We start from the raw sequence: 144,179 nt of genomic DNA on the forward strand, positions 1-144,179 counted from the left end.
TTCGTCTGTCAGCTCTGTTATTTTCCACTGGACATGGAAATATGGATGAGTGGAGATCTATAAGTCTTCCTGGATTTCGTGTTTCTGGTGCTTAAGCCTTTAAAGGTATAATCAAATTGTCTCAATAAGAAGCAAGGAAATGGCTGTGTGGTGCAGGAGAATGGATGGCAATGGTGAGAAGTCTGTAGATCTCAAAACAGGGAACTAAGAAGACATGGAGGAAGGTCCAGAGAAAATTAGAGGTACCCAGGGAGCAGGGCCCTCCACAGAGTTTCTTACCCTGAGTTCATGGCAGTCTTTAAGAGGCCATTCAAATGTGAATGGCCTCCTTTGTGAATCAGTGGTATATGAGACATTTTAGAAACCTTTAAATGGCTTTAAAGGGGATGGTTTTGCTTAGATCTCTTTCGAGCATTTGTTTGTTGGATTCAAAATTTCAATAACTGAATAAGTATCTGAATATTTTTGTACATAAAGAATTCATACTCTTAATTGTATAAAGCATTAAACACCAATATATCCAAATTTCAAGTTTAGTACTTAAAAAACAGCATATCAGGAAACTAGAATCCCAAAAACTGATATTACATCCTTTACATTTTAGGGTATATTTCGTTTCTTTCTTATGAATTGTTCTATTTCTCATTTCATTGTAACATTTGGAAACTTCATGACAATGTAGACAAAAAGCAATGCTAAAGGTGCCTTTCGTTGTTTCACAATTTGTAATGATCGATCACTGCAAAGAATGAGAGTTATTATGGTTACTTAGAATGCCCTTCTCTGGTTAACAACAACAACAAAGGTATGTGAGGGGTTGTACTTCTAGTTTTCTTAGAGGTTTTATCATGAATGGATGGGAAATATTATAGGATGCCTCTTCTGTATTTGTTAAGATGAAGTAATATAATGATAGTATTTACCCCTTTAATGTGTTAATATCTTGAATTATCTTAACCATATTTCTAATGTTCCACCTCCATATTATTTCCGGAATAATCTTAACCTGGTCATCAATTGTTATTACATTGTCAGATATATGTGTGAATATTTTATTTCAGAATATGCAATTATTTTAAAGATCTATTTTGTGATTTGGTTTTGTGTGGATATATTATCAAGGCTGTTCTAGGTTGAAAAAAAAAACTAGCAATGAGAGGCAACAATAATCCTTAGCTTTCTATCCTATGAACAACAACATGTGTGTAAAACAGTTTTTGTTCTTCAAGGAATTGTCAAATCATATTAGAAAGCCAACTGGGGCTGGTGTTTTTAGAAAATATAGTACAAAGCTGCAAGAATGCCATACAGAATTCAGATTTTCTTTTTTTCGAGAGTCAGTTTTTGATAACTTGCACACTTATGAAAAAATTAAACATTTTCACCTAAATTTTCAATTTGCTGTTACAAATGTATAGCACTGTCATATTTTGTTGATTTGTATCAGGTTCATATTAATGGCCTATTTTTATTTCAAAAATTCCTTATTTGTGGTCTCTCTCTCTCTCTCTCTCTCTCTCTCTCTCTCTCTCACACACACACACACACACACACACACACACAAATATTTCCAGCATTTTTTTTAATTTATTAAGTTTTACCAGGAAGCAGCTGTTGGTTTTGTTGATTCTTTTTATCTTTGTTAACTATTTTATAATTTTCTACTGCTTATAATTCCCTCTCATCTTTCTTTGAGTTTACTGTTCTTTACTCATTTCCAATTTTATAGTTAAAAGCGTCCTTAATGAAATTTTCATTTTTTCTTTAAAGCTACAATTATTTTTGCTGGCACATCTTCAGATGAATAGCAAAGCTGTACTCTGTAGCCTTATGTTCTGTCATTCAGTGGGTGATTATTCTCTATTATCTATCTATGATTTTTTAAATTTATGTCTTATTTAGGGTGGCACTTTAATTTCTTAATTTTCAGATGTTTTATGTTATTGATTCACAACTTCAATTTTAATTTATCATGACCTAGAAAATATAGTTTGCATGTTAATGATTATTAAGCATTTATTGAGAGGTCTTTCACTCTTTAGTTTTGAACTATAAATACATATGTATTTGAAATATAAAAATACAAGAAATACCTAAATGTTTATACATCTATATGATCTAACAATAAATCACAAGGATATAAATATATATATGTGTGTATATATATGTATATATATACATATATATATAGTGTGTGGATATGTGTGTGCATATGTATTTATGTATGCATATATATGGCTAGAGAGAATTTTTTTTGGTTATGGCATCTATCAATTTATACTTGATTTATTGAATCTATATCTTAATGCTTAATTCACTATTTCCTGATGATTCTACTTTATTTAAGTATATGCTAAAATCATCAGTGCCATTACACTTTGAAAATGTTTTCTTTAAAATATTATCAGTCTTTGTTTTACCTGTACTATATAAGTTGAAATTTGTTGTTAGGGTTCCTGTAAAATTATTTCATTCTACTCTAATGGTTCTCATCATGTTTTTATTTTTCTTAAAATTTCTATATTATTTAAGATCTTATTTCTCTATGTTGTATTTTGAGTAATTTTCTCAGATCCAAACCTGAGTTTACAAATTCTGTATGTGTTAAAACTGCATTTTTAACCTAACTATCTATTGTTTTTAATGTCACCTGTAAAAAACATCACACTGTATTTCTTATGTTTGGTTGGTTGTTCTATTGTAGATAACATTGTTCTATATGTAAACCTGTTTTCTCTATAACTTTAGAATGGTTGATGAATTTTATAACATGAATGAATGAATGTTTTGGTTTTCTGTTCCCTTTTCCTTTTTTTTTTTTTTCATTACCCCAAACTAAAACTTTGCAAGCCTGTCAAGGTTTAATTATCTCTTCAGCTCAGAAAACTTTTCTTGTATCACATCTATAATTAATCACACATTCCTCTACCCAAACTTATCGTTTCTCCTTCTAGAACTCCTGTGTTTTGAACTACATCTCAATTCTCTGTTCTTTCATTATAGCTTCCTATTTTTTTTCTTTGTGATCTGTTTTTTCTTGTACTCATCTAGATCATTAATTTGTGTTTTAGCAATTATTATCCTCTTATTTCACATATAGGTTTGCTTTGTTGGAAATCATATTTTAGGTCTACACACATATTTTTGTGCTGTAGTTGGAATATTTATGGACCTTATTTTTTAATTTGCACTTTATCTGACTCGTATGGCAGTTTAATTTGACTAGGTTTTATTCTAAATTTCTGCCTTAACTTCTATTTTCTATCTTGTATTGCTCTGTAAGTGAAGTAAGGATTTTGATTTTTATTTATTTACCTAGTACACCATAGTTCCTTCATTCTTGAGTCTGATCATGATGCAAGGCACATCGGTATTAAATGTTTTTGGTTTGCTCTGTAGCCAGAAAACTGCCCATCTCCTTTTGAGACACTGAGAGAGAGACTCTGTTGTCAGATCTCTGTTCTCTACTTCATAAGGCTAGGGAGACAGCCCTCTCACATTCAAGTGACCTAAGGGAACCCCTTCCACTAGAATCCATGTATCTCTGGGACTTATTTATTCTTAGAATCCACTTCTTTTAGGGTACTGCTCCAGGTGTTCTTCAAGTAGAAAATTCATCTCATCAGTTGGAACAAAGAAAAATGTAGTTGGAACCAGGGTGGACAGAAACAGCATAAAGAAATAAAGAAAAAGAATACAGAGGAAAATTTAGGGCAAAAAAGCATTATGAAAATCCTTACAGGAGAATAAAAATAAGATTATCAGGAAAGCTAACAATCAATTTCAAAATATTTAACTCAAATAAAGCAAGAATTTTAATTAAAAAAAATTGTTAAAAGTTAATCATTGAGAATTTTAATATATACCCCAGGAAAAGACAAATTGTACACATAATTGCTTCTTAAAGATATCATTTTCAGAAATCCTGTCTACCTTTACAATGTATACCTTCAGAGATTTCAATAATTCTGAGATCTAAAATTAGTTCCTAACAACCAAGCTTTAGAGATCCCTCCTACAAAAATGGAAACTTATATTTCACCAGTAGAGAAATAATGGTGGAATAGCTTTATTGAAACTCCTGGGGAAAGGAAGTAGTCTATTTTCTAGCATGCAAGCATTTGTGTGTATGGTATTCACATGTTTGCATATTTTCATGAATTATATTTAAAAGGAGGTCTAAGAGCAGGTATTCTAGATCGAGTCTCATCATTTAAAGTTTAGTGAGACAGTTCATTCAAGGTCAATAGCATAATTTGAAAAGATGCATTGTATTTCAATGGGAAAAGATAGAGTTAATTATGATGTCCAATCATTACAAGATTTCTTAGGATTTTGGAGGGGCTAAGAGAATATCTTAAAACACTTATTTTGTTCCTTAATCTTAGCTGGTGGCTGATGAAAATTTAGCTCATAATGAACTAAAAGTGCATGAATATATACTCAGAAAAAAAAAAACTTATGCACACATATAGATCTGCCTGTACTCACCTTCCCACTCAGATTACTACACATACGCCTAGCGATTTGGAGATTTCTAAGAAGTGGCAACACATTTGATCCAACACAGATAGAAGAATAGAACTGTTGAGTTGACCCAGCCTACAAAGGAAAGTAAGTGAACTTTGCCTAAAAGATTATAAAACTTCAAGAGAATAAACATTATATACCTACAAACAAAGATCAAGGAAAATTAAGCTAAGAGCTCATTATTTCTCAGCCCCGCGATTTAACAAGAAAATTCTAAAATTCTCAGTACAGAACCCCCATGGGTTTCCCTATTAGAATAAAACAAATGGTAATAGCTTGCATTATTTTTGTCCTTGAAAGATGGAAGTGAGGAAAATCTTAATGAGTCTTAATTGTGGGTGCTGATGGGGAGAGGTGAGCGGCAGAGACCTTGTGTGTGAAGTCGCTCCTCAGGCTAGAAAATGCATGTGTGAGAGCTAAAATCCAGGAGACTATTTTTGTTTATTCTTGACAGTTAATTATAAAAGAGAGTAAATCTCATTTTAAAGGTACACAACCAAAAATTTTTCTCTAGTTAAAGGAGGTAGGGTGGGGAGGATCATACCACCTCAGGTGAATTGAGACTCCTCAGTATCTTTCTTTTTTCCAATTCCAGAAGAAGAGGTCAAAATCTTCCAATGTTCCTTTGAAATGTCAAAACTCAACTTTAATAACACCGGCCTCTTACAGGCAGCTCTGCATACCAAAAAAAGCTGCCAGTCAGGTCTGCTTCTGTCTGACTGAATGAACTCACAAGGGCAGGAAAAACCTCTTTGGGGGGGGAGGGGAGGGAGGATGGAATTTAAAACATCCTTTACTGATTTAAGTTAACTGAAGAGGGACAGTTCTGTAAATTAGTGATTAATGTGAATTATTGAGGAATCTTTTGAAATTTTTATACCAGGATGTCTATTCACACTGAAGGTTAGGTGGACACAAAAAAGACAAGCTCTTTACCGAGCAGGTTCATGGACTTCCTGGGGATATAGTTTTAAAGAATGTGTTTTATTACATTAAAGTAAATATTAGGACATGAGCTCACACAGCCAATGACTGTCCTTTGGCGCCCTCGTTTATAAATGAAGAGATAATGGTGATTTTCTGGCAATGTATCAATTGAGCATTTGCTGATCAAAGCAAGTCATTGGTTTGAATGGACATAAAAGTACTTTCCAAGTTGCAGGTGTTTTGTACCAGTTTATGGGCAGAATTGTGTCTCTTAAAACCTCATACATTGAAGGTCTACACCTCCTCCCCACCCATGACCTCACTGTATGTGAAGATCAGGTCTTTAAATAAACAATTAAGTTAAATTGAGCTTAAATTTGGCCCTAATCCAATATGACTGGTATCCTGATAAGAAAGGACAAATTAACACATGGACAAATACAGAGCAAAGTCCATGTAGAGAAACAGAGAGGAGATAGCCATGTGTAAGCCAAGGAGAGAGGTCACAGAAGAAACCAACCCTTGATTTCAGTTTCCTACCCGTCACAATAACTAGAAAATCATGTGCTATTTTTCAGGTCACCCAGTCTTATAGTACTTTGTCATATACTTTGCAACCTCTCTCCAAATTCACAAATTGGAACTTAACCCCCACTGTGGATGGGGGCATGGTGGAGAGATCCCATAAGGTCTTTAAAAACATCAGAAAGCTTGTTCTTCCTCTCTGTGCACACAAAGAAGAGCCCTTGGGAGAACATAGCAAGGTGGCAGTCACCTAGAAGCCAAAACACGAGTCCTCCAAATGACATTACATTGTTTGCACCTTGATCTTGTGCTTTCAAACCTTGTATTTTGTGAGATATGAATTCTGGATATTTAAGAGGATCAGTTTGTAATATTTTATTACAGCAACCAGAGACTAATGCACAGCCCTAAAAATATATGCCATATATGCAAAAGTTGCTTCTATCCTAGTCCTCTTCCAAAGATCAGAAACTGAAAATTATGTGAATGGATTAATGAGATTTTTAGTAAAAAGGAAATTTAAACAGATAATTAATCATTGAGTACCTATTTCTTGAGCAGTCATATATTTCCTTTGACACTGGGTTCCAAAACTTTAGTGTCATAATGCCCTTACCCTCAAGGCTTTTAAATTAGAGTGAAAATGTATTATTATTTAATGTATATTTAATTTTATTTCACATTTATAATTGTTATTATTAATATTCATCCATATTATAATACATTTACATTTTCATGGACTTTTCAAAGTACTTGTGTAAGTTAGTTATCTCATTTACATCTCTCATACAGCCTGGGACACAGATGAAAAACACAGCTTCTGCATTTTACCCACGTGCTGTGATTTAAATGTATCCCCTACAAAATTCAAGTATTGCAAATATGACAGAAACAAGAGACAAGGCCTTAAAAAAGTGATTAGGTCATGTGGGCTCCTTTCTTGTTAATGAGATTAAGTCCCTTTTGAAAGAAGCATCCTAAGGAGCTTAACTAGCTTCTCTCTCATGCTCTGCCTTTTGCCATGTGAGCAGGTAGTGAGAAGGCTCCAATCAGACACTGAATGCGGGTGATTTTACCTTGTGTTTTCCAGCCTCCAGAAACTGTGAGAAAATAAATGTCTGTTCTTTATAAATTACTCAGCCACAGGTATTCTGTTATAGCAATTCAAAACTGAACAAAACACCATGGAAACCTAAATTTGTCAGGGTTAAGGAATCTACCTATTATGGCTGAGATGTGGTGTTCCCCAAAACTCACATATGAGACAATGCAAGAAAGTTCAGAGAAGAAATGATTGGGTTTTGAGAGCCCGGATCAGTGAATTAATCCCCTCATGAGACTAACTGAATGGTAACTGAAGTGGTAGGGTGTGGCTGGAGGAGTGGGAATTGGCGGCTTTGCTTTGCAGTACATATTTGTATCTGGCAAATGGAGACCTCTCTCTTCTTTCTGATCACCACGTGAGCTTGCTTCCCTCTGCCACACTCTTCTGCTGTGATGTCCTGCTTCACCTGGAGGAATAGAGCTTGCTGTCTGTGGATTAAGACCTCTGAAACCGTGAGCCCCTGAATAAAACTTTCCTCCTCTACAATTGTGCTGTTTGGGTTTTTCAATTACAGTGGCATAAAAGCAGGCTAAAACAATACCCAAGTTTTTGTAAAAAAGTGGGATGCATGCACCCATTGACAATAGAGGTTCTATTGAAGGGAAACAAGAGCTTAGTCATGCCCATGAAGTTCAGAAACTTTTTTAGGATGATCTTCATTAGTTATCATTTAGTTAAATTTAATATTAGAAATAGTTGTTTAAAACAACAATACTAATCATAAAAGTGAGTATTAAAAGAAAGAGTAGAATCCAGCTTGCTAAAACCAAACCCAATATCATGCACTTATCAGTTAAATTCAAGCCCCCATAACACTCTTCATCACCCATTTACAATATAACTCTCAACACAGAGGAATCTTCCTTTCAACCCTCCCCAGGCACATGGCCATCAAGAAGAAAATGACTATTTCTGGCTCAACCATTGGTACAAATACTGCTATAGAGATTAGAATAAGAAGACTAGAATAACTGGATTTTTTTTTCATTAGCCACTTTATGGGAGAAGACAGGCAATGTAATAGGGGAGGGGTTTGCTCCATGTGCTTCCACATTAACTCTCTGAATTTTAAATAATGCAGTTTTTTTTGTTGTTGTTGTTTTTTTACTGTGTTGCTTATCTTTTATTCTTTTTTTTAAATTTATTTTTTTAATGTTGGTTGTTCAAAACATTACATAGTTTTCTTGAAAAAGAAGCCACATTCCAAGCTGCTCTGGGAGGGCACAGTCCATGTTCTCAGTATTTCACTATAGAGTTTCGGGGTCAAGATTAACACATTGTCAGAGATAATTTGCAGCACAAGTGACATTCAACACATGCCTAAAGAAAGGTATTGATGTTCGTTGGCCTTAAACCTTCAGTCTTAATGGACTACTGACAGCACCCTAAGAGAGAAGGAAAAAGGAGAGTAGATAATTATTCTTAGGTAGGCATGTTAGCACCTGAGATTTGTAACTGTGCTATGGGTCAGAGGTTTTGCAACCCATTGCCAAACCAAGCTGTAAATAAAAATCTACTGGGGAGGGGAGACAATTTGAAAAAAAAATCAGGTTCCAGGTTTCTGTGAAAAAAAATTTGAACTCAGGTTTGTACTCACATGATATCACCCAAGTGGTATCCTAGATAGATAGATAGATAGATAGATAGATAGATAGATAGATAGAGATATATAATTATTTCAAAATACAAGTTTGAAAGAAGAGCAAAAAATTTCAAGGTAACATGAGCACTTAGCAATGTATAATAAATCTAAGTGGACATTGAGAACAGAACAAGGAACTGAAACATAAGTTTTTAAGTGGGGTTTACTGAAGGAGCTCATGAATAGTGTGAAGCCCCAAATTCTAAAACATCACAGTAAAATTTTAAGACAGGAATGAAAAAGCAAAATGTACTTTCCATGTCTCCTTCACAGTGGCAATGAAAGAAGGTGGGAAAGGTGGGTGTAGAGATCTCAGCCTTCAACTACACATCGAAAGCAGCTAACTTCTTGCAAAGAGACCCAGGAATCTGTGCATGGTAATCTTGTCTGGTGATTCTAATGAGGCTAAAGGACAGGCAGGACTTCAAGAATCATTGATTTGGGGAACTATTCCTGAACTGTAAGAAAGCACTTGCTGCCCGTCAACACCTTCGATCCTATTGCCCACATTTTCTAGAAGAAACCTAGATATTTGGACATGAAGACACTTCTGATTTAATTCCAGCTCCATCAGGTGGAATTTCATGTAAGGCAATAAGAAAAAGTTCTGAGAGATTGACTGAGAAGATGCTGTGCACTGGAACATTGATATTCTTAGGAAAAATATGAATTATATTAGATGGACCATAATATCATTGATAATTTCAAATTTAAATGAATGCCTGAGGCATCTTAAGTAATATTTAGCAGTGATATTTAGAGAAAATGCAGATTTCTGTTCAGGAAAAAATCAGAAGCCTACCATCTGGACAATTTGACATAGGCATCTGAGTGGAGGCAGGAGACACAATTTTATTTCTCCAAGTCCCTCCTCTTCCTGAAATGCTTTGTTCACCCCAGGCACATAATAAATGCTTGTATTATTAAAAAAAATCAGTGAGTCTAGGAAAACAAAGTTCCTTGAGTGTATCTTGGGAAATATGAGATGAAATCAAATCAGAAATGAAGTAATTTAGTGCTACTATAGTCTGGTAACCATTGACGGAGAGGTCAAATCTTAAATTTGAATGTCTAGAATAAATGAATCCAAGCGGATTTCTCAGAAGACTTTGCTGAAAACAAAATAGAAAAGGGAAGAGCGACAAGGGGAACAGAGGGCAGGGGGAATAAAAAGCGGAGGTGAAGTTTTATGATAATTTTGTAGTCAGAAAGTCATCAAATTTTAACTTTGGCAGGAAGCCCAAAGGTCATTCCTGCCACTCATACATCTAATACTTGAAAATCCGAAATTTGCTCTCCTCCAGTGAGATGACTTCGAATGCATGAAGACCCCACTTTCCCTCCATGGAAAGCTCTAACTCTATAAAGTGTTTCCTTCCAGGGAGCTTTATTCTATGTCCCTGACAGTTTCTCTCCAAACTTCTCTTTGTCACATGGACCAGTGATGAGTTCATTCTTACTTCTTTGGTGTGCAACAGACTTTATATATTTAAAATTCACACACACACACACACACACACACACACACACACATTTTCACTTAATTTTCTATTTATAGAAGAGATCCCTAATTTTTCTCAAATAGTTCTTAAATGATATGGTTCTTAGACTCAATTTCCTTCTTACTGTGTGAAGACTGGATTTGAGTAATCAGGATGGTTTGATGATTTTAAAATAGGGATACAACAACTTTATCCTAATTCCTAAAGTCTTGTTTCCCACCCAATTCAGATCTTTTGATAACTTCCTTTGTGGCAGTTAAACTGTGAGGTCAAAGTAAATATACAACAACTTTTACTTTTTTGCAGAAGTATCTAAACTTCTCATACAACAAAATTTTGCATTTCAATTGAGCCATAAATGCAAATTCCCCATAGTCTTTTGTCAGACCACTGAAAACCTTCTTCAATATTTTCATTAATTCATTTATGAATTTACAACCCTTACTGATCTGAGTTATTAACTATGTAACTACTTCATTTTTTTCTTATCATTTGCAATAGGGACCTTGCCAATTGCTCTGCTAAAATACAGATGTATCAAACCTATCTGACTTGTCCCATATAACAATTCAGTAGCAAAGCAAAATCATGCCTCATTTTTCTTCTTAATAAATGAATATTGGGTCCTGTGGTCACGGATTTTCCAATGATTTGTACTCTTAAGCTCTCTCTTTAATATATAGTTTTTTAATATTTATTTTTTAGTTGTAGTTTGACACAATATCTTTATTCTATTTATTTATTTTTATGTAGTCCTGAGGATCCAACCCAGGGCCTAGAGTGCTAGGCGAGCACTCTACTGCTGAGCCACAACCCCAGCCCCTCTTTAATATATTTTTTTGTGTGTAAACTTTCTGTAATTCCATAGAAGGTTCACAAGTAGTCAAAAACACAATTCTTTTGTCCACTTGCAAAACAACCTGTCATTGGGGTATTTCAGTCTTCCATTACATGCTTTATTATTAAAAGTACTTTGAAGAACATGAAAAACCACAGTTGCGACTTTTACCCAAGACCCCTAAAATGTAATGAAACTCAATCCTCAATCTTCAACTTACTCGAGGCAGCAAGATGTTTTGCAAAATTCCTTCAGCAATTACATAGAACCTATTAATGTTACTTCTGTTCTTCCATGAAGGGAACGAGAAATTTGCAGAAAAAGCTAAGTTAAATAGAAGTTAAGAAGTTCTACTTTGCCTCTGATATCTATCCATGAAGTTCCCAGGATGAACAGCCACTTTCTTCCTACTTGTTCTGTACAACACCTGTTTGGTGACCAGAGTCTTTATTTGAGCTCACAAGATAGATACTGATGGCACTTACCCAATTTTCAGACAAGTCAGTTCACAGATCAGGAGCCCTTGAATTAAAAGGAGATTAAATTCCTTTGAGAGAAGGCCCTATAATATATTCAGAAGTGGTTACAATTTAGTCTTCTCCCTAACTTTCCCCAATATGACCTGTGGTAACATCTTGATGAAGTTCCCAAGACCAAAATAAATGTGTGTGTGTATATATATATATGTGTGTGTGTGTGTGTGTGTGTTTATATATATGTGTGTATGTTTGTGTATATGCATACATGTTTTTGTAAGTACATACATACGTGTATGTATAGATGTGTTGTATGTATCTCCTCAACACTTTCACACTTAAACACACATTCCTGAAAATCATTATACTTGAACTTGCTCCAAACAAATATTTTAAAGTTTAGTTTGTATTAGTCTTTTTGGAAAATATCAAATCAACATGAATTCAGGGAGCATCCAATCCATCACTCAATCTCCTCTGACAGAAGGACCTCACTGGCTTGTTGGGTTCTGGAGACTTTTAGTTTATTCAAAGAGTCTAGGGGTTTCCTCTTTCCCATTGTCTATCTGTTCTAGGTCATCTTGGGGAACATTAGGAATATTAAAATATACACACTTTATAACCTATTATAGAATCATTCCTCAAGTGAATGAAGCCTCATTTTAATTTCAGACGCTTTGAAACTGTGAGCTGACTCAGATCTGAGAATTTGAAGAGGGGCCATTATCCTCTATCATATGAACTCAATTAAAGGCCGGAATAATCAAACATGGATTCTGAGTTATGCAGCTCAAACAGCAACTAAGCAAAGTGTCCATTTATATGGTCCTGGGAACTTCATCACTGAGGAGGTTCCAAAAGGCCAAGTCACTTTGATAACCTCTGCTGACCAGTAGCCTTTTCTATAGTCATTTCCACCTATAGTGGCTACTTGGTCTTTGCCATTCAGGGTTCCATTAGATCCACAAGAGACTGAGCTCACATCAGTGGCTGTTACCTCTCAGTTCATATGCTGTCCAAGTCAATCATTTCACTGATACTGAGAATTTCTTGTAAAGTGTTCCCCATTGTCACAGTATAGGGAACATGCTCTGAGCCCTCTTAGAGAATTAACTAAAGAGATGGTCACACATTATTAATTCTATTTACCAAAGCCTTCAAATTCCTTCCTCTGAGTTAAATAAAGGAATACATGGGAGTATATTACATTAATTTAGCTGAGATCACCACATTTCAAATCACTCATGAGGAAAAAATATTGAGGTCTCTTCTAACTGTGGGAGCTCAACTACTCCACACTGTCTCTGGTAAGTGCACTTATGCCAGGAAATACATCATTCCTCAATCAAGCACCTTCTATATCTTTTTCTAAATCTTTTCATAATGATATAAACTAGAAAAATCTCACATTTATTTTTAGATTAAGCTGACTCCTCCCAAATGTGAGTTTGTAATAGGTATCCTGGGCCATACTGGGATCTGTCCATAATTGTGTATTGGAGACAGTAGAAATTGATTAGGACCTGAAGGAAATTTGTAATACCATACAAAGTAATTGAATGAGGACATGTGGTTATAGGCTGTACTGCATAAGAAAGGCACAAGGGGCTGATTCCAATTCTGCTGACAAAAGCATTTGGGGATTTGGTAAGAATAGTTACATAAATTCTTTTGAACACTCTTTTTCCAATATGAAAATTTACATAGTTTTGCAGTCAATTTCCAGTTTCCATACAGGAAATCTGACAAGAATATGAATTCAAATTCTACTATAAATTCAGCAAAACAAAATATTTTTATGTCTTATTTTCTGACATATCAGCTGAAATATCAGGCAACACTTAAGAACAAGATAGCATCTCTTGTTTACAAATTTGTCTCAGTTGTTCTAGTTCACTTTTAATAAAAATTTTAATATAAATTTGTATATTTCTTCAATAAAGCCTGCTGAGATTATAACTAGGATTGCATTGAACATACAAATCAATTTTGGAAGAATTGACATATTGGGAATTTGAATCTTTCAAACTATAAACACAGTTATCTCTGTATCTATTTGTCTTAGTTTTTTTCATCAATGTTTTATAGATTTTGTCAAATACTGCACAATTTTACTAAATTTATCTTTAAATAGGGTCATGTTTTGATGCCATATAAATAGTACTTTCTAAAATTTCTACTTCCAATTGTTCATATATAATATCTATATTATATATATGTATATATATATACACGTATATATATTGATATTTTTCATAGCTTCAGAGAAGAAAATCAGAAAAAGTTAGAAAACATCACTCTCCCTGACTGCAACTATAAAACATGTGCACAATGCATAGTAAGGCTATTTGAAGATACTGTAATAAACAGGAGAGGGATATTAGAAAGAATACAAGCATTCAGAGTATCACAGAAGTGGCAATGAGTTTGATATATTTGTCTAATATGCCTTCTGGAAAGAAATATTCCCCTATCTCAGAATTATAGTCACTGCAGTCTTCTGTTGAAGCTGCTAGGTGGTGAGAGAATGAGAAAACAAAACAAAACAAAAAGGATCTCATCATACTCTTATCATTGGGAGTTACAGTTGTTATTTCTTGTTTCCACCTAAACTAGCCGACTTGTTCTGAAACTCAGTTTGTATTGACATGCACTTCTGGGTTTCAGACAATATTGAGTTCAAAGCTTCCAGATACAATTAATTTAATTTCTTGTTAATTAATGTGTGTTGCCCATTTCCTCCACAAGAACCAGTAGTGGTATTTAAATCACAGCTGTTTTTTAAAGCTTTCTCAGAGAGTTCTAACATCTGTGCCATCTCTGGGTCTGGTTGCTTTAGTTGCTTTATCTCTTGAAAATGAATTAATGGGTTGTTGTTGTTGTTTTCTTTTTCCTTGATTTTCTATTTTTCTTGCCATGACAGTAGAGACTGAAGTAAAAAGTGTTTTCTCAGAGAAAAGAGATGCTTCTCTTTCTATCAAATATGTAAATATAGACAATTCAGTAAACTTAGTCCAGTATTGAATCGAATGTGGGAGCTGCTATTGGTAACACTACCTTTGATGTGATAACAGTTTCAGGTTTCTCTTCTACAGGACCTTAACCCTGGTACTGGATACTAGTGAGATTTTCTGAGTTAGTGCTCCACCCTTCCATCAACTTAGTATCACTCTTCCAGAGGGGAGAAAACATATCTTTCTTTTTAATACCATAATGCTGAACTTTTTTTTTTTCTTTGGTTTCAAGTTCATGACAGTGTTGTTGACCATTGTTCTGACCCCATCAGAATTATAAAGAAATCCTATGCACTGGATGTTAAGAGACAGGCTTTCAGGGTGTCAGAGCTTCAGTCTGGAGTGTCCCCTGAAAGCCCATGTATTAAAGCTTTCATCCCCAGCTTGATGCTATTCTGAGACAGTAGAAACTTTCAGGGGTGGGGCTTACTGGGAGATCTCCAGATAAACTGGGAGTATGCCCTTGAAGGAGATTCTTGAACCTCAGTGCTTCTCTCCACTTTTCACCTTCTGGCTATGAGGTGGGTGATAGCTCCACCATATGTTCCTTGTCATCATGTGGTGTCTCACCACAGGCCCCAAAGCAATGGTGCCAACCTCTCCTGGAATGAAGGCTTTAACATCCTGATGCAAAAGAATCATTTTCTCTTTATAAGTTGATTTTTTCGGGAACTTTTTACAGTCGTGAAAAGGTGACACGGGGCTTTCTTCCTTGTGAGGATCTGAATTTGCTCTGTTTCTACAATTAGTCTTCAGAGATAGTTTCTTCCAGAAGCTGGAGACCTGCGTTTAATATCAGAGGAAGATCTTAAGATCAAAATGAAGGGAGACCCTCATTGCTATACAAAATTACATATAAGAGGTTGTGAGGGGAATGGGAAAATAAACAAGGAGAGAAATGAATTACAGTAGATGGGGTAGAGAGAGAAGATGTGAGGGAAGGGGAAGGGGGATAGTAGGGGATAGGAAAGGTAGCAGAATACAACAATTACTAATTGGGCATTATGTAAAATTGTGGATGTGTAACCGACGTGATTCTGCAATCTGCATTTGGGGTAAAATTGGGAGCTCATAACCCACTTCAATCTAATATATGAAATATGATATGTCAAGAGCTTTGTAATGTTGTGAACAACCAATAAAAAAAAGAAATTAAAAAAATTTTTAAAAAAACAAAGTACAGATATGAAGACATGAATTGGTGTGGATACAATCAGAGAAATGAAAAATTATGCTCTATATGTGTAGTAAGAATTGTAATGCATTCTGCTGTCATATATACATAAAAAATCAATAAAAATAACAATAAAAAATAAAGTAAAAAACAAAACAAAACAAAACAAAAAAACAGTGTTTAGTCCCTACTCGAAATTGCATAGTCTTTGTTGACTCTCTAAGTAGCTTTTGGGCTCATAGGAAAGATTCTGGAAAAATAATGCATGATAGAGTTTGAGAGTTTGCCTGTTCCTATCCCACTGAATAGCTGATGAGCTCTGCATGCTTGCATCAGCAACAGAATCTCTTCCATCTCACATACTACTTATGAACATCTAGTGAAGGCACAGGAATGAGCTCGTTTGCCAGTGCAAATTCCCTTCTGTCTGATGGCCCTGGATATTTTAGGCTGACTTGCTAGCCACACATTGACCTTTGGTAGTTTGTTAATATTTCAGCACATTAATTTTCGTTTACTTGTATTGTGGTTGACTAGATGCCTCTTTTCCTTGTGTACTGCCACAAATGAAACAATACGCATGTCCCATCTTTCCTTGGAGGAAAGTTTAGTTACACTACACATTTCTGATTGCCTGGTGGCCTTGTAACCACAACATCCTGACGGGCTCTTGAAACATTGCCATTTGTAGTTTAATCAGCTTTTTCTAATTGTAAGGATGGGAGCATTATCCTTCACAACTTTCTCCATCTTAAGAGGAGAAAGAAGACCCTTGTCTTTGCTTTCCATATTATTTCTGCCCCCAAGCGTTTCTTTGATTCTCTCTTACCTTTCCTTTTATAGAGACTATATGCTTGAATATTTGACTTCTTATCTCTCTGGAATTGGAATTTGACACCTCTACTGATTATCCATTAGCACATAACACCCCACATTCTTGTGATTTGCATTTTTTTTGCTTGTTTGTTGGGTTTTTTATGTGTGAATTTAGAAGTAATTTGAAAAAGGCAACTATTTTTTTAGTGGTCCTTCCCCACTCACACACATGAAATAGGTATAGGTTCATAGTCAGTAATAGAAACTAGTTTTGAATGGATGTAGATTTTTCAACAAAACTCATCAGAAAAGGCATTATAGCTAATATTACTCTTTTTCTCTCTTTGTGACCATCAGTCTCTCTCACAGAATTGGATTTTTAAAATGATTGATTGTGATTGTGGGTTATATCAGAAATAAGAGGGACAGCCTCTTTCCACACTTGGACCTTATGGTCCACATTAGGGTTCCATAAGTAACTTGTCCTGCGCCTTTCTGCTTCCATGTTTCCAAGCTCATTTTACCTATAGATTAAGAACATTTGTGTTACCACTTTCATCTGTGGGTAGAATTGAGATCTGACTCTTTTTGTTGCTCACTGAAAAGAGCAAGTCTGGATGATGAGCTAAGGATTTGACCCCATGGTACATGCATTTCATAAACCCAGAGCTCTCACCAAATGAACAAAATTTCCCAGATACAGCATCAGAGTGATTCAAATTGCTAACCCAAAGAACCAAAAAGCATTCTGTCAGTAAGAGGCCAAATGGACTCCTCTAATAAAACTTCCAGTTGAAGAATCTTGCAATACTAAACTATAAAATACTGGTAATTAAAAATGAATAGATTTGTATATTTATAGTTTGATTTGTCCTAAGTTTTGTGGGTATGAGAAAGAAAGAGGCAGAGACAGAGACAGAAAAGCTGGGAATGGGGGAACACACAAAAAATAACCTTATTTGCATTTGTTTCTCAAATTCAGGCCTCAATTAATATATCTCAGATTGCCTTAGGACAGTGCCAGAAAATATTACTGCAAAAGTGATGCATCCTATCTTTTATCTCAATTGTCTGACAGAAGTCTTGCAAAGTTGAAAAGCTGCTAATTTAGTAGTCAACAGTGTCAAATAAAATTTCTAAACTGTATGTCTATAAAAGAACATCTTAGCAATAAGGCACAGCAAATATGCTTTAAAACAGTGCAGTCAGCAAATCTGCTTCAGGTTTTGAAATATCTAGAAATGACATTTATTAGAAAGAAACTATAATATATCAGTGATATAAAAAGCTGTGTCTTCATCAGCATTGCTTTATTATAGGCACTAATTTTGTGCAAAATCCTTTCGATTCTTTGCAAAACACCTGCTGAACTTAAAGAAATATGGTGAGTGCTTGCACAGAGACAGATGCAGCTTAATCACACAATACTGAATTTGACTCTGTGGTGCTTAACAATAAATGAACTGAACATACCAGTACAGAGGCTTAAATCTTCCTCAAATTTGTATAAAGTTTTCAGTGAATATACTATTTGTGCTGATTCTTTCTTCATCAAGTTTATGGATATAAACAAATAGTAATTATAAGAATCCCATTAAGATGGAATTTTTTTTAAAATAAAATTAAATCAAAGACTACAGTCTGAAATTATACTCTTTTCTGCCACTTCCCCTCCTCCCACTGATTTCAATTTTCCTAGCTGGCTGCTTTTGGCTACTTTTCTCTTTGTAGTTTTCATCCATGCATCCATCCATTCATCCATTCATCATACCCTGTTTATTCTATCAGATTACTTGAAAATTTCATGTTATAGATGAATCTGCTTCAAGGTCAGATATGATGGCATTATGGCTCAGTAAAAGATAGAAATAGAATAAGAAAGACAATTTTCTCATTCTCTCTTCTGCTGCACACGATTAGTTTTATATGTTGATTGATTTTTGGTGGTAGGTTAAGTCGATTTCAATGAATTTCACTCACCCAGTGTTGACCAGATTAAGATCCAGAATTGTTTACCCATATCACTTTTTCTCTTCTCTCTTGCCGGTCTTCTAATTCATATGTTTAGAAGACATTGTATTCAAACATATATGGAAAAGTCTCCACATGTGCCTACATGTACTCACATTCTCTAATGAATTAACTATTCTTTCTTCATTGATTCTTATTTGCATTGTAATGTTAAATAATGGTACTTTAATTTTACTTCTTCAGATAAGCTGTGTGCTTGAGAAAACCATAAAACAATGAAACCTCATGAATATTTATATCAATGACTACACAGCATTATAGTCATAATCTCTGGAACTAGTTCTCACCAGTTCAGAATTAATTATCAAGTTCAGTTTTAATTGCATTCTTCTAAATTACAACCCTCCCCCCTCCCTCCAAAAAAGACTATAATGAATTATCTGGTAAGTACTTTACTGGGACTAATGCATCTAGGAGAGCTTCCTGAAATCCCATTCTTAACGTCTAATAACCAAACGAAGGCATATGATCCCAAACCAGCGTTCTAATCCTTGTTATCCAATGTATTAGACATTTGCGGCTGCTTCTTGGGGTTTAATATATTTCATTTTCACTCAAGATTCACTAAGAATTTAATTGAGTTTGGGGAACTTTTTATTAAAAATTAAACCCTAAACACTCATTGTTTTGCTTTCCTGTACTTGGGAATCTGAAATTGCATATGGAAAGGAGTAATTGGCGGGGCAATCTCTGGAGAACAGTTGTCCCTTTATGAAATAAAAAAATAATAATAAAAACAATAATAGTAATGACATGCTTTGCACTAAGGGAGGAATATTGATATAGTTCATTTTACGTAAAATGACATACACCTCAAATTTTTCTAATTATGAAATAATGTAAAAATTTAATATACAGGCTTATTAAAACTTGATCAAGTACAAGTTTCAGGGAAGTGTTTATTTTATAAGATGGTGTCTGAAAACATGTTGTAGAGTATTCTTAAATGAAGACATGTGAAATCCAGCATTGCACATGAGTGTGATGAGGGTCACAGATGAAATTAGGCACCTAGTAATGGACAGCCTTAATTCCCAGATCTTTTTTTTTTCACTCAGAGATCACAATTCACTCATAGTTGAGAAGACAGAAAGCAAAAAAGGACAATGAGAAGTATATTTTCAATTAGATATCTAAATCTGTAGGTAAACATCATTGACGAAACCAATACATTCCCTTGATTCAAATGAAGATCACATTGAAGTGAAAAATTAGTCTTGACCATGACCTAGGCTTGGACCAAAGAATTTCAGAAAAAAAAAAAAATGAACAAATAAGTTTTTTTTTTTACAATCTTAGTATGAAAGGAATAAAGAGTTAATTATCAAAAAAATTGAAGGCAAAGAAAATAAGTAGTCAATTAGTAGCTAGTACGATGAATCACTGTAGAGTTTAGAATACAATTCATAAGAAGGGCTTGATATTAAAATAAACCAACAGGTTTTGCCTTCAACAGAAGCTCAGTAACTATAAGCTGAAAACAATGTTAGAATGAATTTGTGAATACATGAAAGCACAAATAGATTCATATATTCATATGAAAGAAATGCCTCAGACTTGAGGCCCAGATTCTAGGAATTAAAAGACTTTTTCAAGGAAAGAATAATTTTAGTTGGAAGTACAACTGGCTCACCAGTGTCTTTCCAGAGCCTCGTATAATGCCTAAAACATAGAAAGCACTGAATGCATATTTGGCGAAAGAATGAAAAAAATGAGATTTTGAGAGTTTTTCGAAATCATAAGATAGAAATGTATTTGTCTAGAAATCAGAAAGAAGATAAATGCTATCGTATGAGTGGATTTAATTGCATCTGTCTTTTATTCCAGATTTGTTCCTAAAATGTTCATTATGCTTCTACTTCTTAAGAAGAATTTAATGAAGCTGCTGACAATGACACATGTCATCCTTTGGTTTAGCAAGCCTCCCCACAGCTTCCTTGCAGGGTTATGCCCATCCTGGGTAGCCTGACAACTCATGCGAATAGCTATACCAACAGAGCAGGTTCTTCCTTTGACGTTATTTATGTGGCAGCAATTTGGAGTCACAGATTAGATCTTTTAAGAAAATCTTTTTCCTGCTCTCTGGCCAACAAATGATGGCACTGGCCTACTTTATCAATGTAACTCCATTTGAAGTGAGTCTAAGCTGAGCCTCAGCTACAAAACTGGCAGATTCAGCCTCTTTTTTCTAAAGCATAAAGATATCCCAATTGTATGATTTTCATCATCTGCTACTTGAATCCCATTGCTGCCCAAATCAGGCACAGATAATGGCATCTGGGTTGTATGATTTGCCTCTTTTAAAATAAAGTTTCAGAGCATGCCACTGTGTTTTGACACATTTATTCCATAATATATTAGACACAGTGGAGCTTCAGTCATTATTAAGCATCTTACAAATGTCCAATTAGGAATACATAACATATAACATATGACACAGCATGTGTTTTTATCACACTGCATTAGTATCATTACTAAAGGGACAGGAGAGATGTGGCATGCTGTTTTTACAGTACAGTGACAATGTAAAAACAAGGATCTCTGGGATAAAAATAGCCTAAGTGTACATATGAACTGCCTTCTATGGACATTACAGCAGATAATTTATATCAAGAATGTACTTATATATTTTGTGCCCTCTCTTCACTACCTATTACCCTCATTTAAATTCTGTGATGGCTCAGATGGGGAAAGTGATCCATGAAAATTCTACCACACCTATCTTTGAAATATTATGTGAGTATAGAAATGCCAATTTAAAAAATAAATAAATAGTGGGAGTTCAAATGCAGAATAAAAAGGGCATTTGATAATTTGAAATACTATCTTTAAATATACATAAATATAAAAGATAAAGAGTAAGAAAGTGAAACCAATAGCTTCTTAAGCAGTGATTTATTGATTATGCTTGGCTCCAATTTTAAGCCAAATTTCTAATATATCTGAAAATTTGTGTTTTTCAGATTTGCAAGACTGTTGGTAAACTCCAAAGTGGTGTGCCTTTGTACGTTTTTATTTAAGTTTTTAAACTTACATATGGAAGTAAAGTTCTATGAGTTTTAACACATGCATAGATTCATGTACCCACTACCAGTAGCAGGACAGAAGACAATTCAATTCCCTACAGACTTTCCTCTTCCTGACCCTTCCTAGTCACACCCTCAACTCAGCATATCCCTAACAAAATGATACATCCTCTCTGCAAACAGCCTGACAATTTCTCACTTTTTAATTTGACCCATAAATTATTACCATGTTTACAGAATGGTCTAGGATGAAAATGTGACTTAAACATATAGGATATTGATTTGCCATAGAGTACACCAGTGAAGGAGCCCCCAAAGTGAAAAAGTTAACATTTTTCATGCTGATGAAGAGTGGAGTCTATAAAGAAAACCATCCTGCATGTTATCCACTGTTGACACATACCTATGAGAAAGTGAAGGATGAAAAAAACTGGAGCTCAGAAGTCCGTGAAATCATCTTCTTTATATATTCTCTTATAGAGGCTATCTCTCATAACTCCGTGTCTTTAGCTTGAGTTCAATCCGCATGTCACCTTATGTGGATCTATGATTCCCCCAGCTCTGTGTAATGCTCTTTCCTGATGCATACTGGAGAAATTACTTAGGATGAGTAAACTGGGCATTGATTTGAGGATAATAAACTCCCCCTCCCCCATGCACACTCAATAGCTGGCCCCTTGGCTCCAGCCACCAATCCAAGCCCTTGTTTTACTCCTTCTTACTTTTTTTCTACATTGCTTTCCAATTGCTCATTTTCTTTTGAGATTGCTTTTATGTATGTCTCTTACAGACAGTTGGAAGCTAACTTTTTGGAAGTATTAGAACCATACATGATCTGTTTCCTTGAATTTGAATTTTTTTTTCCAAAAGCTGATGCATCTAACTTTGGTTACATCCATCAAGTTAGAAGTGAATTAAAGCAAAACACCACTAGGAAGATTATGATGGCAAAAGCGCTTCTTCCATTAGATGAGAGGTTGACCACGTGACCTCTAAGGCATCTTCCAATTCGTAGTGACCACTCCTGGAACACCATAAGCTTGCTAGGATATGTTAATTTACTGACTGAATTATGCTCTGCTACCTCCCCACCTCACTTGGCCTGTGTAGACTGAACACTAGTGAGTTTAACAACCATTTAGCTGCTTGTTAAAACCAAGCTTCTGGAACTTTAATTAACGATTGACTTGTCACTAGTTTTATTTTATTTGAGACTCTGACTTTTCATTTGAGGGCAAATTATGCTCATCATCTGACAAAACCTCTGCTGTGGTTATCTGAAGGCAGATCTTTATGTAACAAATTTTTGTGTCATGTCACACTGATACAATGTTCACTTCTCCATAGCTCTGTACACTTAGACCTTCATATTTCTACTTTCCAGTGATTCTTCCCACAGGATATAAAGTGTGTAGTAATTCAGGAAAACATGAGATGAGAGGAAAAGAAAAATCATGTCGAATGTAGGTTAAATATGTAAATGTGAAGTTAACAGTGAAATGAGCACATGATACGTAAGAAGAAATTAACTTTATATTGTCTAACTGCAGAGAAAGCTATGTCACTTACTCCAGTAAGCTATGTTACTTACTGGCTCCACCCAAAGGCATGGGCCAACACACACACACACAAAAAAAACACACACACACACAGAAACACACACAGAAACATTATACTAAATGAAGGCCTGATTAAAGAATTTTCTTTACCATCAAAAAAGGGAAACTATATCTGTTATAACCACTTCTATTTCATATTATACCATAAACACTAACTTGTGCATACACATGTATACACATACACGAAAAAAATGCAGTTCATAAAGTAGTAAACACAATTGTTTGAACAGTATATAATCAAATATATAATAATTAAAAATGTACATAAGAAATTGTTGAAGTTATAAGAAAATTTCTGAACATCACTAGAATCAAATTAATATACTATAGCTAGTTTTATTTCTATATGACAGCAAACATAGAAAAAGGCAATAATAAAATAATGTATCATACCTAAATAAATAAATTACAAAGTTTAACCAACCAACTATATCCAAAACCATGAAGGAGACTTTTGGTTTTAGCCCTATGAAAATACATGGGAAAACATTCTTTTCATGAATGGAATTTGTGTATACATTCCAAATCAGAGCAATTTGATCAAGAATGTAGTCACTCTAAAGTTGGGAATTGATTCTGAAGTCTATAGTTTAGCAATAATACATTAAGCCCAAGGAAAGGAATTACAACTCAGAGAAGAAAGAGAAAGCCCTGTGTCTTGAAATATTCATATAACTGATGATCTTTCAATGTTAAACAAACAAAAAATCAAAAACCTAAACAAAGGGGGAACTATATCCCTGGATAGGAAAATTTATATTTTAGATATTTCACCCACTGATTAATGTAGATTAATCAGTAGATTAATAAAGCCAGTACAATCTCAAAGTCACAATAGTGTCTTACATGGAGCTTGACAAAGGGATACTAAGTTATAATTACATAGGAGTAAGAAGCATTGCACATTATGATGCCTAGAGATAATGATAATGTACTGTATTTCAAAGTTGGAAGAAGAGATTTTAAATATTTTCACCATAAAGAATAATATAATATATATATATATATATCAAATAAATATATAAATAATATATTTATTTGAAATATATATATTTTATATATGTATTATTTGAAATATATATTTTATATATATTTTATATATTTGATATTATAAAATTTATATATACACACACATATAGTGAAATGTTTAAATGTTTGAATCAGGTATACACACACACACACACACACACACACATATATATATATATTTCACAATATATACATGTATTCAAATATCATATGGTACCTCATGAATTTGTACAATCTGTTTTTATGTATCAGTTTAGAAATAAATTTAACTAAGTTAAAAGTAGAGATCAAATATAGCTAAATTACACTGTAAGAATAGAAGGCAGAAAATTCACTGTTCTATGTAACAAGACTTAAAAATATAGTAATTCATATTATGTGATAATCACATAGACAAATATTTCAATAGTAAAGATCTAAGGAAAATTAAAATTTATAATAGAAAAGAGAAAACAGTAAGTAAGTAATCCTAGTGAAATGAATTATTACTCTAAAACGTATTATATTTCCTAACATCAAATCCAAAATTACAGTCCTAATAATGAAAGTCAAAACTATAAATGAATTAGAAGTCTTTTTATTTTATTTTTATTTTTTGGTTCTGGGGATTAAACCTAGGGGTGTTGAACCACTGATTTAAATCCCCAACCCCTTTTAATATTTTTTTATTTATAGACAGGGTGTTGCTAAGTTAGGGCCTCACTAGATTGCTGAGGCTGGCTTTGAATGCATGATCCTCTTGCTTCAGCCTCTGGAGCCTCTGGGATTACAGGCATGCACCACAGCTCCCCAAGAATGAGAAGTCTTTTAAATCACAATATCAAATGATTTCTCAAGCATGACATAAAAGTAGTCACCAAAAAGGAAAATATTAATATATTTATTCAGTTGCATTATGAGCAAGAACTTCCATTCAACAAAGGCATCTTAAAGACAATGGAATAAGTAATCTGAGCATTGAAAGAATTTAACACACATGTAAACTGAAAAAGGTTTAGAACCTATAATACAAACCACATTTGTACAAATTATAAATCCACAAAATAAACAGACAAAGCAGAGAAAAGGCTCTATATGTAAGAGAAGAAAGTAAATATACAAATACTATCAGTTATTAAATAAAAATTAATACATAATGAGATACATTTGATATGTTCTATTTGCAAAACTACAAATAGGATTATTTACTGTTTTCTCTTTTCTATTATAAATTTTAACTTTTCTCATATTTTTATTATTGAAATATTTGTCTATCTCTATGTGATTATCACATAATATGAATTACTATATTTTTAAGTCTTTGTATCTAGAAAAGCAAATTTTCTGACTTCTATTCTTACAGTGTAATATTTTGAAGATATCAAGCATCTGTAAGTCATAGAAAAAAATGAACTTAGATGTTCAGTTTAAAACTAGACTTTAGGGATCTTCTACATGCCGCTATTGGGTATGTAAATTTGTACCATCACTTTCAACTCAAATGTAAAAATGTTAAGATGACCTTATCTTATAAGTTTACAGTTCCAATACTTAGATATACTGTTTCAAAATTCACCTGATATATGTCTAAAAAGATATGACCAATAAAGTTCTTAGCAGCAATTTTGATAATTACAAAACCTGAAAAAATTTAGAAGTATATGGATAGGACATTTTAGTATTTTTAAATAATGCTATGTTGTAGAAAAAATGACTTAGAGCTATGACATCACTACAGACAAATCTCATAATCACAATATTAAATTTCTAAATCAAATTGGAGTTACATATAGAATTGTCTTCCACTAAGCATGACTTAGCAAACAACTGACTTGTGGAGTAACAGGAAAACACCAACACTATCCTTTCCAGGATATCTAATCATTACTCATTAATCCTCTACCAATTGGTAAATTAATAAACACACCCAAATTTTCCTTATCCAAAGCTGTTCCATGGTTCTCTTGCAACCTTTACAATGACCCTAGACACTAGTGTTTTCAGATTTCATAATTCACATTTCCTAGGAAACGGGGATCCATACTAATTAACTAATCCCTAAAGTAACTCCATCATTTTACAATTACATTTAAATGTTTATAGTGTGAGGTTAGCAGTCAGAATTCTTCCATTTTCAAATGATAAAAATATATTTTAACGAGAGATGGATTTGTGCTTTATGTAACAAAACCTAGGGAAAGGTAAACTCCCACAGCCCTTGCTGCTGTTTACCTCATTGGCATTATCATGCTCAGCCATCAATTCCTCCAGGAAGGCAGAACCATGGGCACCCATACCTCTACTTGTGCACTGTTACCCTTGTGCACTTAAACATCCCGGCAAGGAAAAGATACCATTTCTTAATAGCTCTGGAAACTGCAAAAATACTTCTTTCTTTCCCAACTTATATCCCCAGATATAACCAGAGTTATTCTATAAAGAAGGACAGCTAGAGAAGGCCTCCATATCTGGCCACACACTCCACAGCTTCCTTCCCATGTCCGATAAGGCAACTGAGGATCAATGCCACTGACTGATTTACTCAAGTTCACACAGTGAGTAGCAGAACCATAACTAAACTGTGGTTTTTCCAAGTCTCAATATGTCCTAATACTACTACCTCACAGAAAATTTTAGAAGGATTCTTATTACCGAGTTCAGCACATTCCACTCTTTTGCAAATAACAATGTACTATGGGCAGCTTGGATGATTGCTTCAAGTACCATCATCACTCATTGATAAGGAGACTCCTTTTGAGATGGGAGGATGGAATTCTACCCAAATAGCTTCCTGATCTCACTGAATCCTAGCACAGTAGCATTTGTTCCCATAAGTGCTCTTTACTTGCAAGTGTTGGACAAGGCAACACTCTCCAGCAGACAGATGGATTAACTCCCAGTGGTAGCTTTAATTTTCTTAATGATAAAACCCTTTGGGGGCTAATTTATACATCATCTGTTTTTGGCACTGGAATCCTTCCTAAACATTTCAAAGGGTGTGCTCATACCAACACAACACCTGAAGCAATGCTTTGTAAATAATGGGTCTTAAGGAAGGGATCATAACATGAATTCAAATGCAAGTCACATCTGTATGCATTGAGAAAATAAGCAACAAATATTTGTTCAGCACTGTCAGAATGTTCAGACTAATTTTATAAAAGCTGAAGGAAGATACATTAGAATACTCCTGGGTAGTTAGAAAAAAAATGACTAACTTGGGAAGAATTGTTCAATGTTGAGTTGTAGAGTGTTTGGCACAGATGATGTGCACCGTAGGGGCTTGGCAAAGCAAGAATATGAATGAGGGATGACTACTGTGAAGACTCCAAAGTGGACCTTGAGTGAATGATTCAATAGATGGAGGAGGGGGAACTGGCAATAAAGGATATTTCGGGCAGGGCATTACCTACAATTGTGCCAATGTAAGGCGGCCCTAAATTACTGGTTTTTTAAAATATTTTTAAAATTGTAGATGAACACAATAACTTTATTTTATTTACTTGTTTTTATGTGGTGCCAAGGATCAAACCCAGTGGCTGACTTGTGCGAGGCAAATGCTCTACCACTGAGCTACAACCCCAGTCTGGCCCTAAATTATCTTGATTTGCTGCTGCTAACTTTATTGAACACTCTCATATGTAAGATTCTCTGAAGAATAAAATGGCGAGAAAGATTTCTATCTTCTTAACTTCTCTTTAATAGGAGATAATAAGACATATACAAAGCTTCAAAATACAGAATAGGAAAAGTAGTAGTTTTATGAACTGAGATTCAGAATCACTGGGAAATTCTTAATAAAACTGGGCTCCTGCAGCTCACCAAGGAATTTCTGAGTGACTGAGGCTGATCCAGGGACTAGTTAGAAGACTAGCCAGATAGATGCATAACTTGAATAGGATAGGACAGTCATCTGTTCTGGGGTGGAGACAACAAAGAGAATGGTAAGGGAGGAACAGTTGTGAAAATCACCAAGAAATAATGGGCAGGCTCTATAGGTGATAGAAATCCCAAAGCATCAATGTCATTTATTCCCACCCCAAGAGACAGGGATAGTAATGATGTAGTTGTTAGGCCATCAAGAGGTAGAACTGAGTTTAGATGGGTGCGGTGATGATGGATGGACTCAGACATTTGGGATTTTGAGGAAACCAAATTTCCAGTGGAATCATTGCATGACTCAGCTGCTCAATATCTTTGTAGACATAGCATTAGAAAAGAAGAAGGGACGATTTAGTATTAAGCCCCAGAGGAACTGAATGAGCAAAAACAAGAAAAAAGAAAGAAAAAAAATCAACAGAATTCCTTCTAAAGTTGGATGGAGGCTCTGAAATAAGTTTAGTCCAAGCAGGAATCAATAAAGGCAATCATGTACAATCAACACTTATGTGGATTTAAGTCATGTGATTCAAGAGCTTAAAATAGAGTTGAATTAGACCAGATGGCAGCTTTCAGAGCAACAGCGTAGGTGCAAGAATGCTTTACTTAAAGGAGATTTCACTGAGGTGTTACTGGCAGACACAGCATTTTACAGCAAGTGAGGCAGGATTCAGAGTAAATCACGGCTGAAGACAGAAGTGGGTGTAACATAAGCAAGGCTTTATGGAGAGGCAAAAGTGCTTCTACTTATATGTATGCAGCATTGAGGACAGACACACACAAAAAAATCACTTGAAGGTTTTCTGTTAGGCTGCGCTCCTCTTTTTTCCATTCATAGGCAATTTACTTTGAGCTGAATCCTGAAAAGAACATCTTGACATCTAGCAAGGGGGTTAACCTTTTAGGAAGCTTCTCAATATTTATACCTCAGAACACTCAATATGTTCAGGATAAGTCCTGCATATGCACCTAGGGGCTTTTACAAAACTATTCTGACTCACATATGCATTTAGTGGTATAAATTTTCTTCTTCCTCCCTTCCTTCCTTCCTTCCTTCCTTCCTTCCTTCCTTCCTTCCTTCCTTCCTTCCTTCCTTCCTTCCTTCCTTCCTTCCTTCCTTCCTTCCTTTATTGCCTCAATTCTGAGCATGGGAGACCCAAGTTAACAGACTTTAATCGGAAGTTCATTTAATAGAACAGTGTGGGAAACATTCACATCAGTATTGCATCTTCCAATCCAAGTAAAACAGGATGACTTTCCATCCATTTAGGTCCTTTTGAATTACTGTTAGTAATGTTTTGTAGTTTTCAATCTACAAGATCTGTAAGCTTTCTGTCACATTCATTAGCATTTTATATTTGATGTTTTTGTAAGTTAGACTTCTTGTTTCAATTCCTGATTGTGCATTTCTAGCGTATTGAAATACAATTGATTTTTTGTAGATTATCTTCTGTACTACTCATTTCTTAAACTCTGTTTTTACTAATGCATATTCCATAGAATTTTCTGAAATGGAAGATGTCTTCTGCAAAATGAAGATTTTCTTTTCCTTTCTTCTTACCCACCCCCCAATTTGGGTGCCTATTTTTTTTCTTCTGGCCAATTACACTGGAGAGAATCTTAATTATTATATATTGAATAAAAGTGGTGTGAAAATTTTTGTCTTCTTCCTGAACTGAGGGCATTCAAAATTAAATAAAGTTAACTATTGATTCTCATAGCTACCCTCTATCAGTTTGCAAAGCTTCTTTATACTCAAAATTTCTGAAATTACTATTTTTCTTTTTAATCAGGAATAGATAGTGGAGTTGAATTCTTTTTATACATTTATTAGGGTCATCTTGTTTTTATTTTTTGCCTATTATTATAATGAAATATGTTTATTTTTTCAAATGTTAAATCAACTCTGGGTTTCTTGTATAATGCCCATTTTCTGTGATATATTATGCTTTTTATATGTTGTTATAAATAATTTACTAAAAACATGTAGGGAATTTTGTGTCTGTATTAGTGAGATTATTTGGTCTGTGGTTTTCTTTTCCATATCAGTATAGTATGATCAGAGAAGCAAAGGGCAAGTATTCCCTTTTCTTTCATTTTTGGAAAAGTTTATGTAGAATTTGTGTTATTGCTTACTTATGAGTTTGGTATTTACAGTGAAACCATATAGGCCTGGATTTTTCTGTATGTAAACTTTTTAAACCAAAAAAAAAAAAATTGACATATAAGCTAAGCATGTTATCTATCTCTTCTTTAGCAAAATTTAGTAGTTCATATTTTATATTTTTTTCTAAATTGAAGAATTTATTAGAATAAAATTATTAGCATTTTTTCCTCTCATTGCTAATAATAATTTGTTTCTCATTTTTTTCATGGCCATGTGGCAGAAAATATATCATGGTATTGATCTTTTCTAAAAACCAGTTTTCTGTGACATTTTCTCTTTTTCATTTCATTGACTTCAGCTCTCATCTTTATTATTTTGATTAAACCTTCTTATATGATTTTTGGTTTTAATTTACTATTCTAACTCGAGTTTTTAAAGAAGATGCTGAGGTCATTGAAAATATTTGTTTATCTTTTCTAACAAAGGCATATGCTGATCTACATTTTCCTTTGAACACTGATTAACTGCATTAAATTTTTGTTTATATTTGCTTGAAATGCTTTATAAATTTTAGAAGTATTTCATATTGTCCAAATATTTGTAAGAGACCCATAAATGTCTTTTATGAATTTCAAATTTAATTCTAGTTGGAGATTCAAGAGAGACCCTGAACACATATACAACTCTCCTCCGTACAGCTCTTGCAATGCTGGAACACAATTCTGATGCTTTCTGACCTTCCAACTCTATCAATTCAACCCAGGGGATTCAGAAATCCCCAATTTCTTCTTGTGACCTTGAGTTCTCCTCAAACAACAAGCTAAGTTGTCTTAAGTTCTATTGTATTTATTTTCCATGACACGAATACCCTGTTCTTTGTTGTCTGATTTCAAATTACCTGAAATATGTTTCTTACATATTATGTTTAGTTATATACTTAATTTGGGTGAGATAAATCTGGTCTTTATTTCTCCATTTTAGCCAGGAGCTGAAGTTATATCTATAATACTTTTTAAATTAATTATTAATGTTATTAAAGGCAAGGCTATCATTGCTTTGTACTTTGCTGTTTATTATGTCATAGGAAATATTTGTGTACATAAGCATGCCTGTTTAGTCTTTCTAGTTTTATACTATGAAATTTCATATTCAAATTTATATTCAACCTAGAATAGAAATTTGTGAAGAGATAAACCTTTTTTCCATTTTACAAATTTGCTTTTATTTTTGTTACCATAATAATCTTTTTATTTACTTCTTTATTTTCTGTATATTTCCTAGTTATATTCTGAGTGTTCACCTTGGGGAATAAAATAAACATATTAAATTTGTAACAATTTAGTTTAAAAAATACCAGTTAAATTTTTAACATCTTATGAATACTCCCATAAGATCCTGTTCTTCCCCCTTGGTATTATTTTGCCAGATTACATTTTCTGCATTGTATACCTATTATTTTTTTTCTACCAAAGGCATATTTATAGTCCACAGATTTATAGCTATAGTTTTGTTCACTTTGCTTTATTTTTCAGACATATAGGTCAAACATAGGGGTTACAAGCTAAAAATATACAAAAACTGAGGTTTCTTTTTAACTATCTAGTAAACTTTACTACTATTGTTTATTTCTTCTTTTGGTTTTATATTACTGTCTCGTGGTTTTTTCATTTCAGACCAAAGGACTCTGAAAGAGACTTTCTTGCTTGCTTTTTATTTACTCTTTTGGTTACTCATGACAGTAAAGTCAATTTGACATATTTATAGAAAAATGGAGTATATCTTATTCTAACTAAGATCTCTCAGCATTTCTTACTGGTAAGATCTACTGATAATGAACTCTCTCAGCTTTTTTTTTCAAGTCTGGAGGTATCTTAATATATCTTGCAGCATAGTTTTACCACATACAGAATTCATGGCTGATAGATTTTGCTTAGTTGTTTGTTTCATTCAGTAATACACATATATTCTCCTTTTGGCCTCCATTTTTTCTAATGAGAAATCTGCTATTAATCTTATTGGGAATCCCTTGTGTGTAATAAGTTTCCTGACTTTCACTCTATGTCTGTGATTTTTCTTTAGTTCATGACGCACATTTAAGACAATTGATTTAATGTCTTTGCCCACTTGTTTTAAAATCTAGGCTTGTTCTGAAACTCTTCTGTCAAATTATGCACCAGACTTCTGTGCTTCTTTATATGCTTTACATTTTGTTGTTGTTGTTGAGAACTAGACATTATGAGTATTATAATGTGGTACGTGAAAATCTGATTCTCCTGCTAGTTTGAGATTGTTGAGGTCTGGAACCATCCTTCTGGTACTTTTCCAAACTGCTTTTTCTTATCCTGTGCAAACAATGAGGTTTTTCTTCCATGAAATCTTCTATGTAGCCAGACTGACAATGAGTATATAAGATAATAAATAATAGGAATGAAAACAGGAACATTAATACTAAGCCTACTGACCTTTATAAAATATAGATATTTTGATATAAACACAGGAAAATAGTATAGAATCAATACACAAGTAAACACAAAATACTAGTAAAAGAAAATTTCTTACTCTCACATTTACTTGGTGCAATTGCAATTCATGAACTGGGATACTTCATATTGCTAAAATTTCAGTTCTCCTATTTGATCCATCAATTCAATATAATCCCAATCAAGATCTTTTCATGTTTTGTGGATGTTGAAAAGTCTGTGTGTTTGTATGTGGTATGTGTTTGTGTGTGTGTGTGTGTGTGTGTTTATGCAAAGGAAATAAGCAGTTCAAATAATCTTGAAAAAGAGTAACAAAATTAGGGGACTCACACAAACTGATTTCAAGGTTTACCATAAATCTGCATTAATAAATACAGTGTAATATTGACAAAAGGAAAGACTTATAAATTAATGAAGCAAAATGGAAAGCACAGGAGGAGACACACACACACACACACACAAAGAGAGAGAGAGAGAGAGAGAGAGAGAGAGAGAGAGAGAGAGAGAAGAGAGACAGAGAGAGAGAAAGAGAGAGAGAGAGAGAGGGAAAACAGATATTGAGAAAGATCCAAAAGCAATTAGATGGAGAAATGATGGTATTTTCAATATATGGTACTGAAAAAAATGGTTATCTGCATTCCAATTAAAAAAATAAAATCTAACCATATTAAATGGGATAAAAAGAAACCCACATCATTAAATATGATGGATGAAATTCAAAATCCCTTCAAAAGAGAGATATATAAAATAGCCGGTGATCAGGTTCCAAAACTGAAAACAGTAATAAATTGAGGTTTCACTCTTTGTAAGGAAGACTAGACTAGACATCAGTACACTTTGGTAAAAGTTACCCAGTTTACTGAGGGGACTATAGGTGTCAAGTTAGAATGTAAATGCAATGAAATTATGTTTAAGCATTGGAAAAAAATAAAGGCCTTTTCATATGAACTAAATTTTAGAAAAGTCTATTGAAGAAAAGTCTAGCATATATTCAAAAGTTTATGCTTTTGGTTGACAGGAATTAATTATACAGGGAAGGTAAGAAGTTTAGAAAGAAATAATCAGAAAAAAATAAAGAGCTAAATATATGCATAATACAAACAAATTTGGGATAGTTTTAAAGTAATAATTTCATTCATAAATAAAATTTGGTAAGTGTACTACTTATATATTTCATGATATAAGAGTACAGTGGTTGGAGATACTATGTTCTAAGATCTTTGCATTTATTTTAGGAAGAAATGACAAAAGCTATTAATTTTAGACTTTTATAGATGAAAGAAGTTTCTTAAAATTTCCACCATAAACATATGAAAGACATAATTATATTATTAAACTTCCAAAATTTGGGAACAAAACAATCAATCTTTTAAAAAATACTAACAATGAGAAAAATAAATTGAAAATTATAGGGCAAACTTTTTAAAGTGGTAAAAATACATTGATGCAAACATATTTGTTTTCAAAATAACTTCAAATAAATGTTTTCTAGTAAAAATAAGGGATATTTGAAATTAAAAGAAATAAAAATTTATTTATATGCAACTTAGACATTTACAAATCATATGAGAAAGAAAGTTACAAGATGAAAAATCATATGGCAATGAACGTATCTGACAATTTACATGCAAGGAATTCATACATAATAGAAATAACATTAGTTCATAAGAAAAGAAAATATTCTAAACATCTATAACTATAGTAGCATAGACTTAAAATATACTAATAAAAGAATTGGAATAAGTTTTAAAAGTCTATCTTTATGTTAGGATATTTTAATATAACAATAATTAATAGATCAATCAGAAAGAATATAAAGGACTTAAAGTACACATTAAAAAGATTGATCCTAGGAGCATACATAGGACAGCATATCCACTAACCACAGAGAACACATATTTCTCAAGCATGCAATAGAACATTTATAAACATTAACCACATACTTGGCTATGAAACAAATTTCAACAAATTTAGAATGACTGATATAATAAAAGCCATATTCATTGCTACAATGCACTTAACCTAGAAATCAATAGCAAAAAGCTAAACACAAAAACCACATATATTTCGAAATTAAGGAAAAAAAAAAACTGCCGCAGTCTGGCTGGGCACAAAGTACCTGGGAGGTCATGAGCCACTTTTAGGTTCAAAACAGGAACTACTTTATTGCCCGAACCCCACAGGAACACAACCGGAACTCAACGGGAACTCCAAGAGAACTCAATGGGAACTCAAAAGTAGTGGGCACCTCAGGTAGCAGGAGCCGCCTTATTGCCAGCCAGCAGAGGTTTATAAACACAACTGAATACACAGCTTGTTTCAATTTAGCATCATTCAGTTACAGCAATCAGTCATTATCTTAATAATTATACACAGCTTAACTTAATTATCGTCATCTTAATGGCTCACTGGCGTCACTTCTCAACGACTCCTGGCAAAATGCCAGGCGCCATCTTGACTTGGTTGTGGCTCTCAACAAAAAAACATTTAAAATAACTCAAGGGTCAAAAAAGAAATTAAAATAGAGATTGTAAAATGTTTATAACTTGTTCAGACCTTAAAGTTTTGGAATACAACTATAGGAATAAACATTGGACATGTATAGCCTTAGCTTTGTTCTGAAAGAAGAAAGACTAAGGACTGGGGATATAGCTCAGCTGGTAGAGTTGTGGCCTTGCATGCACAAGGGAGAATAAAACCATGGCATTTGCAGGTAAATGAATGACATTGGAGAAGATAATGCTAAGTGAAGTTAGCCAATCCCCCAAAAAAACAAATAACAAATGTTTTCTCTGATATAAGGAAGCTGACTCATAGTGGGGTAGGAAAGGAGAGCATGGTAATAATAGATGAATTCTAGATAGGGCAGAGGGGTGGGAGTGAAAGGAAGGGGGCAGGGGATTAGCAAAGATGGTGGTATGTTGATAGACATCATTATCCAAAGTACATGTATGAAGACACAAATTGGTGTCAACATACTTTATATACAACCAGATATATGAAAAAAATGTGCTGTATGTGTGTAATAACAATTATAATGCATTCCACTGTCATTTATTTTTTAAAAAATATTTAAAAATTTCTCCTTTTTTAAAAAAAAGAAAGTCTAAAACTATCAAATAAACATTATTGATGTTAAAAGGAGAGAAAGGACAGCAGACTATTTCTAAAGAAAAGAGAATGAATAAGTCAATGTTAAAAAAATAAATACAACACACAGAAATTAATTAAATGGAAAACAATGATAATTTAGGTAGGCTTCCCAAAGCTAAAAGTGTGTATGTCTGCATTTTCAAAGACAAACAAAATACACATTTCTGATGAAACTGATTAAGAAAAAAGAACAAATTCCTTTTAAAAGGATGAAATGATAGGTGCTACTTAGATCAAAAAGTAAATAAGAAAACATAATGAACAGTTTTATTTCAATTAAACTTGAAAATGGATAAATTTTCAGAAAAATTAAACATTAAAACTGACTCAAAACAAAACAGAAAATCATTTTATAACCAATGAATAAAATAAATCAACAGATAAAAATCTTCCTATAAAGAAACAGCAGGCCAAAATAATTCACTAACAAAAACAGTTTGAGTACAGAGAAACACTAATTCATACTTATTTTTATATTTTCACCCTGAAATACAGATTTGCAAAGGTAGTTCAGAAAGTGACAATCCACCCTTTGTTCAACTTCCCAAAATGTTAAAATGTTACCTAATCCTAATAAATTTGATAAACCTAAGAAATTTATATTGCCAAATCATTTAACTAAACCACAGATGTTATTTAGTTTTGCCAGATTGCACCTTAGTATCTTTCTTCTATTCCAAGATCCCATGCAGATACCACATTGTATGTGGTCATCATGACGCAATTTCCTCTGGTTTGATAGTTTCTGAGTCTATTCTTGCTTTTCGTGAACTTGACCCTTACAGAATATCTCTCACTTTCAGTTTGGATGATGTTTCTCCTGCATTGTGAATTCTAAGGAAGAATGCTACAGGAGTTAAATTCTTTCCCGTTAACATCGTCAGATGGGACACAGTATTAACATGATTTACTTTCCGCAATGGCGAACTTGATCACTAAACTCAGTTGATGTCTGCCTCTGTAAAATTCCCACCTATGTAACATTAATTATTTTTTATTTCCAAATTCTATTCATTAAGAGTAAAATCACAAAATTCAGCCAACGCACAGTAAATAAAAAGATGAAACTCTATCTCCCAGAGAAAAGAACATCTCACAATGCGTGATCATATATTAAAACCACTGTATTAATTAATAAATATATTGGAGGAAATATTTGAGGTTATAATTCTACTGTTCTTCCTTAAAATTTCAAACACGAATATTTGCAGTATATTTTCCCTTAGTGTTTATTTCTCTCCTTTTGTAGATGATTCTCTGAGTAAGATTTGTGCATTCTCCTCCCTGTATTTAGGTGCATATGTGTGTGTGTGTGTGTATGTGTGTGTATGTGTGTGTGTGTGTGTGTGTATAATATGTATATCTATTTTATACTTTGGGTTATATATAATAGGACTATCATTTTTGTTGCTGGTATTTAGACTCTGGCAGATCTTTCAGATTGACTATGTTTCTGATGTTTTATTTCCTTTTTAACATTTTACTTTTGTAATTACAAGATGCTCTAAACATATCTGTCCTTCCCCTCTTCCAAAGCTAGCATTGGTCATTTTTACAAGATGCTTTGGGTTCTCCTTATTGGACAAGACTGTCAGAAACAAGGATAGGGTGCTAAGTGTGCTTAATGCTGACACTGCTTCTAGGAAATAAATGCATATGTACTCACACCTGTTGCACACATCTAAATTTCTGTTTCTATCCTTCTGGTACTGAGGTGCATGCACACTTGACTGTCCACTCAGACCGCAGCAAATCAGAGGTCATTTCAGCCTTTCCTCCTTGCTTATTTGCAACTTCTACCTCTGACAGTGAGAAACTCAGATTATCTACAGTTTGTTTATTTAACTATGTTATCTTTGTGAATTACATACTGCACTAATTACTAAGCAATAGACCATCCCACTTCCAATAAGAAACAAAGTTACCAACTACAGTACAATGTTTATATGTGGTTCTTTTTCTTTGTGTTCTTACAGTATTTAGTCAAATCATTGTCTTTCAGAGTACCTTTGAAAGTCATCCACCTACCCCCTTTCCATCATTGTAATATAGTTAGCTTTATTTGTCACAGTCCATATTTTATTGTAGGGTAATGATAACTCAGACAACATTTTAGTGTTTGATGTGTTCAACTCTATGGATTTTGATCAGTGCTTAGAGTCATATATCTAACTCAGTGGTAGGTTATTATGGTGGAAAAAAACTTTCATCACATTAAAATGTCTTACACTGTTACTATTTACTAAGTCACCTTATGCTAATCACTGGAAAATACTACATATTTTCTGGTACTTTAGTTTTTGTCTCTTTCCAGAATGATCTGTAATTGAATCATGAAGTATGAATTTTGTGCATTTGTCTCATTTCACCCAACAAAATACACTTAACATGTATCTGTTTGGTAATACAATTCAGTAGTTTGTTTTATTTCTTTGCTGTGTAGTATTTAACTATATGGATGCTAAGACATTTGTTTAAATCTTTATCTGTTGAAGGATTGTTTCTAGTTGGGGGCAATTATGATAGCTTCTATACACATTAATATATAGGCTTTTGTTTATTTGAAAATTGTAATGTCATTATTCATCACTTCAGTATAATATGGAATTGTTTTATTGCCCTGAAGTCAAAAGAAGTCAAATAAAACAACACACAAAATGAGAAAAAAGGGCTTGACTAAATATCCAATACACACATAAAACTGAGTACAGAAAGAAAAATATAGAAAGAATAGGTCATATAGGCAGAGAAATTCTTAAACAAATTGTACATGCCATAGCAAGTTTCTTTGAGCTCACTGCTATATTGTACTTCATCTGTATAGTGCTTTTACCTCATCCTTGAGTTCCATTATTAATATTTAAAGCTAGAAGGGCAAAATATCTTAAGCTAAACAGGGAGGTGTTAGATGTAAAGTAATGACTTTCAAAACATCAACAGGAACACACAAAGTAAAGAGGAACTACATCTTTTTTCTGTGTTAACTAGGAATAATTGGTAGAGGTAACAAAGTTTATAGAATTGTTTTCTAAACAATTTTATTTTCCAGCAAAATAAAGTATATTTTCTCCTGATGAATACCAGTCACTAACCATGCCAAACAAATCTTAAATGCACTGAGTCCTCACAGTTAATCCCAATCCTGAGCATCTGGGGTTTTCTATGCGCATGTGTTTCAGTATGTGTATTTGAGTGTGTGTGTGTGTGTGTGTGTGTGCATATATAGCATATATAATTGCCCACAAACATACTTTTAATTGCATTTTATAAAGTATATCTCAGTTTTAAAATACACAAAACATTTTGTATTTTTTTAAAAACTGTGCTTATTAAATTTGTCACATAGGAAAAGATTTTCTTTTACAAAATGCAAGAGTTTTTGGCTAAATCATTTTCCCTCTTTTTTTTTTTCTGGAAGGCATCTTTCTCAGAAATTCTCATCCCCACCTTCTCTAAATTTTTGTAAAAAGAATTTGAATATAAGATATTGGCTTCAGAGTATGGATTCCTCTTCCAGGCAAATTTGCTCAGACCTCTTATCTCTAATTAAGGAATTAAATTCTCTGCCCTATGCTAAAAAGTTCCAGCCATCCATGATTAGAGAATGGGGGTTATAAATTGAAGAGGGATTTATTGTGGTATCCCTAGAATCCCAATATTAAGCAGATTGTTTGACAAAGAATTACAACAGAATTGTGGAGACAGAATTTAAAATGAAGGTTTTTGAGTTTCCTTGTCCAAATGCTGTGGGCCCAGAGGGGTGACATCTGAAAAGATGAATGGTCTTTAATCTCCTTGTCCCAGTCACATTTCAGTGCAGCTGGTCAGGGACAGTGTTGACAGCTAGTGGCTCCTTCTTCCACTTTAGCGTTTTCTCTTCTGAGTCACAGGACTGCCAATGGATGCCACTTTCCAAAGTCAGCGGGGACATTGGGAAAAAAAAATGAATACATAACCTCTTTATTTCTACAAATCTTGATCATCCTTTTTTTCTGTTCCCCCCAATCATCCTTTATGAATTAATAGGAGAGAAATTAGATTCATAAAATGAAAATTATAACTCAAAGTCAAAGGAAATCAGAGTGAGGCAGAATGGTCCTCAGAGATAGAGAACAAAGACAAGAAAGACAAAGAATAGGGAAGGGCAAAGTGAAGCAAAGAAAGGGGCAGAGAGAGAACATGGGAGGCCCCAGATGGCCATGAGCAAAAATTAGAACACAGTTCAGCCTAAGCTTCTCATCTTAGGAGACCCCCAGAGATAGGTGAGAGTATATGGGAACACTCCCTGCCAAGGAAGCTATTTTGTGATGAAAGGTTACTACAGATTTGATATTCCAAAAAGTTTATAGCACACAATCATCTTCTATCATGGAATAGCCAAAGGCTGGACATTCCACTTCTACAAGGCCAAAATCAGTTTAAATAACTGGACGATAATATAGTCCAATTACACATTGTCTAGGGATCATTTCGAGTCACCCTGCTTCCCATAGTGTTTTGTGTATTCTTCTTCACTTCTTACCCACATGAATGCATACAAACAAGAACTATCAGAATGCCTTCTTTCCCTGGTGAGGGAAACATCTCCCTGTTATTCATGTTCAAAATTGAGAAAGATAAGCTTGGCTTAATATGGACAAAGAAGTCCAGTTAAGAAAAAATTATGGTGAGTTCATTTCCCAATGATTGGCAAAATATGCTTAAATACAAAAGAGAGAGAAGGGCTTGCTAATGGTAGGACATGCCCATCAGTGAGCTGATAGAGGTAATTACTCCAGATACAGCATAGATTAAAAAAAAAAAAAAGAACTCTCTTTGGAGACCCATGGATAAATTTAGCCAAAGCAGAGCCACATATGAATCTAAATGGAAGCTTTAACACAGTCAGCATTTCTGAGTATGATAAACAAGGCAAGAAGGATACCCTACTGCAGTTCTTGCAGGGCCCATGTTGTCAACAGCTCTCTGGCATGAAAAGGACTAATTTTTGCAAGGATTTCTGTGCTTCTACAATTTAAGGAAGAAAGTTAAAGGCAGACCTGAGGCTGGTATGAATAGGATATATATGGGAATGAATTTTTGTGTGGGTGAGATAGCTAAAGATTAGACCCCCAAAAGATTTCTTCTTGTCTAGGTGTTTTAGTGGAACACAATGCTGAAACTTTGCTGCTTCTAAACTTCCTTTTTTTATCACCTTGAATTCAAAGGCAACATGATATATATATATATATATATATATATATATATATATATATATATATATCTCCAAGTCAGTTAACATTTTACCAACGGGCTCTACCTATGGTTATCAGGCCATCTGCTACATGTTTTGGAATTGATTTCCTTTGCTCTTGAGCTTGGTTGGTATTTCTTTAAATACACAGATCTACAGCTTGATCTTCTGATCCTTATCTGTTATGTTAGCAAATCCTATGATTTTCCCATCAGACTGTCCCCTGTGGCAGGAACACCAGCAGGGGTGAAATAACAATGATGCCAATAGTTACCTTCAGGTTCTCAAGCTGATGTGCATATCACAAGGCCTCTTAAGTAGAAAATTCAAGTGATATCCCCCATCCAGCTCTCCTAGGCTGAATTACACACTCAACATTGCAACATCAAAGATGAGTCTGCTAGCTGCTCCAAATTAGCCCCTATCGGGTATTATACACTGTGTCTAGATCTAGAGATCCCCACATTTATATTTTCAGTTTTGACCTTGCTTGTAAAAGATTTGCATTCTTTCAATGATGGTACACAACACAGAACCCAATGGAATAGACACAAAGCAGAGCTCTGTTACTTACAGGAGGTTGCAGAGTAACAGTAAGCTGGAACTGTACAGGGAGGCTCTTATATATGGGAAGTATGGCAGAGCTAGGTTTCATTGGCTCCCCAGGGACTAGGTAGCTTGAATAATTCTGAGAGCCCAAGAAAGAAATTGTTTCTCCTGGGCATTCGATGTTCATGGATCGCTATGCATGTACTACAACTCAGGAGTCTGATAACCTAATAAAGAAAGTAGTTGGGATGAGGGTTTAACAAATTTTCTGCCAAGGGGAAATGAAAATTGTTAGCTATTCTTCAAGCCTTGGCCAAGACAGCACTTGGGAAATATTATACTCTGGATCTCTCTCCTAAATGCCAATCTCAAATATTTTATCACCTTCTAGACATTTCTACTTGGATTGCTAATAGACACCTCAAACTTGAAATGTCCAAAAGTAAATTTATGATCTTCTTTGCCCACACCTGCTCTTCCCAAAGTCTTCCCCCATTCACAATACTGTTAAATTGCTTTTAATCCTGTGAAACATCAAGACTTTCACCCATTTCCATGTCTGTTTCCAAATTTTCTCACCTGTATCATGCAGTGAGTTGACAGGTGAGGTGGTGGCTTGCTGTACAGTGAGATGACATGGCTGGCAGCTTGACCTTCTCGAAAATGATGTAGACAAGTGTTGAAGCAACAGGAAACAGGACTCAGACAGGTGGACCAGCTGTGACTTTTGATTTATAGTGAGTACCATCATAAGTTTTTATATCGTGTCACCAGCTTCGTTCTAGTCAATGGTGTTAATCTTGGGTGACAAGTCATGAATGATAAGCAGCTGTAACTCTGAAGTTTCCCCTATCACACATTTGACAGGGCTTGAAATTTTGACCTGTGATAAAATATCAGCATCTTGTTTACCATTTAAGGACAAAACTTGAAACTTAGAGCTCCAAGAAAAAATTTGAAAGTTCCTCAACACATGCCCACTCACACTAATAAGTTAATCCCATTAATTTTAAATAATAATACTTATCTCATCAATGTGAAAAGAATAAAGAGTTAATATTAATTCATCTTTGCTCCCGTTTTTTTTTTCATATGGATACTTTCTAGTACACACTACTGTGAACTCTAATTCAAAATAGCTTTCCACCAATCTTGTTAATTAACATTAAATGCATGGATAATAAACTTAAACATTATGGTAATAAGATTTTTTGGAGCTGTTCTCCTTTTGCAGAACTATAAAACTGAAGAACTAAAAGGAACTTCAAAGTTAATCTGGCCTGAAACCTCATTTAAACATGAAGTAACTGGAGCTCAGTAAGGAATTTTCCCAAGGGCCACACTGTTATTAAGTGAAAGAAAAGGAATTTTAACCCATGCTTTCCAATTGTAAGTAAGGATGCTTTCCATTGATCACACTATCCTTCATTCCTGTTGATTTAACCATTTAAATGTCGTTATTTCTTTGTATACTCTTTGGCATTCCTTCCCAGTATAAAGGCATATTGGTGGTGAAATGAGGGTATAATTAAAAAAAAAAAAAAACATGAGAAAGCAACTGGATCCAGAAAGGATATCTTTATAATCCTAAAAACAAATAATAATAAATTTAAGGTGATGAAAAATGGCCAACTGAATGTATAGAATATTCTACAAAATTATAAGCATCATCGCTTTGGAAAACTTATTAAGGGCAAGGTGACTGGAAACAGTGTGAAAAGTTACAAAAGCATCTACAAAGTTTGACACACAGAAAGTTGCTTTCTGAGGAAAGAAGGAAGGCATCCAGAGAAGATTTTGCTTTCATCTTCACTGTCAAAATCAAAGCTCAAGTCAGTTTAGCTCACAAGTTTTAAGATTCTATAGAAATCTTTTTTGTCAACATTAGATTGGAATCCAACCCCCGTATGGGCCCCTTCTCCATATAAACTCACTGTCTGTTTAAAATCTCTTTCATTCACTTCTATTGTGGAGAGATGAACTGCTGATGCCCATTCTGGGACTGGCTGGTCCCCACGTGGCCATCTCCTGACACACTTCCTTGACCAATGGCTTGGGGGAAGCACAGCAGATATGCACAAATACAGAAGAGTGAGTCTATAAAAAGGACGGAGACCAATTATTCTCATTAGTCAACAAGGACAAAGTGGGAGCTAATGGGGCTTCTGTTTCCACAGAGGGAGAATTTAGGTTAATTATTAGGAAAATCTTTGTGACTATTAGGACAGTTAGTACTCTGGAAACAAGGTACCCAGGGAGCAAGCAAAATCCCTTTCATTTAAAGGTACTTCAGGTAAGATTAGTTCACCATTTATCAGGGAAGATTAAAGGATTATTAAATGGACATCACCAAGAAGGGCAAAAGAACACCCTGGCCTGAGATTATCTGCCACCTTAAGTCACGCCGTTAGCAGAATGTCAGGTGCTTCTCTAGGAGATAGGAACAGAACAAAAACAAAACCAACAGTAGCTCTGCCTTCACGAAATTTATAATTTAATGAGTGTTAGGAAGGGAAGGAAATCCACACTAAGCAAAATAAATTACTAAAATAATTCTCAGGTTCAATAGGAAAAGACTAAAGCCACAAAGAGGGCTGAGAGATGAGGGGCAGCCATTTTAGAGAGGTTTGGCAGAGAAAAAAGTCAATGAGAAAATGATGTTTTAATACAACCTGAAGAAGACAAGGAAGGTCGCCGCAGGAATTCAGTTGCTAGAATGTTCTAATCAGAAGGAAGAGCAAATAACAGGCTCTGAAGTAGAAGCCCGATTGATGTGTTAAGGTAATGATAAGGATCCTTTTTATTTAGACAAGCATGAGTAAGGGGGGCTTGTAATCACTAGAAATTGAGTCCAAAAGGGTGACTTGGAGGCACATGGAGCAGATCAGAGAGGCGTTGTGGGTCCTGGTAGGACTTCAGCTTTTATGCTGCAGCTGAGGAACATGGGAGTAATATGATCCCAGGAGCACTTTGAAAAGATCACTTGGTGTTACATTTGGAATAGACTAAAAGGACCAAGGGGAGAGACAAATGCGTAATTTTGGAGATTTTCACAATAACTCAAGGGAAAGAAAGTTAGACTGAGGAGCTAGCATGAAGAAGGCTTGAAGATTTCAAATTCAGGATGTATTTTTGAAATTAGTCAACAGAATTTGATGAAGAATCAAACAAATGTGCTGAGAAGTATGAATGGAAGAGGGCCAAGAATGACATCATCTCAGTGTAATCTCAAGAGATGCTATTAAATGTCAATGCAAAATAGTATGCATGGAACGTCGGTAGAAGCACTAAGTGGAAAACTGAAAATCACACGGAGAAATAGAAAAATTTACAGTCACAGAAAATTTTTAATTTGTTTCCCAGTAAATAATACAACTAGACAAGATATTAGTGAAGGTGCATAGGATCCAAACGCTCTTAATGGCCTTAATCTAATGAATATTAACAGAACACTAAATAGGCAAGAAAGGAATATATGTATTCTTCACAAAATGACACGAAATATTCCACAAGAAGAGTAACATGATGGTAGAAAGGGTCAAGAACACTCTAAATATTATGGAATATGTTTTTTAACACTATAAAATTAAGTTAGAAGTCAATTTATATATATGTATACACACAAGTGTGTGTATGTGTGTTTTTGTATGTATGTGTATTGCTAGTGTTGGAGCTTAAAGATTGGTATTCCAAAGTGTGGCACTTCAACATACTGAGTTAGAGAAACAGTCTCAGAATCAAACTTCCTCTAACTGTCTCTTATTTTTCTCCAAAGCACAGGGAGGGATTCTCTCCAAAGTTTCCTAACATGACTAAAAACCTATTCCAAAAGAAATGAAAGTTGGGTGTAGTTTCCTGTAATGGCAGCAACTTGGGAGGCAGAGGTAGGAGGACTGGGAGTTCAAAGCCAGCCTCATCAACTTAGCGAAGCTCTTAGAAATTTAGTGAGACCTTGTCTCTAAATAAAATACTAAAAAGGGCTGGGGATATGTCCCAGTGGTTAAGCACCCCTAAATTCAATCCCCGGTACCAAAAAAAAAAAAAAAAAGAAAGAAAGAAAAAAAAAAGAAATGAAAGGGTCTTAAATTTCCTCTTAGGAATCTTATCAAATACCCACAAAAGATTAACCAGCAGAGAAAATATATAAATAAAATAAAATTCCTCAACACATCCATAGGCTTTTCACTTATTCTCTTGAGAGAGTTCTAATAGATTATCTAAGTGACTTTACCTAATAATAAGACACCCTTTGTTTGCTGTGAAGTTTCACCCACCATTCTTTCCTTAATTTGTAACAATATCTCTCATGTTCCCCTCTGTATTTAAGCTTCAATCATCTGGCCAATTCTTCAAGTTTTACAGGTTTTATGGCTACTGTATTTAATGTACTTTAATAAATTTGTTATATTATGGGAGGGGATATTGCCAGTCCTTCCCTAGCACACAAAAGAAATGAGGTATGACAACCAACACTGAAAAAGCAATTTAAATGAATAAATATACAAAGTTTTATGCCTTTCTCTTGCTAATCAGTCTTTGTTATAGGGATTAGCCACAATCCCTTATGATTGGCAGTAAAAGGATCCCTTCCTTTTCCACCCTTTATAGTAAAAATATTAACTAATAAAACAACACAATTGTAAATAACCTTTAAGGATGATTAAGGGAGGCAGTGAAGAAATCAAAAGAAAAAATGGAAAAATTTTCCAAAATTAATTATCATTAGAATATGTGCATCAAAATCTAATGGTCATAGAGAAGCAAGAAAAATTTATTCCCTCAATTTTAAACTTAGTAAGCTAAGTTTACTAGATCTGAAAAGCTAGTCAATTTCAAAGTAAGTGTAAGAAAAAGTAATAAGTTAAATAGGAATCTAAGAGAAAAAAAATTGCAGACAATTAGTAAAAACATAAAATTACTGAGAAAGATCAATAAAATTTCAAAAAAGGTCTAGCTACACAAATTTTATAAAAGAAAATATGAATTTTTAATATTAAGTGCTAACACTACAAATCCTATAGGTGCCAAAAAATAATAAAATACAAAGGTGATATTATGCCAATAAATTGTTTCTTAAAATAAAAGGTGCTGAAAAATAAACTGCCAAATGGAATGTTTGAATTTCCTCACATTTTTCTATGAAAAATTAAATATTTTTTAAACAAATATCTATCTCTCTTGTACATATGCACAAATTCAAGTCCTATTTTTTTCCATTAGAGTATTATATCAAATATTTACTTATGAGAAATTTCTTTTAGAAAATATGGTAGAAGTAAAAAAAGAAAAAAAAAACAACTTTCCAAACCCATTTTATGAAGGCAACAACCATTTTTCAATATCAGATGACAGACATATTACAAACAATAATAATATTAAGAACCATATCCCTTAAGAACATTGACATGAGTAAACCTCAATAAAATTACACCAACCTTATATTTTCTTAAAGGTCTAAAGAACACATGGTAGGTTCCTTTCCATAAAAATTGTTGTATTTTTAAATGACCAGTATTTTAAATGTGAACATACAAAGTTAGTCTGAAATTTTACTGTCAACTCTATATCTATTTGAGATGTACAGCTCATAGAATTCAAAGGAGAGTCCTCTGGATTTTGACATAGGCTAAAAATCAATAGTATAGAGATTTTAAAGACATTGGACTAGTTGAAATTACCTAGAGAATGGGTATAGGTATCAAATAGTGGAGATTTAAGAGTGGAACTCTAAAATTTAGAGATAATGATGAAAGAAAAGAAAAACAGAAGTATAGAATGCAGTAGTCAAAGAGTAGGAGATAAATCAGGTGAGTATGGAATCCAACAAGACATATTTTAAAAATTGTTTAAATTGCATAAATTCCTGAAAATCAGACTTTAGTAGTTCAGGTTATAAAAAAAACAAGCAGGAAATGCACATTTCATCTGTGTTTAGTGAAGAAATACTTAAGTAAAAGATTTGTCTCTCTGCAAATGTCTTCTATTATTTTTAATTCAATAGAAACTGATGGAACAATGTAATATAAATTTACATAAGATAAAAATACATGTCCTACTAGAAGTCATTATGTTAAGTGAAACAAGCCAAACACCGAAAGACAAATATCACATATTCACACACACCTGTGGAAACCAGTAAGTCATCCTTGAAGTACAACAAAATGGAGTGGTGGCAGTTAGAGACTAGAGGAGGTGAAGGGTAGATGGATAGAAGTTCAATAAGAAGGAAGAAACACACAGTGGAGGAATCCATTATTATTATTATTATTATTATTATTATTTAGCACAGAGGAGTTGGTTAAAACAGTCTATCATATATTTCAAAATGACTAGAAAAATATCAATGGCTAAAGAGATAAAATGTTAAATTTTCCTGATTTGATTATTTCACATTGTATATGTATATTGAATTGCCATAATGTACCCTATAAAAATGCACAAAAATTATGTACCATTAAAAATAATTTGAAGAAAAGATATGTCCTATACAGAAGAACTTATGTTCTCATAGGAGAATCTAGATTAGCACACATGGAAAGACACTCAAACACAGAAAATTAAATGAGTGTGAACCACAATATAATAAATTCTGGAAGATACTAGATAAGTCCTAAAAGAATGCTTTAGAAAGTCAGCATGCAGAAATTTAGAGAAATTAAAGTTCACCATAGATGGGAACTCTCAGCAAAGACTTGATCGAGCAAGCTTAAGTTGAACTGGAATAGGAAGAAAAGGATATGAGTTAAGAGGAGAAAACATTAAGGAAGAGCCTTCAAGGTAAGGAAACGGTGATCAAATAAATCCTATATCATGCCCAAAGGATGTTTCAGACATGAATATGTCAGTAATGGAAGATGTGAACAGAATAAGAAAGGAAAATGAGATTAGAAAAAGAAAAATAAGGCCCAGATTGTTGAGAATTTTCAATGATTTCTTCCTAGAAGTGTTCTCAGGGTTCCTAAAGCTTGAATACATCAGTCATGGTTGATCATCTAAAGGAGGTTAAGCAGACACTATTGTAGACTGGCAGCCTCAACAATGCAAAGAAGGATTACTATAATGCTAAAATCCCTTCCTATTGATATCTCTTTTTCTGCCTCTGTCTCTGTCTTTTTCTATGTGTGTATGTGTGTGTGTGTATATATATATATATATATATATATATATATATATATATATATGCATATGTACATGTAACAATACATACACAGGTATATGTGTGTGTTTACAGGCAAACCCATATACATACACGTACATATATGTATATGCATACAGATATGTGTGTGTATGTACATATGTATACACACACAAGGGGACTATGTTTCTATTACCCTGTATTTTCTAAGGTAAAGAAAGCAGCTTTTAGAAAGTTTTAGAATTTTTCATTTTCTCCCTTCACTGCAAGAGATAGAAAACACCCTCAAGTAGAAGTAGAATTGCTCCATGGGATTTTCTATGTCATTCCTCTGCTGAGTATTGATTGGAGAACCTGCAAATACAATTCATTGAAGACTACTCAGCCTTTTGTCATAAAAGAAATCACAATCTTGGGTTCCAAGGCTATTACTTCCATGTGGAAGTAATTTCCTCAAATCCTTCATTTCAACAATACCTACACAAATTATATATATATAAAATTTTGCGGTGCTGGGGATCAAACTCAAGGTCTTGCACATGCTAGACATGGGTTCTACCACTGAGATACACTCTGAGCCTAAAAATAATTTATTTTATTACTGAAGTTATCTGAATTTATCTTGGCCACACACAGCCCTACAAATGCTTTGTGATGTTTCTCTTTCTAGTTGGATGCTTATTACCTTGAGGGAAAGATGCACCCCATCCTATGCATTTCACTTTTCCAAAGCTTTGCCCAAGCCTATGTACAGAACAGCTGCTCTAACCATCTTTGTTGAATTGACAGAATTAAACTGGAGTCAAGAAAGTTCCACACAGGAGGAGGTCTTAACAAATAAAGAAGCTGAGCAGCAGCTGTTGGAAGTTATAACGTTAGCATCGATCTGAAGGTTGTTTGGAAGCTTCTTTCATTTTCTTGCTAATGGCATTAGGGGCTCTGCACCAGATAACAGGCTCTGACATCAAGACCTTAATCCAGGCAGTCTGCAGAAGCCCTGACCTTCAAGGAGAACAGACATTGATCAGCACTGAGAGGGTGGCGGGTCAGAGATTGAGAGTCATCAAGCCTTACACAAAACTGAAAAAAAAAATGTTGCTAATATTGTATTTTGGAGAAGCCCCATATTTAGTTCAACCCAGGAAATCGTATGTTTTCAGAAAATTCCTGGAAAGATATATACCATTGGCTTGTTGGCATCCTGTATAATCTCTAGAAACTTCACTGAAGACTCAGGGTGTGTTAAAATATCAGAACAACGTGAAGAGGATAGAATGGGGATTCTGATGACTAAATGAAGCCATTCAATATTTACCCAATTCCTATTTATACAGAATTCAAGTATAAAATATATCAATGAAGTTTAGTTTTCATAGCTAAATCATTGAAATTTAGCTGTCTTTTATGAGAAATTGTCTTTATCCAGGATACACATTTTGGGATTTCTTTACACATGCCACCTTCTCTGAATTCATTGGTCTAGTTTTCTTGTCACCAATCATGAACACCAGCAGCTCAGAACAGAAAGAAAAAAAATTAAATACATAACTTCATTTGAGATCCCATATACTATCGAGTTGACTTCTCTGTGCCACCATCCTCCATTCCTATTAGGTTTGAACTGTTTCCCTTTTTAGACTCTAACAAGATAGACTACAAGTTTGAGAAATTACTCCAGGATTTACCTTTAATATTTATCATTTTTAAGACACTAAAACGGTGGGAGTAGTAGAAATCTTATGTTATTGAATTCTATTACAGTCAATGATTGGATATTTTGCATATTTTCATTTATTTAATTTGGTTTAGGGAGTGATCTACATCAATTTAACTTTTTCTACCAAGTAGTATTTCAATGGATAAAATTTGATAATATAGTTACAAATTTCTATTATGTTCTTATACAGTGTCTCTCTCTCTCTCTCTCTCTCTCTCTCTCTCTCTCTCTCTCTCTTTCTTACTCTCTCTGTCTCTCTCACACACACAAAGAGAGACACATACACATCAGCGCAAAATAATTTGCATTATCTTAGATTACTGAGTGTATTATAGAAGCCTATAATGAAGAGAAAAATTAAAAATTTAGTTGTGAATTTAAAACACCATCACATAAAAGTTACATTATGTAAGTGCATATGTGTGTACATATAATTTTATGAAAAAATACATTTTGCAAAATATTCAAACACTGATGTAAGCAACCTTAATGATAGAATAATTGTGCTCATCCTGGCAGATCCTAAAATATATTTGACAAAACTCAGCACTCATTTTTAAAAATATCTCTTAATAATAAATATAAAATAACTTTCATAATCTAATACATAGATATCTATGGAATACCCATGCTAACAGCAAATTGATAATTTCAAAAATCTGAACGCTTTCTTCTTAAGATCAGAACAAGGTGTGTTGCAATTTGGATATGAGGTGTCCCTCACAAAATCTGTGCTAATATGGGAAGTGAGATAATTATTTTTTTATTGGTTGTTCAAAACCTTACAAAGCTCTTGACATATCATATTTCATACATTAGATTCAAGTGGATTATGAACTCCCATTTTTACCCCATATACAGATTGCAGAATCACATCAGTTACACATCCACATTTTTACATAATGCCCTATTAGTAACTGTTGTATTCTGCTACCTTTCCTATCCTCTACTATCCCCCCTCGCCTCCCCTCCCATCTGCTCTCTCTACCCCATCTACTGTAATTCACTTCTCTCCTTGTTTATTTTCCCATCCCCCTCACAACCTCTTATATGTAACTTTGTATAACAATGAGGGTCTCCCTCCATTTCCATGCAATTTCCCTTTTCTCTCACTTTCCCTCCAACCTCATGTCTCTGTTTAATGTTAATCTTTTCTTCCTGCTCTTCCTCCCTGCTCTGTTCTTAGTTGCTCTCATTATATCAAAGAAGACATTTGGTATTTGTTTTTTAGGGGTTGGCTAGCTTCACTAAGCATAATCTGCTCTAGTGCCATCCATTTCCCTGCAAATTCCATGATTTTGTCATTTTTTAGTGCTGTGTAATACTCCATGGTGTATAAATGCCACATTTTTTTATCCATTCATCTATTGAAGAGCATCTGGGTTGGTTCCACAGTCTAGCTATTGTGAATTGTGCTGCTATGAACATCCATGTGGCAGTATCCCTGTAGTATGCTCTTTTAAGGTCTTCAGGGAATAGTCCAAGAAGGGCAATAGCTGGGTCAAATGGTGGTTCCATTCCTAGCTTTCACAGGAATCTCCATACTGCTTTCCAAATTGGCCGCACCAATTTGCAGTCCCACCAGCAATGTACAAGAGTACCCTTTTCCCCACATCCTCGCCAGCACTTGTTGTTGTTTGACTTCCTAATGGCTGCCAATCTTACTGGAGTGAGATGGTATCTTAGGGTGGTTTTGATTTGCATTTCTCTGACTGCTAGAGATGGTGAGCATTTTTTCATGTACTTGTTGATTGATTGTATGTCCTCCTCTGAGAAGTCTCTGTTCAGGTCCTTGGCCCATTGGTTGATTGGGTTATTTGTTATATTATTGTCTAATTTTTTGAGTTCTTTGTATACTCTGGATATTAGGGCTCTATCTGAAGTGTGAGGAGTACAGATTTGTTCCCAGGATGTAGGCTCCCTATTTACCTCTCTTATAGTTTCTCTTGCTGAGAAAAAACTTTTTAGTTTAAGTAAGTCTCATTTGTTGATTCTTGTTATTAACTCTTGTGCTATGATTGTCCTATTAAGGAATTTGGAGCCCAACCCCACAATATGTAGATCATAGCCAACTTTTTCTTCTATCAGATGACATGTCTCTGATTTGATATCAAGCTCCTTGATCCATTTTGAGTTAACTTTTGTGCATGGCAAGAGGAGGGGTTTCAGTTTCATTTTGTTGCATATGGATTTCCAGTTTTCCCAACACCATTTGTTGAAGATGCTATCCTTCCTTCATTGCATGCTTTTAGCCCCTTTATCAAATATAAGATAGTTGTAACTTTGTGAATTAGTCTCTGTGTCCTCTATTCTATACCATTGGTCCACCCGCCTGTTTTGGTACCAGTACCATGCTTTTTGTTACTATTGCTTGTAATATAGTTTGAAGTCTGGTATCGCTATACCGACTGATTCACACTTCCTGCTTAGAATTGCTTTTGGTATTCTGGGTCTTCTTTTTTTCCATATGAATTTCATGATTGCTTTATCTATTTCTACAAGAAATGCCGTTGGGATTTTGATTGGCATTGCATTAAACCTATAGAGAACTTTTGGTAATATCGCCATTTTGATGATGTTAGTTCTGCCTATCCATGAACAGGTTATATATTTCCATCTTCTAAGATCTTCTTCTACTTCTCTCTTTAGTATTCTGTAGTTTTCATTGTATAAATCTTTCACCTCTTTTATAAGGTTGATTCCCAAGTATTTTATTTTCTTTGAGGATATTGTGAATGGAGTGTTTTTCCTCATTTCCATTTCAGAAGTTTTGTTGCTGATATACAGAAATGCCTTTGATTTATGTGTGTTGATTTTATATCCTGCCACTTTGCTGAATTCATTTATTAGTTCTAGTAGTTTTTTTGTAGACCCTTTTGGGTCTTCTAGGTATAGAATCATGTCATCCACAAATAGTGATAATTTAAGTTCTTCTTCTCCTATTTTTATACCTTTAATTTCTTCCGTCTGTCTAATTGGTCTGGCCAGTGTTTTGAGAACTATATTGAATATAAGTGGTGATAGAGGGCATCCCTGTCTTGTTCCAGATTTTAGAGGGAATGCCTTCAATTTTTCTCCATTCAGAATGATGCTAGCCTGAGGCTTAGCATACATAGCTTTTACAATATTGAGGTAAGTTCCTGTTATCCCTAGTTTTTCTAATGTTTTGAACATAAAGGGATACTGTACTTTGTCGAATACTTTTTCTGCATCTATCGAGAATATCATGTGGTTCTTATCTTTAAGTCTATTGATGTGGTGAATAACATTTATTGATTTCCATATATTGAACCAGCCTTGCATCCCAGGGATGAATCCTACTTGATCATAGTGCACAATTTTTTTGATGTGCCTTTGTATCCGATTCGCCAGAATTTTATTGAGGATTTTTGCATCTAGGTTCATCAGAGATATTGGTCTGTAGATTTCTTTCTTTGAGGTGTCTTTGTCTGGTTTCGGAATCAGGGTGATGTTGGCCTCATAGAATGAATTTGGAAGAGCTCCCTCTTTTTCTGTTTCCTGAAATAACTTGAAAAGTATTGGTATTAATTCTTCTTTAAAGGTTTTGTAAAACTCTGCTGTATACCCATCCAATCCTGGGCTTTTCTTGGTTGGTAGTCTTTTGATTGCTTCTTCTGTTTCATCCATTGATATTGATCTGTTTAAATTGTGTATATCCTCCTGACTCAGTCTGGGCAAATCATATGACTTAAGAAATTTATCGATGTCTTCACTATCTTCTATTTTATTGGAATATAGATTTTCAAAATAATTTCTAATTGTCTTCTGTATTTCTGTAGCATCTGTTGTGATATTGCCTTTTTCATCCCATTTGTTAGTAATTTGAGTTCTCTCTCTTCTTCTCTTCGTTAGTATGGCTAAGAGTCTGTCGATCTTATTTATTTTTTCAAAGAACCAACTTTTAGTTTTGTTAATTTTTTCAATAGTTTCTTTTGTTTCAATTTCGTTGATTTCCACTCGGATTTTAATGATTTCTTGCTTTCTGCTACATTTGCTGTTGTTTTGCTCTTCCTTTTCTAGGGCTTTGAGATGAAGTGTGAGCTCATGTATTTGTTGATTTTGCCTTTTTTTGAAGAATGACCTCCAGGCGATGAATTTCCCTCTTAAAACTGCTTTCATTGTGTCCCATAGATTCCGATATGTTGTGTCTGTATTTTCATTTATCTCTAAGAATTTTTTGATTTCCTCCTTCATGTCTTCTGTAACCCATTGATCATTCAGTAACATATTGTTCATTTTCCATGTGATGTAGGATTTTTCCTTCCTTCTTTTATCATTGATTTCATTCCATTATGATCCCATAAATTGCATGGTATTATCTCCACCTCTTTATATTTACTGAGGGTTGCCCTATGGCATAATATATGGTCTATTTTTGAGAAGGATCCATGTGCTGCTGAGAAAAAAGTATATCCAATTGATGATGTTTGATATATTCTATATATGTCAGTTAAGTCTAGGTTATTGATTGTGATATTGAGTTCTATAGTTTCTTTATTCAACTTTTGTTTGGAGGATCTGTCCAATGGTGAGAGAGGTGTGTTGAAGTCACCCATAATTATTGTGTTGTGGTCTATTTGATTCTTGAACTTGAGAAGAATTTGTTTTATGAACATCGCAGCACCATTATTTGGTGCATAAATATTGATAATTGTTATGTCTTGTTGGTGAATGGTTCCTTTTAACAGTATATAATGTCCTTCCTTATCCCTTTTGATTAACTTAGTCTTGAAGTCTATTTCATTCGATAAGAGGATGGCCACCTCTGCTTGCTTATGAGGACTGTGTGCGTGGTATATTTTTTCCCAACCTTTCACCTTCAGCCTCTGTATGTCTTTTCAAATCAGATGTGTCTCCTGGAGGCAGCATATTGTTGGATTTTTTTTTTAATCCATGTTACCAGCCTATGTGGCTTTATTGGAGAGTTTAAGCCATTAACGTTTAGAGTTACTATTGATATATGGTTTGTACTTCCAGCCATGTTTGATTATTTATCTTTTTTTAAATTTAGTTTGTTTCTGCATGATTAGCTTTCCCCCCACCCTCTGTCTTTACCGAGGGACTTCCCACTAATGGTTTTGGTTATTGTTTTTCATTTCTTCCTCGTGTAGTGTTTTGCTCAAGATGCTTCGCAATGCTGGTTTTCTGGCTGCAAATTCTTTTAGCTTTTGTTTATCATGAAAGATTTTTATTTTTTTGTCATACGTGAAGCTTAATTTTGGTGGATACAGAATTCTTGGTTGGCATCCATTGTCTTTCAGTGTTTGAAATACGTTATTCCAGGATATTTTTGCTATCAGCGTCTGTGATAAAAAATCCGTTGTTAACCTTATTGGTTTTCCGCTCAATGTAATCTGCCTCCTTTCTCTTGTAGCTTTTAATATTTTCTCTTTGTTCTGTATATTGGATATCTTCATAACAATGTGTTTTGGCATTGGTCTACTGTGATTTTGTATGCTCGGTGTCCTGTATGCATCTACAATTTGTATATCTGTTTCCTTTTTTATTTCTGGAAAGTTTTCTGTAATTATTTCATTCAGCAGGTTACTCATCCCCTTGGTTTGAATCTGTATACCTTCCTCTATCCCAATGACTCTTAAATTTGTTTTTTTTACGTTATCCCATATCTGTTGGATGTTTTTCTCGTGATTTTTTACCAGCCTTTCTGAGTTGGCTAGACTCTTTTCAAGATGGTATATTTTGTCTTCATTATCTGATGTTCTGGATTCTACTTGTTCCACTCTGGTGGTGATACTCTCATTTGAGTTTTTAATTTGGTTTATAATTTCCTTCATTTCTAGAATTATTGTTTGATATTTTTTTACAATCTCTATCGCCTGAAAAAGATTCTTAACTTCTTCTTTTATCTGTTTATGTAATTCATTTTCAATGTGTTCTTTCACTGTTTGAATTTGCTGTCTCGTATCCTCTTTAAGGTTCCATTCCATCTGTCTAAGGTATTCCTTGAGTTCTTTATATGACCATTTTTCTGATGACTCTAGGTCCTCCTGAATATTTAGGCTGTCCTGCGTTGTTTGTACTCCTTTTCTTCCTTGCTTTTTCATGCTGTTCATGTTACTTCTTGTTCTGTTTGACTGCTGAGTTACTGTTTACTCCTATAAATTTATTTGATGCTGTCACCGCTGGTTTCAATGAAGTGATCTCCTCCGCCGCGTTCTGGTGAAGTCAGTTCTCTGCCATGTTGGTATCCCATGCAAATGGTGACAGTTCATTCCCTTTGCCAGGTGACCACTGCAACGGGTGGGTCCTGACTGTCTCTCCCAAGCCCCGTTTCAATCCTGTGGCCACTGCCTATGAAGACTCAGTTGGCATTTACCTCCATAAGTTCAGAGGGGCCGACCAGTTGTTTCCGCGGGATCGTTAGTGCTGAGTCACAGCAGTTTGGCTGAGAGAAGCAGGCAAACAGGAGGGAGCTTGAATTCAGCCGATCTGGGCTCGCTGTGTTTTCTGAGAGGCCCAGACTGTTCGCCCCAGATCCATGTCAGCTTAGCATTGCCTAGTGATCCTTCTCACTTACGGCAGGCTTGCTCTCCTAACATTTTTTTTCCTCTCTTGTCATAGCTCAGTGCCAAATGGTTATGATTCAGCAGAAGTTTTAACCTGCCGCTGCGCTCCCGCCTCTGGTCCTCTACGCTGCCGTCCCACCAAAAGTGAGATAATTAGACTATGAAAGTTGTAACCTAATCAGTCCATCCTAGTTTGAAAGAACTAACTGTGTGGTAACTGTAGCCAGGTCTCTTCCTTGCAGTCTCTTCCCCTCTCTAATTCTGCTTATTGACCACCATGAACTGGGTCGTATTTCTGGTTATTTTTACCATGAGGTTCTGCATCACCAACAGCCCAAGCAATGAAGTTAGCTGACCATGAACTGAAACTTAAAAACCATGAGCCAAATAAATTTTTCTTCTTCTAAGTTAATCTTGTCAAGTATTTTGGTTTCAAGGATAAAAACAACTAACACAGCAAACATATCAGCTTTTTCCATCTCTATTCAACATTGTACTACACATATTAGAAATAATTAAATAAAAGAAAGAGCATAAAGATCAGGAAAAAAAAAGATAAAGGTAAACTTTGTACATGATCTGCATGATTGTTCAGATAGAAATGCTAATAAGTTTACAAAGTCTCCTAAAAGTAAGAGAATTAAGATCTTAAAGCAAATAAAGAACAACAAAAATGTCAATGTGAGAAAAGTACTCATATTCCGTGTTCTCATGTCAGAAGACACAGTAATTTTGAGATCAGGAATATTTCCAAATTTGGTCTACAGCTTTAATATGCTTACTATAATAGAACAGACTCATATCAACTTAACCAGCTGATCTAAAATTAATTTGGAACTGTATGGAATCCAGAATTGCCAAAGCAATATTGAAAATAGAACAAAGTTGAAGAACTTAAACATCTCAATTTCAATGGTTATTACAATCCTATGGTATTCAAGACAATTAATACTAGAATAAGGATAAAATAGGCATATAGATCAACACAGTAGAGCTGAAAGTGCATAGGTAAAACCATACATATTTTTTTTCAGTTTGGTTTTAGACAAAGGCACCAAGGTAATTCTGTGAAAATAAAAATAAAATATTTTTTTCAATAAATGATATTGGGAAAATTGAATGACAATATGTAAACACACACACACACACACACACACACACACACACACATTCTATGTCTTCCTTTTAAATCATACCCCCCAAAAGTTCAAAATGATTCATAGACCTAATGTAAGAGCTAAAATGATAAAATGCTCAGAAAAAACATGAGTCAATTTTTGTGACCTTGAATTGGACAATGTCTTTTTTAACATGACACAAAAGCACAAGCAACAAGACAAAACATTCGTAGATTTTATATTATCTAAATTTAAATTATTTATGTTGCAATTATATCATTAAAAAATTGAAAAGACTGTGATTAGCATTGTGATTCATGCCTGTAATTCCAGCAATTAAGGACGCTGAGGCAGGAGGACTACAAGTTTGAGTCCAGCCTCAGCCTCTCAAGACTCTGTGTCAAAATATAATATTAATAACAATAAGAACTGGGGTACACTTCAGTGGTGAAGTACCCCAGCATTCACTGTGCAGTACCAAAAAAATAAAATAAATACGACTCTTTAATTAAAAGAAAAATAACTCTAACAGCTGAATAAATATATTCTCTGAAGAAGTTTTGCACCTGACCAATAACCTCATGGAGAGATTCTCAATATGGGAACCAATTGGAAAAGAATATCAAAATCCCAGTTAAGTACCACTTCATACCTTCTATGATGAATACTTAAAAAGTGGTTAAGAATAAGTGTTGATAAGGATATGAAGAAAATGGAAATCTTGGAAATTCATGGGAATAAAAAATAGTGCAATCACTTTGGAAAAAATTTGATGTTTACTCAAAATGTCAAACAAAATTACTAAACAATAAAGCATTTTCTATCACAGGTATATACCTGGATCAGAAATGAAAGAATTTGTCTATATAAAAACATACACAAATACCTAAGACAGCATTATTATAGTGGCCAAAGTGCAGCCAATAAATAGAAATAATAAAAATATTTATTAACTGATTGATGGAGAATTAAAATGTGATATATTTATACAATGAAGGATTTGGCAAGAAAAACTCATGAAAGACTGATAAATAATGACAGACTGAAAAATAAATACTGCATGAATAGGACTTGGAAACATTTTGCTATGTGGAAGAAGACATCCACAAAACACTACATGTTATGTGCTTTAATTGAAATCTTTTGAATTTAATTGAAATCTATAGAGGCAGAGCATAGATTATGATTGCCCAGGGCTGGAGGTAAATGGAAGGAAAATGAGGACTGAAAGAAATGAAATTTGTTTCTCTAGGTAATAAAATGTTTTCAAAGTAGCTTATGGTGATTACTACACAAGTCTAAAAATAAGACAAAAAGCATTGAATTGTACAATTCACATGGATGAATTTTATGTATATTAGTCATAATTCAATAAAACTATTTAAAATTCATCTTTATTTATTGAAAATGAGGATATTTTAAAAAATGAAGTATCATTTTCAATAGTATCAAAAGCATGAATAATTCAGAAATAAAATTGACAATATTTGTCCAAGACTTATGATAAAAAATAATATTGCCGAGAGAATAAATAAGTAGGGATTTGTGCTATATCACTGAGAAAAACTCTGTACTATTAAGATGATGTTCATTGTCTTCAAAAATACTGATATAAGTAATTCAATTTCAATTACAGTTCCAGTAGCAATTGTATTAAAATTGATAAGTGATTCTAAAATTTATTTGGAAAAAGTAAAAATATAAAATTTGACAAAGAACAAAATTGGAGAATTTGTACTTATGCAACACTGTAAAAGCTAGAATAATCAGAACTGTGCTTTAAAACAAAAAGTAATATATCAGGATAGAGAAAATAAAGATAGACATACCTATCCATGGATAATCAATTTTTTACAAATATTCTCACCAAGACTCACACAAATCACTGGGTTGTCACATGCAGAAAACATTCTTCTCTTCCTCGTCCTCCTCGTCCTCCTCCTCCTCCTCCTCCTTCTTTTCATAAAGTAATGTGACTACCTTTTTATTATTTTATTTATTTATATGTTGTGTTGAGAATCAAACCCAGTCCTTCACACATGCTAGACAAGTGCTCTACCACTGAGCCACAACACTGACCCATGTGCAGAAAACATTCTAATAGCACAGTACAGGCCTTAAAAACTAATAAGGTAAGAATTCCCAGGCTATCCATAATTAATTTGATGACCTGTTTTTAAAAACCGTAAACATCTTCCATACAGTTAAAACAATGTCTAGCATCTCATAATATTTCAATGTCATAATTCAATCTAATATCACAGGCAATGCTTAGAATATCTAAATTTGTGTAGAGAGAGACAGTGAAAAAATGGAGATACAGAGGTGGCACAATTTTGGAATTATGAAGACTTTGAAGTAGTTGTAATATTTCAGTACACAAACATTGGTACTATTTAAATAAATAGAAAATTAGAATGTCTCAAGAAAGAAACAGAAAACACAAAAAAAGTGAACAGGGATCAAGAACCCTGCATTCCAGAAGAGAAAAAATAAAGTGTTTCTGCAAAAGATATTTAAATTAATTTTGGTTGGAAATTTCAAAAGTCAAAAGATATAAAACTTGTCAATGTGAATGTCAATCAGGCCACTATATGACATAATGGGGATAGAATAAAGGGACGTATATGTAGTAAGACTTACTAATGGTTCTATATTTCATTTGAATAGTAAAATAAATGAATAGGAGAATTAAGAATTAAGTATGCATATTGGAATATGTACAACACTCATTAAAATTCTATGCCAACATACACCAACAAGACATAACAATCATAAATATATATGCTCCAAACAATGGCGCAGCTATGTTCATCAAACAAACTCTTCTCAAGTTCAAGAGTCTAATAGACCACCATACAATAATTATGGGAGACTTCAACACACCTCTCTCACCATTGGACAGATCTTCCAAACAAAAGCTGAATAAAGAAACTATAGGACTCAATAATACAATTAATAACCTAGACTTAATTGACATATATAGAATATACCACTCAACATCAAACAGTTACACTTTTTTCTCAGCAGCACATGGATCCTTCTCAAAAATAGATTATATATTATGTCACAGGGCAACTCTTAGACTTTATAAAGGAGTAGAGATAATACCATGCATCTTATCTGATCATAATGGAATAAAACTGGAAATCAATGATAAAAGAAGAAAGGAAAAACCATGCATCACTTGGAGAATGAAAAATAGGTTACTGAATGATCAATGGGTTATAGAAGACATCAAGGAGGAAATTAAAAATTCTTAGAGATAAATGAAAACACAGACACAACATATTTGAATCTATGGGACACAATGAAAGCAGTTCTAAGAGGAAAATTCATTGCCTGGAGTTCATTCCTTAAAAAAAGGAAAAACCAACAAATAAATGATCTCACACTTCATCTCAAAATCCTAGAAAAAGAAGAGCAAAACAACAGCAAAAGAAGTAGAAAGCAAGAAATAATTAAAATCAGAGCTGAAATTAATGAAATCGAAACAAAAGAAACAATTGAAAAAATTGACTAAACTAAAAGTTGGTTCTTTGAAAAAATAAATAAGATCGACAGACCCTTAGCTATTCTAAGGAAGAGAAGAAGAGAGAGGACTCAAATTACTAGCATACGGGATGAAAAAGGCAATATCACAACAGACACTTCAGAAATACAGAAGATAATTAGAAATTATTTTGAATCCTTATACTCCAATAAAATAGAAGATAGTGAAGGCATCCCTAAATTTCTTAAGTCATATGATCTACCCAGATTGAGTCAGGAGGATATAGACAACCTAAACAGACCAATATCAATTGAGGAAATAGAAGAAGCCATCAAAAGACTACTAACTAAGAAAAGCCCAGGATTGGATGGGTATACAGCAGAGTTTTACAAAACCTTTAAAGAAGAACTAATACCAATACTTTTCAAGCTATTCCAGAAAATAGAAAAGGAAGGAGAACTTCCAAATTCATTCTATGAGGCCAACATCACCCTGATTCCTAAACCAGACAAAGATACTTCAAAGAAAGAAAACTACAGACCAATATCTCTAATGAACCTAGATGCAAAAATCCTCAATAAAATTCTGGCGAATCGGATACAAAGGCACATCAAAAAAATTGTGCGCCATGATCAAGTAGGATTCATCCCTGGGATACAAGGATGGTTCAATATACGGAAATCAATAAATGTTATTCACCACATCAATAGACTTAAAGATAAGAACCATATGATCATCTGGATAGATGCAGAAGAAGCATTTGACAAAGTACAGCATCCCTTTATGTTCAAAACTCTAGAAAAACTAGGGATAACAGGAACTTACCTCAATATTGTAAAAGCTATCTATGCTAAGCCTCAGGCTAGCATCATTCTGAATGGAGAAAAATTGAAGGCATTCCCTCTAAAATCTGGAACAAGACAGGGATGCCCTCTCTCACCACTTCTGTTCAACATAGTTCTTGAAACACTGGCCAGAGCAATTAGACAGACGAAAGAAATTAAAGGCATAAAAATAGGAAAAGAAGAACTTAAATTATCACTATTTGTAGATGACATGATTCTATACCTAGCAGACCCAAAAGGGTCTACAAAGAAACTGTTAGAGCTAATAAATGAATTCAGCAAAGTGGCAGGATATAAAATCAACACGCATAAATCAAAGGCATTCCTGTATATCAGTGAAAAATCCTCTGAAATGGAAATGAAGACAACCACTCCATTCACAATATCCTCAAAAAAAAAAAATAAAATACTTAGGAATCCACCTAACAAAAGAGGTGAAAGAGTTATACAATGAAAACTACAGAACCCTAAAGAGAGAAATAGAAGAAGATCTTAGATGATGGAAAAATATATCCTGTTCATGGATAGGAAGAACTAACATTATCAAAATGGCAATATTACCAAAAGTTCTCTATAGGATTAATGCAATGCCAATCAAAATCCCAATGGCACTTCTTGTAGAAATAGATAAAGCAATCATGAAATTTATATGGAAAAATAAAGACCTAGAATAGCAAAAATAACTCTAAGCAGGAAGTGTGAATCAGGCGGTATAGCGATACCAGACTTCAAACTATACTACAGAGCAATAGTAACAAAAACAGCATGGTACTGGTACCAAAACAGGCGGGTAGACCAATGGTTCAGAATAGAGGACACAGAATCCAATCCACAATATTACAACTATCTTATATTTGATAAAGGGGCTAAAAGTGTGCAATGGAGGAAGAAGAGCATCTTCAACAAATGGTGCTGGGAAAACTGGAAATCCATATGCAACAAAATGAAACTGAATCCCTTTCTCTCGCCATGCACAAAAGTTAACTCAAAATGGATCAAGGAGCTTGATATCAAATCAGAGACACGGTGTCTGATAGAAGAAAAAGTTGGCTCTGATCTACATACTGTTGGGTTGGGCTCCAAATTCCTCAAAAGGACACCCATCGTATAAGAGTTAATAACTAGAATAAACAAATGGGACTTACTCAAACTAAAAAGTTTCTTCTCAGCAAAAGAAACAATAAGAGAAGTAAATAGGGAGCCTACATCCTAGGAACAAATCTTTACTCCTCACACTGCAGATAGAGCCCTAATATCCAGAGTATACGAAGAACTCAAAAAATTAAACAATAAGATAACAAATAACCCAGTCAACAAATGGGCTAAGGACCTGAACAGACACTTCTCAGAGGAGGACATACAATCAATCAACAAGTACATAAAAAAATGCTCACCATCTCTAGCAGTCAGAGAAATGCAAATCAAAACCACCCTAAGATACCATCTCACTCCAGTAAGATTGGCAGCTATTATGAAGTCAAACAACAACAAGTCCTGGCGAGGATGTGGGGAAAAGGGTACACTTGTACATTGATGGTGGGACTGCAAATTGGTGCGGCCAATTTGGAAAGCAGTATGGAGGTTTCCTGGAAAGCTGGGAATGGATCCACTATTTGATCAAGCTATTCCCCTTCTTGGTCTATTTCCTAAAGACCTAAAAAGAGAATACTACAGGGACACTGCTACATGGATGTTCATAGCAGCACAATTCACAATAGCAAGACTGTGGAAAATGTGGCATTTATACACAATGGAGCATTACTCTGCATTAAAAAATGACAAAATCATAGAATTTGCAGGGAAATGGATGGCATTAGAGCAGATTATGCTAAGTGAAGCTAGCCAATCCCTAAAAAACAAATGCCAAATGTCTTCTTTGATATAAGGAGAATAACTAAGAACAGAGTAGGGAGGAAGAGCATGAGAAGAAGTTTAACATTAAACAGGGATGAGAGGTAGGAGGGAAAGGGAGAGAGAAGGGAAATTGCTTGGAAATGGAAGGAGACCCTCAGGGTTATACAAAATTACATACAAGAGGAAGTGAGGGGAAAGGGAAAAAAACAAGGGGGAGAAATGAATTACAGTAGATGGGGTAGAGAGGGAAGAGGGTAGGGGAGGGGAGAGGAGGGGGGATAGTAGAGGATAGGAAAGGCAGCAGAATACAACAGACACTAGTATGGCAATATGTAAATCAGTGGATGTGTAACTGATGTGATTCTGCAATCTGTATATGGGGTAAAAATGGTATTTCATAACCCACTTGAATCAAAATGTGAAATATGATATATCAAGAACTATGTAATGTTTTGAACAACCAACAATAAAAGTTTTAAAAAAAAAATTCTATGCCAAGCAATACAGTGAGAAGCATAAAAAATAAAGTAGAATGTTAAGTAATATTTAAATAATACCAAAGAAAGTTGGGACAAAGAAAAACAGGATGAAAAACAGAAAATAATAAAAGCATAGACCTAAAACTAAATGTTTTTAAAAAATACATTAGGGGCTGGGGATGTGGCTCAAGCGGTAGCGCGCTTGTCTGGCATGCGTGTGGCCCAGGTTCGATCCTCAGCACCACATACCAACAAAGATGTTGTGTCCGCTGAGAACTAAAAAATAAATAAATATTAAAAATTCTCTCTCTCTCTCTCTCTCTCTCTCTCTCTCTCTCTCTCTCTCCTCTCTCACTCTCTCTTTAAAAAAATACATTAAACACAAATGGCATAAATATGCCAACTCTTTTAAAAAGACAATGGATTAAAACCAACAACATACATGCAATTCAGTGTCACACAGTGCCTAGGTAACTGAAGGAGCTCAAAATATAAAAGCACAGGTAATTAAAATTATAGAAAAGAAATGTCATGAATGTACTACATACTCTCAACCCCCACAAACTAAGTGAAAAATAATATGAGGCGAAAGAGTCATAAAAGCCAAAAAAATTATTAGGAACAAAAGACATATTATCTATAAGGAAAAGGTCAATTCTTCAAGAATAGGTAGCAATCCAGAATGCATATGCACCTATAAAGAGAGATTTAAAACAAATAATGTGAAAAAAATGAAAAGGAACAAATCCACAATTATAATTGGAGATTTGAACAATTTTCTTCCATCAATAGACGGAATTAGTAGAAAGAAAGGAAGAGATAGAGAGAAATGTACAAGAAAAACAAAAAGAAGAAATAAAAGCAAAAGAAAAAAAATCAGCAAGGATATAAAGAACTGGCTAACTTCATCAATCAACTGGTTCTGACATTTAAAGAGCACTCCACCAAACAATACAATATACAATGGAATATTCACCATAATAGACTGTCTTCTGAGTCATATAACAAAACTTAACAAGTTTAAATAAATTGTAATCATATAACAAGTATATTTTCTGATGATGATGGAATTTAATTACAAGTTGATGATAGAAAAGGTAGCGTGAAAATCTCCAAACAATTGGAAATTAAACAACATAATTATAAATAATTAGTGGATCAAAGTAAAACATAATTTTTGAACAAAAATGAAAAGGTAACATATTCAAATAAATATGATGCAGCTAAAGCAGATTTTAGGGGGTGTTTCATAGCATCAAATACCTTTATTAGAAAAGAATTGTCTCAAATCAACAATCTAAGCTTTTGTGTAAAGAAAGTGTCAATCAAGCCTCATCAGGGCTTGTTTGCCTACTTGGCCCCAGCTTTTTTTCAATATGCATTTGTTGTCTTTTCTTCATCTCTTATTACCCCTCCAGTTTCTGAATTAATGGCAGTGCTGGTCATAGCAAAATATATATATATTTTTTTTTCAGTGAAACCAAAAGTTAGTTCTTTGAAGAGATCAACAAAATGAATGAACCTCTAACAACAAAGAAGAAAAGAGAAAAGATGCAAATTACCAATCTTGGGAAGGAAAGGAGCAAATGTCTAGAAATGTCTGCTAACAAAATAATGGCTAAGCAATCATATGTGCATATGGTTGTTCATATATTACATGACTATAGGAAGGAGCAAGTCTATTTTTGTGTTAAAATTCATAGACGTTAATTTTGCTTTCAATTTTAATAATAATAAAATCCACAAAAATATTTTTATTATTTTTTCACAGTCACCAAAGATAAATTAAAATTTTCCTCTACTTTTTCCACTTTATATTATTGTATTTTGTTACCTATCCAATGGTTATATCTTTAAACTTTCATTTTTTGTATTAAAGGTAAAATCATGCATTTTATGTATTTACTTTCCATTGTCATTTTTCTCTTAAAAATAGATCATTTAAGTATTTGGCCCTTGTTGTTTTCTCTCTGAATTGTCCTATTTTTTTTCATTATACATTTTTATATTATTTTATATAGATTAGAAATATTGTAATCTTCCTTATAAGTCTTTTATTTTCTTAATGGTTATTCTGTTTATGAATTCATCATTTTCTTCAACACTTTTTGACATCTGTATTTGTATCTCACTCAAAGTGCCCTTCTCTTTATCAGGGTTATGAGAATAGTTTCCTGCAGATCATTATAAATACTAAATGTTACTGTAGTTGCATTTGTTTTTGACTTATTGTCCATAAGCCATGCATAAATGCTGTTTGGGTCATTTTTCTAAATGAATTTTCAAATATCCTGAAACATTGTTTATTTGGTCTATTATTTCTGTCCTGATTTGAAATACCAGCTATAAGTAGAAAAATTTCCATAATTCTATAACTAAGTTTGCTTTTTCTAACATTTGCTTATCTTAAATTTATATCCATTGTTTAAACTATAAAAGCTTTTAGTATGTGATAGTATCTGGAAAATCACCATCATGTTATACTTTTTTAAAAAGTATTTAAAAGTAACTTATTTTAAAAAAATACGTTAGATATACATTTTCCCTGTCAAATACAATCGAGAATTTGTCAAGTCAGTAAACATATTAATAATGTGTAAAATTTTTTTCTACACCTGTATTTCAGCTACTCAGGAGGCTGAGTCAGGAGGGTTGCAACTTTGAAGCCAGCCTTAGAAATTTAGTGAGACCCTCTGCAATAGTGAGACTCTGCCTCAAAAGAAAAAATAAAAAGGACTGGAGATGTAACTCGGTGGTAAAGTGCCCCTGAGTTCAATTCCCAGTACAAAACAAAAATACTAATCTGTTTTGGAGTATCCAATTTATAAATCAATTTGAGAACATGGATATTAGTTCTATATGATATCTTTTCATCATGGTACACAAAATGACTATTAGGACTGTCAAAAATCCTTTACTAAAGATTTATATTATTTGTACTTTATAATTCATTTGAATAGGAATATAACCTGTGTGTCTTCTTTTCCCTTTACTGTATGTATAGTTTTACATTTGGGATTTTAAATGCAATTCAATCCCTTTGCATTGAAGTGCTGTGATCTCTATTGCCCACCCCTTTCTTTCTCCCCCTCCAATCAATAGGGAAACCCTGACATCTCACTCTGGTCCCTTGGAGTCCAGGCAGCTTTGCAAACCACTGATAATGTTTGCAGGGGATATGCTACTTGAGTGGAGTGTTCTCTCTAGGATGATGCTTTTTATTCCCTTTTTACCTTCCCAGATGTCAAACAACTCTCCACCTTCATACATCTTCTCAAACACTTTCCAGCTTTTCTTTTTTGGCAGATCTATTATCTAATTGCCTTCTATCTTCCTATTACAGGAGTGATCATTATGGCCATTGCTAAGTTTTTTTCATGCCCCCTCACACCATTATAAAGATGTAATGATGACATTATCTTGCTCTTTCTGCCATTAATAACTTATAGCTATCATAATAATCATTAATTACTACAAATTCTGTAGTATTTCACACCTATACAAGATACCTAGTTCAATAACTGCTGTTTTAATTGGAAATGGAGACAAGAAGTAGATCAGAGTGGGATGTACATATTGCAAAGCTGCAGTTTTGATCTTCAGTGTGTGAGTGAGAGGCAAGCAGAGGAGGAGATGCCTAGTTAGGGCCTTGGGTCCAGATCACCTCCCCAAGTCAGTTCCCGTTGACTCAGAGGAACCAAGAATCTGTTGTCAGATAATCAGTGTGGCTTCTTCCTTCAGGGTGCACCCTTCAATTTATCTTGAATTTGCAAACACAAATGCACTTCATGATAACTTCAGGCTTCCTCACATGTATTCAGTGGCTCCTGACACCTAACCTGAAGTGCAGAGTTCAGTCTGTCTCCAAATCTCCTCTCTGACCTCCCCAATGCTTCCATCACATCCAGCCCAGTCCTTCCCCAGAGCTTATGCTTTGGAAACTCTACTTATGCTTTGGAAACTTCCCACCTTCTCTTCTGAATCTCTCCACGGCCATTGCAGGTACCATGTTCTCCGAAAAATTGCTCCACAGATCATATGTAGAACTTTGCTATTGAAACCAATGATTTGACAGAGAGCAAACACTTCTTACTTTTCCAAGAGCATATTTATTGTGGATTCTGTAAGGTTTGCACTCTACAAGGACAGAGGCCATTCATCAGTTTTGCGCTGCATATATAAGAAGCATGGTACATTTAATACACTATCTAAAACAGCACATGTAAAAGATGAAGGATGAAAATATTTTTAAAACAGATATCATAGTAGCTGCTATTTAAGAAGAGGGTAACTCACATGCATTGAACACTCACGTGCCAATTATTTTCATAATAATTAATTCAATCAATGTTACTCTTAACAAATCAATTTTGAGTATTCTCTGCATGTCAGATACTGCTATAAATAAAGTTTAAACCAAACAGAGACAATTCCTACCCTGTGGAGTTCACATTGTTCTATTAATCATAATGTTAATAACTACGGTAATAAGAACATTCAAAATAATAATGTTTCATTTATTGAGTACTACCTATATTCTTCAAGCATCTGTCTACAAGGGTGTTACAAAAGCCCTAAGAGGTGATTATTATTGTGATTTTATAAATGAGAAACCTTTGGCTTTAAGTGGGCAAGTCATTTTTGCATGGTCATTCCTTATTACATTAGTATGATTATAATAGATCCCAATAGCTTGACTTAAATGCATTTGTGTTTGTTATCTCAAGATTGAATTTATTAAATGGAAAGAGTAAGGTTAGAGCATGTCCTTAAACAGTGATGTTTCGACCACAGTAATTTAAAATTCCTCCCTAAGAGATGCAGTTTATATTTTCCAGCCAAGGCCTGGTCTTTTGTTCTGTCAAACTGAACGGTGTTGAATGAGGTTGTTTAGTTCCCAGATCTGGAATACAAGAGACTGCAGTTTCCACTTCTGCCCTCGGGAATGGTGCTGCCACCTACAGGGTGAGGCTGGACCACTAAATGATGAGATTTGTGTAGATAAGCAAAAGTCCAGAGCTGAGATCCTAGCGATGTGAATGGGATCACCATGGACATTTCTCCTGTTCTACCCATGTCTCACCCTAACAAAAGGATGAGCCAAGGTTGTTTTTCAACCATGAACTTTCAGAGTAATTTATTACACAAAAATTAAAAGTTAAGAGCACAGTGCAATGTTCATCTACCTGATCCAGGGCCTGGTCCACATTTCCCCCAATCCTCCAACACTCGATACCTCACCTCTTTCCCAAGTGTATAAGTTCCATTGACCCAAAGGAGATGAGAGCACCTCTGATAAAATCTGAATTATAAAGTGAAATAGGAACACAGTAAATTCCATTATAATCGCTGCCCCTCTCTCTGCTATCTTTATAGTTTAAGATTTGCTTCAGTTTTCTGAGAATCAGCATGAAGTAAACCTTAAAATCAACACTGGTTCTAAAGTCCACTTTTAAGACATGCAAACAAACCATTCTTGCAGCTGTTCTCTTATTTGGATAATCACTGGCTACCTACAATATTCAGAAATGCAGATCGACAGAATGATAGGAAACATAAATTGATATTCCCCCAAGGCAATTTCTGAGACCCAATCACATTCCTAGTGTCAGGGCACAGGGGTGAGCACCAACCAAGGCTCGGAGGAGTGGTTTTGCCAGCCTCAGCTCTGCTTTCACTTTGCTCCCCTGGCTTGGCTCCTCCTCCCCTGGCACATGCTGCCTTTTCCCTCAATTTCCTCTCCTGGACCTCATTTTCTGCTGTTTTAACTTCCACATTTAGTTCTACACATGCTTCATCAATAAATCTCTCCCATTCATTTATCTCCCTGAGTGTCTCCCATTCCATTTCCATCAACCTCAATCTTGAGAAAGCTCCTCTTTTACACTGCATTTTAACTGCTGGTGGAAACTGTTAAAACTTTCTGGTTTTCTCCAATGACATAATCCCCTCTGCCCCACTTACTCTCCCAACTCTTTCCCATTTCCAACTTACTATTTTCCAACTCCCAGCAGCGAAACCTTGCCTATGTAATATTTTAGCTGGGTATACTTCATTCTTTTCAGCTTAGGGTTCTGTCAGTCTCTCCTTCAAAGAAAAGATGATATTAAAAAACAAAACAAGAAAACACCAAAATAGTGATATACCCAGAATCTGTCCAACAAAGTTATTTTTTTATTTGTTTAAATTTAATTCATTGGACAATCAGTAATTGATCAAGCATCAAATATCATTTGATCATCTTTGTGTATAAAGACACTGGTGGGTGATGGGGAAGATGCTCTACACAGAAACCTTCTATACCTTCCAGGCACTTAACAACTAAGGGGGACAAGACAGAAACAGGACAATAGCTCACAATAGAAAGCCTGTATGTGCTATGTCTAATGACAAGTTGAAAAAGAAAGCCATGGCATGAAATGATTAAATCAGCCACTAGGACCTTATATAATAAGAGGTCTAACCTTTGTTTTCAGGTAGCACATAAAATACATAAGTATCTTCTTTGGAAAAAAATGAATTAAGGTAAGATATCTCTTTTGCTGTCTTTGAATACAACTGCTTACCAGCACCAACTGTGGCGAGTTGGTGGGCTACCAGACTTCTGAAACTCCAGTTCCCGGGCCTGGCCTTTCCCTGCAGGACAAGACTTTCAAACTTGTACAAATTCTCCCTTTATGATGTTTTTGCACTGGGCACAGAGGAGAGCATCAAAAAATTGAATTTCTGAGGCTCTGAAATAGAATGTAAATTATGGTGTTTCTAATACCCAAGTTTGTCCTAAGAAGAGAGACCAGTTTCCTCTGAATCTCCAATTCTTTGCCAGAAAAAATTAAGAATCACCACTCCAATGGAACCACCATGTGACATGGTTATCCCACTCCTTGGAATTTATATAAAAGACCTAAAATCAGCATAGTACAGTTATACCACCACATCAATGTTTATAGCAGCACAATTCACAATATCCATGTTATGGAACCAGCCCAGATTCCCATCAACAGATGAATGGATAAAGAAGATGTGGTGTATATATACACAATGGAGCTTTACTCCATTTATAAAAATAAAAAAGATGAAATTACAGGATTTGCTGGTAAATTAATGGAACTAGAGGACATTGTGTTAAATAAGCCAGACCTGGAAAGTCAAGGAATTTTTTTTTTCCCTCATATATGAAAGTTAGACCAATAAAGGAGAAGAAAAGGGGGCAGGAAATATCATGAAAATAAAATAGAGTTCCTTGGCGTAAAGGAAAGAGATTCTGGGGGAGGAAGGAAGGAAGGGAAAAGAGAGGGAACATGAAATGAAACTGACCAAACTGTCCTAAGCACACTTAAGAGTATACCATAATGAATTTCACCTTTATGTATATTTATAATACATCAATTTTTAAAAAAAACTATTAAAAATAGAGGAATGACTAGTTGAGTAAAGAAATGGGAATAAGGGGAGGAAGAAAGGGAGGGAAAGGGGAAGTACTAGGAAGTGAATTGGAACAAATTATATTCCATGCTTAAATAATTATATCAAAAATGAGCCCCAATGTTATGTATATCTATAATGTCCTAATAAAAAGTCATTAAACAAAGGAATTATCACTCCATACAAACACCCTTATAGTACCTTCTATTGTAGAGTCAAGGGACTTAGTTTTACAATTTTGCATTCTTATTTTTCAAACTGTGACCTGAATGACTTTCTTCCAACTTCTTAGACATTCTCTGTTTTTGTTATTCTGTTTTTGATCTTGTTGTCCTTGTTGCATTACTGAGTTCTGACATTCTTAAGAGTTTAAACTTACAATGTCACCCCTCTCATTTTGGCCACAGCCATGCAAATGTGCTCAAAAGCAAAAGTTCATAGCTTGTGAGATTTCACTATTTTTATACATCCTCAGAGAAGTTTCTGACTACAAAGCAAAAATATACATCTGGATAGTTCCAAGAAGTTTTTGCTGCATCCTCCCAATTCTATCTACATACACTGTTCTCCCTTCATCTGCAGTCAAAGGCTTCCATTTTAGAATTTCCTTTGACTTTGTGCCCAAGGGTGCAGTTACTTACCACCTGCAGCTCTTTGCTGAAGGTAAGGAAACCTGGAATTCATGAAGGTCACACAATTCCTTTCTTGTTCCTATTTCACTTAAGTCATACTTTCCCTAGCTTCCTTCCCAAGCAACACCATTATAGTCCTCCATTGATATAATCTTAATCCCCCTGTCACTTCTGTTATACCCCTGCTCATTGTGGTTCAAATATTTGTCCTCTTTAATTCTCATGTGGAAACTTATTTGCCACTGTATTAGTGTTAGGAGATGAGGCTTGATGGAAGGTGGTTTTATGCCATTAGGGCACTCTTTTTATGAATGGATTAAGGTCATATCACAAGAGCAGGTCAAATATCACAACAGTGAGTTGTTACGAAAGGAAGTCCAGCCCTTATATCTCCTTGCACATAAGTACTCTCCTGCCCTAACCCTTCTTCTTCAATGTTATAAGGTATCATAAGGCCCTCCCCAGATACTGGTAGCATGCTCTTGAACCTCTCAGCTGTCAAAAGCAAAATCAAAATACAACTCTATTTTTTCATAAATTACCAAATCTCAGATATTCTGCTATAGCAGCAAAAAAATGGTCTAACACATTGGACCAAGCTTCAATCTAGTTGAACCTATCCTTTCCTCTTTTAGTGTCTGTATCTAAGCAATGAATAGAAACCATTAAAGGAGGGAGTATAAGTTTTTACCACCAATTTGGGAAACTATTTGGCATTATCTTTAAACTGTGTCTATTCAATGAGCCAGCAATTTCATTCTTAGGTGACTAACTCAGAGAAATTGCACATATACACCAAGAGCTATGCATGAGAAAAGCCATACAGAACTTTGTGTAATAGCAAAAACAATGAAAATCTATACAGTGAGTGGAAATAAATGAATTACATCCCTAAGCAACAGTATAGATGTAGCTAATAAATATTGTATGGAACAAAATTAAGTCACCAAATAACACATTTAATACAATTTAAATCTCAAAGCCAGACAAACTAAGCAGTATTAGGTTTAGGGTCATATATGTGTATGGTGACAATGTGTATACATACAACACACACACACACACACATAGGATAGAGGTGGAATTCAAGAAGAGTAATTATTTCTTCAATAAAGGAGAAGAAAAAAGTTGCATAATTACTGATAAGATTTATATTAACTTCTTGGTTGGTTCCCATTTAACATATGATTATATACTTCAGGTGGGTCTTCAATACTCTCCAGAAATTCTATTCCATTTCATCAGTCAAATGACTCTACCATTTTTATGGTGAACAGAGAATTTTCTTCCTTATCTTTTCCACCAAACCATGACTCCTCCCTATCATTCTCAGCTCTAAGAGGTTAGAAATTAATCCCAATGTGACCAATTCTGAAAAAAAATTTAAGTCTTATATTTTTAGTTTTTCTTCAGTAAATTATTTCCTCTTTGGAATTATAATACAGAAAAAACAAAGTTGACTTAGAAAATGGTTAATTCAGATTTGACTATTTTAGCAATGATGGTTGTACCATTTCCCCCTGCCCAGGTTTTAATTTATGAAGAGAATAGGCAAATTTACAGTAAAACCTTCAAGTTTATTAGTGATTTGAAAACAGTGATTAATAAATAGAGTTTTGAGTAAAATATGCTCAGAGAAACAATTTTGAGGAACCAAACAGGGCATTTTGTGCAATTAACCATGAACTGTGGTCAGCTAATTCTACAGGTCTGCATGCACCTCCTCTATTGACAAATTGAAATGGGTTCTTTCCTTCAGTTGAGAATATTCCATAAGGGAAAATGAAGCAGAAAAGAGACCACCACCCTGATGACTAGTCTAGCATGTAGGCAGCTTCCAAAGTCAGGGTGGAATCTACATGATTCTTATCAAGTTCCAGTGGGCATCTGACTCTGACCTTCTAATTGGCTGCTCTTCTCTGCATGGAGAGAGGCTAGGAGGAAGAGAAAGAGAATGGCAATAATTACTGCCTCAGTTTTTCCAAGAAGGAAAAAACATTGTCACAAAGTCCCTCATCTCTGGTCCAGGGAAGCAACACTGGTACAAGATAAAGAAACTCTTTTACCAACCTCACCAATTTTTATTTGTTAAATAATATTTTGTTAATTATTTTTTTTCCTAAGGTTTTGAGCTCCTCTTAAGAATATGGATATTTATGAACCTGGAGACCCTGATGATATTATCTGATTTTCAAACATTTTAGTCACAAATGATTTGTTTATCTATATTGATAAAATCCACAAATGTCATCTGCGTGTCCAGAGCAGAATATAAAGATGGATTACTAATTGGAGAATGGAGTTCATCCTAAACTGTTCCTTCCCAATGGCCTACCAATGTGGTTCTGTTCAATTTCATTACCTCCTATTTTGCTAACTCCTTGATGTGAACATGTTTTCCTCTTCTTTCTTCAACAGGGGAATGAACAGTTCTCATTAAGGAGTATGGCTCATTTCCTCCTGGTTAACTGAGGCTTTCCTAGAAGGTGACATGTACCCCACCCTCCCTCAGGACACAAATAACATTCCTCAATATTGTTAATAAGAAATGGGCTTTGGAGCCTCTCAGGCAGAGCATGTGTGAATTGCATCCGAGAAATGAAAGGTACTCAAGAACAATTCATTCACCCAGCAGGGCTTGTTCTCCTGGGACATCCCAACTTGGTTTTGGTTTTTATTTTTTGGTATTTTTTTGTTGCTGTCATAGTTATTTATATATTTTATATGTTTTTTTGTTGTTGTTGCTGCATTTGACATAACAACTTGGGACAGGTAAGGAAGTAATAAGAGGAGGCAGCTAGAGTTCATCTATTTAGTGCACATTTGTTGAAGCATCTATTATGCCTAAAGCAATTTGATAGTGAGGGATGGAGAAAGAGGGAGACGTGAAAAGATCTCAAACATACACCCTGCCTTCAAGAAACCTAAGTTCTAGGCTGGAATATAAACATTCCCCAAGCCCTATGAAAGAATGGACTGAGACAAGTGTCCTTGTGAAAAAGGTTTCTAATTGTTTTTAATTTATTGGTTCTTTTAAATTATGTATGATAGCAGAATCCATTTTGCTATAATTATACAAGCATGGGATATATCTTATTCTTGATATAAGATATATCTGATTGTATATATAACTTACTCTAGTTCCATTCTTATGGCTATACATGGTAGTGGGATTCAATGTGTTGTTTTCATATATGTACATGGAAAATTATGTCAGATTCATTCCATTGTCTTTTCTTTGCTTATTCCCTCTCCCTTCTCTCCATTCTTCATTGTCTAATTTGTGGCACTTCTGCTCTTCCCCTCACCCAACCCTGCTCTTACTGTGGATTAGCTTCAACTTATCAGAGATAACATTCGACCTTTAGTTTGTGGGGACTGGCTTACTTTACTTAGCATGATAGTCTCCAGATCCATCCATTTGCTGGCAAATGTCATGAAGTCATTCTTCTTTATAGCTGAGTAATACTCTCTTATGTATATATACAGCACATTTTCTTTATTCATTCATTTATTGAAGGTCAACTAAGTTGGTCCCATAGTTAGCTATTGTGAATTGAGCTGATATAAACATTGATGTGGCTGCATCACTATAGTATGCTGACTTTAACTCCTTTGGATATATACCAAGGAGTGGTATAACTGGATCAAATAGTGGTTTCATTCCAAATTTTTGAGGGATTTCCCTATTGCTTGTGGAAAAGATTTCAAGAATGGGAGAGAGAATTTTCAAGTAGACCACTACATCTCAAAATAAAACTGTCATTCCCACCCCACCCCAATGACTCGGCTCCTTAGAAGAGACGCAGAAATAAAGTGGTGTTTAAATAAAATTGTGACTATACCATAGGACTGTGCTGAAATACAGCAGTGAGAAAATAGGTAGGCAACAGTAATTCCAGTAATAAGAAGAGACTGAGTTAAAATACCTAGAGAAACAAGAATTTACTACAGAAGTCTGACTGAGGGAAATATGACTTAGGCTAGGATCCTCACTAAAATTATACACACACACACACACACACACACACACACACATATGCAAGAATGTGCGTTATCTTCTCAGATTTACAGCTTTTGACGTTGAAAGCAAACCAGCACAACAAATACATGAACATAATTGGCTTTGCGGTTATTGAGAGGGGACAGAGCACTTCAGGTGGGCTGCTATAATGAGCTAAATTTGTGATTCTGCGAAGGCAGATGCTCTCAATGGGTGAAGTTTCATAGAAGCACTTGCTTACTAGTTTACAGCCAATTAGAAATAAGAAATAAAGCTTGATTGTTGACTTCTTTGTGTCCAATTAGAATTGAAAGATTAGAATGTATTAGGGTGATAGTACTCCAGTTTTTAAAAACATTAGTATAAACTTTGCTCAGACTCCATTTTATTTTGGCTGTAAAAAATAACAAGCTAAGAAAAAAATATGAAACTTAAGCTTTGCTACCTCTCTCCTAATCATTCCTAGAACTATTTTCAGTAATAAGATATTCTAGGATAAAACTGCATGTTCCCATTAGTCCTTCAAAGCTATTAATGACTACCAAGCCTGGGGACAAAATCAGGAATTGTCCAAGTGTGTCTTTCATGCTGGGGATGTTGTATATGTTTTATTTGGGTAATAAGGAGAAGGAAGTAATCCTTGTTGAGAAAGGGAGTGAAACACACACACACACACACACACACATACACACACACACAATTTGTCCCATTACCCCAGTTGCAGTACACCTATACATTGAGTAACAAATACACCACTCATGGCAACTTTGAAATAATATTTGTATATTTATTATCTTTGCAGAATTGAAAACTTGAGACATAATGGGTTAAATCAAAACTTAAACAAAAACGTGGCCTCCTGGAAATTAGGGCTTCCTGGGGAAACTGCTACTTTTGAAATGTCTGTGGAGTGGTTTATGAAGTCTGTAGGAGCTCATCACTGCCAGCCTTGACTTGGTTGCTGTCATTCAAAACACTGGGCATTTAAGTACCTCACCTTTAATGGGTTCCCAATTCACATTCACTGGGTGACCGCATGAATGAACGTATGAATGAATAATAAAAAGCAAAGTACTGGGACCTAATCAAGCAGGTAATAAGGCTACATGAAAACTCTGCCTTTTGTTTATGGTCTATTTCATGTGGAAGAATCTTTTCTTCCTGAAGAGATTTGGAACTCAGAGAAGGAATATGAATTCATATGGTCTGTGCCCCTTCCCCAAGGATCTTCCCAGAAAATGCAGGTGATTCGTAGTTTGTAAAAGAAATAAAAAGAAAAAAAAATAAAGGAACCAAATTGGGTGGAAATGGTCTATCTCCCCCATTCCTGCTTTTGTGGATTTCTCTGTAAAGCTCTCCCTGCAAGGTGCCACTAGACTTCGGGCAGCTTTTCAATAGTGGAATAAAACGGAAGTGATTGCAGGAGATGAGGTATGTGTTTCCAGGGTGGTAGTCTTGAAACAGCAGTGCGCTATGTTGAATGATATCTAAAGAGAAGAAAATATGAAAGGTAAGAAAAAAGGAGGTGTAATTAGTCCCCTATGAAGCAAAAGAAAGAAATGGGGCTGCAAATGTAAAACAATCCATTTCCTCCTCTCTTTCTCTCACTGCACCCTTTGTCTTGGAAATTGCAATGACTTCTTGGATATGGTGGGTACCAGCAGTCATGACTGAGATATTTCCCAGCATTATTATTAACTCAATAGCTGAAGTCTTATGGGCCAAGATGCCTTAGTGTACTAGGAACCCCAAGCTTGAAAACCCACTGTCCAACACACATTTATTAGTGGGAGAAGCTGATACTTCTATACCTGCTATAGATTTTCTCCAAAAGAGCTCTAGTCTAATTATGATACTTTCAAATACAGATTGAGATAGCTTTCATTTGTCTGGCATTGCTTCTGTGTGAACCATCATTTCTAGGGATTTAGAAAAGACAAGGTCCAAATGGCCCTAGTGTAAAGGTAAATATAGCCTCTAGTCCCGAAGCCACAAAATGGAAAATGGATTGTTATTTGAAAAAGAAACTTACAACTCTACTCTCTGATGACTTCCACACAACCCTGTCAGTAAATCACAAGAGCAGGGAGTCTTCTGTTTCATCTTCGTTTCATAATCTGGGAATAATTGAACTCTAAGGAGATGAATGACTCACTGAGACTTAGGTTCCTCCTGGCTCTAGTTCTTATAACTTCATATCTCTTATAAGCCAATCAATCTTCATGCTACAACATTAAAAATAGTAATGATCTATTGTTCTGGAATCAAGCTGAGGACAATCAAAACTTTCATACTAGAAATAAAAATCTGAATTCAACAGAACAGCAACTCATTGGCTTCAAGAGCAATTGCCAAAATCAGGCATCATACCTAGACACTTGACACCTGGACATGGCTGATGACCTGTTTGCACTCACTTTATGACTGAAATATTCAAGGGTAGCATTTAACCATCCAACACCAAAGGAAAAGTCCACTCAATGAAAAAGCACACTCAAAACAACAATCTGGGAATAAGAAAATTCTAGAAACTTACAAGCACTCAAAAAGTGCAACTCTGTCGTCAATAATTCTAGAAGCAAAGTGCAAGCTGTATGAAGTAGAGAGCAATACTTGTTTTAAAAGATGTAAACTGTACTCTGTTTAAGATACCAGAAAAATAAAATGCATTTTCACAATATAATCATGAAAAAGGTTAAACTATTTAAAATTTTTGATTTTTTTACAAAATATATTTAAATATGAACATTTTTGACAAATGATACTTATACATAATAGATATTTCCACAATGGAAATTGATCGAATGTATTCACGCATAGTTTATATCATTGCATATGTATAATATATGTATAATATGTATATTCCTTTTTTAGTTGTTATTCTCCTTTCTAACTTTCTAGGCTCAATTTTACTTGAATGTTTTCTATACATTTATTCTTTGTTTAATTATGAATTATCATCTTCATTTGTGATTAGACCTTTTTGGATACTGGTAAATACTGAAAAATTAGAGAAAAACTATCTAAGCCCTGCCGTTTCACTGATTACCTCTTCACCTTTCCAAGTTATTAACAGAGTTCATTCCAATGACAAGATGTCATCAGGTATTAAGGAAGTATGACCTGATGGCATTTCTATTCCAGAGGACAATGAAATATTCCAGGTGGGCAGAGCCTTATTGGAATGGAATTTACATTCTAGAGTCAGGAAAAGGACCAGCCCCACCCTGGGTAAGGCCTGGGTAAGGCAGAGCTAAGTTGGAAGAAGTTGAACTTGAAGGAAGGATGCATCTGGAGTTGATTATTAGGACAAATCAGAGTTTAATGAGATACCTCTGGCACTCTCCAAGTTGTGAAAAGTTTGGCCTGTGGACTATGAGGAGAATGAGGGACGTGCCACGAACTCACAGTCAGAGGGCAATTCTGCAAAACTTCTGCTTTAGCTTCTCTTTCACCATGCAATCTAAAATCCATAACTGGAAAATTGGTGCTGTTTACACATTCCCCCTCAACCACCTCTTGCCCAAGGGCACATATTTGAGAACTAATTGGCTATGGTTGAGATCCGTCTTGACATACCAGAGATCAGTTGGAGCAAAGGTTATGATACAGCCTTCTCCTAACTTTCTTTCCTCCACTGCTACCTATCCCTGAGATTCTAAAGGTATTATGCCATTCAAACAGTGATTTTGATTTTCTGAGGTCATTGGTCTTGAGGCAACTGCAGGATTGTTGCCTGTGGTGGGAATTCAAGACACAGAATCTCTGATCTTGAACAGAATATTCCAACTCCGTTCAGCTGCAGTGGCTCAAGTCTAATTCCACCAATTCAGGAGACTAAGACAGGAGGATAGCAAGTATGAGGCCGGCCTCAACAACTCAGCAACTTAGGGAGACCCTGTCTCAAATTAAAATATAAAGGGAACTGGGGGTGTTACTCAGTGATAAAACACTCCTGGGTTTAATCCCTAGTATAAAAAAATAAAAAAGACCAACTCCTATTTTAGGTTTGGTCGATTATAGACTCCTATACATCCAGCCATTTGGTCCTGTCCTTAATTCTGCCACTTTACTAAGACTGTGGATGATGACACATGTTACCATCCACATGAAACCATGTAACCAACTACAAGCTGCTCCCAATCTACCTGCCCCTCAAGTACCAGTGCCACAGCCATCACTTACATTGATCCACATCTCACTGCTCCAGGCCTAAAGGATTCTCCCTTCTCCTATCTATTGTGCTCAGTATTCAAAATTTATACAAATAACTCCTCATTGCACACTTTCTTCAATGTGATGTCTGTGGGTCTGGTTTCTAAATGCCTTAAATTGTCCATGTCTCACTTTCTCTTTTATTTCCTATTGTTCATCTAAGCACTGAGCTGGGCACAAATACTGTCCCCAAACTGTTCTGACTGGCATGAAGTTATACTAACTTAAATAAAAACAAACCCTGAGGGCAAGCTTTTCCTCTACAGAGCTCTACCTGGGTTTCCATTGGTCAACTCCTGGTGATGAATACAGCTGCCAGATAATGGTTGCAGGAAGAGATGGAGAGTAATTGGTAGAGGCAGAACTGTCCCTTTGTTATTTTGTTATAAATAAACTCCCACCGTGGAAACTTGTTAACCTCAGTCCTTGCCTTCACATCTACTTATATGCAAGACCTCCCTCGACAAATCAATCTTTACACTGCAGTGGCACTCTCTTGACAAGATATGTTTGGCTTAGCCACTGTTGATATTTGTTCTTGAAATCTTGGTTGTGCGGCGTGGTACACTCTGAGAGCAGAAATGGAGACGCTTAGTTTATATGCACAAAGGACGGGCAAGATGCAAACAGAAAGAGACGGTCCACAGCAGGGCAGCCAGAGTGGCGGGAGCCTAGCAGCACTTAATACATTGTGATGTATTGAATCTATGAAACTCCTGTTCAATAGCTAGTCAAAGTAAATTCAGAAGGACACAGGAAAGGGATTTATTTTTTCATCATTGTAAAATGTTCATTATTTCTTTTGCTATTGGTCATGGTCGAGTGATGCCCTTTTGAGGTCCCATTATCCTTAGACTCCCAAATAGTAGAATTAGGTAAGGTTCACTAAAGTGTGTTGAGTGTGTATATATATATACACACACACACACAAACACATATATATGTATATATATTTATATACATATAAAATATTTATATACATACACACACACACACACACACATATGTAATTTTTTTCTAAGTCCCTGGAGAGTCATGGCTTTATTGGTACTTTGGGATTGGATTTTTTTTTTTTTTGCTGGATTTTGTTCTCTGAAAAGACTGAGTTTGAGAGCTTGACACTCCCCCAAATTAAATTATTTGATCTCTTCTCTTGCAGTGCATAACTTCATTGGAAAATTTCCCAAATTTGACTGACATCATTTATGTACATGTCTGTTTTGCTCAATTGCACAGCATTTGCAACGGGGACTGCATCTTGTTCCTTTATGTTTCCCAGTAGAGTGGCCCAATGCCGAGCACACAGGAAATGCTCATGAAATGTTTGCTGAACAAGAAACCTTAATATCTGTGAAAAATTGTCGATGGAAAGAGAGGAAACAAAAAGGTAAACAAAAGCTATTTTGAGCCAACTTAAGAAAAATGCAGCTGCTATTAGATTATTAATTAAATTTTAATTTTCCTGAAGGAGTCTCCAGAGATAGATGCTGACTGAGTATTTTACCCTCGGCGAGGCTATGCTGCAAATACTTCCTTGGGACCTGGTTTTATGCTAGATGGCATGGGAGAACAATTGAAGCAATAAAGCATGGCCTGTTCCAACAAGAATGTTGGGCACCCTCTTCAGAGACAAGGCCCAAGCAAGGGCCCCAAAGCATGGGATAGAGTATATGAGTGAACTGATGAAGAAGTGGAAGCAACGTGAATTAAAAGAGGTCAGAACAAGACAAATTCCCATGAGCTGGAGGTAAAAATGCATTGCATTGAAGTTCTGTTTGATAACCAACATGTGGGTAAGCATAAATTGAATCATGCTGCTATTTTATATAAACCCAGGATGAAAATTAGGTATTATTTCTTAGACAGGAAGTACTCTTCAGTGATTTCAGAGAATACTCAAATCATTAGGGTTTCCTTTGCTTTATCAGTGAACAAACTTGTCTTAAGAAAGACAGCTTAGTGTTTGATTAAGGAAAAGTGTGCAGAGTGTAAACCTTGGTGGTAACCCTCAAATCACCTGTCAGTTCTCCAACTTTGATAAATTTAGTTAACCTCTCTGGACCCCACTTTTCTCTTTTTAAATATTGGTGTTAGGGGAAATTGGCCCATAATTCACCACAATCTTTGAATTGTGAAAGAAAAATCACCTCTCTAAGCATAAGAAGTCACCTCATCCTTCAGCCTTTACCAGACCACAACTCAGATGAAAAGTGAGAGGACTGGATATTTTCTGTTGTTCTGCAGACATACTGATACTTGAGGCATCCAGGACTCGGTCTCTCACCACTCAATTTTTATTTCTATTTGGTAGACAGAAATTCTTAGAAAACCTGTAAGCATTTATGTGTGCATATTTTCACATGGAGAATAAAGTTCACCATGAGTAGAAATCTGTGTGTGGTATGGTGTTGGGAAGGGGATGTTAGAAGAATGTGGATTCATGAGTACATTGGCAATTCCATATTTCCATTAGTCTTTCAACCTGGACAGTCACCAACCCAACATGAGTAGTAGCAAGTGAAGATCCTGTGGTAGAAATCTGCAATAAATGCACATCGGATGGAAAGTGAAAAGTGTTTGAATAAGCCAAAAGAAATTCGGAACAATTTGTATTTATAGCTAGGTCTAAAATATGTGACTGCATCACATCACACCTGTTATAAGATGAAAAAAAATAGAAATGGCAAAATAGAAAATAAGAAGGGAACTTAGATGGAAAAACCTCTGGAAAACATCTCCTGTCGTGTCAAGAGCCTGGCTTTCTCAATAGAAAGAAAGAATCCATGGTCTCTTCTAAAAGGGACAGATGTCTACCTGGATAAGATGCAAATTCTACAAAATAGAAGGAAGGAACAATTAGTGAGACAATTCAGGTACATAGAAAATAAAGAAAAAATTAAGAAGCATGGCAGAGTGTATATAAAATAATTAATTTTAAACAGCAAGATATTCAGTCACAAATTTGGACCAAACTTGAGAAAATGTCTCAGACAACAGAGATCAGCATTCTGAAACAGATGATAAGAGAATCTGAACTGGTTCAGAAATGTACAAATAGAGAATATTTCTAAAGAAGGAGGAAGAACGAGGTATGCTGAATAAAGTATGAAAGCTAAACTAGAAGGTAAGTCTTTCTTTAGCTCTAGAAAGCTAGATTTAAAAACCCACAGGTTTTAGAAAAAAATCAATGAGGAAAAAAATTACGCTTAGATTCACATCTGGCAAATTCCCTTGTGCTTGCAAAACTAAAAAAAAAAACTAAGAAGAAGTACACAACATTCAAAGACATAAAGATTATGTTGCCATCTAAATTCTTGTTAGCAAAGTAAAATATTGAGGTGGGGAGTTAGATTCTATGGAGGAAAACATTGTGAAGACTGATAATATTAACATGACCAAGTTGTCTCTCGTTTTTAAAAGTCCTCTCAGAAATGTAACCTCCCTTTTAGATAAAAGAAGGAGGAGGAGGAGGAAGAGGAAGAGGGGGAGGGGGAGGAGGAGGAGGAGGAGGAAGAGGAGGAGGAGGAGAGAAAGAAAGAAAGAAAGATATAGTACATTTCACTATGATAAACAAAAAAGAGAAAACATCGTGAAGAAATTTAAGTGAAATTCAAAGACTGTTGCAAATAGTTTTAAAGCAGAGCTCAAATATTAATAATTTCTTTAGAAATCAGATAGTGTAGAAAGAATATATGATAATGATTGGTGCATTTATTAGTCTATTGGACTACTTAACAAAATACCAGCTCAGTGCCTTAAGTGACAGAATTGTATCTTCTCACATTCTGGGGGCTGGAAGTCTGAGATCAGGAGTCAGCACGGCTGGATCTTACTGAGGCCTCTGCTTCTAATGTCCACATGGCCTTTCTTGCTCTGCCTTCACGTGGCCTTTCTTTCCTCAGTGGCTGTGTGCTTCCCCTATAGTCACCAATCTTACTGTAGTAGGACCTTATCTTTCTGATCTCATTTAACCTTCATTACCTTCTAAAAGACTTATCTCCAAATACAATTACATTGAGAGTTAGAGCTTCAACATATGAATTTAGTGGAGATACAATTCAATCAATAGCAGTTTAAAAAACACATTATATTAAATATGAAAAGTGCATTGTACTTCAGAACATCTCAGGGATGAGTCATAGAGGCAGTTTCCTTCTAAGACTGAAATTTAGAAAGATGAGAATTAAATAATAATTTTGAGAACAGTAAAAGTAACTATTAGTAATGAAAAAAAAGAACATTCCAAAATAAGTGAGAACAAAACAGAAAAACAAAAATTGTACATATAGGAAAAGTTAGGTAAATGGAGAAACAGACTGAAAACACAATGAAGGCAGATCTAGAAAAGCTATACAATTATAATCCTGATGGAGATTTGCTTTCACATAAAATATGAATTTTTAGAGATTTTGAAAAAATATATAATAACTGTAGAAAATACTTCAATGTTAAAAAGACAAGAAAATTCATGAAATTAAAAGAATGACTAAAACCTTATTAATTAAACTAAAACAAAGTGAACACAAGGGCGATGATAATACGGAAAACCTCAAAATCAGGAGATTAATACCTTTCATTCACTATGAATAAAAATGAAATTTACAATGAAGATACACCTAAAGGGAGCTAACATGCAGCGTAACAGGGTATAATACATATCAAACAATTTCAGATTATAATAAATATTTTACAGAAATGCAATAGTCTTGGGAAAGTTTAACAAAATGTGCAATCATTTCTAATTGTCCAATGAGCAAAATAATTAATATATATGAGTAAGTATATATCTCTAGAAATTAGAACATCTATTTTCATAGTATTCTCATATTCCATACACAAAGAGAATATTTTACATCACATTGAACACTTGCCAAAATTGATTATGACAAAAATTTTATGATACCATGATTTTTATTGGACAAAAATACAAAATGACAATATAATAGTTACGATGACCACTTGTATTCATTTCAGTTAGTGATGGGCCAGGAAATATGCTAAATGTTCCATGTGCATTAACATTTTTATACCTACTAACAATGCTGTGAAGTTTATGTGATTATTTCTCCATTTGACATACAAGAAAATTTAAGCTTAGAATACTATTCCTCCTAATGTTGCATGACTAGTCAGATGTCAAATTTAGTGGTTCTCAAACATTAATGTGCATCTGAATCCTTTGGTGGGTTGCTGAACCCCATTCCCAAAGCTTCTCATTCATTGAATCTGGTATGGGCCCAATAACTGGCATTTCTAATAGCTGCCAGTTGATGCTGATACTGTTAACTCAGGACCCTGCACGTTGTAAAGCACAGGGCCAGATGATGCTAAGAACAGTCTTTTTCTATTGTACTGCTTTGGAAAAGGAGAAATTGTTGAGGCCAGGTTCTGACAAAAAATGCAATAAATTTAGAAATTTATAATTAGCAAAGTTTAAAAAAAAACAGTGCTTGGAAATTTAATTAAAAATAAAAAGCAATCATTCCCAAGTTAATCAATTTAATGCATTTCCAATTAAAATTCCAATTGGATTTTTTTTCTTTGAACTTGACAAAATGATTCTAAACTCCATGTGGATGAATAATAGAAAATAATAGCCAAGACAAATTAGAAAAAGAAGAGTATTTTGGGGTGACTTGCTTGACTATATAATAAAATGTTATAGAGTTCCATACATGACTGCATACCCAGCAGGTTCTCATTTCACATTGCTGTAAAGTCTACACTGCAAAACTGAAATGACAGCTTTGAGGTATGGCAAGGAATAAGCAGATAATAATGAAGGGGGTGGGCAGCACCAAGGAGAAGAGAGTGCAGGGACCCGGGGAAGATAACAGTGAACAGAAATGTGTGAGCAGGTAAAATCAGAGGAATGAAATGTACCTCTCTGCAAGAATCCAGAGAGGGCTGGAGAGCATGGAACATGGTTGCCCTTCGAGCGTTCTGTATGGAGAGATTTTGGATTCTGTATTGGATTTTCATTACTGTGACCAAAATACCTAACAAGAATAACTTTGCAGAGGAAAATTTATTTTGGGCTCACAGTTTCAGAGGTTTAAGTCTGTGGTCAACCAACTCCATTGCTCTGGGCCTGAGGTGAGAAAGAACATTGTGGAGGAAGGGTGTGGAGGAGGACAGCTGCTCTGCTCATGGGATCCAAGAAACAGAAAGAGAGAGAGAGAGGTGCCAGGAACAAAATAAAATCCCCTACTTCCTCCATCTACCCCCACCTGCCTACAGTTACAGTACAGTATCCTTTCAAGTTATTAATCCATCAAATAGATTAATCCACCGATGGAGTCATCTCTCATAGTATAATCATGTCATATCTGAACATTGTTACAGTGAATAGCACACTCCCAACACAGGAGCTTTTAGGCGATGCTTTATAGTTAAACAGACTTGGTGAAGGCTCAGTTTCCAGACAGCAGGTGCAACAACTAGAACTGACAACAAAAGGGATGACTAAATTCTGTGCATCAAGCAAGTGAACCAGGTGACATATCTACCCCTTCCTCTTTCTCTTATTTTCCTAGTCTCTGTCCTTGAGTTAGTGCAAAGACAGCCTGATATTTATTCTCAGAAAACAATAATAGAACATTGTTCTCAATTGAAATGAAGTGAGTGGTTGAAGATACTTAAGGTGGTGATGTTGGAACCTGGGAGTTGATGGTGGCTTATTCTGACATATGTGGCTCTTCAACCTTAGAGCCAAATTCCAACAAATTTGTCTAGAGAAATTGAATAGTCTAAGAGACAAAGCATCCAATATTGTATGAGAGATTCCTCTAGTACTGCAAGAACCTGAAAGCACATTCTTACTCTAGGAAAATCAGGAAGCAAATGAGGAAACTGGGCACCCAATCAAGGAGATCTTCCAGGCACACCACAGGATGACAGCCTTGCATACAGGCATACCAAATACCCAGGTCAGGACAGGGCAAAATGGGCCTCTAGAAGCAAAGGCAAGTGAGAAAAATAGCAATTGATACAATAATTGATGCAGATGAACATTTTTGTTTCTATAGAATGACCATTAGAGAGAAATCATTTCAAGAGAGAGAAAAAAAAGTCCAATAGAAATTCCCATTAAAGCAAATGCATTCAAGAAAACCCATGTAATCAGCACATTGGTTAGGTGGCTGTGCTAGGAACAACTCTTAACAAAGTGCCAGCAGTACAACTAGCCTCTATTTAGGTGTATAATCACAGTTGCATAGTTGTTGTGGAGAAAGGTAAAGACTAATGGGAGGCAGGAAATAAGAACCAAATTTCCACCCATGATAGCAAGATAATATCTAAAACTAGTAAATGCACATTCTCTGAGTTTGTAATATATGCCTTAAAACAATTAAAACTACTTGTCTCTAGGCAGCAGTACTGGGGGGTTGAGAATGATAGGTCAAGGAAAAGTGAATTCATCATAAATATTACTGTGTGTGTGTGTGTGTGTGTGTGTGTGTGTGTGTGTGTGTTTTGCTGGGGATAAAACCCAGGGTCCTGTGCATGCCAGGTCAGTGTTCTATAACTGAGCTACATTCCTGACATTATAAATATTACTTTTTTAATTGGATTTTCTCCAACTATTCTTGTTTCTTTATGTTCCCATGCAAACTAAAAATGCCACTTGATTAAAAAATCAGGTTGTATTTTCATTAGAACAATGTTAAACTTTTAGCAATGTTAATGTTTTTAATTTAACTGAAGAAAATTTTGTGCTCATTATTGTGAGTAGACCTTTTCAACAATGGTTTTCTGTCTTTTCAAGGCATCTATTATGTCTTTCAGAAGAATTTTTCTATTTCTATTTCATCCATTAAGTAGATGAGAACAGAATTAAATATGTTCAAATAGGTTTCATAATATAAATTGATCAGTTATTCTCAATAAATGTCAAGCAACTTGGTAGGTTAAACATACCCATTGATAGAAAAAGCAAAATGTTGGTATGGATGATAAGATAAATCCCAAACCTCTGTTAAATTAAAAAGAAACACTACCAACTTAGTGGTGTGGAACTAAGGAGAATAAAATATAGACAAAGGCAAATGAGACAAATACAAAGCATAAGATATCAGATGTCTGTTGCTAATGGTGGGCAGGTTTAAATTCAAGGCAAAGAGCATTAAAGTAGACAGAAAGAGGCACAATTTAATAGTTGAGTGAAAGAGTCAAATGGACAGAAACTTTAGGATTTTTACTCTCCCTATACATGAGATTGAGCAAAACCCACCAGTAATATAGAAGGGCATATGGGAAAAGTCATCTTCTTAGCAAGAGACCATAATTTACTTCTCTCAGTCTACCAAGGCCAATACCCTACAGGCCAATAAGTGCTCTCCAGCATAGTTGACTCTCTCCTTGCTCACCAAACTGGCAGGAGGGTTCCTGCATGGCCTTATCATTCACTGCCATAATTATGATTATCCAGCTTTTATCATTTCTGTTGGCTCTAGTAGGTGAAAAATGATATATTTATATTTTGTGCTTTATTTTTACATTCACTGTTTTCCAATGAATTTGAGTATTTTTAGATATGAATTTCAGTCTCTTGGATTGCTTGATCTATAAATTTCCTATTTATGTTCTTCATCCATTTTCTAAGTTGTGGACTGTTTCTAATTGATATGAAGGAGTTATTTGCATATCCTAGCTACTAATCCATGGCTACATCTTCCCTAATGTGACACATGTTTTTTTTTATTTTAATTTTTTCATATGATGTTCTTTGATTGGAAAACAATTTTAGCTCCATCAAATTAATCATTTCTTTTGAAAAGTTTTTACGAATTAATGTTATAAATCCACTTTACTCAGGCACAGCTTATATACAATAGTGTATTCCCATCCTACTGCCCACATTAATGAGTTTTTTGTTTGTTTGGTTGGTTATTTTTGGTTTGAGTACCAGAAATTGAAACCAGGGGCACATAACCTCTGAGTCCTTTTTACTTTTTGTATTTTGAATGAATCAGGGTCTCACAAAGTTGCCTAGGACCTCACTAAATTGCTGTTCTCCTGCCTCAGCTCCCAAGCTGCTGGGATTATATATAGGCACCACCATATCAGATTCAATGAATTTTGAGAATGCATAAACATATAACCACATAGAACATCTCCAGCAAATTTTCCCTTGTGCACAGTTGTAGTTTATCACTATTGCCAACTCCAGGCAACCTCTTGATACACTTTTTTCCATGGAAGAGTTGTTTTGTCTATGCTAGGAGTTCTTAAATAAGACAGCATAGCAGATGTACTATTTTGTGTCCAGGTTCTTTTACTTAGCATAATAGATTTAGCAATACTACCTATATAATCAGTGATTTATTTTTTTAAATAATACACCACGTGTTTATGTATTCACTTGATAATTGACATTTTGCTTATTTCCAGTTTTCAGATATTGTTAAGGGACTTTGGTACTTCAATTTTTGACGTTTCATGGAACTGCCACACTGTTTTCTGTAGTGACTGAATGAATTCACACTTCCATCCACAGTGTACAAAGGTTCCCTTTGCTCCATATCCTTGTCATCACTTGTTACCTTCTGTCTTTTGGGTAATTTTAAAAGGTGTCAGGTGATATCTCATTGTGATTTAAATTGATATTTCCCTGATGATTAGTGATGCTGAGCATTCATTCATATTTCTATTGGCCATTTATTTTTCTTCTTTTTAAAAATGTATATTTAGGTCTTTGTTCATTTTTACCCCAGGTTACTTGTTTTCTTACTCTTGAGTTATTTGGATACTAACCCACTAGGAGATACATAGCTTTCAGATATTCTCTCATTCCATAGAAAGTATTCTCATTTTTTTTAGTGTTTCATGTGCTGTAAAGATGTATTTTTTAGCTTTATGTAATCCCATTTGTCTATTTTGGCTTTTATATCTCATGATTTTCCAGCTATATTCAAAAAATCATCACCTAAACCAAATTCATAGAACTACTTTATGTTTTCTTTCTGTAACTTTATAGTTTCAGTTATTATGTTAAAGACTTTAATCCATTTTGCATTGATTTTTGTATATAAAGGTCTGAATTAATTCTTCCATATTTGGATATCCAGTTTTCTCAATCTATATTATCCAGCAATTTCACTTGTGCATATAATATCCAAGGAAATGAACTCAATATCTCTAAGAAATATCTGCACTACCATATTCATTGCAGCAGAGTTCACAGTATCCAAGATAGGATACTAATCTTATAGATGTCTGTCCATCAACAAATTTGAATAAGTAGAGAAAATGTGTCATATACATACAGTGGAATAATTGCCAGTCATAAAAAGAAGAAAATCCTGTCATTGGTTAAATGAATATGCCTGGAGTGAAATAAGCCAGACACAGAAAGATTCCATAAGATCTCATCAATATATGGAATTTATAAAAATCAAACTTATAGAAAGAAAGGTTGGGGACATGTTGGTCAAAGCATATAAAATTTCATTTAGAAGAAATAACTTCAAAGTATCTATTGTGCTGTATGGTAACTATAGTTAGTATTAATATGTTATATACATGAAAATTAATAGGAGAATAGATTTTAAGGGCTCTTATTTTTAAAATATGTGTATGTATGGTAATTCATGTGTTAATTTGCATGATTTAGACATGCCACCACATGTACATTTCCAAGTATCATATTGTGTTCCCTAGAGTGTATATACTTATGTTTAAATTTGACCAAAATAAATAAGAAGATAAAGGATTTTTGAAAATTTTGTATAAATCTTCATGTAAAAATATTTAATTAGTATTGAGTAAAGAACTTTTAGTATGTAGAAAATGTATGTTTCAACTTTAGAAGAAACTACTAAACAAAAGGATATTCCAAAGTGGTTTTGCCATTTTACAATTCTGACAAAACAAAAGGATATTAGTTGCTCCATGTCTGTGCCAACATCTGGTTTGATTAGCATTTTCAATTTCATTGAATACAGTAGGACTTACTGGCATCATGTGATTTTCATTTGACTAATTCTGAAGATTAATGAGACTGAATATCCTTTTATATGCTTAAAACTATATGTCTTCTTTTGTACACTGTTTCTTATAAATCATTTAACCACATTTTACTGAATTGTCTTCTTACTATTGAGTTCTTTATACCTCTCTGTATAAAGAATATTATTGGATATATTTTGCAAATTTTCTCTGACAACCTGTGGCTTGACTTCAAAATTTTTAATGCTATCCTTTGAAAAGAGAACATTTTCTGTGTCAAACATTATTCTTTTTTTTTTTTTTAACAATTTTAGGAAATGTTTCCCTGCTACAACCTTATGAAAACCTTCTCTATTTTCCTCTAGAAGTTTCATAATTTCAGGTTCTAAGCTGAAATTTATGAAATATTTTATGCAAATTATATTAAATTATATGAAACAAAAATCAAATTTCATGTGCTTTCCAGAGGTATATTCACTTATCCCAGCACTAACTGTTCATCAGCCTCATTTCTCAATTTTGGGAATATTTGTCCAGTGCATGTATGCATGTATTGCCTGTACTCACACAAAAACATACAACAATTTAGAGTCTAGAAATATGCATGTGAATAGAGTATTTATGTGCATGCATATAATATATATTTCCAGACTTCATACTTGTTCATCGATCTATATGTTAATCCTAAAACTATAAGAAAATTCTTAATGAATGTGCTTTAATTAAACATGAAATCAAGCAGTTTAAGTTTTTCAGTTTTGTTATTTTTCTAAGTCTTATTCTGATTATTATATGTACTTTGCCTGTACGTATCATTATAGCATCAGTTTTTAAATTTATACAGATATCTGGTTGAGTTATTGATCAGGCTTGGGTTGAATCTATAAACAAAGAGAATGTACATCTTAATAATAATGTTTTCTAATCTAAAAACATGGTATATCTCTCCATTTTTTAGAGCTTCCTTCAATATATTTTTTCTTGGTGTATGGTTTTGCATATACTTTATTAAAATTATTCTTAATTATTCATTATTTTAAAACCATTAAATTGTCCTCATCAATTTTGTTTTCTAAGTTCACTGCACAACTACAGAAATCCAGTTGATTTTATACTGGCTTGGTATTCTGAGACCTGGCTCAATTCCCTTGTTAGGTTTTGATATGTTCCCTAGGATTTTCAACATGAACCATCCTTTCTATGAATAAAGACAGCTTTACTTCTTCCTTTCTGATTTGAATGCCTTTTGTTTCTTTGGCATGCTTTATTGCACTGATTAATGCTTTTTGCACAATGTAAAGATCAAGTGGTGAGAGCAGACAGATTTGCCTTGTTCCCTGTGCTAAGGAGTGGACCGCTCAGTTCTTGACCATTAAATATGATGTTATCTACAGAATTTTTAAATTGAGGAAGCTCCATTCTAATGGCAGCTTTCTGATTTTTTCAACGTGAATATGTGTAGAACTTTGTCAAATATTTTTTCTGTATCTATTAAGAAGATCACATGTTTTTATCTCTTTTGTTCCATTCATGTTGAATTATGTTGTTTGATTTTTGAATGTTAAACCAACATTATATTCCTAGAATAAACTCTGCTTTGTCATAACATATTATCCTTTATCTATATTGCTGTACCTTTCCATCCCCAGTGGTTTGTGCTTTTCAATTTTTATTTTTGAAGTCTCTATCAACCATACATCACAGAGATATTGTACTTCTACATATTTCTAATGCCTTACTCCATTTATTTCATATGTAAATTTTTAAACTAGAATCTACCGTATATATGCAGAAATCCGGTTTTGTTATTCTCCATATGCTGAACCAGTTTTTCAAAATCGTGTAGAAATTTGTTCTCCCCCACCTATTTGTGCTGACACTTTTATTTTATATGATGATCCCAAACATATGAGTAAATACCTCTGCTACTCATGGTGTTTCCTTGTACTTTTGTTCTTAGTCTTTATAAGAAAACTACTGTTTTGTTTTCATATTATTTAAAATTGATATTACATCATAATTTTGCATATGAGTATGCACTCCCACCCACAAACCTTAGTTTTCTTTTATACGTTTACTTAATTTTTCCTGGATTTTTATTCTTTCATGTAAATTTTATATTAAGCTCACTAAGATAAACAATAAATCCAACGCTCTATTTTAGTGGGATCATATTGTAATTATAGACTAAATTGAGAGATAATTTACATACATATAATATTTAATCATCCTATCCAAGAATATAGGCTTTTCATGTATTCAAATTATCTTCTGTGTACTTTCTTCACATTTTAAATTTTCTTATAAGAGAACTTATTATTTTTTGTTGAGTTTAATTCTTAGATACATTATAGTTTTTATTGCTCTTGTGAATCATACTTTAGTTTTACTTATGGTTTCTGGTTGATTATTGCTGGTGTTGTTAAATTTGTACTAGTATTTAAAGTTTGTCGTATATATTAAATCGCCATACTTTCTTTAAAATAATATGTATACCTAATTAGTTTTATTGCTTTTTTCAGAATGATAACCACATTATCTGAAAATAATGACAATTTTGTGTTCCCTAATTTTATCCTTTTCCTTCCAGTAAATTAATTTCAGACTTTCAAGTTTTCCTCGGGTATCCTTTTACCTGCTTCCTGCAGGTTTTAAAGTGTTGGACTCACATCATTAAATATGAATTGCTTGCAATTATCATTTTCATTTACTCCATAATAAGCATATTTCAAGGTGTGTCCATTCTTGTGTTTTTGTGTAGGTGTATGTGCTAAGAGATGTTTAGGTGTTTTAATTTCAGTTGTATATATTTTTATTGGCCACCATATCTAAGTTAAAAATTGCTTTTAAATTGATGTCAAAAAAATATTTCATGAATGATATTGACTTTCAAAAATGCTTTCTGATCTGGATGAAAAAAAAAAAGGGGGTTTGATTGCTCTGGTTATTCTTCACTTACTTCCCCAGATGAACTCTTCACCTTCCTATACGCTACTGTGTCCCTTGAGAGGCTCACCCCTGTGGTTCAGTCACTTGGCCTCCCTGGACCCCAGCTTCTAGTTAGGTTTATCTAATAGGACATACTGGCAAAAAATTTAGCATGTAAGTGAAATGTTCACCTGCTCCCTCCCAGTTTGGCTACAGTTCTGCCCTGTCTGAATTCCTCTATAGCCTGCGCTCTTGACTGGGGGTCCCCTTCACTTCCTTCATTCTCTAATGCCAGGCAAATCATTTTCTCTTAGTGATTTTTAAGGCTCAGTGTAATCATTCCCTCTTGGAATTTCTAGTTACTCACAAGGCTTTGCAGTTTTCCTTAACTGCTCCCCCCCCTCCCGCATGCCTATAAAATGCCTTTTCCTGAGCTTTTCTTTACCTTTTTTTTCCTCTTCATTCTTTTGGAATATGTCCTTTATTTTCTTTCAAGGAAAGAAAAGCATTAAGAGAGAACCTACAAGGAATGGGAGAAATTCTTTTCCACCTGTTCTTCAGGCCAGAGTTTATTAGTATTCAGAATATTTAAAGAACTCAAAAAAGATGAAAAATAAAGAAAGAAGTTAATAAATAAATGGTCAAAAGAACTAAACAGACAGTTCTCAGAAGAAGAAAGGAAATACTAATGGCCAACAAACATATGAAAAAATGTTCAGCATCTAAGAAATGCAGAGCTTAGTTATTGGGTTACAAATTTTTACAAGTTGTTAACGCAAAATGCCTTTCTGGCACACATTCTCCCTTGAGTTGCTTTAATCCTAAATATCTACCAAGGCCCATCTCAAGATTCTTTTCTTCATAGTGAATTTCTGCATGGGGAAATAAAAAGAGTTTAAAGCAATTTCTTCCTTTGCCTGATGACGAACTTGTTTTTGCTTCAGTCCTTTAGCACACCAGCCTTATATAATTACTTCCATTCTTGTACTTTTAAATGTATTAACATATTTGTTATAATTAGTTATAAATGACAGTAGGATGCATTTTGACACATCATATATATATGGAGTATAACTTCTCATTCTTCTGGTTGTACATGGTGTTGAATCACACTGGTCATGTAATCATATATATACATAGATAATAATGCCCAATTCATTCTACTATTACTCCCGGCCCGATCTCCTTCCTTCACTCCCCTCTTCCTAACCCAAAGTACCACTATTCTTCCCTATCCCCCCCCCGACCCCATTATTGTGAATTAATATCCATGTATCGGTGAAAACATTCCACCTTTTCTGGGTGGGGATTGTTTTGTCTTGCTTAGCTTGATATCCTCCAGCTCTACCCATTTGTCTGAAAATGCCATAATTTCATTCTTCTTTGAAGATGAGTAATATTCCATTGTGCATATATACCACAGATCCATTCATCTGTTGAAGAGCATCTTGGTTGGCTACTGTGAATTGAGTTTAGCCATTGTGAATTGAGCTGTTATAAACATCGATGTGGCTGCATCAATGTAATACACTGATTTTAAGTCCTTTGGGTATAAACTGAGAAGTGGGATAGCTGGGTCAAATGGTGCTTCCATTCCACATCTTCTGAGGAATCTCCAAACTGCTTTCCACAGTGGTTGCACCAATTTGCGGCCCCACCAGCAATGTATCAATGTACCTTTTTCCCCACATCCTTAACAAAATTTATTGTTGCTTGTATTCTTACTAACTGCTATTCTGGCTGGAGTGAGATAAAATCTTAGTTTCTATTTGCATTTCTTTAATTGCTGCAGATTGAACATTTTTTTCATATACTTATTGATCAATTGTATTTCTTCTATGAAGTCTCTGTTCAGTTCCTTTGCCCGTTTATTGATTGGGTTATTTGTGTTATGGGTGTTAAGTGTTTTGAGTTCTTTTAATATCCTGGAGATTAGTGTGGTTAAGATTTTCTCCCATTCTGTAGGCTCTCTCTTCACATTCTTGGTGTTTTCCTTTGCAAAGAATAAGCTTCTCAGTTTGAATCCATCCCATTTATTGATTCTTGATTCTACATATTGCGCTTTAGAACACTTGTTAAGGAAGTCAGTTGCCAAGCCATCATCACTGTACCTTTTTCAAATGACAACTAGACAGTGCCTGGCATGAGAATGTGTGCAGTACAATGTCACATGTATGGTGGCAAACCATTTGCCTTGCTTGCCTCCCTATTCTCAGTTGAAATAGCATCTGAGATTTGAATTTTCTTGGACATTAAGTTCCTTTTCCTCCAAATAGTCCATAAATTAAGTTGTTTTTTTATTTTTACATGTCTTCAGTACAACTCATAAATTCTGCCTTTCGAGTATCTTCCCCTTAACTGTCAGTTATAACTTTGACGTTCTATCCTTCATATCAGAGACAATGTTTTGAAAAGGGCTACACTCTCATTCTGTCTCTTATTTTACCTTTGATAATTGACATCAAATAAGTTGTATCATCTTTTGCCCATGGCAATTTGGTTTGTATTCCGTCTTTCTACCTCTGAATACACACACTCAAGGTTTATTAAAGAATGCCTAGTTGTGACTTTAATATTTTCATGGAGGTTTATTTTTTTCCTTTTTTTGGGTAATGATCTTTAAGAACTACAGCATTTTTTGCACCATCCCTTTTACTCACATAGTAGGTGTTCAAAAGGCACTTTTCTTAAATGCATATGGATCTTTTAATCATCCTACATGGAGCAAAAAAAATAGCCCCTAAGAAAGCAGCTATGGGTTTATTTTCAGCAAAGATCAAATCTGGAAACACTGTCTCTACAATTAGCACACTTACCAATCTGCCCCAGGGGTCAGAATGTTAGTGATCCCATTCCTGTCTTCATCTCCTTCATCTCTCCCTTCCGCCATCAGTCCCTTCTTGTCACCAGGCAGTCAACCCAAAGTAGATATTCATATGGCTGAAGCTTCTGCTTTGGGGATCATAAAGTTGTCATCCAAATAATTTAAGGACTTCTTAGAAGCTATTTGGCTATAAGATATAGCTTGATAATTACAGTCATGGAAGGCAGCTAAATGTTGAGGGTACCTTGAAACTTGGTCTCAAATCTATTATTTCATTTCCTTCCAGTCATATCCATTAGGATGGACCAAAGACCTGGTTCACATTTTCTTTATGTATTGCCCTTTAATTATACTGGTATTTCATCTCCCATATTTCTTTTTTGCCATTGATAGTAATAGCCATGCCTGAATTGTTCTCTCTGAGAGTTTAGGTAGATACTACATGAGAAAAGAGGCACATATAATGTTTCGGTTTTCATATTAATAACAGTTGAAACCACATATTTCTTACACCCACCCATTTACTCTTTTGTGGTTGTCTCACATAAGCTTTTTGAATCTGTCTTTCATTCCTTCTCAGGCTTCAATGTCCTATCATGTTTCCTTTTCCTATAAACATTTCCTATAAAACAAACATAACTCAAAACATTGCCCTGCAAAATTTGCTGTATCAGTCCTCTCCAGACTGAAATTATTTCAAACAAAACCACACATTTCCACTGACAATAAATATGAGAAACAGATGAGGAGAAAAGACTTTGGGTCTGAGACATCATTTTAGATGTTGAGATTATATAAAAGCAGTGGCACCTAATAGTTTAATGCCTCTCCCATAGTCACAGGAAGGCTTGAAGAACAGTGTATTGACGCAGGATGTCTGTGACAAGAAAAATAGTGTGTCCAAATGCTGTCATGAAATGTGCCTTCCTAGACCCAACAACCATGAAGATGAACGAAGGTGCCCCTTTCACATACATAGAGTGTGCACCATGCCCAGGAAACAGTTCCCTATTGTGACTCAAAATATAGATTTCCAACCTACCATTCAAAATGTTATAACCATGTTGTTTGTGATTTTAATTAGTTTTCCAAACATATGACAAACTAAATTGAATAAATCAAACTGACCTTTAAATTTCTAGAATTATAGCCTATTTAAATGTCTATAATGCTGCAATAATAACCCAAGTTAATAACCATTTCATTCTCCTCCGTGAGAGGCTCTCTGGGTGATACACAATGTTATTAATTTTGGCATGATTACAAATTATTCCCATAGTTCAGGTTTAATACAGTATTGATGTTGTTATTAATATGGATTTGTCAGTAAAGATACAAAACTGAGTTAGTCCCAGCTAATGTCAGTTTTAAGGTTAAAAAATAAAAAATAAAAAAAGGAGCTTATATTGAGTAAGGCAGAAAAAACCAATAAAACTTGAGTTTCATTTTAAGGATATTTGGCTCAGAATGAGAAAGTATTCAAAATGATTAAACAGCAAAAAATAAAATGAAATGAAAAGGCACCACAAATCTGTCCATTAATAACTTTCAGTCTTTAAAAACATATATATTGGTTATTTTTGTAGTTTTCAAAATTTGGGGGATTGATTAAATCATCATAATTCCAGGAACATTATCAAAAAGTAGGTTTGGAGGGCTAATCAGGAGGGTCACATAAAGAGGGTAATTTTTTTACATGGTTTATTATTTTGTGAAACATGTGGAATAGCAGGCAAAACAGACTAAGCATAAATATGTGACTTGTAGAAAAAGAAAAATTAAAATGAATGAAACCTGGTATGGCAAGGCAGCCTACCTCAGGTGCACAGAGTCCTAGCTGGACTCTTATTTTGGTAATTACTGAGTATATCTGTTGAAATACTTCCTCTGAAATTTTACATCAAAACATTATTTATCTTAGAAAGTTTGCAAAAAATAAAATAATGTGAGATAAGGCACAAAAAGAACTTGATGGTGTGTAAACCATGTAAACTCCAGTTAGCAGGCTAGCCTGCAAAAGCAGACATCACTTTTATCTTGGTACTTTCATACTCAGAGAAATAAAGTAATTTCCACAAGGACCCACAGTTATTAAAAATTTGTGATGGGATTAAAACCATGTCATTTCTAATTACTCGATCAGTTACCGTGCTGTCCCATCTGCTTTAATTGTTTTCTGAGGTATGATCCCAGGTACAGGAGGTATGGAGTTTGACTTTTTTTTTCACATAAAAATTAAGTCTCCAAGACTTCTACTTTCAGTAATTCAAATAAACCCTTACAATAGGGCAATTAGAAAAGCTGGATGAAATACTTTCTGCTTAAAGATATCAGATTGATATTATAATGTGGAAATCTAAGGGCAAAGCATTAAGAGAACGGAATAATTCAGAAAAATTAATCCAACATTTGTGTATGTGTCTTCCTTGGAAGGGCCCAGTGATGACAGAAGAGGCAATTGAGAAACTGTCTGAAACTATTCTTTTCACTCTATCTGTATTTGAAATTTTTTTATTATTTCATTTTTCTTTGTAATTGACACATAATAAAGTTTAAAAAAAAACTACATGAATGTGTTGTAAGCCTTCTTTTCAATTCCCTCCCCTATTGCTGTGATCCTTGAAGATCATTTGCTGTTGCCTTTGCCTACAATACCAATGTCGATTGCTCTTTGCTACAAAATAAGTTCATTTTGCAAACTCCCAAGTCATTTCCTCCATGAAGCTCAGATAGCACCCAAATGAAAAGAGCCTGACAATGCTCACTTGCCACTCACTTCTTTTGACTTTGCCACGGCAATGAACACATTCTCTTTTGTGCATTCATATTTAAGTATATACCTGTCACTTCACAAGCATTTTAGATGTTTTAGAGAAGGGGCTATGATTTCCTTACATTTTTATTCCCTTATGAATTAAGTTTTGTGGGACTGAAGGCTCATGCAATTGCAGAGAGAAACTTTTTTTAATTCATAGAATACAAAATTAGGTACAGTGCCTCAGAAGAATCTCATGAAAGTTAGAGCTCTTCAAAGTTTAGCTTCAATAAATCTACAGTAAACCCATTTGGGGTCAAATACAAGATACAAAGTGTTTGGCCTGCAGAAGTAAATCCTCACTAAGTGGATCAGGTTCATTGATGTTTCAAGATGTTTTCTCTGAAACATTTGAAAGTTTTTGTTCTCTATGTAGACCTCAAAATAGTGAGAAACAGGTAAAGTGATTCCAGTGGTCTCTACAGCCTATATTCTGGACTCCTTCACGTCTCAGTAAGACTGGGATAAAAGTACCTTTGCATGATGGACTGTGACAGTAGAAGGAAGCCCCAGACAGTGACACCTATGAGTCACTTGGAAAGCTGGACACTCTTAGCCATTTTAATGTATAAGTGTTATATTCCTGAAAATGTAAAGAACATTAGAGAGAAGAAATTGTTATGATTTTGGAATAGGAAACACTGGAGTTCTGTTATTTGCTTAGGCCACAGAGCCATGTGTTTGGAAAGCAAGGCTATATTCTAGAATTTCATGATGGTGAAACTTAACTAGGTGCCAAATCTTCAAAATTCAATTTTGTGAAATATTTTCTAAAAGGGGAATCTTATCTACAGATATCTACCTACCTTTCTACCTATTAAAATTCTCTAACATCATAAACCTTCCAGTATCTTAAATATGCCTTCTATCTTTACATATTTATTATTTACATATAGAAAAGATAATAAGGCATGGCACAAAGTAGTGCCAACTGAGTGAGACTTCAAATTCTGGGGCACATCCAAGGAGAGAGGACTCACTCATACAAATTACCCCTGTTCTCCATTGGAGATGGATCCAAAGACTAGTAACTGTTAAAGTTTTACCAGTAAGTTCTAGTAATGGGTATATCAGGTAAGCTGTGTGATAGAATAATGAGTCATCAGTGACTGTAACACACACATTCACCTTGATCAGCAGAAGGTCGTGTAATAGATATTGCTACGTTGATGTCAAAGCTTAGAACCAGAATTACTGCTGGTCTTTTGCACTATCTTTCATGGTCACATTGGGGAAGCATCTTTCTGAGGATTTTACTCTAACAGAATCTTGCTCCCATCTCTTTGGTCAGATCTAAGTAAATAACCTACCCATATAAAATCTGGAAGGATCTAATAATATTTAATCCCATTCCTGAACAAAATGGAAGCATCACTAGCAATATAGGGGAAAACAGCCTGTAGAATCTCTATACATTTAGGCATTTTCCAGTTAACTTTGCATTTAATTTAGTGACCAGTGCTTCAACTTAGAAGTTCTTGGTGATAAGAATTTCTGATATAATGATTGGCCAGAATTAGAGATAATTTGAGGGAGTGAAGCCTGCCTAAATTCACACTTCAGTAACAACCATCTGCTTCGCCTAGTCCATCTACAAATAGAGACAAATCTGTCCTTCTTCTTTAAATACCTTGTTAGAATTTGTTTCTTCTCTCCACCTTCCCTAGATCTATCTGATGTTCCATCCCTTACCTCTTTTTCCTTGATTAGCTCACATTCTTCGTGGCAAGTTTGGGTGAGTACCATTGCTCCAGGCAGGAAGACACACATTTCCTTGTTCTATACAAGTGTAGCCTTTTCTTAGACTTTCCAAATGAATAGTAAATGTAAGTCAAGTCAGCCTGTTGTTCAGGAGATAATAAATTGGCCTTTCTTCTATATGTGGGCTCCAGAAACCACTGCCCACAGATAGCCAAGGATAAATTTCTAGTTTCTAAAATCTTTGGGAAAAAATATATTTATGCATATGATCTATAGAGACAAAAAAAGATGTAAAGACAATTCTTCTCTTCCTTGTTCCCCAAAGTCTAATGTGTTTCAGAACCAAGAATGGCTCTTCTATGTGATGTTCAAATCTCAGCATATTTTTTTTAAAAAAATCCAAAGTACCAGCATAATAAATTTGAGCATATTAGAAAGCATAAAAAAGAACATTAAATTTTACCCATCTTTCCTTATTCAAAACCCAACAACTAAAAAGTCAAATATACTTCATTTTGGTGAATAAAAATTAAATTTATTTGCTTTCTGATATACTTTGAGAACCACCTCTAATGAATAGTTGAGTCTCACCAATCACTGCTCATCTATTCTACGGACTCTTATCATAGACAGTTCCCTTAGGTCAAAAGTAGTGTTTACACTACCAATAACATTCACAAGCTTGGGGTCTTTACCTGTGTTTCACTTTTTTGTTCTGACTTTCATGATTTGTTCTGAGCATTAGCTGCTCAGGACAGCCCTAGGATGCCAGAGAGGATCACCCCATATGGAAGCATAGTCAGCATTTATTTTATGAAGAGTAATTTGAGTAGCACTAGAAGATACATACTGATCAAAAGCAGTAGCTTTAAAAACAACACAGCTACCATAATGGGCTAGTTAAAAAAGACCTCCTCTACATTAAGTAGATTACCCAAATTTAACCTCTATGAAGTCCATTAACATCAAACCTCTGCTCATAAAACCTCACTGGCTCCCCATTACCAAAATGTTTTAGTAAGTATGTGATTCAACCTATTAAATGAATTCCAACTATTTTTTTTTCTTTTAACTAAATCAAGTGCAAACATATGGTTAAAAATAAAGCAGTTAAACCAATTATAAACAAAGTGCAATGACTAGAGAAAAGTTTGAATTCTTATCAAGCTGATCTACCCTGAAGTCTCTCATTAATAAATTGTGTTGTATCTTGATGTTTGTCTTTTTTATTGGCTCTTTTGAAGCTACGCAATCACCATCTAAAGATTTATACTCAAGATGCTCAAAGTAGGGAGACTAGGTCTGCCTTTTCTTTGGGGAATATCAGACAAGAAAGATGCTTTCCTCCTGTAGGAAAGGTTGAGTGATCTGAAGATTCCAGGAGGTTCTGAAGGCCTTTTCAATTTCAGTAGCTAGAAAAATAGGGAAAAAAATCAAGTTGCGAAAAACCAGTCGCTCCATCATTGGCAGCTCTATCACTTTATTTCCATTTGAATAAAGAAAGAACTCATGAGACAAGATTAAAAATAGCTTATTTTGAAAATAGCTTCATGTAATAGGTTGTAAATATACCCCAATAATTTTGTTCAAACTTACTTTACACTTTTGGATATTTTAATCTAAAACTCACATCATGTATTTCTTCTTCCTCTCAAATAACCTCATTTCTTTATATATCAGAATTTCTTTCCCCATTAGTAAAAATAAAATCATGTAGGTGCAATTTTGTTTTCTTTATACTTTGGGGACTAAATTTAACTAATTAACATTTTAATAACATTCCACCATTTGTTCCTGCAGAATTAGGGGACTTGCTCAAGATAGATTAAGATATACTTCAAACCATCTGGAATTCAAGCAGCTTTGATTTTAAATAAGTACTTGTTTTCCTATAGGCTTGTGGACATTTTAGGGTGATTAACATATAGGCCATAAGGTAAACTATGGGAAGAATGGAATTTATTTATTTTTATTATACTTCTCACCCTCAAAAGACTCTGAATTGCTTCCCTAAATGAGATTTAAATATTGGTGAGAATCGTGGCAGAACAGATACTAAAGGTAATACTGTGAAATCTCACTGATTCAGAATGATTGGAGAGAACACAGTCTGTATAGGAAAGCTTTTGAATAATAAACTTGTCAAGAATGAACACTTTTATTATCTTTAAGTGTATGTGCCGCCGTAACTCAAACAAAGTTAAAGTGCTGTTGCTGACAGATACCCTGCAACTGGTTTAATAGGTGACTAGTTCTGCAAATAGCACACACTGGGGACAACAGTCTGAGTGAGGCACAGACTTCCTGGAAGGAAAAGTGGAGATACTGTCCACTTCTTCTTTTATCCTCATTCCGCTCATTATTTCACTTACATTCTATTTGTTCAGACATACACCTGTAAATGGAATAGGAGTATACCCAAATATTTATATCATCTTAGTAACTTTTAAGTGTTTTTCTACTTGTAGCATTACTTAATCCTTATAATAATGTTGACAACTATGCTTTTCTATCATTTTACAAATGAAAAAACTTATGTCCAACAACTTAAGAAGCTTATGCACAACTACATGGGCATCTTTTTTTTTTAATTCAACTTAATTGGACATAGAAGGAATTCGTTTTTATTATGAAGAATTTGAAAGAGAAAAACAACAAAAAAGGTCAGAGCATCCATAAAAAGTGGAGCTCTTCTGAAACATATATCTAAAAGGGTCTAAGTATTTGTGGTGTTTCTTCCCCTAGTTAAATAACATTGAATTTTCTTGGTTGTAAAGAAAAACACCAAACTTCTGAAATTACAAACTGGTACAATGTCCTTCAACCTTTCTTTTCTTCCAAATACTGATTTTTGTTCAAACAATAGAACATCCTGCAAAGAACAAGATAGATTGGGAGACATGAAGACCTCAATTTGGGCCCTCAGACATACTACTTAAAAATTTCAGAGTGAATTTTCTCATGATTAAAAGGGAGGACCAACAACTCCCAAGCTGGGTAGTGGTAAACAGAAGATGAAACGATACATAAAAGGCCAGATCTGTCCTTGGCATGATGTCCTTTACATACACCAGCTACTGTGTCTCTGCTGACTTAGAAACTTGCCGAGCCTCAATATTTTCCTATAGATTATGGAATGGGCCACACAATCTCTATCACAAAGAATCATCTCTGCCATTGTAGTATGATGGCAGCCAGAGACAATATATAAATGAATGGGTATGATTGTGTTCCAATAAAAATGCAGAAACTACAAAAAAAAAAAAATCCTACAGAAAACTGCAAGCTGAGTGCAGTGGCACACACCTGTAATCCCAGTAGGTTGGGAGGCTGAGGCAGGAGGACCATGAGTTCAAACAGCCTCATCAATTTGGCAAGACCCTAAAGCAACTCAGCATGATTTTTTCTCTAAATAAAATACAAAAATGACTAGGGATATAGCTCACTGGTTAATTGCATGTGGGTTCAATCCCCTGGTACCAAGAAAAAAAAATGCAGTAAGCCAAATTCGGCCTGTGGGCAGTTGCTTGCCAACTCTTACTGAGGATCCATGGCACAGAGAAGTTTGAGGTGAAGATAAAAATATATGGCAGGAAAATAGAACAAACCCCAAAGACGCCTTAGAGACTCCTTTATTCTTGATAGAATATCTAGATGTGAGTTTCTATATTTGAAACCTGCCACTTTGTACTAAAAGCCAAATTGTTTAATATGCTGCAAGTTAATCTAGGCTAGTCATGGCTTCCCTGACTTCAGATGCACATCATCAAGGAAAGCAATCATGATCCTAGTCAACAGAAGCTGTGAAGTAGGTAATTTTCCTTTAGAGCCATCTGTGTACCTTTATGAAGTGGTAGGGTAATTTGAACAGCTCATTTGTTTCTAGAACTGGATTGACAAAGTTTAACCACCCCATCCTGTACTACCCTTACCAACGTAAGTACAGATGGAGAAAAAGCTCAGCTGTATGATTTCATTAATACTGAAATGCCTGTCTTTTTTCCATTGTAACAATCCACATTCCAGGATTCCCTGTGAGGCATCACTTCTTCTCCAAAACCTTATTGGCTTACCTTTTTCAAAAAGCAGGTACTCTTCCTCAACCTTATGTTTTCTTTGATTATATGTCAATGTTTATGCTTTAATTGTACTTTTTATACAAGTGGTATCTTCCCATTTTTATTTGGAACAAGCTGAGGAAGAGAAAGGAGTCTTTTCCTTCTCTTACCCTCCCCTTTGCCTAGATGAGGAATGGAAACATAGCCTGTGTTTCATAAAGCATGCCCATTTGTTCTAAAGGGTAGAACTGGTAGCCTGCAATCTGTAGATGTTTTCCTCCGGTTCTGTTGAAGCTCAGACTAATGGAGCCCATATACTTGGGTGCTAATTGGTCCCTGCTCTAAGTAGAGGTTTGACACATGCCTCATTAGTGACTATTGCTGAAGATGCAGCCTCAACCCAGGAATGGATAACAAATGTAATAATGTAATGCAGGAAAGGAAAGTGTGGGGAATGTTTTTCTTTTTTTTTTAACCTCCTTTCATCTCATCTTCAACATGATTCCGCAGAATCCAAAACAAAACTGATTCACATCACACTCCAATGAGGCCAATCTATTAGGCATCCAATGATAGAGCCAAAGATCATTTTTCCCCAGGCTGCCATAAGTTTATTTGGAGATGCAGAAGATCAGGAGTTGTTTAACTTGGTGAATGATTTAGAGGTCTTTATCTAGAACTGACACAGTACACATGGTTTAAGACCCGGCCTTCCAAGTTCTTCACTAAACATTATATTCACTTCCTTATGTGACTAGCCTCTTAACCATGCCTTCTCTCAAATAATTTTGTTAAATAAAAAACAAAACAAACAAACAAAAAGAAAATGCCTTTTACAAAAGTCTTCTGACTCTGCCTTTTATGAAGAAATATTCAGTCCCATAACTTTGGTCAACAGGTATTCAATTTAAAAATCTTAAGAAATTATAATAGTAAGTATCTACCACATTTCACTCATTAATATTTCAGAACTTCTTAAGTCTTTTAAGGTATTCTGTCCTTTGTTCAACACTATGAAGTATGCAGGGTACATTTTATGGTAACTCCTTTTTAAACAGTAAATCCCAAGCCAAAGAACTGAAGTGAATTATCAAAACATCAAGTCTGCAGTAAGTCTATTCTGCATGCCAAGTCCCTGCCCAAGACCTGAACTTACGTTATTCCAAGTACATCATACCTTTCTTCCATTACTGACCTACGACCCAAACATTTTGTGACATTAATAGTCACTTTATTTATTTCCTAAACTATACTTAAGAACATTTTACTTCAGTTCATTACTTAATTAATAAAAATATTTTTTTTTCTTGACAGAAGCAAACCTTGCCTTTCAAACTTATATGCTGATGACTAATATAATTTCAATACAGAGCAGGAAACAGAAAAGAACTTTCTCTATAAGAATATAATTCTCGACTTCCATTTTAGAAGACTAAGTTTATTATAGATTCTATATGCTTAAAATATTTTGAGATTATAAAACATCTTTCCTGGAAGGAAGGGGAAGAATGTGTGAAGGTCTTCAACCTAAGTAAGGATTCAAAGAGTATCTGGAGAGGGGAAAGAAATATGGAGAAAGAGACTATTCATTAAATTCTGGATATCATGTCAGCTCTTAAAATAAATATAAAGCCAGGAGTGTTTAGAAAGTGATCAGGCTCTGAGTGGAGAGACAGAACCTTTGAAATAAGAAGCAATCAGTATCATATGCCACCTCTGGTAGGAATCTGATGGGCAGAACAAAATCTGCTGAGATGGTAGCACCAGCCTGAGAGCCAATGGCCAACAATGACATGAAGAATAGACATCAGAAAAGTAAATAAGAAATACTGGTGTCTCCTAGGGCATTTCTTAAAGTTGTGTCTTGGAAAACAAGAGTCCTCAGGAATAATCCTTTCTCAAAGGATTTTTGGTCAACTAGTTAAGAAATATCAGTTGCTATAATCCCCTGCTATAGATTCCAAATGCAAAGTAATTAAAATTTTTGTTGAAAAAATATTTTAAAAACTAAAATAAGTTTATATATTTTAATTATGAAATGTTATATGTACTAAAAACTACATATATTAATAAAATAAATATTCTTTTTTGTTGTTATCAGGGATTAAACCCAGGGTCACTTAACCACTGAGCTACATCCCTGGTCCTTTTTATGCTTTGTTTTGTTTTATTTATTTAGAGACAGGGTCTCACTATGTTGCTTAGGGCCTCACTAAGTTGCTGAGGCTCCCTTTGAACTGATGATCCTCCTGCCTCAGCCTCCCAAGCCACTGGAATTACAGGCTTGTGCTACCACACCTGGCTAAAATGAATACTCTTATACCTACCTTTCAGACAAAATACAAAATAACATTGAATTTTTGTGTTTGACATTTTTTATTTTTTAAAAAAGTGCTCCTGGTTCAATTGAATGCTCAATCCATTCTTTCCAGTCCTCTTTAGAGGTTGGTATTGATTCCCTTGTTCATGTTTTATCTTTGATTAGTCCCACATTTCCCCAACATGTTTACTCACAGAAACTTCTTTTTATATAACATCTACTAACAGACCATAGAAACTCTAAAGTAAGTATATAATTTTGGAACACTGATTTAAGATTCTGATCTGTCTTTAAAAAACAAGCTGGTGAATCTGCTTCAGGCAGAGAGAAATGGGTCAGGATAGAAAGAAGTGTGTTTGGGGCTTGAATGAACAATTGCTCTCAAGAACTAAAAGCTGCAATGCGTGGTCTCCACCTGGTCAAGGTCAGGTGATAATTTCCAAGAGCCAGATATGGACTTATCCCCTTTGCCCGGGGGCTGATTTATCCAGGGCTTTTAGATGGGATATTCAGGATATTCAAGACAGGGAAAGACAGGTTCTGGAAGACAAAAATCAGACTGCAAACTTCTATAATTTACAGCAACCTGGATGGATGTCCACTCTCCAAGTAAAACCTTTTTCAAGTTATGATCTAGTCTTCTATGCAAACAGGGTTCCTGTAGGAGACTCAATTCTGCTGCCATGTACCTCAGAGATACTGAGCCCCAACTCAAACTTACGATGTCTGAATTATTCTCTGTGCCCTCCATAAACTGACCATCCCTTCCATTTTCCATAGCCCTAACAATTTTAGTTAAAGCTAATGGTTTGCATTTTTGTCCCTCAAATTCCCCTTATTAACACAGGAAGTGGCTGTACCCATTCATCTCAGCTGGGTCCAATTTTCTTGAACTGAATTGAAGGGCAAGGGAGCCATGATGGGTAAACTCTAACTTGTAAAGCTGAGTAAACCTGAATTATACTTGCAATGACTTCACCCAAAGATGACCTGTGCTCTGGGCTGTGTGCGGTTCTTCAGATCCTATTGAAATTGAGTCAATATGGTTCATGTCATGTGCTGATTATCAGAGTTTCTGGGTGCTTTGAGCACTTTTGGTATCCCCCTGGGCTTTTTAAACTTGTCCCATGTTGCTATATTTCTTTGTCCTATGAAGATGCAATTTAGTAGAAAGAGCACCCATTGTAGATGAGTCTGCAATCTACCACTTACTTAGCTATTTGACTTTAGGATAGGCAATTGCCTTCTCCGAACAGGCACACCAGCATCTTCTCATACATTCAATACAGAATTTAATGAGCAAATGCATGTGATAAGCTTGTCTTAGTGCTTAGCAAGTGGTATATCCACAAACTTGAAACTATTTTTCTTACAGTTATTGTTACAAACAACTGTAAGACAAACAAAAACGAATCTATTTATTTGGAATAGAAAAGTGTGGTTGTTTTTGAGAATGGGTGGTGCCATAGAAATTTGCTTGAAAATTTTCCAGGCAGAAGAGACCCAGTAGAAGACACAATAAAAAAGAGAGAAACTGGGCAAACTTTTGTGACCTAATGGGGTCAGGGAAATGAAGGGTTCAATTAATATTTAATTAACATCTCACCAGACTGGAAAGAAGAAAGAAGTCTGTGGTTGATCTAACACACAACATCAATGTGTTACTGGATACTACCAAGTGTCTCTTTGTCCCAAACCTCTATCTCCTCTGGAAATATGAGAAAAGACTGCAAGGCACATGGGAATGTTTGCCCAGTCTCTTGCTTCATCTTTATATTAACCTACATTACTATAGGAAGAGTATGCTGCTTCTCAATCCACTGGTTTTCAAGAAAGGCCCTAAGTGGATACTATTCTCTATCACAAATGGAACAAAAAGGAGATCAAGGGCCGCGTGCAATTGAGAAGGGTGCAAGTAATCAGGCTCAGGGGTTGTACCCAACCCACCAGTGGTTCTGAGGATGCTTCACCTAAAGTCTTTGTAGCCCTCTGCATCTTCTGCATAGGTGCTTGTTCAAGTCTTCTCACTTCCATTCTTACCTCTCTCGGAGCTATTTCCACCCTATATGACACCACTCAAATCCATCTCTTCTAGGAACACCCTCCTGAACCTCTCAGCCTATAATCTTTTGAAAACAGCACTTACTGTAGCATGCAGAGTCACACACTTAAATTTTGTCTTGCACTGAGATTATGTGATCAGTTTTACCCATGTCTCTTCCAATAAGATTGTAAGCTCCTTTAGGGTGGATAATGGTCATCTGCATTTTGTAAGCTGCTATCACAGAGGTTAGCATGTGAAAACTACTTTAAAAATGCCTGTGAACAGGGATGCTTTGGAAATGTAAGCTAAAAAATAAAGTGCAGAGGAAATTCTTTGGGGACATAAAATATTTTAGAAACCTCCAAGTCCAAATACATTCACTCCTGCAAATGCAGTTAGAAAGGGTCTCCAGTGCAGGCCCCAGAAAGCCTCTTAAGGTATCTGTCATGTGAGCTTGAAATGCAGCATTGTCATTATTCAGATGGAAAATAGAATCACTTATGAGATCATAGCTCATTGTCAATTCTCTATATATTTGCATTTATTGTGACAGATGCTGTCGAATCTCATCCTAGCTCTATTATTCTACAGAAATAGATTGGCCCTCTTATGCTATACAATAATAATTAGGATAATATCACCCATTAACTCTCCATGCCCCTTTCTATCTGGAAGGTTCAGAGAAAGCTTTGATGATTGCAAGCCTAAACTCCACTCTGTTAGTTTCAACTGGACCCTCACTTTCTCCAAAAATTTCATTTTTTGACTGAAATATTTCATAGGCTATTCACATCCCAAAGGGGATTTTTTTTCAAAGTTTGAGATAATAGGTTTCAGCCATCTTGACTTAGAGCAGAATGAATAAATGCATTTTCTCCACAGAAAATTCATAATGCCTTAAGCTGAGTTTGTGCCTATGACACATTCTTAACCACCTACTGAATTGCTTTCTCTTCATTTTTGAGGTTAAATGGGAAGCCTGGAGCCTATAGTAGAATTTCACCATATGTGCTGGTGGAAAATTAAAAAAATAATAAAGAAAAAAAGAGATACAGTTTTATACTTATCAGGCAGCACAGGGAAGCAGTAAAACTTTCCAAGAACTTACTGTCATATTTTTCAGGCCAGATGTCCACTATGTATTATGGAATTATTTGACCTGTACTTTAAATATAAATCACTGCTTGTTTATCTTTTCACTAATACATGTATTTTAAAGAGAAAGGAAGCATATGCTATGTTGTACTGTATCTGTTTTTTCAGCAGTATTTCATTTGGAGGGAGAAAATAAGCTCAGACTGGGTAGGATAGAGGTGAAGGAATGTGATCTTATCACAGAGGAAGTTACAGGAGTGGGGAGCTCAGTGGTCGGCTCCTCAACATCAAGTTAGATTAATAGGCTCAGCCCTGGGACCCAGGACATGGGGCCATATATTAATAATCAGATAGCTAGGAAGCAGGATTGAGAATATTTTCATCTGTGGCTGGCATTGCTGGCAATTAAGATGAGTCCAGACTCCAGATTTTCATTAGGTGGGAGAACTCACAGAATCTTGTCAGCTGTCAGTCCTCTAAATGGTCTAAATCAGGCCAACTTGCATCCCTTGTAACAAAGATGGAAACTGCCTTATGGGCACTAGAGAGCATCCAGGTAGAAATGTCAGGCCCAAGCTTATGGGAAAGGAGGTGGGTGGAGAAGGCTATTCAACAGCCAGACCCTGCAGGTACTAACTAGAACACCAGGTCTGGGCTCTAAGAGGCATCAAGAAAACTGTAAGCCACAGGTTAACTGAGCTGTGATGCATAAATCCTAAGACCTCAGTCTGAGAGTGTGCCCATCATGCATGAACCTCCCTACATCCCTCTGTACTGCCTCAGATATTTTGGGGGGTTTAACACACACACAAAGGCTATCAGGGTTGTTCATCATTAGGAATGTGACCAAGATTGACAACGAGAAAGACCCTAGACAGATAAACTCTCATAAAAAAACATCTGTGAAGCTGACTTATAATCCAGAGATAATTATTTTTTTTCAGTATTTTGTTTTTTTAATTGCATGTGCATGATTTTAAAATGCAAGAAACACAAAACACCTGATAGAGAAAATAACATTCCTGATTGTTTCTATCTGTCCTACCAGGAGTTCTGCTTTCTAGAGCAAGCACAATAAATTTATTCTTATTTTACAGTCTTTATTTTAAATAGGTCTTATATTTTTCCATTATATAAGTTAATATCCTCATACTGCGTATCTTTATTTATGATATCGGGCATCACTATGACTACCCTTTCATGAGAAATGTTTTGGTTTTGCCATCCTCTCCCTCTCCCCATGCATATCTCTCTCTCCTACCATCTCTTTCTATTGCAGTTGTGACACAAGATTTTTATATATCATATATGTTGGTCATCGGCATTTTTCTTTGCCTACGTTTGGCCCACTTTGGGTCTTTTATATTTGTAATTGCTATTGTTGCTGTTGTTTCATTGTCTCCAGTTTTGAAGATTTTACTCAAAAGCCTAGTCATTCCTGATTGCATTTATATTTTAAAGGGATAGGAAAGCGAATGGGAAGCTCCAAGTGCTTCCATGGGTCTTGCTGACTCTAGGATGAGAGAGATTCCCACTGGTCTTTCCAGTGGGAACTCAAACATCAAGATTAGTAGGATTTGCTGCCACACTTGGATCATTGTATTACTTCAATAACATCTCTGTTCTCCTGCTTGTGTTATGGAGATGGGGATAAAGAGGGACAGGCACTTCTCACTCCAACTTTTAGGTTTCTATAATCTTTGAATTGTCCTTTTTTTTTTGAGATGTCTCAAATGTCTATATATACACCTATTTGGTTTATTTTTATTTCTGGGGATTCCTCTGAAAGTTAGGAAGAAAGAAAGTAGTGATGTAGAAGAAATGGTAATCTCCAGGGGGAGGAAAAAGGGTGCTTGAGTATTATTTTTACCACGTACAAATTTTTGCTTAGTTTCCCTGACTCAAAAGTGCTTCATGCCTCCTTGTTCTGAGCCATTCTGGGTGGGGTTTTGGAGGACAAATATTCTCATTAATTTGTTAGTAAATCTCAAAAGGACACAGAATTTCCTTCTCTCTCCTCTGCCTGGTCAATTATCACTCCATCATCATTTCCACTCTCCAACAATTTGCTGAGTTCTTCTTCCCTATTCACTTCTTTCTGTAGTCGCAAGAAACACCCATTTTTAAGAGAAAGCCTATGGTGTTTATTTCTAAAATCCATTAATTGTTTCCTACTTGCTTTCAAATACAGTAGTGGTGGACACATAGTGCTGTTCAGAAGATGTGTTAGAAGTGGACATTCTAGGTATTGTGGTATACCATAGGTATTTTAGTTTGTTATTCTGGGTAGTCCTCAAGTAATTCCAGGCGGGTGGCTCTCCATTACATTTAGTTATGAAACCAAGATGGCCCCAACCAAGAACAGCAGGATATATTGATTTTCCACACATAAATGACTCAGGAGAGCCCCATCTTGTCACCATTTTGCAACATATCTTTAATATGAAAATGGTACGGGAACATATATTCTATTTGTCTTGACAGAAAACACTCCAGGACACAAATTAGATTAGACAAATTCTTATTTGGCCAAGTGATCTTAACCCCCTCACGTGCACACTGAGACGTTCATACACACCAGAAAAAGAGAATGGTCTGGAAGGAAGAGTTTTCACCATAGCTACCTTTAAGTCCTCCTCTTCCACCTAAGCTGAAGGTAGTGCTCCCACCCAGAAATCAACTAATACTCCAGCTTCTCCTCTGCTTGACCAACTAGTGGTGTGAAACTAATTGGAATTCCTCTCATGCCACAGCTATTTCTAAATCTTAGTTTGCGTATCTAGAATAGTAGATAATGAAATTATACTTTCAGGCTTTAATATATTTCACTTTTGATTGCAAAATAAGTTAGAGAGGATTATTTGCGCTCGGAACTGTGTCTGAGCTCTTCTACGGAAGATAGAATTTGATACCACACCAATTTATTTACTTTCTTTTCAACTAGATTTCCAGAATAGCAATTTTTGTATTTATTTATAATGTTTATCATTGCCCTAATGCTAATTTAATCTCTTTGAAAAAAAATCTTCAGGCTGGTAATAAATGATACACTGGGAAATAGGGAATTGATAATACTCACTGATTTCAAACTCTGTCTGAAATTCCAGTTTAAATTTACACTTAGGAATTATTTATATCCTCTTATGTCATATCAATTTAAATAATATCCCACTCACTGGGGCATAAAGAATAATGCTAATATTAAAGTTTCTATTTAATATTTGCTAATTGCACATGAAGGGCTTATATCAGCTGCATTTAGGGTGTTTTTTTATTTAATTTTACTGTATTAGAAAATCTATGAGGTTAAGTATCCTGAAATTATTGCTTTTAAATATTAAGTAATAAGAATATTGTCCCCATGATACACCCTATATCATGTGGCCTTGAATAAGCTTTCTCCCATCACAAAGGGAGAGGAGGGAGCAGAATATTTCATCTGATCTTGTTATAAAAAAGGATGATCTTACTCTGGATTTAAAATATCAAATCTGCATTGTAAAAGCTACTTTCTCCCTAACATCAGTATCATGTTATTGATGGGGTTGTAGATTTTATAAAACCAAGGCTTCAGAAGTGAAATAAACCTGATTACAATACAAAGGTAGGTCCTAAGCTCAAGGGAGACATAGAAACCTTCAGTGCTCTCTTAATTCTGTAAGAATGGTGAGTTTAAAAAGAGGCTTAGGACCCCGACCAAGACTAGACATCCTTATGGGTTGTGTGACCTGAATCACATTGCTGAGCTTCTCTGAAACTTGATAGTTTCATTGTAGAATCGAAATGATAATCCTTATGCTAGAGGGTATTCAATATAACAGAAAAAAAAATGTTTCCAAAGTGTATTCCAGGGTAGATCTGAGGTTAAGTTTTCTTTTTGAAAAATAACAATAACAACAACAATAATAATAAAATAATGATGGTGGTAGTAAACTCTTGGAAGTGACGGATGAATTTATGATGTAGATTCTGGTGATAGTTTGATGGGTGCATATTTGCATCCATACTCATCAGATTGAATACATTAAGTACTTTCAGCGTTTTTATATAAATTATACTTCAAAAATGGTTTAAAATAGTTTCTAGTCTATAATAGGTATAGATAAATTGTTGGTCTTAGAAGTCTATGGGTAAAAGTTTACCACAATAAAATAATTTAGATTCTCCTAGTTCTTTAACCATCTGCTCCTGTAGGACCTTGACTCCCAATAGAATCCCCTCCAGCATTTGCAAAATACTAACCATTAAGGGGAAATAACAAACACCATGCTTCAAGCAATTTTGTATCCGCCATCCCAACTCCTGCTCCTACCCCAGCAGAATTCACATAAAAAACTATTTTTCCCAGAGTTGATATTTCTATGTCTAACTCCTTTTTGTCTTATGGCAATTGTCATTTTTTCCCTAGAGATTTCTCAGAGTTGAGAATCTCAGACCTTCTTGGATCTCTCTTCGATTTTTTTCTGGAATTTCTGACAGGAGAAGCTGTGGTTCCTACTAAGCTACTGTCCTGTCCAACAACAATGTCCCCAGAAAGACTCTCATTCTTTAGCTGGACAAATAATTCGTTTATACTAATAGAAATGCATCTCATAAAAACATTATACAAAACACAAAAACAATATAAACAAAAGCTGAAGGGGAGAGAGAGAACTATATGTTGGGACTATTGGGGAGAAGTTTAAGGAGGTGATGGTTTCTATATAAAAAAGATGTATTATTTTGACAGAAAATGGAGGAGAATAGAACCTCATAGCATTGCAGATTGGTAGAAAATTATAGTGAGAAAGGATATCTCAAAAGAGCTTTGGACAGAGGAAAGGAAGAAAAAAGCACTGTGGTGGTGTTGGTAGTGATGGTCAGGATGTTGCTGATAGTAGTAACCATAGTGACGATGTTGATGTGCTGATGGTGATGATAGAGATGATGTTGAAATACTGTACTCTTTTATTCTCATCTACCATCAATAAAACCCTGAATTTCCAACATGGTTTTTATTTAACCCTAAACTGTCTACACTTCTTTATTGTTCCTTTCATTACTCATAGACCACAGGTACAGCATAGTGAAATAGTAGCAAAGTGGGTTAGAGATGAGTCTTATCCCAATATCACCCCAGGTATAGCACCTACAGTTACCAAAATAAACAGGAACACTCATAAGAGAGGAACAGTCTGAAGTAGAAATGGCATGTTTCTCCATTAGAAGAAACTTACATCTTACCTTTGTTATTAATTTTTATGTTGGTGAAACATTTATAATAGATCATTGCTACAAAATAGTTAAAAACCATAACTTTTTCATCATTTGATTAGCTAATTTCATAGGCCCCAATATTTCATGGTCTGTCACATTTGGGGAAATTATAAATGCCCCTACTCTCAAAATATTGCCATTTGTTTTCAAGATATGGGACAAGGGTGGTGAGTCACTTCCTAGAACGGGCTGAAAGAGCATTGTTATAGCCTCTTGCTATCATTCCCTCTCTGTTACAGTTGTCTAGAGACTAAAAAAATAAAAATCAATATTTATCTCTCTCTCCCCAACTCCCCCCCAAAAAATTCTTAATTTCTTATGTCACTATATTTTTCATAGAAAGAGGATCTGGTGAGTTTTATACATCTGTCTGCTTTTTGAAAGAAGACTGAAGGGGAAGAAATTCCAAGAACAGAAACATAGTGGAATTATGGGACAGTAAGATAAACAGATGAAATCTGAGGGGAGAATGTTCTAGAAGGCATGAACACTTTCACTACCTACAAATTGTAGAGGACAAATTCTCAGGTCTCATAGGTGTATAAAGTTTCTTATAATCATATCTGTGGGGGAAATATTGTAGAAAATAAACCCAACAGTGGGAGGAAGCTTCAAAAAGATAATATTGAGGGGTTCTGCACATCTGATCCTGACAATCTCAGGTAACATTCCTATCAACCAAGGGGGAGATATTTTCAGCTGAAGAAGCTTGCAAATTTAAAAAAAAATAGCAAGAAGGAGACTGTGTGTCACATCCATGGCAAGGGTGAGTCAGGTATTGCTCTTTAAGATAAAACTTCAGCAAATATACTATGTCATACCATGAAAATTTCTCCATTAAAAAAAAACCTGTGGGCTGGGGTTGTGGCTCAGCGGTAGAACACTCACCTAGCATGTGTGAGGCCCTGGTTTGATCCACAGCACCACATAAATATAAATAAATAAATATATTGTGTCCAACTAAAAAATAAATATTTAAAAAAAAGAATTTTAAAAAAACTGTTAGTAGTGACTAAAGCAATCTATGAATTTAGATAATACATTGGATAAATGCTTCTGGTTTGTGATACTAATCAGGAATGCTGCTTTAGTTTTAAAGCTAATAAAATGAAACTCAAGAATGTAAGTATATACACATCTATAGTTAATATGTTTTAATGACCTAATTTGGAAGTTTGTAGTTGACTGATGAACAATAACTTCAGCTTAATAAATGTTGTTATTGACCAACCAAAAAAATCAATAGCTGCTTAATAAAATTAAAAGAAAATACAAATATATCACTTATTTAATCAGGTTACATATTACTTTTAAATCACAAAGTATGATACTTGCAAGAACACTGAATATTTAATTACAAGTATATTATCCATGTAGCCATTTTTCAAATAAACCAAAAAGAAGGAACAAAAGATGGAAGGAAGAAAAGAAGGAAGGAAGGAAGGAAGGAAGGAAGGAAGGAAGGAAGGAAGGGAGAGTCATATAGATGAACTTCTTAACTCAGTATGTGCAGAGGCAATGAAGCATACAAGAAGGCACAACAGTTTGCCCTGCAACTAAAACCATAGGTGACAATTTCCTGGTACAATATTGCAAAGTAAATCTGCACACATACACACATACCCCTGTTAGGGATGGACATTTAAACATTTCACCAATATCTTAGTAGGAACCAGAATATTCTACCACTAGAGTTCACTTTTCTGAGTTGCATTTGTGTGTATGAAACACTTCTGGAAAAAAGAAAACTAATACTAGTTATTCTTGGCTTTTAACATATGAATGAATGAGTTTATCTAAATAATCATCATCATTAGGAATGATCAATTAGATTGGGCATTTCTGATACAAACAATAGAATGTACATGTTGTAAAACATGCACATTTGATATGGTTAAGATGGCACAACAAGGTACCTAGAATATTATAGATACCATGAAGAGACACTTATTTCCATATTTTGATTCAGATTTGATCTATAGACCAGAATCATCACGTACATTTTGGCTTATGATCTTCTCATCTTCTCTATGCAATGCAATTACTTCCTAGATTTCCTTTTTTATTTTTCTTTGGTACCAGGGATTGAACTCAGGGGCGCTTAACCACCAAGCCACATCCCCAGCCTTTTTGGTATTTTATTTTGAGACAGAGTCTTGCTGAGCTGCTTAGGGCCTCGCTAAATTGTTAAGGCTGGTTTTGAACTTGCTATCTTCCTGCCTCAGCCTCCTGAGCCACTGGATTAGATTTTCGTCTTGACAAATGGTGCCACCATCTCTTCCTGGTGCATAGAACCCTCTCTTCTGCAGCCTCATTTCCCATTCTTGCCCTGCCTTCTCTTTGTTCTGTTTTCTCCTCTCTATTATTCCCACACTCTCATCATTTGTCATTTGGATTGTTGTTTTCCTACTTACTTTTATACTATCACCAAAATGATCTATTTAAAATGTACCTTTATTACCTTGAGCAGAAGAAGGCATGGTTTAGCTGGCATAATAGTGGTAGGGTGAATAATGATGGAGGTCGTTGGAATAAAAAAAAGTTAGGCATCAGCTTTGGGTGTTATCGCCTTCAAAAAGTTGGTCAACTAGAATTCTACCTCAGATGAGTCCTATCTTTTCAATGAGTTTTTGGGAGAGCTAGATATCCAAGGAAAAATTGCACAATATGCCCCAAAGTTCCTCTTTGTTAATAGTTAAAGAAACACCTGAGAACCGTGGAGGTCTATTTGGTGAAAGGCAAATAGAAACATGCTTCCTCTTATGAAGCTCCATAGGTTCCTCCTGTACCCTTCCCAATCTTACTGCTAGACTCAGGCATGTGTGTAGAGACAGAAAGACAAAGTAACCAGCTTTATGGAGAAATCTTTACTAGGAGAAGATGGAAGAGAATTGAAAAATTGCTTTTTCCAAGGGCCAATTCTTTGCCCAAGAATTAGAAGTGAGATGATAAGAAAAAATCAGAAACTTGGTACAATAATCTGCTCACTAAGAAAATATAAAACACTAAATGTGCTGTGATCTTTGATCCACCTGTCAATATGTCCCTCCTTGAAATGGAAAAGGATGGTTAAGGAGGCTGAGTTGAGGATGCAGAAAGAACAGAATTTCCCTTGAGTCTTTGGTGCTATTACTGCCACAACCTCTATCCCTACCACTGGAAGCTGCCACTTGTTGAATGCTCCTTCTAAATGCAGCCAAGACATTGCAGTAAGACTATCCTTATCTATTTATGTTAAATAATTCAATCCTCTGAATAATCCTGCATAGTGAGCTCTGCCTTAGTGCTTCCATTTTTCAGGTGATAGAAGAGTTTAAGTAACTGGAATGGCTGAATATAGACAGATGTGGAGATTATAAGAGTTTCATTTTTTTCAGGGGGAAATAAAGTTACCAATCAAGGCAGCTGGAATAATGGGAATAAGCCCTAGATATCAACAATGGAAGGATACTAGGGACAGAGAGTGCATGTGTGGGCAAATGACCCAAATAAATGTGTAGATCTAGAGAAAGTCTGTTAAGTAGATAAGAAGGACAGTCACTGAAGATGCAGAAGTGATAAAAACAGGATATCTGGTCATGTCCCAAGTCATCCAAAGGCATGAAGAAGCCTGGAGCAGGAGGGCTGGCTGACTGCTTGTCTTAGGGTGGGTCAGCTCAGGACAGGATCTGCCACTCCTGGCATCCAGCATCCCAGAACACTGTGCCTTGTCCACAGTGAGCCACTGGCCTCTCCTGCTCCACTCAGGACTTACACATTAGCAATATACTCCTAGAGCTTCAAGTTGCACTAAAAGCACCTTGAAGCTAAAATGCTAATTTATCAAAATGGCTGGAGTACTATCTCTAGTCCCATTTGAATTGAAAAATATCCAACTTCAATGTCCAGTGCAATGAATTGATTGAAATCTGCCTGCATTAGAAGACTTCAAGGACATGACTAGCACTCTAGTGACTCCCACTATTCCCAGGTTGGCTTGTGCCTGCAATTCTCCCATTGAAATGCATACTTTTAGCTTAAATGGAGTTCTCCTTTGTGATCAAAGTACAAATCTCCCTTGTGAGAGCTGTGGTTTAGTCTGATTTGGGTCACTTAGAGCTTGGTATAAATGAAGAATCTAAGAGCAGATACTGAGAGGGGAGCAAGAAGCCTGTGGGAAAAGAAAAAGCGAAGGGGAAGTAATCCTGGGGACAAAAAAGACACACTGAGCTGATGTCTTCATTCTGCACAACTCTTCTCAGAGAACAGCCTGCAGCCTTCTTATTCATTCAGTGCATGAACTTCTAAGCCTCATTATAGTTTACCCTGGTCAAATGGTAACATTTCTGTTAGACAAACCAAGGAGTTTGTAAGGAGGAGGGTTTAGTCAATGAAATCAATATCCATAACTAAAATTTAGTTTAGTCATATATTTTATTTCAAATGTATATGGAATAATCTATCTCTTGCCACATAACCCCAGCTTCAGCAAGGGTAGACCATGCCTACATCCTCTCTCACCCCCAGAGAAGGGTTATAAAGTTTTCATGGTCATCACAGACTTCCCTGGCCCAGGGGATTGTTGGATGTTTTTGTATTTTGCAAACGCAGCCTCAGGTAATAGTTGGAGGAGTCTAAATAAATCATTAAAAGTCTCCATAAAGATAGGGGGTCTTGATGTAAAAGTAAATTAATTAGATAACTTTGGACAAAGGGAAATCATAGAGAATCATCATATCCTGACTCCTCCCAAAATACAGTTATTTCTAGGCTTTTATTACCACTTCTTGAGCTTTTTCCCTTCCCCAGATACTCAATATATCAGCTGCTGGGAGAAACGTCTCTCTCAAAATCCCTGATGCTGAGTTGTCAAGGAGTAAATGGATCACACTCCAAGGGGAATTATGGCATCCATAAAGCAATGATTTGGAGTATGAGACTTGGGATCTCCTCTGGCCCCAACATAGACCAGCTGTGGGACTATGAACACAGTATTCCATCTTTTTGTTTGTCAAGGTTCTTACATCTCAGTAACAGAAATTCAACTTAAGTTTGTCTGTGTAGAAAGGGGGTCTGCATTAGTTTGCATGAGTAGAAACTCTGAGGGATGAGGGGCTACTTCAGTGGAAGCTGGATTTAGTAGTGCAAATGACTCATGTATTCATTCTATCCCTTGGGGCTCTTCTCCAGAAGAAAGGAAGGTATCTTCTACGTTCCTTCCAGCAGCCTCACTGTAGATAAGCACTCAGTTCCTTTCCTCAGGAGGACCGTATGGCTTATAATTCAGGGGAATAAACATGGAGTTACCAAATAATAAACCACTGAAGCCACAAATATAATCATATATTGCAAAATCATTATGTCTTTGTTCTCGGGCCTGAAAGGTATTAAGATAATAAATGAAAGCTTACTTTCTGCTTTTACTCTCTAGAAAAACTTTCACTTAAACTCAGCTTCTTTCTGATACCCCCACCTCTACCCAAGAAGTAGTCCCCAACCTCAAAACATCCCTCTTCCCAGCATGTACACCAGGAAGTAAACTCAGCATAAAACCTGCCATGTTTTTTGTGTGTTTGTTTTAACTTCAAGGTGTTTATCTTTGCTAGTAAAATTGGGAATGGAGAAGAGAGTAAGAACTCAAAATATTTCAAAGGTCTTGGTCACTATGATGATTAGTCTATATATCAATTTGACTGGACCACAGGATGCCCAGATAGCTTCCTAAACATTATCTCTGGGTATATTTGTGAGAATGTTTATAAACGAGATCAGCATTTGAATTGATAGGCTGAGCAAAAGAAAGGATTCTAACCTAGATGAGTGGGTATCCACTGAAGGCCTGCATGGAAGCAAACAGTGGAGGAAGATGGAATTGTGTCTCTCTGACTGGGTGACAAGAAATATCTATTTTCTCCTGCCCTTAGTGTTCCTGGTTCTCAAGCTTTTGATCTATACCACTGGCTTTGCTATGACTGTAGTGTGCAGACTGAATATCATGGGAATTATCAGCTTCCATAATTACAGGAGTCAATTCATAAAATAAAGTACATGAACTTATATAGAAATTGCAGGTAGGAAATCCAGGAAAATAAATAAATTTGGAAGAAGTTAAAGGTAATTCTTAATCTTGGAAATGTAGAGTGAGTTGCCTGTGGGCCTACAGGTGAACTGTGGCAGTAGCAATGGCAAGGGACAGGCTCACTTGACTCTAGAGAAAAAACTAAGAGGAACTGGAGAGTCCTTTGAGGTGCTTATAAAGATGAAGAGGGGCCTACAAAAGGAAAATTAGAATAACTTTTCTGTTTATAAATGTCTACTAAGCAGTGGCAAGATCAATGCAAAATCGGTATGGACAACACTGTTTTCAACATGCCTGAACCCCCTTTTCTCATATTTTTTCTCCTCTTCAACTGCTACATCCTGGTGTTCCAGTGTCCTGTAACTTCCTCTAACCTGCAGGATTCTGGAGCATGTTGGTTTCCCTTAAAACACCCTCTTCATCTCTTACAGGTATGCTCTCCTAGGTCTGCATTTTACCTTTTAGGTTTCTTTCTTGTCCTATTCTCCCATTAATTCTGCCCTGAGTCTCATCTCTCTCTCTTGCTTTCTTATTCCTCATATAAAAATGTATGGACCCATAGAATAGATTCATGTCCTGTGGCTCCCTCTGTTCTCTCAAATCCCACCATGTTGGTGAACAACTCATCTAGGTCCACACTGAACCAATTCTTTGATGGACATTGTCCCAGAGCTAATTGAAACTGGAGTGGATACTGCAGCTACATGAGGGGCTGAGCTGTGTCCAATAGGAGCTGAGCAATCCTTGTGCATTCCCTCCAAAGTCCATTTATTTTCAAAATGATCAGCTTGAGTGAAGTAACCCTGGCAGTTGTCAGGGAATGGATTTCTTGGCAACACATTGCTCTCTAGAATGTGGGTGATAACAATAATTTTACATACCAGTACTATTTCATGACCATTGTGAATGACGGTGTCCAAATGGAGGGAGAACAGTGTATTCAGAGTGAGGCATGGCCCAGGGACAAGCACAGGACCCATTCTGCTTTCTCCCTGCAAAATGTCTCCCCTGGGCTTGAAAGTGACGTTTATCAGCAAACAGTTATTATTACTGTTTTATTATTGCCTCAGTTAGCATTTATATGGCACTTTGTATTTTCAAGGTGCTTTTCAATCATTTTTATTAGTGAGAGAGGGCAGATTCTCAGGCACAGGTAGAAGAAGCTAAGAGGCTGAATTTTCTTGAGAAAAAGAAAGGCTTTTTTTTTTTGCACATTGTCATTCTGCTCTCTCAATTTGACTTTTCGAATAGTGGTTGAAAGAAACAGAAACATTTGTGCAGTAATTATACAATAAAAAGTCACTATCCAAATGAAATTCCCAGGGAGAAATTATGAATGCTATGTTATTACATAATCACAAGGAAAGAAGTTCATTCATTCATACTTGTATGCATGAAATTCATTCATTGTCATTTACTGGAAAATGGACAATTTCCACCAAAACTTTGGCTAGGCACTAAAAGAAATATTTTTTTTTTTTTTTAAAAAAGTCGATTCATGACCCTGATCTTAAAAAACTTGAAGTCATTACTTGGAAGATAAAGCACTTCAAATTATTAAGACCATGAAGCAAATAATACTTATTTAAAATACAAGGGGGATTTAGAGACAGAAAATTTGTGTTTGGGTAAAAATATTCAGAACAGGTTTCCTCAAGGAAATAGGGCTTAGTTAAACTCTAAAGGTTAGGTAGGCCTTGGAAACACTTTTGGAGAGATAACCTCAGTAGACATGAGCTCTGTCTCCTGAGAATATTCAGCCTGAACATATGAACTTATAGGTTTCTCATATTTAAAGAAGAAAAGGGCTTCATGAGTAGATATAATTAGTGGAAAAGGTACAATGTTCTTAAGGATTTCAGTATATGAGATGCTTTCCAAACTAAGGTGGGTTTTACCTAAAGAGAATATCTCAGCTGAAGGGATTAAAAAGGATTTCTAAGACAGAGACTCACATGAGTTCAAGAAGAAGCTACTTTTAAAAGGGTACTTGCTTAAGATCCTTTTATTGAAGGTTATCTCCAATCAGTCATCAAAGCATGGCTCACTGCTTAAGATGACTCAAGTGTCAGAAAAATTCTTTACCCTACCTTTTTCTCCCATTCCACTCAATAATGTATACTATCCTCACACTGAATAGGGGGAACAGTTCATCCTGTGGGCCAAATTAAATTGAATATTTAGTATGAAAAAAATAGCATAAATATATTTATGCTAATTCTCAGTCCCAACCACTTTACTATAACCCATCCATGAATATTTACCTATTAGCTGCTAGGCTCCCAGTCTTTAGCTAGTATCTGAAATGGAATTCTAGGAAAAGACCACTGATGGTTCTTAGGAAAATTATTTACTTATAAGTGGTAGCTTATGGTATCAGGAGAATCACATAAATGATTCATAGAAAAAAAATGAGGTAATTGTGTGACAGGGTAAGGGTAAGGAAGGTGACAAAAGTCACAGTGTTCTTCCTTTAGGTAGCAGTCACAGAATGGTGTCTAAGGGGAACCACATGGGATAGAATGGAGATATACAGGTATTGTTTCATCTCAGAACCAAATATATGATATAAGAAAGATATTAGGGGACTGGGGATGTGGCTCAAGCGGTAGCGCGCTCGCCTGGCATGCGTGCGGCCCGGGTTCGATCCTCCAGCACCACATACAAACAAAGATGTTGTGTCCGCCAATAACTAAAAAATAAATAAATATAAAAAAAAGAAAGATATTAGTACTGGAAAACAGTGATGTATATTTTACAAAGTGATACTTGCAAGCAAAATCAAGAATATGAACTTCATCTCTGACTTCCTCTCCTCTTCAAGTAAGCACTTTTTCCTACCCCATCATCCACAGGTACTTGCCTCAAGCTGAAATTTCTCAGATTTCAAAACCCTGGCCTCTTTCTACAGCCCATCATTGGTGCACTGTGGTAATGTGAGGCAGGGTGACTGAATGCTTATGCACCCAAATTTGTTCCCTTGAGGGAACAGGTTAACTTATGTAACACTGATATGTATCACTGTATTTTTATTTTAAGTGTAATTACCTCATTGGGTTGTTGTGAAGTTAAAATATCTAAGACATTTAGCGTTTTCTCCAACACATATTAAGGAACCTAAATATTCTTTTAATTATATTTTAAATTTACGCAAAGGCCACAGGATTTTGCTGTATAAAATCTTTCAGAATTCTAGCACCTTCCAAAATAATGATGAAATGGTCCTGAAAAACAGATCTGTGCTAGTCTTTTGGTTACCTTTACATTGTTTCATATTTATTTGGTGTTTTTATCATTTACAAAGCTACAACACGCACTCACTGAAAACCTCAGATTAAACTTTAATATTAGCAGAGGAGGAAAACTATAGTTGGTAGAAATTAAACAACTCACCATGTCACCTGGCTTGTGACAGGAGAAACTGAGAATTGCCCTTTGGTCTTTGGTCTCAAATTGGCCTGTATATTGTCGCTCCGTATATGTGAATCTGAACATATATGGAGAAAAAGGGATGAGTCATATAACCAGGGCTCTCTTTTCTCTCCTGAGAAATACTTATTTGAGAAAAAAAACTATGTTTTATAACTTTAAGGAAGGATTCTAATGATTATCATTTTCACATTTAGGAGACAAGTGCAAGAGTTATTTTGCAAGAAAAATGAAGGCTGTACAAATTCAATATTTTAGTAATATATATGACTGGTCATTTCTCTTATAACAAGAGTGAAGAGGACTTTATTGATGAAGTCCTGACTCTGTGTGTGGGCAGAGGAGAGGGTAGGATGAATAATCCAAATTGTCCCAAGCACCTTGAACCATTTTTAAAATTAGAGAAAGCAAAGAGTCCAGCCAAAAGTGTTTCTAGCATTTCTGCATGAAATTTATAGTCATACCCTGTGGTCCAATCAATAAAGTTGAGTAGGAGCCAGGAAATGAAGAATTTCTGTTTGCTGGAAACTTTTTGATTTGTTCTATTATCATAATTGATGACCTGGAATCAAGAACTTACTCAACCAGAATATCAAACATCTCAGTCTTGCATAGACAAATGCTTCTGGAAACCAATTAGGAAAATGTTGTTGATTCACTTATCTCTTCCCTTCCCTGGTAAATTCCTTTTTCTTTTCCCTGCTTCTCCATCTAACTTAAATTCTCCTCTATAGAAATGTGTATGTTAGGGGAAGGGGAGGATTATAAAGGTATTACATAGTCTATGTGGTCAGAAAAGTCTTGGTCATGCAGAACTCATTTATGAAATTTCCAACAAAATTTTACTCCCTTTAAATAGGTCCTGCCTGGGATTTTCAATAGTCAACACCCCTTGGACTCATGATATTCCACATAACCCAGCTTATTTCTTGTTCTTGAAAGCCTCTTTCATTTGGCAGTTTCTTGAGCACATCAAACTCATGTACATCTTGTGCTTTTGTTCTGAAGTAAACCCTGTCTATAATCTCTGCACTCAGGTTTCCTGAAAGATGGTACCCTTAATACTCAGATCTTGACTCAAATACCATCTCTTTAGAAAGAGCTTCTTCTGTATTTGTCAGTTTTTCGTCACTATGATGAAATATCTGAGTCAGACAAACTTAGTAACCTAAAGAGGTTTATTTAGCTCACAGTTCTAGAAGTCTGAGGGCATGGCCCTGTTATCTGCTCAGCTCTGGTGAAGACATCATGGCAGATGGCAAATGACATGATGTCATGACAATGGTAACACATGTGGGAGGAGGAGATTATATCTCAAAAGAAGAAGTCAGACAGGTGGATGGGTCATTACTAGAATTGTTCCATCCTGCCACCTTAGTCTTAGATGTTCAGCCTCCACAACTGGGAGAAATAAACGTTTATTGTTTCAACCATCCACTCTATTATGGCAGCCTAAACTGAGATAGAGATTAAGCATGGATCAAAAGATTTTGGAAAGCAAGATTGGATGGGGCCTTGTGAGTGGTAAGGAAAATGGAAAAGGAGCTCTTACAGAGTGCACTAGACTCCTCAGTCGGGAGCACTGGAGAATGCCACATCTTCGACAGAAATCAAGACAGGATAAGCCACCCATGGAAGATGGGGAGAGAAGTTCATTTGGGTCAAAAAAAATCTGAGTCCCCCAAAGGTAGCAAACCTACAAGGAGAGATTCCCAAGAGGAGGAAGAGTGAAGCTGGAAATAGAGGTGAAGAAATCCATTCCATCCGTGGTTGTCCTGAGTTCCATGGGGAGGGGCTGCATTTTCCAGATATGGGGCAAGAGGACAGAGGCTAATCTTAAAGAAACACCCATTTCAAAGGCATAGAGAAGGAAGAAGAGCAGGAAAGAGAAGGAGAAAAAAAGAAAAAAAATGAGGTAGGGTAAAGAATCCAAAAGCAAAATGTCATGGAGATCGAGAAAAGAGCACTCATCATTTTGTTACAACATGAGTTATATCCATAACTCATTTCTCTAACCAAACAATGAGAAACCTGAAGGTAATTGCCTTTGTTTTGGTTTATCTGATGCAAGAGAGGGAAATATTTATAAGTAAATTTCATGCCCATAATTTATGTCCATAATTTACTTATTTTAATTATTTTAATGTGTTTATTTAGTTCAGCTAGTGTGAGATTAACCATGTTGACAAGTATTCCTGACCCTCCCACATCTAGTCTTTTCACTGAGGTAACTATTTTGTATATGCCAACCCAGTCTTTTTCTATTATTTTTTTTTATTCTTATAAGATAGGAATGTCTAGGTTTGTTTAGTTCATTTATAGTGATAGCAAATGGTATTATGTCACAGGTCGCAACTTGATACATTTTTTTTTAACTTCGTACATGTTAAAAACTTTTCTATGCTATGGCCAGGTGTGGTGGCATGTGTCTGTAATCCCAGCAGCTCAGGAGGCTGAGGCAGGAAGATGGCAAGTTCAAAGCCAGCCTCAGCAAAAGCGAAGCACTAAGCAACTCAGTAAGACCCTGTCTTTAAATAAAATACAAAATAGGGCTGTGGATGTGGCTCAGTGACCAAGTGCCCCTGAGTTCAATCTCTGGTACAAAAAAAAACCCCAAAACTTTCCTATGCTAATTCACAGATACATGCTATACATGCTATTCATATCTACTGCCAAGTGGACTTCAAAAGAACAGTTGAATGTGACTCATTTAACCAAAATTTTGCCATGAATGCTAACTCCCCTAAAGTGTGCCTTGTGCACATGTGTGATTTTTTTCATGGACTGGACAAGACAAGGGATTGTTACCTTGGAGAATACAGCCCACCCTTCTCTACTACTTCTTGCTTCAGCCTTTCAGGGTCTCATACTGGCCTATACACAGAGTGATTAAAATAAGTGTTGCCCCAATTAAAATCCCCAGAGCTGAATATTACTTCTGTTTCTTTATTCCCTTTTACATCACCATGGTTGGTTTTAATGCAGGGGTAGAGCAAGTGTTACAGGAGAGACTGCAGGGACAATTGCAAGTCCATGCCCTGGCCCACTAGGGAACAATTCATGGTCTTGGCCATTGTGGCCTCCAGGATGAATACACCGACACAGAAAGAGCACATGCATTCTGCCAAATGTTACACAGAAAATAAGTCGTGAGAGAATCCATGTCTTTCCCTCTCCCCAAGCCCTCTGTGTGTCCTCCTACCCACAAGCCCCAGGGGATTCACATTGCCAGCTTTTCACTGCACTGACACACTCAAACACCCACCACTCTCAACACATTTTATACTTTTCACTTGGTCCCATTCAATCCCATGTGGTGTTTTGAAAATATGTAAAGGGAAAGTGAGGCTCCAATATTTTTCCTCTCCTCATAAATATGGCATTTTAAATAAGGTTCATACATATTCATCCTTTGCTCTTTCTTTTTTCTAAATGTGCACCTATAGCTTAAGTTTTATTCATACCCTTCTCTGGTTTCCTGGTTTGAATTGGAAAATTGAAATGTAAAAATATTACCAAATAGTAAGTTGACTAAAACTCACCTTTCAGTGGGAGACTGAAAAGAAATGGGGACAATCCTCTGAAAATTAACAAGCATGATAATGAAAGACCATATCTAGCTTCAATACAGAACAGCCACAGGAAGACACAACAATCTGTAAACAGAATGTTTATGAAGGGTAAGAGATGGATTTGTAGGAAAAATTTGTGATGTCAGTGTTATTAATTTAGAACCATATTTCAAAATCCAATCTCTGGAATTCTCAGGTAGTTTGAAGACTTTGCCAAAGTTTCTAAAGAACTTTACAATACTTACCCATTGATTTCCCTTAGCTACATGTCCAAATGTGTCCAGCACAGATAAACTACATCCAAAAATCATTATTTTTTCCTTTCTTTTTATCTTTTTTTTCTTTTAAAAAAAGAAACTGAGCAGGAAATCTCACTTAAACAAGCTGTCTCACGACATTTCTGGCAAATCCTGATTCCAACTAAGTTGAAAATATCTCAAGAGCAGCCTGTCATAAAGAATTTCAGTGCTTCTTCTCCTAGGAAATGCAGAAATAGATGATATGTGGGATTCAAAAGATTCAAAACATCTTAAGAAAAAGCATCTTCATGTGAACTTCAAGCTGACCTGCTTTGATGAGCAAAGCATATACTGCCCCTTATGTATCGGTAAGCTATGGCTGTGTAACAAATGACCACATCTCTCCGTGATTTAAACAATAAATACATTTATGGCTTATAAGACAATAGGTGAATTGGGCAAATCTACTGTTGTGTGTTGAGCTCAATTAGAAATCATCAATCAGCAGTTGGTAGGTAAACTAGCCACAATGTTCTTGACTGAGTTCTCTCACACTCTTAAAGGACAACTGTAATCTCCTTTACATGGCCACTCCTCCTCTATCAGGCTAGTCCATGCTCATCCACATGGGAATGACCATGCTTAAGAAAGGCACAAGTGTGCAAGGCCTCTTAAGGTCTTATCTCAGAAGTGGCACACCATCACTGCCACGTTATTTCTTTGGTCAAAGAGGTTCAAGCAAAGGTTCAGGAGCTAGAGAAATAGGTTCTAAGTCCTGGTGCAGAGTCTCATGGCAAAAGGTGTGGAGATCAAGAGGCCGTTGGGTGGCACCATTGATGTGTTCATCTATCACACGTCTTTTTTAATGAAACACTTTTTGAGGAATCCCATGAAAAGTTTTTAAAATGTCACGTCTAAGTTCACTTACCACAGTCCCTTCACAGGTCCTCAGACAACAGCACCAAAAGGAGCTCTGGGGGTGCATGACCCATTTGCCAGAATTAGGGGAAATAAGAAAAATTTAAAAAATAGATGCTAATGTAATAATATTTAGAAAAACACAAACAGGTTTCCATGTGTCATCCTTTTTGTTCTGTCCTTGAGTGTGTTGATGTCGTAGCACTTATGAAAAGAATGCCCACATTTTAGATCCAGAATTTTCTTCCAAATACTGGCCTCCATTCTTTAAGTTGGGTAAAAATGATTTTTTTTATTTTACTAGTATCAACAAGATTTTCAGGGAAAAATCAGGGTACACATTCCTTTCCCAAATATTTTTTAAAAGGCGTAGTGACTGAGCTATTGAGAGGTTCTAGTTGCCAGACTAATACCAAGAGGAATAATAACCCAGGTCCATCCATGTGCACATGATGACAACTGGACCCACAGCAATGTCTGCCATAAGTGCTTATGAAATGATTCTAGAACTGTCAAAATGTGAACATCATAGGCATCTTCAAGTTGATGAAATATGGCATTAATACCACTGTATTCACTGTACGTAAAAATATTTTCCTGAACACCCTGCATGTTTGATAGCATTCTCCCCAAACAGCTCTATTAGACTTGCTGTTTTTCAAGATGAAATGTCTTGAAAGTTTGTCCATTCTTTTTTTGTCTAATTATAGAATCTAATTAGAATGTCATTTCAACTGTTTCCAAAGGCGAAAGATTTTTCCTTAGGAAGCTGGGTGACATTGCCTCTACAGATAAACAAATTCCTTTCAGATATCCTAAAAATACTGAAAAGCATGGGACAAAAAAAAAAAAAAAAAAAAGGACACGCGGACATAGCATTCAGGGCACTTTTTGTTCTTTTACTATCTTTACCTTTACAATAAATTAGTGTCTCAAAGTTTAACCTTCGTGTATAATCCATCTGGGGCTTCCTCTCATAACTCACTCCAGAAGGAACATTAGTGGATGTGAGTTTTCTCCCAGGGATTCTCCCTCCTTCTGTTTTAAATCAAAAAATGCTTTTGCAAATTAGCCAAAGGAGACAGGCTATAAGCTTCCTGTAAGAATCCTTCAGTGTGCCCTCTGGACTTTTGTCTGGCTGTTCTCAAAAGTTGTGCAAGTTAGGATGGACATTGAAATCTACATGGAATGTGTAAACAGCACGTATGGGGACACACATCTTCCATAAAAACAACAGGCATCTGCAGAGTCGCTGCAATTGAAACGCACAGCATTAAATGCTTACCAATCAGAGGCAAGCAGGTAATTTTTAGGTTTTTGCAAATAGCTCTTAGAAATCACACTAGTGTAACCCTTTCATTTTACATAGACAGAAATAGAGACTAATTATTCTTTCATTCAAAAACGTAATTATTAAGTGTCTTTAATCAAGACAGGAATTGTTATAGCCCCAAGACACAGCAGAACGAAAAAAATCAAGTGACTTTTCTGTGGGAGTTGGCACAAGCCCTGCACTAGGACTATAGTGCCCTCACTTCTGCAGAAATCTTACCAGCACCTGCATCTTTAATTAACTTAGAATAGTTGGCAATAGGGAAAAAGAAAAAAAATGATACATTTCAACTTCCCATGCCCTGATAAAATATTTGCTCTTCTCTAGTTATTCACCTACCTTCAAGAGAGCAACAGAAAATCAGTAACACAGGTGTAACTGGCACCCTCAGTAACAGAACTGAACTGCCAAATCAGCACACAGAGACCACTGCTTCCAGGCTCAAGGAAAATTTGTGTTTCGTGCATTTGCTCCATTGTTTACACTGCACTCTGTACAGAGTCCACAGCAAAATGCAAAAGGGGCCATAAAAGGAGAAAGATGCAGCCCTGGTCCTCATAAAATGGCTTAATTATCCAAACTAAAAACAACAACAAACAACAACAGTGTAATAATTGGAGACAAGACACATGATAGCATATACCAATTTGTGCTGCAAGAATTGAGTGAGTTTAGTGTGGAGTTCGTCAAAAAGGTTTTCTGGTGAAGACCAATCTAGGGTTGTAACTTAAGGATATAAAGAAACTACTGAATGAAATCCAGACATTATTTTAGTTTTGGGAAAGTCTTTTTTTTAAATATTAAAGAATAGTATTTTGATTTTTTTCCTTTTAAAGGTAGTATTCATGCGTATGCTGAAAGCTCCTTTCTTGTCTTTTATATCTTCAATTTCTATTGCTTTTAAATTTGTTCATTCGATTTTATTTCACTCACTGTTCTCAATCCTGATGTTCATTCCTCTTAGCATTTTTTGTTGTTGTTGTTATTGGGTGTTTGTTTTCTTCAGGGTCTGTTCTCCTTTGTGCTCTGAATAGGGACTTCATTTCAGTAATGGTTTTATTTTTTCCCACATTCTCTTATTTTCTATGCCATGTCAGTCCTGGTTTAATCTCCTTCGATTCTCATCTCTGAAATGTCTGCATTATTCTACCTTGTTATCTGATAGAGGCATTTGTTTTCTACCTAAAATAAATATTTTTGGTGATGTGCTCCATCACATTCTCCAGCTGATGTGTGCTAACTTTTCAGGGTATGTTCTCTCTCACAAGATATCATCATTTAGTAAGGTCTCATTTTTGTTTTTCCTGGTTACTTATCTTTTTTTTTTTTTTTTTTTGAGCAGGAGGATACTGGGGATTGAACTCAGGGGCACTTGACCACTGAGCCACATCCCCAGTCCTATTTTGTATTGTATTTAGACACTGGGTCTTGCTGAGTTGCTTAGTGCCTCACTTTTGCTGAGGCTGCTTTGAACTCAAAGCTGGTGATCCTCTTGCCTCAGCCTCCCAAGCTGCTGGTATTATAGGCATGTGCCACCACTCCCAGCCTTACTTATCATTTTTAAAGACAACTCTCTGTGTTTTTTGTGTATCCCTCACCATTGAGTGAGGAAGTTCTTTTGGATCAGTTGTTGGTGGCAGGCTGGAAGTTGCCTGAAGTTGTATTTCAGCTGCTGATAGAGGAAGCAGTGAGATCTCACAGCCATCCATGGTCATTATTTCTCCCAGAAATCAAGCTAAGCTCTGCCGATCTTTCCACGATACAGTCTTCTCTTCCACCCACTTCACCTGCTTTCTACAAAGCTGGTTCATGGTGTTACCTGAAACACCCTGATTCTGCTGGGCCTTACTTTTAAGGATTTTCAGGAAAGACCACAGCAGCATTTACTAGATATCCTTCTCAACAAAAGCAAGACTCCTCTGAGTACAGTACCAAAGCACCAAACCTTTTGGAATTTCCAGTCTGGCAGGTGGAAAGATGCACTCTTCTGGTCCCACGCAGCCCAAATGTCCTCTCATCTAATCTTTTTGGACAGTTCTTTCCTGGGCCTGTCTTTATTTATAGGGGATTGTTTCAGATGGAGGATAAGTCCGATCCCTGGTACTACATTTTGCCCACAAAGAGAAGGTGTAGGTTACGGTGTACTTCCTTGTTCAGTCCCAATTTTCTGTCTTCTAACAACTCGTTTCAAATAGCATTCAAGAAAAGCTGGCTCCATTTCTGTTTCTCCATACAAGAATTGCAGGTTCTGCTCCTCAGAATGTGCCACTTAGGCCAGAGACCTGGGTTCTGCCTTCATTGTCTGAGATATCCACCAGGGACACTGCCTCAGCATGCTCCCACACGGCTATTTAACCTTCACTGCATTGGTGGCCCTTCATCTTGTATCATGGTTAAGAATAACAGATGTCTCCAGGGTGTGTTGCTTCGCATTTCCTTTTCATTCCCCTTTATTTGGGGAAGAAATCATCATGTTGACTTAGCCTTCCCTCCATCGGATGCTGAGCCCCTCAGCAGGTAAGGTTTGTAAGTCAAAATGCATAGACGTCCCTGCGCATGGCATGAAGCCCGCACACTGGGAACTCTTAAAGGGCATTCACAGATGATAAAGAGGAATTCATGAAAGTTGATAATATCTGAGGAAGAAAAAGAGAGAAGGGTATGATAAGGACACAGCAGAGTAAATGTCGTGATTAATAGGCACGCCGCTTATGTTCCAATTTGAATAGAACCCAAATATATAAAATTGAGTCTTTCTTTTTTTTTTTTTCAGTTAAGATGCACACTCTAGAAATGGTTTAATAACCATCCAGATACTAATGACAAGATACAAGGCCATAGATGAATAAAATATCTAGGGAAACAAAGCATATAAGAATGCAAACAGCACATAGTATTTGTTTCTCAAAAGCTCAGGAAGAGAAGCAGCTTCCTCCTTGCTAACAGTCACTGCTTATCTTGGCTTCTATGAAGCATTCACTAATAGAAATAAAAGTGAACCGAAAGTTAGAAAAATGTGATAATGTCAACTGTACTCAAGGAAGAAATATAATTACTTAGTTGCTCTAATTACACATGCAGAGTAAAGCAATCGCTTGCTATTACTGGTGTATGCCAAAAACAACTTAATATTAATAAATATTTGTGAGAAATCACCTTGTAAATTTTAATTACTTAACAAAAGTAATAAAATAATTTTTAATTAAAAAGTATGTACAACCCTAAGTAAAATGACCCTTTGTATTCCAATATAGCAGCTTCTTTTTAGAGCTGCAGGATAATATTTCCAAGCCCCTAATTATATACAAATCATGAGGGAGAAAAGAGACTAAATATCATATTGTGTGTTCCCCATGGAAAACTAGGAAATACAATTGCCAAAAGAAAAGAAGGGAGGAGGGGATACAAATAGGTCTTTTTTTTTTTTTTCAAGATTTCCGTTCCTGCCTTAAAAGGCACATTCCCTTTGTTCTTTTGTTTTTGTTTTTTTGTTTTGTTTTGCTTTGTCCCTCTTTCCCCCACCCCAGGAAAGTTCTTGGGGCTGCCAAGAGTAATGCAGAAACCCGATGTTCTGGAAACTACTTTTCTGCTCTTATCATTATGCCAGTCTCCAATGGGCCCACTCATTACAATTCTTAGTGAATCTATTAATTGGTATTTTCTTACTGGAAATAACAACCCATTTATGAAAATTAGTACTGATGATTTTTTTTCAACAGTATATAAGTCTTATTAATTATACCAAAAACTAATCAGCTCTCATTGGAAATCAACAACTTGTGGGGTGGCATGGTAGGTTAGCACCCCAACTTTCCTTCTAGAGGTCAGGAGGAGAAAATTCAATGAAATGCCCTTATTTTCTCATCCCAAGGAAAACTAGATTCTTCTGGCATCCCTAATATGGATATGCAAATCATGTAATAAAGCAGTTTTCCTTATTTCTCATTCAGTTAATACAAAATTCTGTCCCTTATTCATACATACTAAATCTTCCTCATTGTTAGCACAGAAAGCTCATAGAATGGAATTATTCCAGTCCCCTTTAAGAGTTTTATAATTAGGTTCTCTACTGAATTTTTAAGTTTCTGATATCCTGGGTAAAAGTTTCCTTGAATTTCTTCTTTCGGATAGAGCCTACAGCAGCAGAGGCAGGAAGAGGTGACAAAGGGAGCAAGAAAAGGACATTCTCTAAAGCAGACCTGTTTCCTGAGACATGATTTACTAGATGAACTTGTTGGCCACAGTCCCCTAACTAATTTTAATCTGAATAGAGAAATAAGGTCAGATTCCACCAACAAGGCGCAACAGAGTCATTCTTCTGATAACAGCAATTTAGCCCTGGGAAGGAACACGTATCAACCTGAAAAATTCATGAAGATTTGAATCTGCTGCCTAATTAGCCACCATAGTTGATACAAGAGGGGGTAAAAAAGCAGCCCACAACTAAAATGTCAAATTAGAGGCATTTGCTGGAACTTTCCCTTGAATGGCTAACTCAATTAAAATACCCACCTGACCAACTAAGTATATGGAATCAGGCCTACTAGAAAGTTGTTTTATGATTATGATATCATCTTTGAGTATGGGTAACTCAGAAAGCATAAACATAAGTCAAACTCACTGTCAACACATATGTGTGTATACAAGAGGAAATAGTGGTAGGAAATTTCAAATAAATGGGAATCAGAAGCAAGAATGACTACATACAGTTTCTCCAGGAACAGAATATAAGCACTCTCTCAAATTGTCCCTTCATTGTATCAATCTCTTTCTTCCACCAAAACCCAAACTGAAACCAGAACAAAATAAAACAAAACAAAATCCATCAATGGGTACTAGAACACCTGTTAGTAAATGCTCAACTATATACCATAAATGCTTTTCTCCCTTAGATCTCAGCCATATTTATTCCTCTCCAAAATGTTCACCTGAGTGAGGCCCTGGCAAACCTAGGAAATGGTCAATGAAAACAGTACTTAGGAGAGTATTTTCACTTTCCCTTCCCACATGGAATGGCACTAGATCTAATAAGACCCAGGGTTCAAAATTGAACCTTTTGCTTGAGACCTTTGGGATTAAGGGGAATCAAAGGACAGTGCAGAAATAAGAGAAAATGAAACAAAGAATAAGCAACTTACCTCTTGTTCTGGGCTTTAGATTTTGCAGAATAGTAAAGGGAAATGAGGTTTCTTTCTAGGTACCTAGCACACTCACCTCCATAAGAGGGGAAAGCTCTACCCAGAGGCTCATGCAGAAACATGTTATGCTCTTCCCTGGAAAACAGCCTAGCAGTGAAGAAACAAAATGAGTGCACCAAAACCTGGAAAGGAGAACCATATTTCATTATTGAACCATTGTAATTGCTAAAGTTTCATACTGAGTCCTAATCCACTTTCCAGTATGGGTTATAAAAGAAAATATATTTTGAATCAACATCTATGTAGAAACAGATATAAGTAATACCTGTATATACTCTATATTTATATATGCATGCAGACATATATATGCTTAGCTATTTCCTAAGTAATAAATGGAAGGATCAAAGACAAATATGTGAGTTTATCTGGATTATTGAAACCAGAAATCGATTTGTGCAGATAAGGAGACATGTGAAGTATATCTAATTATGCTACCCAAGAAAAAATTTTCAGCAGGATGAATAGTAAGTGAAACAAGAGTTGACAGTGAGTGTGCTAATTTCAGATGTTTTGTAACATTCTCTTGGAGGAGATCTAAAGGATGGCAAAGGTCTGATTCAATGAATAAGATGGAAAAAAAGGCGGGAAAGCAAATCAGCTTTCAGAAAGATGCAAAGGAAGGTGTGGGACTGCTTCTTTGCAAGTTAGTGAATAATGTATCAGTGGTTGCTTAATTCAGAGGCAGACCTAAGTTACACTTCACACAAAAAGATAAAAAGGATGCCCAACCCTACCTGACCTCACCTTTCCTTATCTCCTACTGCTACTACATTCAGGAATGGCTACAACTTACTTGGACATCAGAAGGAAATGCAGGATGACGGGCTACACAAAGCGATACTTTTGTTAAAGAAATACGCTTGCATTTAGCCAATGACCCTGGAGTGGTAAGGATATGCTTGTGCAATTATGTTGGTTTGTTCATGTGCTTTGTACCTGTCCTTGGCTCCTGCTTTCCCCTCAAAGGACCACTTTGCACACGTCACTTGAACATGAAGCATTCCAAAGGTTTCTAATTGTTCCCACATTGTATCAATGTTGAAGTTAGCTTTTGAAGAGTATTCTCTACAATAATGTTGATATTTAACACATTTGCACTAAGACAAAATGTTCCTTTTGGTTGCATTTCAGGAAATCCCAGGTCTCTGGCTGTGCCATCTGTTCAAGACAAGGTGTAATTCCATGGCTTTGGGGTATTTGGGCCTCCCTCTGGTTATCTCTTGAATTAGAGCCCATCTGGATGCCAATTCACGGCTGCGCTTTCTTTAGATCCAAGAATAGATTTTAGGAAAAAAAAAAAAGAGCAGAAACCCAAGTATTGGGTCAAGTGAATAGTCTGTTAAGGTGTCCACCAACCAGTCTTCTCTCTTTTGCTGTAGACGTAAAAGCTAAACTTTTAACAGTTATGTTCTTTCTTCATGAACTATAGGCAGTTCAAAGAAAGTGCTAAGAATAAATACAAACAGCTTTGTTAATCAAATTCAGTTCTGTTTTAGTCAAACATTTCCATAAAAATGAAAATAGAGATCTTGATTAAGAACTTCTAAAACATTTACTAGCCACTATTTAAAAAACAATAAAAGAGAAAAAGACAATAGATCTTGATTAATCGAAAGCAAAGGAACTTGATTATTTTTTAGCTGATCTTTGGTGAGTGATCACTGATGGTGGTGACGAATAGGCAGGTGAGTGTTATTCAAGATGTGGAGGGGGGAATAATCTAAACTGACTTGAGTTAGACCAAAACATAAAATCCTGACTGATGCGGATTGGCTGATAGGGTTTCTAAAATCTGATAACAAAGCTGTCTTTCAAAATATGACACTTTCAAGAGCTTTTTGCCTATATCCAACTCAAAGATATATTTTTTCTTAATCCTCTGGGAACTAGGAGTTATCCTAGGAAGCTTAGTCATATTAATCAGGAAGATTTTTCTTTAAGACTTGGGGTTTGGGTTAAAATCCAAGTTTTCCTGTGAGTTATCATTCTACACTGACATTGGTCACGTTCCCTTTACAGTGACTAAAAAATATAAGAGCAGGCTTTATTTTAACTCAGCTAGGAGGGTGAGGGTCATGGAAAAGTGAAACAGATAAAGAAGGAATAAAGGTGGAAGGAATATAGAGTGGGGAAGCAGGAATACTAAATTGCTGATCACAAATGACAGGATTTTATTTTTTGTATGATTAAATAGTATCCCATTGCATATTTATACACTTTCTTTATCAATTTATCAGTTGATAGACACATTGGTGTTTCTATTTTTTGTATACTGTGAATAGTGCTGTAATAAACATGAGAGTATAAATGTCTCTTTGACATATTGATTTAATTTCCTTTTCTCATATACCCAGTAGTAGATTGGCTGGATCACTTGATAATCCTAATTTCAATTTTTTTAAAGAATTTCTGTATTGTTTTCTGTAATAGCTGAACTAATCTACATTCCACCAATAGTGTATAGGTGTTCTCATTTTTTTTTCACATCCTTGCCAGTACTTAGCTTTTGTATTCTTGAAATTAGCCATTTCAACTGGAGTGAGGTAGTATCTAATTGTGATTCTGATTGGCATTTTTCTCATGATTACTAATATCAAACATTTTTTTCATATGCTAGTTGGCCATTTGCATGGCTTCTTTTGAGAAACGTCTGTTTATGTTGATTGCTTATTTTTAAATGGATTGTAGTATTGTTTTTTTCTTTTTTTTCCCTCCTGAGTTATTTGCATTCCTTACATAGTCTGGATATTAACCTCCAGGAAGATGCATACTTTGGAAATATTTTTATTCCATTCTGTAGATTCTCTCTCTTGAAGGATAAAATCTTGTTATTCAAAAAAAAAAACATGGGTACAACTAGAGGTCTTTATATTAAGTGACATAAGACAAGCACAGAAGGACAAGTACAGCATGATCTCAATCTAACAACTGATCTCATAGAAGCTGGGAGCATGGGGACAGTACCTGGAGAGAAAGTAATGGAGAAATGTTGGACAACAGGTATTCATTTACATTTAGGTAGAAAATGAGTTATAGAGTTCTGTTCATATTAAGGAAAGACTATATATGATATAGTAATAATGTGATGCATATTTCTAAAAATTTGAAGAAAGAAAGTTGAATGTTTTCACTACAAAGAAATGATACATGATACATGCTTATCATGATTTGCACATTACCCAAAATATAGAGTTAGCATAGCATCCCATGGAACTCCATAAATATGTACCATTTATTATTCAAATATAAAAGTAATAAAAAAACAAAAAAAATAGCCAAAGAGTGGCTTGCACTTTCCTGAATCCCAACATCTGATGTGAGAGAACACAGTGGCCATGGAATTCCTGAAAGATTAAGAGAATTTTTAGGGATTTTACATGTAGTTGGGCTACCATGGTCCCAATGTGGCCATCACAGCTAACAAGCTCTTCTTGTCTTCTTCCACCACTGAAAAGCTGGTGAAAATAAGTTTTGTTCTAAAGGTTCAAGACACTGGGATTTATTCCAGGGCACAAAAATGTCAGTTTTCCTCCCAGAAATTATAGAATGAGGATTAGATGTACTTTTTCACCATGTCAGCATTCACATGATGTTCCGTATTCTTTCTCAAAAGCATATAAAGAGATTCTGACCATAAATGGATCAAATTTTCTTAATATTACTTTTCCATCCAAGTATTATGCAGCAGAGATATAAGTCCTCTTTTCCATAGACCATGCCACCTGGCTGCTTTATGTCCTAACAAACTATAATTTAAGGACAGACAGAACACAGGAGAGAGAAACACAGAGGGGCTAGTAAAGTCAATTGAGAAAAAATATAAAAATCAAGATGTGAGAGATGTTGGAAAAAATATTGAGTGTGGTCTAGAAGTTGAGAAGGAGAATCCTAGTGCTAATACCAAGAGATCCATTAAAACTGCCTTTATGATCCCCTATCCCTAATCCTAACTCTAACCCCTGCAGCAGGACCCAGCCTGCCTCTCTAGCTACCCCCTCTTCTTGTTTCTGATGCCTGTCCTAGGCTTCTCTGGATTACTACCATTCCTTCTGAAATCCTCTTCCCTTTCATGTTCACTCTATTCCACTCCATCTCTCTTTCTTTATGTACTCCACAAGGCTCATCCTTAAAGAAATCCTCACTTCCCCCTCCAATCAAGTGTCATATCTCTGTTCTCCAAATAACTAGAGATGTTTATTCGCACCATGCTTTGATGTATTGTCTTATTATATCCAAAAATATTTACTGAACACAGACTATGTGTTGCACAAAGTTTTAGGTGCTATTATACTCTATATCCTGTGTCCCTGAAAGTTGCCCAAAGCAGGTATAGCTTCAGTCATGTTTAGATCTTTTACATGCTCATTCCACATAGAAGAGGCTTAGTTAAGTCAACCTTAGATCAACTGGAATGTAATTCTAAGAGTAAACATTTCTGTTTTTGTCAAGGACTCTACTTTGTAAGATAAATCCTTGGTTCTCTTGGTATGAATCATTTTCCACCACCAGCAGGGAGAGTTTTTTGTGGTTTTTGTTTTGTTTTTTTGGTTTTTTTTTTTTTTTTTTTTTTTTTTTTTTTTTTTGCTAGGTAAGCTAGCGGGTTCAATATGTACTGGGGATATTGAGACCTTTCTGAATATTGTATTCTTGTAAAGGTCTACAGATTGGTTTCTAGGATTTTGTGAAACTCTTAAAATAATGTATTCATTTGTCTTGTTTTCCATAGATTCTCTAAGGTCTCTACAATTCCCTAACATTAAATAATGTAACAAAGGAAAGTTGTTCTTAGTTCTGAAGGGAAAAGGTACTGGATTGGTACATTATCATTTGACCACCCTTAGGAGTTTCTCTGGAACATTATCTTCCAGACAGGGATTCTAATCTACCCCTGAACAGTGAAAATACAGTGAAATAGGTATGAGGAAAATACAGTGAAAAAGTTATTAGTTGACTGTGATCCCTGGAATTATAGATACCATTTATAGATTATAGATTATATCCCTGGATTTATAGATACCATTTCCATAAAGTTCACTCTAACGGCCTTGGTTTTGGAGAGTGTGCCTGTTAGACTCTCAATAAGTAGGCATTTAATATATGAATGAATAAAAGGATAACAAAGTCCAAGTTCGGCAAACAGTGGTGAGATTATCCTGGAATGAGATTATCAGCCAGCACACAGCACCTTGGCCTGATTCCAACTTCTCCACAATGCAGCACCTCTTCACTATGTGTCTGCCTCCTTCTAGAAGGTTGCCATGAATGAACAAACTTCACTCTTTTCAGTCAGTAGCTTTGTTCCCTGTGCAGAGCAGGGCACACAGAGAGGGGCTAAAAAGAGCAGAGGAAAATTGATCTTTCAAGGATGTGTGTGGCTCTGCTGCTCCACCGCCTCTCAGCCCCTTAACATCCTGAATCACATCAGCTGGGTCTTTCTCATAGTGTGAATCTTCTTCAAGGAAGATTTTTTTTAATTATATTTTTCCTCACCTCAATGCCTATTCACGAAAACACAGAAAGAATTAAGAAAAGACAGAGGGTACCAAAAAATAAAATAAAATAATAAAATTTAAAATAATAAAAATTAAAATAACCATTATATGCCAGAGTGCATGTAATGGAGGTAACCAAGGTTGGCCTCTTTCATCTTTTCTTATGAATATAAATGAACATTCACTTAACAATACAACCCTGATTCTGAGACTGCCCTCAAATCCTTAACCTAAACTTCTAAAATTTACAACATATAAACTCATGATTCCTAGCCATTTGATTTTAGCCTGTTAGTGAGAAAAATATTGGGGAAATTGGGTTTGACATTAAGAATCTCTATTTCCCACAGATGCCTTTCGCACAAAAGTTTTTATATGTTTCCAGATCAATGAGTGAATATTTTGATAATCTTATTTCCTTCAATTTAAGAAACCAATTCTTGATAATGGGGTATAAACCTGAATAGCACCAGGGAATCAAATAGGTGTATCTCACCGGGTGAGATATAATCTCACTGCTCCAAAGCCATGATACCAAATTCATTTTGATGGTCACATGCATGTTCCGCCCTTTGTGAGAGAATGTCATTCCAGCAGGAATAAAACACATGCTTCCTTTACTTCATTTTCTAAATTATTGTTTCTTGCATATAATTTTTTCTTAGAGAAAATTTTCCAAGTTCATCTAGCCAAAGTATGACAGACTATCTTGGCTACTGTAGGCGTATCTACAATAGTAACATGAACAGCTTTCTGAACGTAATGTAAGCGATGTCTTCTAATCTATTAGAAAATATTCCCCACAGATTTAAAGGAAAATCCACTGCCTAGAAGGATGGCTGAGAGATGCA

This window comes from Urocitellus parryii, chromosome 7 (assembly GCF_045843805.1).
Source record: "Urocitellus parryii isolate mUroPar1 chromosome 7, mUroPar1.hap1, whole genome shotgun sequence".
NCBI classification, from domain to species: Eukaryota; Metazoa; Chordata; class Mammalia; order Rodentia; family Sciuridae; genus Urocitellus; species Urocitellus parryii.